We start from the raw sequence: 144,179 nt of genomic DNA on the forward strand, positions 1-144,179 counted from the left end.
CCTTTAAAATCTATCGTCTTTGTCGTGGTTTGAACCCACAACCCTGATCTAGTGGTAGGCGTGGTAGTCAATTGACCATCGAAAGCGACAACAGATGGTAAGTTCCGAACAGTTTCTTAATCACCATAAGGTATTTAGGTGCTTTGAAAATATGTGCATGTTAAGAAGTCCTTTGATCCGTGTACATGGAAATACTACAGGTATGAACTTGGTCGAAAGTTACGCAGATTTATTTTCCAAGGAACCGGGCGTATGTTTATTTTATTTTATTTTTATTATTTTTTTTTTCTTTTGTCCTGGGCTGTCTTAAGCGGTGTTTTTGTGCTATGATAACTACATAAGCACAGATACCCTCTAGAGCAATGTTTCTCAACCGCCGGGTCGCAGCTCGGTAACGGGCCCTAACATCAATTATACAGGGTCGCATACGTGACGATTCATTCATTTAGTGTTCTGCCCAAGGGCAAATCTTTCACTGCAAACTCAGCTTTCTCCAGTCTTTCCTATTTTCTGCCTTCTCTTTGTTTCCTCATATGATCCATATATCTTAATGTCGCCTATCATCTGATATCTTCTTCTACCACGAACTCTTCTCCCGTTCACCATTCCTTCCAGCATTCTCCAATAGGCAGTTTCTTCACAGCAGTGACCCAACCAATTCCTTTTCCTCTTCCTGATCAATTTCAGCATCATTCTTTCTTCACCCACTTTTTCCAACACAGCTTCATTTCTTATTCTGTATGTTCACTTCACACGTTCAATTCTTTTCCATATCCACATTTAAAATGCTTTTATTCGCTTCTCTTCACTTTGTCGTAATGTCCATATTTCTGCCTCATACAATGCCACACTTCATACAAAGCACTTCACTAGTCTCTTCCTTATTTCTTTTTCCAGAGGTCCGGAGAAAAGCAGAAATCTGTTCTCTCGTCTAAAAATAAATTCTGACTCTTGAAGGAATGTCCTTCGACATGGGAACAAAATATTTAATTTGTAAATGCTAAAGAAACAGTTCAGTCTGTAAAAACAGTGATTGACACAGCAGAAGAGCCGTTAAATTAATAGACCTACAAGACTTCAATGGCCTATTAACTGCAGATGAGAAGCAGAAAGAATGTGTGTTGTGCTGTTTCCGAGACCATTGGTGCCTTTTCCCAGATTGCAAGAAACAGACTTTAAAGACGAAATACCCTCAGTAATTTTGCAATGTGCAATGTTCCAAATCATAATGATTATAAAAATTATATTTGACAAATTGATTTGTTCAGTAATCGTCAATAAATTTAAATAAAATTAAAATTTCAATGCAAAGTCGGCACTGGTGGAAGTTATGCATTTAAGTTTAAATTTGACCAAAGAGGAACTGAGATCATACAGAACAAAAAAATCTTTGCCCATATAAGGGACATCCTAATATACATACCTATATATAGGGACATCATTTTAGTTTTACTTCAATTTTTATTGTACCTGAGTTTTTGAAAGTACTTCACTCCCACCCCTTCTACTGGTGAACTTCAACCCAAGGCCACATATGCAGTCAAAGTCGCCTTACGGTCACAGTATACAGAGTGAGTGAGTGAGTATAGTATGGTCCAGAATATGGTCGTATTTTCCAGTGACTAAAGTGCATTCATTATTGAATCATATTTTCGCACAGGTACTATAACCGTTTGGTTACGTCGCTTCCCTGTTTCCGACATCCGTTTCTACTGGTCCCTTTGTAAAGACTAGTGGCTGGGTGTCTTAGCTCTTTTCTGAAAACATTTGCTGTCAGGAATTGGACGTCTACGTAATATTATTACAACTGTTTAAAATAATTTAAATAAAAGGTCCTCATTAAGTAACTGTCACATGATTTACCCCTTTCTACGACCCTGGACATAACTACTTGGACGGACAGTACACAGCAATCTGAGTAAATTAATCTGTGCGTATCGGGCAGAAGTGAAGTGATAACAATACGTAAGTAAGGTACTCTGTTAGAGAGTAGGTACAGAATTATTATTTAAAGAGGCACAGGATTATGCCCTCCATGTCGACTGATGCTTTGCATTATTTCTTTTGGGGTTACTGTAAAACAGTTTTGTTTGTTAAACATCCTAAAACAATAGAAGAATTACAGAATTACATTCCAGAAACATTATATTAAATTTCAGAAGATATGCTTAAAAATGTTTTCGATAATATGCACACAAAAGAACTGAAACCAGTATGGAAATGAACGGCCATCATTTTCAACAATTTGTTTAAATATCCAGATTTTGATTATTTTTCAATTCAAATGCACTTTCCATATTGTATGCTAAAGTACTGTCGACTGTATAATACATTGCATAATGAATATGTCCGCCCGGATAGTTCAGTAAGTGAGTAAAAACACTTATTGTTAATACTGTACTGTACTTTGAGTAAATAAAAACCTAACGAAAGTGATCAAACTGAAAATCATAATAGTTCCTAGTTTATGTAAATGGATGCACTACGTTTCTTCCCTCCTATACCTAAAAAATGTTTGTTTGTATTTTACACCAGTATCATCAAACTCCGGTCGTGGAAGGGGGTAACATAGTGTTTCCGGTTCTCAACCGATAATCCAAAGGTATAGCCAGGTTAATATTAGAAATGTTAGTAAAACAAAATGATGACCCGGTACTTTTCATAACAGGTTGAAGAAAACTGGAGGCAGATTAAAGAACTGGCACGAGGGAAGCATGTGAGTAGCAGTACAACGAAATTCTTGTACGCGGTCATCATGGGAGACGGTGTAGTGATGGGCGTGTCTCAGGAAGACTATCGGAATAAGGATATAGTTTGCGTGGCTAAGATGTACCGATCTCTCAGGCAACGTATCTATGGAATTCTGCTGTTGGAGAAGCCAGGGGGCGCCACTACTGTCGAAGAACTGTGTGTGGAGAGCGACGTGTGTCCTACGGAGTACCAGCAAGTGTCCATCGAGTGGATTCCCAATCTTAGTGAGTCTCGAATTTTCATATGATAGTTCATAAACGCAACTTTGGAAATAAGCGATGGAAATGAGAGTCAGTGCTCTGTGGCAAGTGTTTTCTATTATCAGTAATGAACTTCTTCTTCTTCTTCTTCTTCTACTTCTACTTCTTCACCACTATAGGAGATAGGTGCAATGACCTGTTGCAGCTTCACAGTTGGTCCTTCCATCGTCCTTTCGATCCTTTGTCTCGCTTTATATTACAATATTATTTTAGGTATCCTCGTATCTTATATTAAGTTTCGAAACCAGTTGTTACAATAGTCCTTTATTTCAAATTATAAACTTGCAATAATTACTTTACAGTGTCTTCATTCCCAGGGCCGAATTTAGGTATAGTGCCGCCCCTAGGCAGTAATAAAATTTCCACACAGTTTTTGAGCAGCTAGGCCTATTATTCAGATCATGTTTAGTTTAAATTAATTTTAAATCAAATGTCACCACAGGCACCGAGTTTTGAAATTCTTGGGGCATGCTCATGTTTAGACCTCGGAATTTTAGGCTCGAATAGGATAGGTTACAACAATTTTATGTAAAAATACCTAAATGTATGCAACACGAGAAACTCTGGAGCGATGATATTGCCTAAAACTTATCTACTTACTGGCTTTTAAGAAACCCGGAGGTTCATTGCCGCCCTCACATTAGCCCGCCATTGGTCCCTATCCTGAGCAAGATTAATCCAGTCTCTATCTTCATATCCTACCTCCCTCAAATCCATTTTAATATTATCTTCCCATCTACGTCTCGCCCTCTGGCCTCCCAACTAACACTCTACACGCATATGAATTTCTGGATTCGCCCATACGTGCTACATGCCCTGCCCATCTCAAACGTCTGGATTTAACGTTTCTAATTATGCCAGGTGAAGAATACAATGCGTGCAGTTCTGTGTTGTGTAACTTTCTCCATTCTCCTGTAACTTCATCCCTCTTAGCACCAAATATTTTCCGAAGTACCTTATTCTCAAACACCCTTAATCTATGTTCCTCTCTCAAAATGAGAGTCCAAGTTTCACAACCATAAAGAACAACCGGTAATATAACTGTTTTATAAATTCTAACTTTCAGATTTTTTGACAGCAGACTGGATGATAAGAGCTTCTCAACCGAATAATAACAGGCATTTCCCATATTTATTCTGTGTTTAATTTCCTCCCGAGTATCATTTATATTTGTTACTTTTGCTCCCAGGCATTTGAATTTTTCCACCTCTTCAAAAGATACATTTCCAATTTTTATATTTACATTCGGTACAATATTCTCGTCACGAGACATAATCATATATTTTGTCCTTTTGGGATTTACTTCCAAACTTATCTCTTTACTTGCTTCAAGTAAAATTCCCGTGTTTTCCCTAACCGTTTGCGGATTTTCTCCTAACATATTCACGGCATCTGCATAGACAAGCAGCTGATGTAATCCGTTCAATTCCAAACCCCCTCTGTTATCCTGAATTTTCCTAATGGCATACTCTAGAACAAAGTTAAAAAGTAAAGGTGATAGTGCATCTCCTTGCTTTAGCCCACAGTGAATTGGAAACGCATCTGAAAGAAACTGACCTACTGTATACGGACTCTGCTGTACGTTTCACTGAGACACATTTTAATTAATCGAACAAGTTTCTTGGGAATACCAAATTCAACAAGAATATCATATAAAACTTCTCTCTTAACCGAGTCATATGCCTTTTTGAAATCTATGAATAACTGATGCACTGTACCCTTATACTCCCATTTTTTCTCCATTATCTGTCGAATACAAAATATCTGATCAATAGTTGATCTATTACGCCTAAAACCACACTGATTATCCCCAATAATTTCTTCTACATATGAAGTTAATCTTCTCAAAAGAATATTGGACAAAATTTTGTAGGACGTCAACAAAAGTAATATTCCTCGAAAGTTACTACAGTTAGTCTTGTCCCCCTTCTTAAAGATAGGTACGATTATGGACTCCTTCCATTGTTCTGATAAAATTTCCTTTTCCCAAATAGCAAGTACAAGCTTATAAATTTCGTTAGATAATGCGCTTCCACCCTCTTGTATTAATTCTGCTGGAATTTGATCGATACCTGGAGACTTATAATTTTTCAGATTTTCTATCGCAATTTCGACTTCAGAAAGTGTGGGTTCGGACATAAATGTCTCAGCAGTTTGTATTTGAATTTTGTCCCGATCATTTCTATTTGGCCTACGTATATTTATTAGTTGCCCAAAATAGTTTTTCCATCTGTTCAGGATTGAATGAGAGTCTGCAAGCAAGTCACCATTCTCATCCTTGATCACGTTTACCCTTGCCTGATATCCATTCTTGAATTTCTTTATGCCCTTATATAAATCTCTTATGTCTTTACTTTTACTATGTGTTTCTACCTTATTCAGTTTTTCCTTCAAGTAATCTCTCTTTTTATTCCTAAGTGTACGATTTGCTTCCCGTCTTTTATTGAAATAATTATCTCTATTCGCCTCCACTGGATCCTGTAAGAATTTTAGTTTTGCCTGTTTCCTTCTTTCTACTACCATGCAACAATCGTCATCAAACCACGGTTTCTTTTTCTTAGTTTCATAATAACCTATGCTCTGCTCAACTGCAATTTTGATATTTTCTCGGGTATTTTCCCACACGCTATTAACATCTAACTCTTTCTCAACTTCGTCGGAACTTGGTAATACGGCAAACCTATTTGAAATTTCGACCTGATAATATTGCTTAGTTTCCTCGTCCTTTGATTTCGGAATATTGAATCTTCTAATATTAACTTGTTGCTCTACTCGCTTGGCTACTACTAGTCTTTCTCTTATTTCTCCAATTACCAAATAATGGTCGGAATTACAGTCTGCCCCCCCCCCCGAAGGTTCGAATGTCTACTATACTAATATGTCTTCTTTTATGTATCAAGATGTGATCTATTTAGATGCATTAAGAAACGTATGTTTCAGCCTAAAAATCCGAGATCCATGTTCTAAACTGCGCTACCTACATTTATAAATTCTTAATATAATTTTGTGTCCTGCACCGTGACGTCGTGGTCTAAGGCATCCTGCCTTATGAAATGCGCGCTGGTTCGAGTCCTCATGGAGAAGAAATTTTCTCATGAAATTTCCGCTAGTGTATGGGATCGGTGTCCACCCAGTATCGTGATACAATTGGGGAGGTACGATAGGCAAAATCCGGTTATGAAAACTAACTATAACAGCTACTAACCACACGATACTTCAATTCTGGTTGGATGATCGTCCACCTCTGCTTCGGTATGTGGACGTGAGGTCAGCATCCGGCTGGTCGTTCTGAGATCTTAAAGGACTGTAGCGCCACGGATTATTATTTGTTGATACAATTTTGTTGTGAAAATATGAAATAAATACAAACATTATATAGGCCTAATCATTCACCTACGATGATAGAACCTGAAAAATGTTTCTCCTGACAGCTGTTTTACTGATTGACTCGTGACCATAATATAGAAATAACATAACTATTATCTTCTAAGACTAGTAAAAACTGTTCCATTTTTACAAGATGTCACATTGTTTCGGGTGGAAATCTGGTTTTCCAAGCTTGTTACTGTTTGATCCACTACCTCATAATATAAATCGCGGAACCTTTCCTGAATGTTTGAGGAGTTACATATCTTACCACTTGCTAATCTTAATGGAATTTTTCTTGGCCGCGAAAGTTTAGAGGGACTTATTGCAGTATACGAGAGTTTTCATTAGCATCTTTCCAAAGTGACAAAAATGCATCAGTATTTCTGGCTTCTTTTATAGAAGACAAAATAGTATCTACAAAAGTACAAGCTAAGCGATAATTTAGTGAAACATTTTGAATAATTGTCATAATAAGTTACAATAATAATAATAATAATAATAATTACTTACTTACTTACTTACTTACTTACTTACTTACTGGCTTTTAAGGAACCCGTAGGTTCATTACCGCCCTCACATAAGCCCGCCATTGGTCCCTATCCTGAGCAAGATTAATCCAGTCTCTACCATAATAATAATAATAATAATAATAATAATAATAATAATAATAATAATAATAATAATAATAATAGTAATAATAACAATAATAATAATAATAGTAATAATAATAATAACAATAATAATAATAATAATAATAATAATACTTACTGGCTTTTAAGGAACCCGGAGGTTCATTGCCGCCCTCACATAAGCCCGTCATTGATCCCTATCCTGAGCAAGATTAATCCAGTCTCTACCATCATATCCCACCTCCCTCAAATCCATTTTAATATTATCTTCCCATCTACGTCTCGGTCTCCCCAAAGATCTTTTTCCCGCCGGCCTCCCAACTAACACTGTATATGCATTTCTGGATTCGCCCATACGTGCTACATGCCCTGCCCATCTCAAACGTCTGGATTTAATGTTCCTAATTATGTCAGGTGAAGAATACAATGCGTGCAGCTCTGCGTTGTGTAACTTTCTCCATTCTCCTGCAACTTCATCCCTCTTAGCCCCAAATATTTTCCTAAGACCCTTATGCTCAAACACCCTTAATCTCTGTTACTCTTCAAAGTGAGAGTCCAAGTTTCACAACCATACAGAACAACCGGTAATAATACTGTTTTATAAATTCTAACTTTCAGATTTTTTGACAGCAGACTAGATGACAAAAGCTTCTCAACCGAATAATAACAGGCATTTCCCATATTTATTCTGCGTTTAATTTCCTCCCGAGTGTCATTTATATTTGTTACTGTTGCTCCAAGATATTTGAATTTTTCCACCTCTTGGAAGGATAAATCCCCAATTTTTATAATTCCATTTCGTACAGTATTCTCGTCACGAGACATAATCATATACTTAGTCTTTTCGGGATTTACTTCCAATCCTATCGCTTTAAAATAATAATAATAATAATAATAATAATAATAATAATAATAATAATAATAATAATAAATATCATGAACTAGAAATCACATGAGCGGGTATGCTGAGCACGCCCACTTTCTTTCTAGGGTCTGCTCCAACGACCGAGCTTGCCTGTAGTCGGCGCCTATGAATGTCACAATTCAGAAAACAAATTACTGAAATCAAATTACATGGCTCTTACTTGTAAATTATAAAAATTTCCTTCGCACTTTCTTCACAGATGTCATCAAAGTCAATCTGACGAAGCACATCAGACTCGATGCAAAGAAACATACTCAAACTTACTCTTGTTGAAACAAAATTGATACGTGAATGCCAAGCTGTGGTTTATTTTTAAGCATTGGTTTTCTTGGTGGTATAATTGTTACGAGTATTTCTTACTCCGATAGGAATTAAGAGTATAAAGTAAATTGAAAAATAATCTCAAACTCTTTGCGTAATAAACCTTTCATATCGAATTATATAGTGCACATGCTGGAAAGTGACTAAATAGTATTAGTGACGATATACAGGGTGATTTACGAGGAAAGGCAAAAAATTTAGGATGTGAATTCTGAACTCATTCCGAGTCAAAAAGTTCATATGAACATAGGTCCGCTTTCGAACGATGGTGGAGCTAGATGCATTTTTTTTTTGGTAAAACGTCTCGCCCCAATGTGAATCAGACGTTACCATATGTTGCTGACGTGAGATATGAGAGAAGGTCACGGATCGCAATGAATGACGTAACATTGGAATCTGCATTGTGAGCGACGTGGATAAGTTCGTTCACCTCACAAACCGGGTGATGGGGCATTACAAATGTCCAATCGCCTGCCCTTATCTGATGTAATGACAGATCCCGCGCATAACACAAATACACATTCGCTTATCAGTTAACACCAGTTCAATCAGGTACTTACAGTACAGTAGTTATACAGGTACAGTTACCGGAAGTGTTGTGTTTTCCAAGATGCCTTATAAATTTTCGACTGCAGAATACTCCGATATTGTGTATTTTTATGGTTTGTGCGATGGAAGTTCCTTGCGTGCCGTCGCTGAATATGAACGACGCTTTCCGAGCAGAAGAGTACCATATCGAAGAATATTTACTGTCTATGGGGTTGGATGAAAGACTTGGTATATCAAAGGAAGGTGAAAACGAGAGAGGCGCTAATCGACCGTATTTTGGATGCTGCACGCTACAAAGAACAGCTACGTGCAACTCTCCCGAGCGATGAGCGCGATAGTGCATTGAAGCAGAAGGAGGTACGTTTGAAAATGTGCGAAAACATCGACCCCCACATCTAGAATATTAGGTATGTATGCATACGTGAATATAAACTTTAAATTTGTCCTTTACCTGTCCCTAAATGCGAGTTAGTACAATGGAATCTCAGAAGTTCTTGTGAAATCAAAGAACCATATCTCCGTAACCGTTCGAAAACGGACCTATATTCATATGAACTTTTTGACTCAGACTGACTTCCGAATTCACAACCCAAATTTTTTACCTTTCCTCATGAATCACTCTGTATATTGGAAATGTAACTGAGAGTTGTGGTTACTACAGTATTCATAGCGATAAATAATAAACACACATCTAATTTGATTTTCAGCAATGTATTCTTATTTATAAAAGCAGTTAAATAATTTACGCAGTTTCATAATACAATTACGTGATACCGTAACTATCCAGCTGCGCACTTTCCTTTTACTCTCTCCACGACCGACAATGCGATAACAAAACAATATCCGACTTCCACAAAGTGTTCAAGAGCAAACATCAGAAAAGATTTACCAACAAGTGTTTTAAAAACAAATTTCATTGTAAAATGAAAATGGAAAAAAAAAAAAAAAATGAAAAAGAAAGAGAGAGAAAGAAAGTGCCGCCTAGGCAACTGCTAGGCTGTCTAGGTCTAAATCCGGGACTGTTCATTCCTTATTCGATTCAAGCTTTTACATCGCTTTCTTCTTCTTTAAAAACCATTTCAGCACTCTGTACTCTATTCAAAATTTTCTTACACTGTACCTTAGACCATATATGTAACAGATATGTCCGGGTTATAGGCTTTGAGGTTAACAACTTTTGTCAGGTTTACTACGCTGCCATCTAGTTGTTACATAAGGAGTCACGTCATAATACCCATTTGAATTGCATTAGCGACTGTGCTGCCATCTCGTGTTCGTTTACGGTGGACGGATGGCGATCTTGGCGGTTGTTCTCTTCAAAGTGCTGCCGATTTTAACGTAGGGAGGATTTATCTGTTACATATATGATCTAGGAGTGTACCCATGTTTCTGAGCCACAGAGAAAAGTTGATAGGCCTATCGCCACTGCCTTTTTAAACTTTATTCTTGTGTCTTTCCTTGTTTTATTCTTTAAAGTTCTATAGATGATGCCACACACCATTTGAAATTTGGATACTTTTTTTTTATTTACACCGTCTTCTATTTCGTTTTGTACATTAGTACGGTTCGGACGAAGGTCGTATAGCTGTATAGGATAGGGCCTTGTCTTGCTTCAGACTAAGTAAACACTACCCTCTTCCACTTGCTAAAACTCTTTCTACTGGGAAGAGTGCTCCCCATCTCCTAACTAAAACATCAGTGAATGGACAGTACGGCAGATAGGATATATACGTCGTCACTACTGTCGGGCGACAACTAGTTAATGTTTACAAACAAAATGGACGGACCAAGGATCGTTCTAAGTCATTATCAGACAAAAATGTCCAAAGTGTAAAATGTTCAATACAAAAAATGTCCAAAGGGCAAAATGTCCATTACAAATATGTATGTATTTATTTATTCACACTGCAATGGGTATATACCCGGTGGCAGTGGTAACTAATTACACTCAATAATGACAATAATAAACTTATTAATTAAAAGTACAGTTAATAATAATACCAATAATTAATACAAATAATTAATACTAACAATAATTTATATTAATAATAATAATAATAATAATAATAATAATAATAATAATAATAATAATAATAATAATAATAATAATAATAGGGAATATTCTAAATTAAATGAAACACTATCACTTAAAATAACATTTAAAATAAATCTAATTTGTATCTTAAATCTAAGTTCGAACTAAAACCCACGAGTATGATATGTTCATATCTGCACAAGCACCTTTCCACATTACACTCATTTCGCTGTCAACTCACTCACTGCACTGGAACTACGACACATTTCACTGATTCTATCCTGATTTCACTAACACTTCAAAAACATTTCACTGTTCAAATACTTTGCACTGCCACTATAAACTATAAAGCTTCCCTGACAGGAACACGTTTCACTTACACAACACACTTCAGTGATACAACACTTCAATAACAAAATATCATTTACATCCTTTACATACTGTGTATAATTATCGTCTATTAGTAAAGTCCTTAAGCCTATTTTTAAATACGTTTTTGGTTGTTGGTAAAGCCTTTAGTAAGTCTGCAGGTAAAGCATTCCAGTCCCTGATAGTACGATTGAGAAAAGAAAACTTTCCAGTGTCCGTCCTCTGTCTTCTTTCCCTCAATTTATATGAGTGGTCGTTCCTTGAAGAGTAATTTGGCGGTTGCAACCTATTTTTTGTTTCTCTCCAGGCAGGCTCACCTCTGTATGTTTTGAACAGTGCGCATAATCGAATTCGCGTTCTCCTGTCCTTCAGTGTGTCTCATTTTAATGGTGAATTTTTCCGACAACGCTTGAGAGCCCGTTTTTTGAATCTTTTCCAGTGTTTTAACATGTTCTAATCTGTAAGGATCCCAACATGCAGCACCATATTCCATTACTGGACGTACTAGTGATTTATATGTAATCTCTTTGGATTTATCAGAGCCTTTTCTTAGTACCCTCATCACAAAGTGTAACGCTCTCCATGTTTTTCTCGCTGTGTTCGTAACGTGTTTCCCGCAGCCGAGATCGCTGCTAAATGTTATTCCGAGGTATATGTCCAAACCATAAATGTCCAAACTGAAAAATGTCCAAAATATAAAATGTCCAAACACAAATATGCCCAATATAAAAATATCCGAAGAAAAATGTATTATTCTTTAGGTAATAATTAAAGTTAGGAATTTACTCACAGAGACTACAAGGTTAGGTATGTATAGAATGTTCGTTGTTGAAAGAGAGAGTGGGCGTAGCTAGCAATGCAGGTGCATGGGTACCTGTTAGGGAACTCTGCCATGGTATAAGCAGAGTGAGGTTGTAGCTTTACTGTATGTGGTTAATCAATCAACGAATCGCAGTGCAATGTAAATAAACCAATTGCCGAGGCACAACGATGAACCCTACGCACGAGAAGCATATGCCCATTCAATTGCTGCGATACACAACACATTTCAGTTGTAACCTGGCCATACCTCAGGCTTCACGTCGTTCATGACGAACGACAGTCATGCACAACTAACCTAATATCCGGACTGCTGAAACTTTAAACTTAATTTTCTAATTAACTGTGCATTCAATCACAAAAAGTAATACAGGTTTTCTATTTATTTAAAGATTTCAATTCTTCATTATATTCTAAAATACTTATTTTCAGTGATCACCGAAAGTACTCCTCCCATCGAGAATACTATATATATAAGAGCTCGCAGACTATTTCCTTAATCCAACTGCTTTGAAGATCACCACAACACAGCGGTCGAAACGTCAGCAACACCAAGACAACGCGGTAGAAGCCCCGAAGTTTATCCACAGACCGTGTACACCAGCCGCGGAAGCCTACGCGAACACTTAAGAATATCGTCTCCCTCAGCCGGAATCATCAAAAAGCCAAATAAATAGCTAGCCGCTGGCAGTAATTTTCTATAACTGATCAAAGTATTAAAAACACCAGATTCAGTTACAAAACCGCTGAATTGGGAACACGAATTGGTACTCTTACTGGTAGTAGAAAAAATTTTTAGTAACCCTGGAATAACGGAAAAGAACAATTTAGCAAATCGGTCAATAATTAAGGACACTTCAGCCATTTAAAATCAGGGAGTGACTTCTCACCCATTCTGTAGTTGAGTTTATTCATCAGGTGACAATCAGACTGTAGAAACATCAGTAGTGTGATACGAAATAACCAATGGTGTCATTCACTCGGTTTTTAAATTTGTCGCGGTTAGTAGAATGGACTGATAAATGTTTTAAGTTAAAAAAATAACTTTTTACAGAAAGAAAGGACATTACTTTAACACGAAATACTCGAGCTGTTTAATATTTCATTGAATGAGAATTTCTGTACATGCATGAACAGATATAGGCCTACAGACAGACAGACAGACAGGCAGACGACATGCCAGGAAGCACTTTTCCTTACACGGGTGTTCAAATCGTGTACTTTTGTAAACATATAACACTTCGTATAACAGCAAATGAAAAAAAAATGTTCTTGAAATTTATATCAACACATTGAGTAGAATTTATATATATTTTTATTTTATTGGGTTATTTTACGACGCTGTATCAACATCAAGGTTATTTAGCGTCTGAATGAAATGAAGGTGATAATGCCGGTGAAATGAGTCCGGGGTCCAGCACCGAAAGTTACCCAGCATTTTCTCGTATTGGGTTGAGGGAAAACCCCGGAAAAAACCTCAACCAGGTAACGTGCCCCGACCGGGATTCGAACCCGGGCCACCTGGTTTCGCGGCCAGACGCGCTGACCGTTACTCCACAGGTGTGGACCATTGAGTAGAAAGCAGAACTGTAAAATAAAATGAGATTTTTAATTTGATACTATTTAATTTTGGAGGTAACTTAATAATTATTGTACAGTAGAGCGTCTCGTTTAGGCACAGTGAAAACGTAAACAAAGTGTAGATAACGTGTGGGGGGAAGAAGAGCCGTACGATAAGCACGAGGGATGCACAAGGTTTTAGTTGGTCTACAACGTTTATGGCGGATCATTAATTGAAATTATATTTTCCGAAAACACACAAAACAAAAGAACACATAAATTTGTCATATACACATTTTAACAAACAAGTAATTGTAACGTTGAAATAATTCAATTATTAAATCAAATTTTGCTACGTATATGATGTTGCTTTCAAGCAGCATTTTTTTACGGTCTTGAATTTCATTCTCTGTATGACTACTGTACTTGAATAAATTGAACTTTAAGAAGTAATAATTATGTTTAGGAAATGGTGTTGTCACTTCAGACCAATATATGTACTGTAGTTTTGTTAATTCTGCCACAGAAGACGGTGATATTATATTAGTCATACAGAGAATGAAATTCATGACCGTGAAAAGATGTTGCTTGAAAGCAACATCATATAAGGTAAGTAGCAAAATATGATTTGTTATATTGAATTATTTCAACATTGCAATTGCTTGTTAGTTAAAATGTGTCTATGATAAAGTTAAGCAATTTATGTTCTTTTGTCTTGTGTGTTTTTGAAAAAATATAATTTCAATTAATGCTTCGCCATAAATGTTGTAACTAAAACCTTATGTATCCCTCGTGTTTATCGTACTGCTCGTCCTCCCCCGACACGTTACCTGCACTTTGTTTACGTTTTTACTGTGCCTAAACGAGACGCTCTACTGCACCTAAGTAAGCTCACAATATAAGCACATTTTTAACGTTCCAGGAAGCATCCACCCTGGTCTCCAGCATCTGTGGAAGAAAGATTGTCCTCCCAAGTGTAGGTGGCGCCTGTTTGCAGAGACCCTGACCGAGAAGAAGAAACTACATCCATCCAGCCTCGAAAACCTGGACTTCGTTTACGTTGTCCCTGTGGCTGTCTTGTTCTACCTCAAGCAAGTAAGAATCTTCTTAACCATTTCCACTCGAATAGTTCCATTTGAAATCATTAACATGGATAAATATATAATAGGATGCGAAACTTACTGAGTTTCCCGTAACACATGCTAGAGGCGCTAATGTAGAAATTGATCTTTCTGCCACCTGGTGGGCGGAGGAGAACTTATTACATCTAGCAGCGCACCAAGCAGCGAAAACAAAAACTAATTACTCCATGCATTTAGCAGCGCACCTGGTACCGAAAATGTTAAACTATGCAGAAACTATTCCTTCCCACCCTCATCGATATTCAAAACTAACCCAATTTAAAATAAAGCATACATTTTTATTCCTCACAGCATCTTTCACTGAAAATTCTTAACGGAGCCAACAGGAAGATAAAAAGAGACGATCTATTTTACACTACCCAAATAAAATATAACCAGACAGAGACAGAAAATAAAGCAAATGGTTAGATAATTGGGATTGTATTCTTTGGGTATTTAGTGTATAGCGCAATGGAAAAGTCTTCAAAAACTACTTAGTTCAATTTATTATATTACTATTACTTTACAATACATTCAACAACAGTATTTTTACAATGTCCATAAACATCAATGTTTAACATACACTGCTTATACACACACGTAGTATCACTTTATGTTCACTAATAGCAAGTTTCGGGTTACCATCGTGTCTTATCGAGCGACGTCTCGAACGAACGGATACATAAAGAACTCTGGGTAATGTACCCAACACGTAATTCTATTGTTCACCACCTACGACGTCGGGCGCTGACCATCTTATTTGAGCCCCCTGCAGCCAGATGGTGCTGACCGCAGTTTCGCATCCTACTATATAGCTATCCATGTCATTAATATTTCTATAATCTCTGACTCATATGATTTGCCTGATGATTCCATTTGGTATCCTCAGAAATAGTTTCGTTCTTTACCGATAGAGTGCAGCACCCGCCAGTTCCTTGGCCAGGAAGAGGATTGCTTTGTTTTTTGTTTCTCCATGTTGTGTCTATGAAAAAAAATCAGCTCAGAAAGGGTTAAGGATGTCTGTATTCACATTATGGTGGCTTACATCAGGTTACATTTTACATTCATGGTTTTGAAGTTGTTTCTTTGGAAACTGCAGAAAAACCAATTTATGAGCAACTTCACCTTGTAACTTATGGTAGGGAGACATTTAGCTCAGCATCCGAAACAGCTGGAGTAAAGGTACTCGACTAACTAGAAAATGTTCTCCAGAAGAATTATAAACTTACCGATCTCAATGCAGCAGCGAAAGTTCTCTTGGGTAGGTGTAACAAAATGAGAAAATGTGAATTTTTAGTGCAAACAATTCCAAAATAAAAAAAAAAATCACACAAAAATGTAAATTAGCTCTCGGCGATTTGAATAAGTTACTGTAGGTGTAGGACATCCAGAGTGCAATAATTATGAAAAGTATATGTAGTTAAAATAAAAGAATCTTAGTCTAAATTTAGGAACTGTCCACCGCTGTGGAGAAACGGTTAGACTTCTTGGTCGTGAAACAAGCGGGCCCGGGTTCAAATCCTGGTAGGGACAAGTTACCTGGCTGAGGTTTTTCTGAGGTTTCCTCTCAACCACTCGAAGCAGAATTGCTGACTAACTTTCGGCGTTGGACCTCGAACTGTCCACACCTGTGGAGTAACGGTCAGCGCGTCTGGCCGCGAAACCAGGTGCCCCGGGTTCGAATCCCGGTCGGGGCAAGTTACCTGGTTGAGGTTTTTTCCGGGGTTTTCCCTCAACCCAATACGAGCAAATGCTGGATAACTTTCGGTGTTGGACCTCGGACTCATTTCACCGGCATTATCACCTTCATATCATTCAGACGCTAAATAACCTGAGATGTTGATACAGCGTCGTAAAATAACTCAATAAAATAAAAAAATATAAACCTCGAACTGATTTCGCCTTCATTAGTATCATGTCATTAATCATTTTTATAGTTTACAGGTCGACTGGAAGGACATAGCGGATGTGATTACAGAATCTGCCTATAGGCGGCATCTGTCTGCAGGAGCTGCACATATCCACCCAAGCCGCAGGAGCTTTAATCGAACTGCGGTTGATCGGGGGAGTGCAGCTCCCTTGGATAGATGGCGCCTTGGTGAGTCGTGGAATCGACGGCAGCATGTTCTTCCGATTGAGGATGCAACAAATTCAGGCACATGAATTGCGAACAGGTGCCATCGATCTGAGGTCACAGAATAACATTCCAGGCAGAGTAGCGCAATCGGCCGCCATTGTTATTCCATTTCAACACACTTGGGATAGGAACATTTAAAGTAAAACTCAATTTAGGCCAGTGTCCGTAGCCCTTATAATTAAAAATATTTTACTCTCATTTAGACTACATAAGCTACAGTACTTTCATTCTCTATATAACTGTATACGGCAAATAGCGCGCGCTGGAATAACAATGGCTGATTTGTCGGTATTTCCGGCGCAAAGGATTGCGGTACTTTGGATATCACGGACTCTGGACATTGGATTGTCTCTTTCTCATTGGCTGGAACCATTCATCATGACCTCCATTAGTCTACAAAATTATTTAAGTTAGTGTTTCTTAATTATAATTTATCAACCGAACCTTATTATCAAGTACATTTTTTTGCATTACATCTCTATTTAACCATGTAAATTTCAGGTTCGTGTTCATTATTTTTCACACTTAACAAATGCAGTATTTTAATGTCATTCTCGCTCGGGAGCAACGGGCACGGTTCGGAATGTCCGCTGACAGGTTACATTAAACAAGTAAAAATTGAATCGTGGGTTACGATACCATGCCGATTCGTTACGATTCTTTTGAACGACGATTCGTTGATACCACGAATCGATTCTTACGATTCTTTACTGTTAGTCATTCGAATGAACGATTCGTTCACGAATCGATCCAACTCTAGAGTCGGCAAACTTGACCCGAACATAGCGGCTGCAATGCACGTCTCAATCAGAGACCTGAGACATGCCATGATAATCATCAGACCTCCCAGGATGAATGCGATATGCAATTCCAGTGAGCAGAAAATATTATTCTGCATGTGGTCCACTACTATTGAAAATATATCATCATCATCATCATCATCATCATCGTCATCGATGCGAAAGCTCACTTCATACTATACAAAGGAAACAAACGACAAATACACAAACTACACCAATACATAAACAAAATACACCAAAAAGTCCAATACACACTGGAACTTGAAAACAATAACTCCATAAATTTCCTAGACATCACCATAACAAAAGTTGACAACAAACACACCTTCAAAATATACAGAAAACCAATTACCACCAATACCACACACATATACAACACATCTAACCACCCCATACAACACAAACATACTGCATTCAGGACAAGTGGTACACAGATTACTCAACATACCCATGAGCCAACAACACTACAATGGAGAAGTGAACACAATCAAATACATAGCACAAGAAAATGGTTACAACCCAAACATAATAGACAACATCATAAGGAAGACAAAACGAAAACTCAACAAACACAAAAACACATAAAACACAACACAAACACAAGAACACAAGAAATACATCACACTAACATACGAAAACAAAAACACACACAAGATCGCATCCTCATTCAGAAAACAGAAATATAACATAGCATACAGAACAGAAAACACACTACAAAGACATCTCAACACACAAACAACACAAACAAATAAATATAACCACACATAAGTATACAAACTCACATGCAATAGTTGCGACAGTTTCTACATTGGACAGACAGGCAGATCATTCCAAACTCCATACAAAGAACACATTAAAGCAATAACCAAAGGACAAAATACTTCTATATATGCCGAACACATAACTAATGCTAACCACACATACAATAACATGAATACAGACATACAAATCCTACACATACAACCCAAAAACCAAAAACTCAACACACTAGAACAATATGAAATATATAGGCACACCAAAACACACCCTAATCAAATTCTCAACACACAGATCAATTTCAGAACACACACTATTTGACATAACTCTTCATCACACGATCGCACCCACACAACAGGCAGCGAAGTTGAGATGGCGCCGAGGCACAGAAGGCTCTGAAGATGGTATCAAGTCGTACCGAAACAGCTGTAAGCCGCACATGCTTACATAATTAACACGAGTAAGATCGCCATTTAATCAATTACTTCTTTTGTAATCGCATACAGATTAGTTCCTCTTCCAAAGAATATCACTCCTTTCTCTTGCAAATATCTGACTCTGATGGACACTTCTCTGTTGGCGCAGGAATGGCCCGAACAGCTGGGAAAGGTGGATGTAGAGGTGATCCTTGCAATGGCAGCCACAATCAAGTGTCTGGGCGGTAGTGTTCTTGACTCCATTACAGAGAATAATAATTATCCTTCTCCCAGGGTGGTTCACCTATCCACCATTTTCAACAGAGGAATGACGACTGTGTTTTTCTTGATGTCTGCCTGTGGCTTTGCACTCGACAAGGTGAGGCTGCACATCAGTATCAAAATATAAATCATATAAATACTAAGTTTCTTCTTGTTACGTATTTTCTGCCTCTTTTTTGTCTTCTGTAAACTCCTTTTTGTACCTATTCCCCTACTTTGCCTAATTAGTCGTACTTCTTTTCTCTTTTTTCTGACTTCCTCTTTCTCTTTATTTAATGTTACCTGCGTTTATTTACATGGTTATTCTCAAGTAAGTGTCCAGCTTGAAATAGCTGTATCTTCTGTATATACTAACAGTTTTATTCCATGCAGATAGACCTACTATTATGCTTTAGAGCAGGCATGTTTAGCGCGGACATTTCTAGCCTTTAATTGAGATGTAACAGTGACGTAGAATATCTTTTAGGTGTGTGCCTGCATGCGATTTCGAGATTCTATGTTACTGTTGCACCTCGTTTAAAGGCTAGAAATGCCCGCGCTGAAGACGCCTGCTTTAGAGGCAGGGGCGTAGCGTGCATGGATGCGAGTGATGGTTCGCATCCCCTGAAGTTTTCTGAACAAAAAAATATATGTTTTATTTAACGACGCTCGCAACTGCAGAGGTTATATCAGCGCCGCACAAAAAAAAAATATATATATATATTTATCATTATTTACCGGGACTTTATTTTGTATGTATCGTGTTATACTTGTTACACATAATAATAATCATTATTTTAAGATTACTTTCAAATTTTAAATGTCGCTGCTACAGCAATGAAAATATATTACACGAAGTGACAAAGGCGCGCCCGTGCCAATTTATTAACGGCGAGTTCTTACTCCCAAGAAATGTGACTGTGTATGTCGCATTATTAGGATTATGTTAGAGCGAGGCAACGTTCAACTGCTGAGTGGAAGAACGTCACTTATACCAGTGTGCAGACTGCATAGAATGCAATGTGGATTACGCATAACCGTCCTGCGCCAGCGTGACAAAAATGTGACACTGTCCGTCACATCAGTTGATTGCTCTATGAAAAGAGGCAACTGCTGAGTGAAAGAACGTCACTTATACCGTGAGGAAGGGATGTGATCTAGGTTCCACATTTTGGCGACGCGCGTGTGCTTATATTCAATTTTTCTGTGCTTTATAACTTTGCTGCATGATATATTTTGTTATTACTATATTCTGCGATATATAACACACGATGGTGACATTGAAGAAGTTTAAAAAGAAACAGACGTCAGCATAGATAGTCTGCAAATGTTCTCCTTGAACACGCTCTCGAAGTCATTAACGATTTTGATTGCAATGATAAAGTTATTGCTCAAACCTATGCTGGAGCGGATGTGATGGCGGAAGAACATAATGATTTACATGCAAAATTTCGCAGCCATTGTAAGTCAGCGATTCTTAAACCTCGTTTTAACCCTTAAAAGCCTGAATTATTTTTCGTCAAGTTTTTCGTTTATTTCGTTATAGACTAATTAAATGGATGTAATTGAACACAACAATGCTTTTGTTTTCTATTGTTGAAGCGAATATGTGAAATTACAGGGCGTTACTATATGGTAACGCTAGGTCATTATGTTGTCAAATCTTAAAGAATGAGTTGTTGCCTTATAATGACATCTTTCAAGCAATTTATTGAACTTAACTGAACCTTAGCACACAAATAATATATTCATCACTCATTCAGTGTTCTGCCAAGGGCCAGATCTTTCACTGCAAACCCAGCATTCTCCAATGTTTCCTATCTTCTGCCTTCCTGTTTGTCTTCTCGTATGATCCATATATCTTCATGTCGTCTATCATCTGATATCTTCTTCTGCTCCGAACTCTTTACCATTCACTCCCGTTCACCATTCCTTCCAGTGCATCCATCAGTAGGCAGTATCTTCTCAGCCAGTGACCCAACCAATTCCTTTCCCTCTCCTCCCTAATCAGTTTCAGCATCATTCTTTCTTCACCCACTCTTTCCAACAGGGCTTCAATTCTTATTGTCTGATCACTTAACACGTTCCATTCTTCCCCTTATTCAAATTTCAAATGCATTTATTCGTTTCTCTTCACTTCGTCGTAATGTCCACGTTTCTGCCCCACACAATACTACACTCCATACAAATATTACAAAAAAATACAAAAATAAGAAAATTACTTTCACAATACCCGAACAAATATACATAATAGAATTATTGTCACAAAATACTCGTATGAACAAAACACATTTTCGTAACATAACGTTTTACATAAATATTTTGTGTGATTTTCACATATTTCGGTAGTAAGGTAAAACATTTCTTATGATATGACAAAAAACATGAGCTACATCAAATTTTGAGGAAGCTGTATGTCGGAAGAGCATTCTCACTAGCACATCGTTGTCTTTTGTTTCCGCGTATCGGAATCACTAATGTTCCATTCCATCGTATCTTATATAATCAGATGTTCTGCGAGTGACGTCCAGAAAGTAAGTTTACCTGGAGCCGTTTACAGAAAGAAAACACAATTTTATGAAAAGATTTACTGGAACAGATACAGCAATTGTTGAACTATTTTTCAACATATTTCCCACTGGAACAGAGAGATTCGTCACACCGTAGGAACAACTTTTGTCCCACGTAGAAGTCTCCCGCCTAGAATCGGAACCAGTGTGTGACAGCCGGTTGCACCTCTCTGTTGATACCATGGTAACAAAAAATCTCAATTCAGGTGGAAATAATGTTGAAAAAATAGCTCAACAATTCCTGTATCTGTTCGAATAAATCTTTCCATAAAATTATATTTTTATTTCTGCAAACGGCCCAAGGGAAACTTACTTTTTGGACACGTCTCGTAGCTCCAATATCGCTGTATTTGGAAGTAGATGGTCACCCCTTGCCTTTTGGGATGCTCCCCGACTTCTTCAAATCTAATATTCTAATTCTAATTCATTCAAGGGTGAGTCAGATCTTCTACTTGGCTGCCAAGCATTTTGTATAGCTACATTTAACAACCATGTGAACATGGGCTAAAACAGTTTTTACATAGATAAAGCGAACTTTTATAATGAAAACACAATTTGTCACATCTCTGTCTTTAAAAGTCACTCTCTGGAGAAATAGATTGAACTGTTGTAACATACTGTTTTATCCAGTTACGTTTTGCCTGATGGCAACATTTCCATACATTGCAATGTTGACGGCATCATTCTCTTTCTATCACAGATGACTCTTCAACTTCCTCTTCTTCTATAAAATGAATATCATCTGGTGCACCTATTCTGTCGCTATTAACAAAAATAACCCCAGCTTCAGTACTCGGTTTCCTTCCACTTAGGTTGTCGAAAATGCCACCCTCTACATCTGCAGAGTTCTCGTCAGATACAAAGTTGGGCTTTGGTGGCTGTATGTAGAATGCTCTAATTTTTCGGTTTTGTAATTCCAAAAGTGTCTCATGTACTTTGACGCACCTGTTTGTAACATTCATTTTGTTACTTGTACTTTCTTGCAACTCCATCTTACTGTTAGTAGCAAGAGAGTACAAAGAATGAGTGACAACATATTAGCCTAGCGTTACCATATGGTAACGTAAGAAACAATGTTTTATATCTACAACAATGTTATGGATTGTAAACTTGTGCTTGATGTACATGAATACTCAATCTACAATAAGTAAAATACCACAACAAACATTACAATCAAATTAATCAAAGTAACAAAAAAATGATCTTACTTCTTGTTGCTCTCCAAAATTGCTGCTGAGAAAGCAACATCTAAATCGCGCAGCTGCTCTTGCCCAATTGGTATAATAAATTTGTAATTTCATAATGTAATAAGAAAGAACCAATCATGTAGTTTGGATTCACAAAGAAAAATTCCAGTTTTATTATTTAAGGATGTGTATGAAGCAAGTTATATTCCTTTCTGCACTGCGTTACCATATGGTCAATTTTATGAAACAAGTAAAATTAAAGTTAACTAATCTTGCTGGATTTTCGAGTTTTTTCTCTAAATTATCAAAGTTGGAACGTTTATTTGAATCAATAATGGATAATGAAGATTGTGAATGGGACCATGAAACTGTCGTTTGTGAACGAGGGCTGTAAAGTTTACTCCGCTCCACCCATCTTCATCTTCATAAAGGATTTTGATTTTATTTTCTGTTAATATTATTCGCTGCAATATTCCCACACTCTGATATTCTGTTCCAAAAAGCAACATTTGTAAAACAAAAATTCATAATTTCGAGGAGTGCAAGCAAGGACTGAGAAATTACTTTCAGGAATTTTGGGAACGCATGGATGATTTTGCTGCTGAAAATTATTATCAATCTGAAAGATCACGGCTGGATGCAATCCCTGGAGAAGATAAGAAAATTGTGTATAGGAGATTGTTCAATGAACTCCTGTACGTTATCAGAATTGATATTATTCAAAAGTTTTCTGCAAATTTCAAGTTGAAACTTTTGAGTGTGCTTGATCATACACAATTTCCACTTTTGCAAATTCGCTCCCTTAAGAAATAATGTTAAATCTAAGAGATAACTATGAAGCTTATTTTGATTTACTGTATTATCAACAGTGTAGTCGGTCTCGTTCTATGCACTTTCATCTTTCGTGCTTTATGTAAACACGGCCAGGCTTCGGCCCGGTAAATATCCTTATAACTTATGGTACAAGGAAATTATAAAGAAAATTTGAAAATTTAACTCAAACGTTCATCAATAAGCGGCTATTTCCAGGAACGCAACTCCCACATATAACGAAAGCAGACTACTGTATTTTAATCATTTAAAAAAATCGCATTCCAATGTCAAAATGTCACGCGACGCCACTGTTTAGAGGGACTGGGTATTTTCATATGCATTTCGTTGCTATGGCAACTTTGTCACGCTTGTATAAACAACTGTGGTTACACAGCAATCATTTTTAGAATGGTTTTGTCTATACGACTACGTATTGAGCTCGTTCAGTGTTATTACGAATGCAGTAGATAGTAGGCCTATCCCAATGCATTGAATTTTAAATTATAGTTTATATGAGGAACCGAGCGGGCTAGCGGTGTGGTAGAGGGCTCGCCTTGCATTCAGGAGGTCCGAGTTCGATCCCAGGGGCCCGCAATCCTAACTGAGGTTTTTCATGGTTTCCTCAGTTATTTCCAGGCAAATGCCGGGATTGTACCTCTTGAAAGTCCGGCCCATGGACGGCGATCCTTCCCTTAATCCCCTTAATCCTTTCATGTGTGTGAGTGAATGCTGTGTAACAGTGGCGGCCGGTGAGGCATTCTGGTGGTAGTGCCAAAAATGAAAAAAGGTTGTACGCAAATTACCCTAGTTAAATTGATAATAGCAGCTCACGTTTACATTATGTTAAATAAAACACATTAATTAAACCAGCTATTTTACCAAGTATAAGTTAATAATGCATTTAAAGCCACCGGCGTGGCTCAGTCGGTTAAGGCGCTTGCCTGCCGGTCTGAAGTTGCGTTCGGGCGCAGATTCGATCCACACTTGGGCTGATTACCTGGTTGGGTTTTTTCCGAGGTTTTCCCCAACCGTAGTGTGAATGCAAAGTAATCTATGGCGAATACTCGGCCTCATCTCGCCAAATATCATCTCGATATCACCAATCCCATCGACGCTAAATAACCTAGTAGTTGATACAGCGTCGTTAAATAACCAACTAAAAAAATAATGCATTTAGTAACAGTTACAATAACATTTCCGAAACTAATAACGAAATTTACAGATACAGATAAGGCAAAACTTTCACAGTATTGTTAGTCAAATACAAATAACTTTTATAACTAGTAAAATTACTGGCAAAAACACACAAGATAAACAATGATATAGATAATAAACGAACACTTTTGAACTTTATTTAACAGGCCGATGAATCCAAGGCAGCTGCCTCAATAATACATGTTCATGTCGTGCACAGATCTCATGTATCGTTAACAAAAGCATCAATACTAGCAACAGTGTTGCGATATTTAATTGCCGCAAAATAAAACAAATATTACACAACATTCACAAACAGTTTTACATAATATGAAAAAAAAAATATTTATCTTTCTAAAAAGAACCATGACTATCTCTGCATTCAATATAGTTAAATGGATAATAATTTACACATTCAAATCCAAGTTATGTGCATTAGTTTTGAATTGGCAACATTACATTAACATATGGCGCGGAACTTTAACTCGTGTTTTCGTGCAAGTCTGCGGTTGATGATTCCCTGCCTAACGTCTCCAACAACCCTGCCATCTAGCGAAATTTCTGCATTACTGTGCTCTAGCGGGCGGAATATTAACTACTGAGTCAAATCGAATTCGGCTCAGTGTCTGCCATAAGAAATGTATATAAACTAGAATCAGTAGCCTTTTGTACAGTGTTATATAGACGCAGGCAGTTTTTTTTTTTTTTTTTTTAAATTCGTCAACTTTTGGGTACAGTATCGAAATCTTGGGTGATCTCCCGACTGTTCCTAAATTACTTTTACTTATTGCTGAGATGTAGTTCATTTATGATGCTGCACTCCCGTCATAACCAGGATGAACAGCGTGAAAACAAATTTGACAGATAACTATGAAAAGAGGAACAAAGGTGTACGATGTCTTGTGTAGTACTGAGGGTTATAAGTTCCTAGTTTTGATACACACACATTTTGGTGGGAATGTACCTGTTTATAACATGTTTCAGCGAATCTCCTAATGATAACTGGAATACTTTCCACTTTTAGATCTTGATGTATCTCTTCGTTTCTTGTGTACCACCCGCTGTTATGAATTACACGTAATACTTTATTTTGTACAACTCGAATGGGATCTAATGTTGTCTTAGGTGCGTATCCCCATACTATAGAACCATACAAAAGCACTGACCTAATCAGCAATTTATAAATTGTCACTTTTTTTAGATGTTGACAATGCACGTGTTTTTAAAAGGGGATACAGTTGTACCATTCTTGCTATTGTTTTTGCTCGTGTATTTGCAATGTTGGTATGCCATAACAGACGACTATCCAAATGGATTCCAAGATACATGACAGAATCCTGAAATTCAAGAGCAGTACCATACAGTGTGAGTTTAGTTTGTGATACACTTCGAGTTCTACTGAAGGCTATGACTTGACTCTTCATTGTATTTACAGTTAAGCGCCAATGTTGGAACCATTCTTCTATAAGGTGGACATGCCGTTGAAGTCGACCAATGGCTAGATCGGCATTACGATGTGTAGTGTATGCTAGTGTATCATCTGCATATAAGGCTAACCTGGTGACGTCAGTTTCTGGAAGATCTGAAGTATATGCACAATATAAGTAAGGGCCCAGCACTGAGCCTTGCGGAACTCCTCCTTGAATTTTCTTTTGTCTTGATAAACAGCCGTCTTCCTTAACACAGAAATGTCTGTTCCGAAGAAAATCAGAAATTATATGAATCAGTGCATCAGGAACCTCTGATTGGATTAATTTATAAATTATACCAGTATGCCACACAGAGTCAAATGCACTTTTGACACCGAGAAATATTGCTACGGTAGTAGCTCTGTTGTTGAAACCGATAGTTGTTTGTTCAACAAGACGCAGCAGTTGGTGTGTTGTAGAGAGACCTTGTTGATATGCAGCCTGATAGGGTGGAATAAGGTTTGGTGCACTTTGTAGAATTCTGGTCATAAGAATTCGTTCAAATACTTTGCCAAGGGCATTAATCAAACTTATTGGTCTGCGATTTGCTGGAACCTTTCGATTTTTCTTTTGTTTGGGAATGGCAGTAATATATGCAAGTTTCCAAGCATCTGGAAAATATCGATGAGCTATACACTGATTGAAAAGCTTGCTAATATACATAAGTGCCTTTCTAGGTAAGTTTTTAAGTTCCATGTTATTAATTTTATCAGGACCTGGTGCCTTTTTAGGTTTAAGGCGTTTAATAATGGTTTTGACTTCTGACGGGCTCGTTAAACAAATGTACTGGGATGAGGGACATAGTAGGAAAGTGCTGACAGTTTCCTCGACATGGCGATAATGTTCAACTAAGCTGTCACATTCATTAGCAGGTTTAAATTGGCTCTCGAAACAATCGGCTATCAGTTCAGCTTTTTCACATGACTTATAAAACTGGGCCATCTTTGCCATGTAAAGGTTGATTTTTAGAGTAGGAATCATGTTTGGTTAACCGTTTGGTGATTGTCCAAATTTTATTTGACTGTCCTGCATCAGCAACATCTTTTTTAAATTTCGAAACTTTGCTTTCTAGTGCCATTCTGTGCACTCTATTTTTCATAATGTTATATACGTTTTTGTCAATTTGTGATCTAGTTTTTTGCCAGCGCTTACGAGCTCTCTGTTTAGCCATTCTTAGTAGACGTAAATTCGAGTTTTGATGGAGATAACTTTGTATTGGTTCTTTCTCTAGTGAAGCATATTTTGCTGCTTTCAAAGTATTTTCAAAGATTTTAATTCCTGCATCAATGTCTTCTTTTGTTGTAATCAATGTATTAGCAGAAATTGATTGTGAAATATATTCCCGATAGGACGACCAATCCATGCTGCTTAAGAAAGCTTGAGGAAATAGCCTCTCAGTAGTTGTTCTTTCAATGATTAAAACAACAGGGTTATGATCAGAGGACAATTCTTGTAAAGTGTCTATAAACAGGGGTACAGTATTACATCTGAAAAGAAATCCATCAAATACATCTGGTTTATGATTTGCATTTTGAGGGTAGAAAGTAGGTTTGTTAGGAGCTAAGATTTGATAGCCGTACTTGTCAGCATGTTTTGAGAGTATGCGACCTCTGTTGTTGTTACGCGTGAATTCCACTCAATGTGCTTAGCGTTAAAGTCACCGCCAATTATAAAATTATTTGATATACAGAATATTGCATGAAGTTCTGAAACTAAGAAAGGCTTATTTGGAGAGCAATACATCGATCCAATTAAAATGGTTTCGTTATTTTACTGAATTTCAATTAAAGTTATAGATATGTGTGTAAGCTGGGGTGATTGTATTCTGTAGTGTCTAATACAATTTTTAATTAAGATAGCTGTTTCACCAAAAGGGCCATTACTTCCATCAGAGCGATACACTGTATAATTTTTAACGCTAAGTCTCTTATTTGGTGTTAATTGATTTTCTGTGATTAAAAACACATCTATGTCATGCTGATGTAAAAAGTCGTCAAGTACATTTTTATCCCTAGTCACTCCATTGGCATTCCAGGTCACTATTTTTAGTGGCTTGTGTAACTTTTGTCTGGGTTTATTTTGTCCCATTTCCAAACAGACTAGAAACACCACCAATGAACACTGATATTTTATTAAAAATATCATTTTGTTGCTTCACTTGCAAGAAGGTTTGATGTAAACATCTTAAATAATAACTGATATTGAATGTTTTTAAAAAGTTCCACCATTCTCTCAATTCATGAAAAAATTGACTAAAAGATGAACTGTCAGCAAATTGATCTGGTGCCTGTCGAGTATTATTATCGATATTTACCTTTCGGAATCCTTTAATAACCTGTTGAGTGACAGGAAGTGGAGGAAAAGACTGGGCAGAAAGATCTGGCTGCTTCTTATGGGTAGGATTCCTGGTTTTCACTCCATTTACGTAAGCTTGGTATTTTGGACACTGTCTAAAATTAGCAGGATGATCCCCTTGGCAATTTGCACATTTTGCAGGAATGGATGTAGGTTTTTGACAAGAATATGATTCATGGTTCTCACCACATTTAACACATCGTGGTTGGATGTGGCATGAATGAGTCTTGTGGCCAAACCCTTGACACTTGTAACATTGAATCGCCCCTTGCCGGGAGATGTAATCTTCAATTTCCACTCTAAGATGGCGAAGACTGCGTAATTGACGAATATCGGGTTTGTCTTGTAATTGATTTACTGTCAGGACCCAAATTGGCATAGGAAACCATGTCATTAAGCTTGTGTTTTCATCTTGGACTTTTTTTCTTAATTGTCGAACTGACTCAATAGGATAATTTAAACTCCGAAGTTCAGTTAGGATTTCTTCAGACGAGGATTCATTTGGAAGTCCTTTTAGAACAACTTTCAATACTTTTGAAATGTTATAAGGAAAGGTATAGAAATTATATTTTTGCAGAATCAAATAATCTTGTAATTTCTCAAAATCATCTTTTGTTGAAACATATAGTTTCAGACCGACAGGACTAAACTTCCCTTCTGCTAATATTTGAAATGAGTTCTTCAAAATTTGTTGCAACTTAAAATAATCAACTTTACTTGTTACCACAATAGGGGGTGGTGGCTTAAGTTTCCGACTTCCATTTTGGGAATTTGCAGATTTTTCTTCTGTGGTGGAAAAATCCATTTGTGATGTAGGTTGTTGACTTATAGAATTATCTATTTCAATTTCTGGATCTTCTAATAGTGGTTGGAAAACATTGTTAGTTTTCACCGGCATTGCAGTTCCCATTTTCTTATACAAACGAGCAGCTGAATTTCGGGGAAGAACTCCCTTCATTTTACTATGTACTGACTTGAATTTAAATTCATGTATGTCGGCTTCTCTAGCTGATGACATTTTTCCGACTTTACGCCGTGTTCCAGAAGAGTTATGAACTTCATCAATATGCGAAGAAATGGCATTCTTTTCCAGTTGTGGATTTATAGCAGCATCATAGATGTCTGAATGAACCTGAGCAGTAGTTATAATTTCACTGAAATCACTCGAATTTTCATTAGAAGTCATATTGAATAAACAACACAATGGGTCCGTCTACAGACGGCCCAAAAACGAAGAGAATGTAACTCAAATAAATATAATAATTGTAATTAACACACAGAAATTAAGAACTTGCTTTCAGCACAAATTTTAAATAATCTGAACACTAGTGAAAGTTAAACACAATGTGAGCACTGTACGCAATAAGACGCAGCTACTAACTAAAAGACGCAGGCAGTGCCACACCGAACTGGCTCCGACGTTCGGAAAAATGCTGGAAGAGTGCGTTCGGATCTGTGCGCGCGCCCGTTCAGTTGAAATACGAATAAAATATGTAGAAATAAACTATTACAACTGCTTTTTAGGATATTATTTTTTGTTTCTTTCATTGGTGGTGCCATGGCACACTGGCACTACCCCAAAAGCCGCCCCTGCTGTGTAATGTCTTAAATGTTTGTGTTGTATCGGAGGTGGCCCTGGCATTGAGCTGATCCCTCATCCGGGGAGGCCCTCCATGTCCTTGTGTGGTAAAAAAGTATGTATGTGATCCAATAGATTAATAATTCCTCTCCCGACAGGTCGCGACCCTCTAAGGCCCCTGTGGCTTGATCGTATAAATGAACCTAAAATGCAGAGGTTAAACTAAGGTAAGGAAAGAAAGAAAGAAAGAAAGAAAGAAAGAAAGAAAGAAAGTTTATATGAGGAGCTTGGTATCAAAGTTGGACAACTCCAATTTGGATTTTTTTTTTACAGGAGAGGCGAAAAACTAGATCCTTGGAAACCAATGTCACTGTTATAAGTACACTTTTTTTTAAACATTCTCATGGGTCATAGAAACATTTTTTCAGTCTCAAAATGTGATTAAAATTAATATTCAGGTCGAAATTTAAGTTTAAAAAGTGGAGTTGTCCATATCTGGAACTAAGTCATGGAGTTGTCTGTTTTTGAAACCAAACGAAGCTTCCTCGCTTCCTTTTGAGGAACTTCTTTGTCATGAACTTCCATATTCTTATTGAAATAACGATGTAACATAATTTTACAAAGAAAATTTACGTACAACAGTATGTATTATTCATCCACAAACCTATTACATAAACATCAGCCATGTTGGATTCGCGATGCCTGATGGGAAAAGGTGGTACGAATGTGGGCTTCTCATTGGCTGCTGAAAGAATTGTCCTAATTTGAAACCAAGGAGTTTTCTACATTTTGATTCTAAAGCGCACAATTAAGTGCTATTTTCGCTTTGTTCTGTCCGTTTTTTAAACTAAACAGTTTCAGAATCTCATTCAGCATACAAAATCCTATGAGAAACAATCGATATTTCGAAATGGAAAAAAATGGAGTTGTCTAACTTTGATACTATTGTCCTCATATAACGACGCTCGCAAATGCCGAGGTTATATCAGCCGCGCCGGTGTGCCGGAATTTTGTCTCGCAGGAGTTCTTTTACATGCCAGTAAATCTACTGACATGAGCCTGTCGAATTTAAGCACACTTAAATGTCATCGACCCGGGCCGAGATCGAACCCCAACCTCGAACACAGAAGGCCAGCGCTATACCGACTACGCTACCCAACCCGACCCCAATGCATTGAGAAGATTTTGAGCGTTACATGGATTCAGAAATGGATCTTGCTCTGTAAAATCGTTTCGTAAGCTGGAGAAGAACTCTGAGGAAACTGATGTGGAGTTACCGATAAAAAAAAAAGTGATCGGATAGACCGAAATTAGTAGAAAACGAGGTGAGTGTAGCTTTATTCTTAAGAGGAGTCCAGGATGTTCGTGAATATTCTTTATATAAGTCCTAACATTTGTAATGCTAATAAAAGTTATAGAGCGTTTGAAGATGAGTTATTTCAACAGTATGGCGATTTCTGAGAAGACAGCTTCGGCTCTATCCCTAGAAAATTAAAATACGTCTTGGGCTTAAAGAACAAGATAAGCAGATTAGTGTCGCTTTCACTTTGAAAATGTTGGTGAACGAGGCTAAACGTTTGTAAAAATTATTGCTGTCTGTATTCTTAACCAAAATTATTTAGACAATTACCATAGCAACGAAATGCATATAAAAAACCCCAGTCCCTCTAAAGCAGGCCTAGGAGTTATTATTGCTGTCTGTATTCTTAACCAAAAATTCTTCAGACAACATAGCAAGGAATGCACATCGACAAAAAAACTCAATGTAAAGCAGGCCTGGGCGTTATTATTGCTGTCTGTATTCTTAACCAAAATTCTTCAGACAATATTATCATAGCAACGAAATACATATCGAAAAAAACAATCCCTCTAAAGCAGGCCTAGGCGTTATTAGCTCGATGTTATGTTTTTTATTTAACGACGCTCGCAACTGCAGAGGTTATATCAACGTCGCCGGATGTGCCGGAATTTTGTCCCGCAGGAGTTCTTTTACATGCCAGTAAATCTACTGACATGAGCCTGTCACATTTAAGCACACTTAAATGCCATCGACCTGGCCCGGGATCGAACCCGCAACCTTGGGCATAGAAGGCCAGCGCTATACCAACTTGCCAACCAGGTCGACTATTAGCTCGATTGAGTTACTGCAGACTATCCCGTAACTCCCCACTCCACCTTCCCTGGCAAAGACAGTTATCTACGTAAAGATTCATTTTTGGACCAACAGAATTATTTATCTGTTATGGTAACAATTGTTATTTGAGGAGACAAATTCACTCCGGGACCGGGGATCGAACCCGGGTCTCTGGTTCTACGTACCAAGCGCTCTAACCACTGAGCTACGCCGAAGTTCAATCCACAGTACCGGATCGAATTCTCCTTCTCTAGTGTTTTGCAAGATCGAGGTATCCATGCATTGTTTTGATTCATACAGAAAACTTAGTTTCAACATTCCATATATATATATATATATATATATTTTAAGTTCAACCAGTTGAACACAACCATATAAAAATAGATTTAATATTCATCTGTGACAGTCGTATTGTTTTGAGTCTTTTCCAGAAAATACTCAAAAAGCTGCTATTTAGAATTGTGCAAACTTAACTGCATGTTCGTAAAAACAAACTCAGTATTTGTCGTATCATACGCGTACATAGCTAAATTTTCCAAGAGTTCTTTAGTACACTGGAATGCATCACATTTCATTTTGTCAAGCGATGTCGACCGGAAATCAAATTTATTTATTTGATTTTATACTTGGCTGTTATAATGTTAACCAAGTTGGCCTTGCAAACTATTACCTAACCAAGCTCGGAATATTATGGATTGGCGGCGCTACTATAGCGAGCGCAGTGATGTTTTATTACTCCGCTAGATGGATGACTGACATGTTTTGTACTGATTCTCACTGAAGCCGCGAATGCTGCCATGTTACACGGCAAGTAGGGTAAAAGTGCCTAATTCCGTGATACCTTAATCCCGTGATAAAATTTCAATTGACTGCCATGGAGTTGTGGTCTCTTACTTTTAAGTTTTTGAAATACCTAACAGATGCCAGGAGATGTGTTCTTTTCAATTTTATTGACTACCCGCCTTTTGAATAGAAGCAGTCGACTGCAGAAGCTTTTGTTCAGTGGTTGACCAGTAAGTTTTTCTTTTTCTTGTGACCAGTGGCGGCTCATACATATTTAATGCCTAGTGCCAAAATCAGTGGTAGATCCAGGATACCCTAAGGGGGAGGGTAATTATTTTTCCTACTATTTCCTCCCTGGATCCGCCTATGGTCTAAACCAAAGACAAGAAATAATAATAATAATAATAATAATAATAATAATAATAATAATAATAATAATAATAATAATAATAATAATTAGAGACGAGAATTCCATGCAAATGCATGTTTTATAGGAACATAGGATATAGCTCAAACTTAGTACTTTTCCATTTCATTACTTTCCGATTCCAAATATGTGTACTTTTCCTGTGCATATTTGCATGTTTTCGACTTTTTAGGGATAAAAACATGCATAATGCATATTTAGGTAATTTTTAGCTTAACAATGCATATAATATACATTACATTCAGTTTAAATGCATGTTTTAATGGTTTTGTGTGGACATCTCAGTTTCTCGATTTTATATCCCATATTTTAGCTTCAGGAATCAGGATTGAAGAATAAAAAGAAAAAAAAAAACTAAATAACAGAAAAATTAAACAAAATGTAAAAATTTTCACAATAAGGTGTTAGAGGACCTTTCCCTGGACGGAAGTCCACTTTTACAACACTTTACCGACGACCCTCTATACACTGCGTGTCATAAATGAATTTATTACGTTGGATATTTTGAGAATAGTAAGTAGAGAGGAAATATAGATGGTTCAAGGAAATTGCCGACAAATAATTTAGGTCAAAAGCATCCTCTTTCAGGGAGGTTGTAAATTATCTTCCTTTTCTAGTACTAGTAGCAATTTAGATTCTTCTAAAATTGGAATCATCGTTAAACTGTGTTTGCGGTGTGTGAATATCGTAAGTTGTTAATGTGCTTGTTTATTCTGTTTGCGCGTGTTAATGTGGTTCTAATATGTTTCCAATTTAAAGATTCCAAAAGTGTACTCTTCGCACAGTGGATTATTGTAAAGGAAAAGATTTTATTAGATCAGATGAGGATGTCGTATTTTGCGACTGTTGGAGTAAAGAGTTAAGCAATGCTGTTCTGTTTCCGAACATTTTATATGACAATTGTTCTTTGTAAAAAAATCACAAAACTTGTTTAAAATAATTATTAAATTACGATGTCCGTTTTTAAATCGTATCTAGGTAACTGTAAGGTCTATTATAATTTCAGATGATATGTACTAAAAAATTTCAAGTCGACCAGCATGTCGCATCTGTTTCACATATTGTAAGAATGGAACAAAAGAAAGAATCTGCAAAGAATTTCATAGATCCCTCACTTATGCCCGTGGGAAAGTGGATGTAGCGGCGAAAAAACAAATTGGACAGGGTCATAAATGCTAACCCGGACTGCCGATTCTTTTGTTCAGTGAAGAAGGTTATTTGTGGCGAAAACTTGAATGAAGAATTTGACCTGACACTGTCACAAATATGTTCATTCAAGTTTAAACCCGTAACTTCTTGCAATATAGAGACAAGTGCAGGAACCTCACAGAAACCAATTTAAAAATGTTGTTAGGTTTTTAACTGTGCAAAAAAAGTGAAGTGAAATAAGACATTTGAAACAAAAATAAAAGTGCATATTTTAATGTATTTTTCGCTTGATCATGCATATTTCATTGTTTCATAGTGCATGAATGCATGCATATTTTGGGATTTTATAGTTCATGAAATTCTCGTCTTTAATAATAATAATAATAATAATAATAATAATAATAATAATAATAATAATAATAATAATAATAACAATAATAATAATCATCATCATCATCATCACCAAAATTTATGCAACTGGAGCACTTGAGCACTTTTGTTGACCAGGTTAATATGCGCGATAGATAAAACCCATTCGCCTATTCTTCTGACTTGAAAATAAATCCATCATTTTTTTGTTGAAGTTGTCTATTTTGCAAACAAAACTCCTCAGATTCATCGTGCCCTCTTAGTGCTAAATGTAGTGCCCCACAAAATCGTATGCAATTTATTATTAAATTTAACACATATCTGTTTTTATCAACTTGCTCATTGTGTTTTGCATTCGCGAGTCTGTAGTGTGAATTTAACTGATTTTCAATGTTCACTTTACCCAGCATAGACAAACTGAAGACGTTATTCATATTAACCTTTGACTTATGATGTGTTTTTATTTTATCCCATAAATGTACTAAATCTGTCACACCCACTTTTGACCAGCTAAGTTCACCTCGGAACAGAACACACGGGAAACAGAAGGACGCATTTTTCACATCACATCCACACAACCAGTTGTTTTTAAATAAATATCTGGGTTGAATTTGCGAGATCTATTAACTTTAGCACTTTGCTGCTTTTGATGAATATTTAAGTGCGGTATATGTCTGCCTAATTCTTTAACACGAAGTTTGTTTTCATATGTTAATGTTGAAAACGGAGATTTCAATAAAGCGCCAACCGAGTTCATTTTTTCACAGTACACAACACGATAACACGACCACTATTACGATGACAACCTCACGACTTAACACGTTCACAATACAATTGGTACTGTTGTAGAAATAATAAAGTGAAAACTTTCTCAAGCAAGTTTTCAAGAAACCGGGAGAGATTTTATCTCATTGTTGCAGTCTTCGCTAAGAAACTTGTTCCGACAAAGCGGAAGGGCAGACAGAGCGAGAGGTAGTAAGGGATCGGCGTAGAAAATGGGGATGTATACAGTTTTACAAGCATTGCAAAAGCCAGCGGCAATTTGTGCCTGGCACATTTTAAATCATGCTTTAGATGCTGAAAAGGACGAGCGAACATGAAGATTGCGCGCGCATCCCATTATATTTCTTATGGGATGTAGTGCCTGGCACAGATTCATCCTCTAAACACTGGTTACAACGTGTTTCCCTGAAAAGATCATATTGACGGTAGAGATTGTATAAGCGTAACTTGTTTCTCTCAGGTTTTGAGCGGAAAATATGAATTCTCCTTTTCCTTCTGTATTCTGGTAGTGCCATGGCACAACGGCACTACCTCTAAAGCCGCCCCTGCTTGTGACCGCTCCTGATAGAAACATTTTATATTTGAGGTATGAATTCATATAGAATTATAAAAATGATATATTACTGTAGATTATAGTCAGCTGATTCAATGTGTATGATTATTTAAACATTGTGAGACAATAACAACGCTACAGGAGCTTTCCCATTTTCGGATTTATTTTCATATTTCTCCTTCCTGGCTCACTCGACCAGTGATGCCAACGCTAAATTGTGAAAATTAATGTCTATGAAAGAAAATAGTTCGTGGAAATAATAATATAAATAAGTTATAGAAAACATCAATTATATTTATAAAAAATAATAGGGAATATATTGAACTTAATTACTGCTGTTGTTAGGAATATAAATAATGAGAAATAATTGCGTTATAATCCAATTTATTCAAATTTAATTTTATATTGAATTTAACTTAGTTTATTTTGTTTATAATATATTAATATGTAATATGTATTCCTGTAGTTACACAAGTATTTTCTATGAAATTTATCACTTAGGCCATTTTTCTATGTTGTAATTTCTTGCTTATTCCATATTAAAACAATATACCATGACTTTAATGTGTTTTTCCAAATACATTTCTTTTTTCTGAGCAGTTAATGAGGATTATTTTAGTATCACGGAATATGGAACCCTGTCACGGATTTAGGAGCCACTGTGTAACAATGAAGAATCATATATCATGTATCAAACTTGTGAAACTGTTGACAGTGAATGTTGTAAAAACTGTAGCTAAAGGTCCAAATAACGTCATTTAGGTGTTATTTGAAAATTTTTAGTAAAAGTTTGGCATAAATATGGACTTTATTAAATATGTCACGAAATTAGGCAACCTTATCCTATATCATTACGTAATAATACCGTACAACCGATGATGATGTCGCGGACTATTAAGACATCATCAGAGGCAATGTTACAATCCCTTCCTTAAATAATAGGCGTACAAGTTTGTTGCTGAAATTTCTATAACCAACTGCCGTTTTCTGAATTAAATCAGTATATTTTTTTTTACCGAGCGAAGTGGCTGAGATGATAACGTTTGAGACTCGCATTCGGGAGGTCCGTGGTTCAAACCCCGTTGCTAGATATTCTGATTGGGTTTTTTCATGGTTTCCCCTCAGTTACAAAGGCAAATGCCAGAGTGGACATTTACATACCATGATTCATAACCAAATAATAAATAAGTATAAATATTAAAACAAAATCTAAACCAACTACATGAACACAAACCCTTTACAACACACGACAATAGAAACAGCAACTCAACAATACAGTCAATGTCTTACTAGTATACTCAAATATCCTACACACCCGATATGACCATAGGCGTTAAGTCGTATATAAACATACTTAAAAAAGTGGTTTTTTTTACAAATATAATGTGGTAGCATATCTAAAGAAAGTCCATAATAATAAATTATTTGGCTATGAAAAGATTTGTGTTGTTTCTTATTTTGTATTATTTCTGTATAGTTATATGAACTGCAAGATACGACCAATTTCAGCAAATAGACTGTAATCATTACTTCACAACAACAAAGTTAAACGCATCAATTTCTGACGTCATAACCGTATATGACGCAACTTGCATTTTTTCCGTACAAGTGTTCTTTCATGCACGGCTTCAAATTGAAGTCCAGAGTCAGCCATCTAGCGGAGTAATAAGACATCATTGAGCGAGCGAAGCGGCTGGCGGCCGGAATGCAAGTGTACGAGGCACCGGTGCCAACCCTGCGGCTTGACTGAATCGCACAAGTGCTTCCAAATAAAATTATCATACCCGGCAGCATTCTGGCACCGATACTTTTCCAAATCTATATTAATGACCTACTTTTTAATCAAAATTTCAACAATAGTATTTTAGCGCTATACACGGACGATTCGGCATTTCTCACGGCATCGTGGAAGCCAACTGTTGCCATTAACAGGCTACAAGGTCACCTACGTGACATTGAACCATGGCTTCTCAGATGGAGAATTAAATTAAATATATCTAAAACACAAGCCATCTTATTTAGCAGGAGAAATAAATTCAATAGACCGGGCATAAATCACACAAAATTAGCTATAAATGGATCACAAATCGAATGGAAAACTTCAGTTAAATATCTCGGAGTAACACTAGACAGACGGCTCACTTTTTCTGAATATATACTACAAAAGCTCAGACTTGCCAACTCTAGAATGGTGGAGCTCTACCCAATATTAAATAAAAGCAGACATTTAAACATACATACAGCATTGATTTTGTATAAAACATTAATTAGGTCCGTAATATTATATGCTTGTCCTGCTTGGGGACATGCACCTATTACAGTTCTTCAAAAATTACAGGTTTTCTAAAACAAACTTTTAAGATTCATTACAGGACTTCCTAGAGTAACACCTGTTAGATTAATTCATAAAGACCTAGAAATTTTGACAGTTCAAGAATCAAGCCTTCTGCACGTACACCAAGTCGTACAGCAGCAACAACCCACTAATTTCTTCCCTGGGTAACTACAACCCTGCTTTAGATAAACACAAAAGACCTAAGAGCGTACTCCACCCTCTAGCTTGGAACGACAACGTACAAGACGAATACCGACTTGAACACTAAACAACCACTTTACTCTACAGACAGACATGTCAATTAATACACTAATAATGTTATTTCTCTGTTTCAGGGTCATTACGTCATTGGCTGTATAGATGCATTATATTTTCTTGTAAACACTTTTTATGTATTTTTAATGTATAGGCCTATGTACTTTGAATAATGATTAAAAGACCACCTCCCACCTCAACATATTCAGACCCCTCTGTAGCCAATTGGCTTGTCGTCAGCACGACACCTCATCCTGCTCAAGGTTTTCCCGTGGTTTCCCTTGAGTAATAAGACAAATGTCGGGATGAGCCCTAAAGAAATGGCCCACGGACCACTTCCCTTCCCCCACTCTTTCTCTTCTACTATCACAAAGAACTTGCTAATTTCTTAGATAACAGCCCTGTACTGTGATAATAGGGGAAAATAAATATATTGTAAGTTCACAGGGCTAACGGCTCCGAAGCTGGGTACCTGGTTCTAATGAAGTGCACTGGTAGCAATATAAAACATGGGGGCATGAGATAGTTACTCTGCCTGCCATAAAAATTCACTTCAATTAAATCCACAAGATAAAAAAATAGAAGCGGCTAGCGGTCGGAATGCAAGTGTACGAGGCAGCGGTGCCAACCTTGCGGCTTGACTGGATCGCATAAGTGCTTCCAAATAAAATTATCGTACTTTTCATTGGAGGGTCGTACACCACACATAAAACTAGGCCTATTTTGATTATTTTACTTACACCGCTTTGACAATGTTCTATTTAAACAATTTTAAAAATTTGTATAAGAAAATAACTGCTAAAAATTAAATATGGACGCATAAAATGATTTTTAAACACTCTGTTTTCTGCTTACCTTATGAAAATGCTAAGAAACGGAAGGCATAATCTTCCTCCTCAGGAGGAACAACAATAGAAGAACCAGAACATACATCTAGCCCTTTCATAGTTCGTTTTATCACCGCACAATCAATCTTTAAGTAAATTTAAGATTAGTTGATCAAATTTTCTTATACAATCTTTTTCCATCTTTTATATTTAAGTACACCGGAAGTAGATTTTTGGAAGTAGGGCCTATGAAGCCTATCACTATCTTCTGATTCCATTGCCACTGTTTCACGTCAGAACAATGACACCTGATTTCTTACTACCCGTGCACTACTACAGGGACATCATTTTATTTTTACTTCAATTTTTATTGTACCTGAGTTTTTTAATGTACTTTACTCCCACCCCTTCTACTAATGAAGTTCCAACTCCACACAGAGCCAAGACAGCAGATAGTAAGCAGTACTGAGTTACTGAGTATAGTACGTTCCAGAAATATGTTCGCGTTTTCCAGTGACGAAAGAGCTTTCAATATTGAATCATATTTTCGCACAGGTACTGTCCGTTTGCCTACGTCGCATCCCGATTTCCCCCACCTGCTTCTGCTCGCCCCTCTGTAAAAGCTGGGCTGTCTTAGCTCTTTTCTGAAAACATTAATTTCTCTTAGGAATTGGGCGTTTACGTAATATTATACAGCTGTTTAATTTAACTTAAAAGGGCCTCGTTAAGTAATTAACTGTCACGTGATTTCCTCCCTTTCTACAATCCTGCGGCATAACCACTTGGACGGACAGTAGATAGCATGTCTGAGTAATTTTATATTTCCGGGTCGGGCAGAAGTGAAGATTGAATTTACAGTACGTAGAGTAGGTATAGAATTATTTCAACATGAGTTACTAGTACGAAGGACGAAACTGGCAATTGGAATTAGATGCAATAGTCTATAGTGCGATAATATGCACAAAAGAACTGAAGCCTGTATCGAAATGAACGGCCACCATTTTCAAAATTGTGTTTAAATATTCATATTATGATTATTTTTCAATTTAACTTCTTTCTCTATATTGTACGCTAATGTGCTGTAGACAGTATAATATACACCGCATAATGAATACGTTCGCATGGATAACTCACTTCGTGAGTAAAAACACTTATTCTTAATACAGTACTGTACTTTCATTAAAGAAAAACCTAATGAAAATTATCAAACTCAAAATCGCAATATTTCCTAGTTTACGTAAATGGATGAACTACTTTTCTTCCTTCCTATACCTAGTAGAGTGATTTGTGTTTTACGCCAGTATCATCGAACTCCAGTCTTGGAGGGGGGAGCAAGCGGTGTTTCCGGTTCTCTAAAGGTATAGACAGGTTAATATTAAAAATGTTAGTAAAAATAAAATGATGTCCCTGTACAAAGCACGAGAATAGCACGAGGGAGTAATGATACAGACTGTTCCGGATTCCTTTGTATGTATACCGAATATGTTTCTTTTCTTTTTATATTCCGGGGTTCCAAAAGCATTATTGCCAACTTATTACAAACATGCATGCTTACGTGACAATAGAATATGTTTTGGGAGAAGGCAAGCGAGTGATTAACCCAAACACCCCTTGGCGTAACTAACAGAACTCCCCTGACTCAGGCGCACATCTCCGGCGACTGTCAGGACTAAATAATCGTACTGTAATGCTGATGAAGTGATGAATCAGTCATTAATGAAATCTAAAAATAATTGGATTAATCCATTGTTTCAGGCAATGCCATGGTTTTATTTTGATGGAAAACTCCTCCTAGACATGTACACAAGAGCAATACGAGGAGCAAGTAATGAAAGTCTCTGTGGTTATAAGGTAATTGTTTAAAATACACAAAACAAACAACTGAAGAGCTTTCTCCCAAAATGATTTAAGTCCACAAAAATGAAAAAAGAGTTTTTGCTGTATTCCTAATATTCTTTGCAATCGTCACTGTATGTTTTCCTTCGAAACTCACTTCCATGAACATATCGAAGCATAAACAAGACGATTCCATGCAATAAGTCCATAGCCCGATTTCCATCGAAACATTTTAAGTCCTTCCCGCGTTTGTGCAGGAAACTGAAGTTTTTTGAACCTTCACATTTGTTCAGGAAACGGAAATCCTTTGTGCATGTGCACTTGTTCAGGAAACAGCTAAGTATGAAGATGGCCGCTGCCAGCCAAGATATGAAGAACAACAGAGGTTTTTATAGTGACAATTGGAGGTTATAAGCGAAAATGTGAAATAGACACTGGCGATTCGAATTATCGGCCAGAAGATATGCAAGAGACTGCAAGCGGGTACGAGGTGAGTCAAAGTATCATGTTTACATGGTACTGCATACTGCTATTATTGTCAGATGTTGACCCTAGGGCAGTAGATAGCAACGTGTTGCGTGTATGTCGAGGTGTATGATCAGAATTTTTATAAATATAAGGTATAAATTTAAAAATTCAAACAAGTTTTGCACTATTACTGGGATTTTGCTCAATGAAAAGCATCACACAGAATTTGTATTAATTTATTACTTTAAAAATGGTCCTATTTAAAACGTAGATTTAAACCGATGATTACCTATGTATGCTGAAAACATTTGTGTACAACAATAAGAAACCATCGGGAAACGGCCAGCATAAGTTGAAATAGGATCCACAATTTTTTGTCCTTCCTGTATAGTTGCTTGAAATGGACTTAACTCATTTAGGGAGAAAGCCTTTCAGTTATTGTCTTCACTACCGTACCTATTACAACTACATTTCAGTTTCTAGCACCATAATCTGTGACATGTTGTTTCTGGTATTTGTTAAATACTGAATGAATTTTTTTCTCTGATTAACCACTTCCCTTATTATCCCGAGTTAACTCGGGTTGCTAACATGTGTCAAAATTTATTAACCCGAGTTAACTCCTTTGAGTCCCATTGTCTACTTCATAGTGATTTTTTAAGTATGTAAGAAAATTAGTGATGTACAGTGATTCTGCAATATTAAATGACCTCTTTACGAAAATAAAAAAATATGACACTTTTTTTTCACAAAACTGGTAAAATAAATAGTAAGGGAAGAGGTTAAGATGTACGAGTCATTTCAATAGCAAGGTATTCATAATGAAAAACAACGCCCTTTAAGTGTCTTTCTGAATACCCTCTTTCTCTGGATGTTAAAACATCAACCTTCGAATCACTTTATTAACAATATTCGCACGACAGGCATAAGAAATTATAATCTTTTCTACACCGAAATTTCTAAATCTTTTTCTCCGGTGTCCAGATTGAAAGACTGCTATATTTATTTATTTCTTTAGAATCGGACACAGATACATGTGTTTGCCAAAAGATACAGAATTATTTACACTTTCCCTGCTTAATAAAGAGGATAATCTTATCTCAGATACCTTATATTGTAAGAAATATGAACCAGCTGTTAAGGATGTTTTAAATATGATAAATGGATTTATTTCTTACGTAAATATTGAGCTTTTTATAGGTGGTTTAAGAATATATACATCTATAGCAAACACTAAGTATGGAATATTGCTAATAATTTTACAAAAACAAATGTTATGCAAGAGCTGTTGGAGAGAAACCATATAATATGATACCAGTATTCGAAAAAAGTTAGTTATTCATAGTGTTACCAACAATCGTCACATCAGAGTCGCCAAATAAGATGTTTAATGTCGCTAAAAAGTCGTCTCCACTTTGCTCTATACTTTTAATAAAGGAAGGGATGTCTCGCGAATTCATTGTCACATGAGCTGAACTGAATTAACTCTTCTTAGATTTCTATAAAATGTTCCAGGCTTGCCCCAATTATTCCTTCTCACTCATACAATAAAAAGACATCGTATAATGAATGCCTACATTTAGAGGTTTAGAAACATGTTCACGTAAATGTTGATTTATAAGTTAACCCCTTACCGCATGGGCCAGTCTTGCACACACCGGTTTAATATTAAAGTAACTTAAGTAGCTCTTTCTTTCTCAACTGATGTCACATATGGTCAAATCCAATTCTTGACCGTGTGCCATATCTGTCCTAGTATGCAGTTTGAAATATTATATGCTTATATTATAAATTATATGAATATAAACCGGTATGTGCCATATCTGTCCCAGATTGCGGTATGGGGTTAATTTGCAAATAAACTTATTACAACTCCTCAGAATTATGCTCTCTTCATACCTATTGAGAGAGAGAGAAAAAACCTATATCACGTAGACCAGAGGAGAGGGCATTGCCCTCTAGGTCCCCCGTATATCCGCCTATGCGTGAGATGTAAAGTAAATAATCTGCCATTTATTTCTTGAAAAGCACGTACTTCTAGCGACTACCACCTTGAGATGGAAATGTGCTTCGTCAGACACCCACAAAGTGTCAATAAAGTCTTCATCTTCATCCATACCATTTAAAATCTCCTCAGAAAACGCGCTTCCGTTGAGAATGTCGCGATGTTTTAATTGGTGAACCACCTGAATTTTGTATGGACGACTACCTAAGTCGCATGAACAGATAAAAGATTTTTATTGCTAAAACACGTTTTGCACCGCTCCACCTTTCCATGATAACTAAATGGCACTCTATAGGCAAAGGAATATGCTCGCAGTTTATCGCCCCTCGACTGCGCTTCCTAAAATTAAGTTGGCGGACTGTATAAGAAACATCGTAATATTTAAGCGCAATGGTGAACAATTCTACAACGCTTATTGCTTTAAAGGTTTCTACGTAAAAAGAGTTTTGTAATTATTGTGTTATAGGATGAAGTGTATCGGGATTTCAGACGTATGCTGGACATCGTGCAGCCACGTACATCGTGGCGGTAACTGCAAAAAGAAGACTGCTCGTCACATGACCGCCACATTCTAATGTTATAATAATTCCATATTTGTTACCAGTTCAAATGTACATAAATAATTTAAAAACATTGTGCAGAATATTATAAACTTAACACAAAGTAGCTTAGTTAATAAAGTCTTTTAATATATCAATCTGTTTATTTTATTGTTGATCACGAATAGATTACACTAGGCAACATTGATTTCATTGCATGGAATGTTTTAGTTGTTCCAAGATAAAATTGACGCGCTGCAAACAGATTTGAGGTCAGAAAATTCCTAACACGTCAGATTTTCTCAGAAATCACATTTTCTAAAATTTGCATTAACTTACATGAAAAAATACCCATTTCCTGTCTTGTACCACACATGCACGTTTATTTTTAGGTTTCTTCCTTAGAATATAAAGCACTTTATTCTACAACCTACAAGCATTGTCTAATAAAGGGGAGAAATGTTTCATTGGTGTTTATAACTTGATCGTGAAATGTAAATTTTATAAAAACCAAAATATACAGGTCTAGGTACTGCAATTCTGTAGAGTTTCGTATTTGTTTTAAATTTCATTTAAGTTTCGGTTTTGTCATATTTTTTAAGCTTTTTTTGTTACAATAATACTCTATTGCAGCGATGGGGGAAAAGGGGTGGAACGAACATACTGTAATCAGCAACTTACTCACTCCACATCTAAAACGGCAAAGTCAGGCGTATTTCGTCGTTTCCGGGTTTGATTGTTTACAAGGCGAGTCCAAAGCTGTGCAGTGGCGTAACTCAGTAGAAACATGATGTAATAGTTGTTTTGTTATACTCCTGACCTAAACTAATAGGGTGTTGATAAATGTTAATAGAACGAAACAACCGTTTACAGTTTAGTAATTAAAATGTATTTACATAAATAGAACGAAAATAATAATTGTATTACTTCATTCGGTAAACAGATCGAACAAAGTAAATAGAATCCACATACTTTTCGTAATCCAAATACTTTTCTTGCAACAGATGAACTTATAGCACGAATAATTAACAAATATATAAATAATGTTACAAAAGAAACAATATAATAATAACAATAATAATAATAATAATACTTTATTGTCAGAACAAAGATACATATTGATTTTTTAAATATAAAACACACTAGCACCGCCAGAAAGAGTAAGTTACATACTCGTGCTCAGGGAGCATTCCACACAATGTTAAGACATTTTATTAAATAACAGAGTAAAAAATAAAGAAGAAGAAGAAGAAGAAAACACAAATATCACAGTAATTGAACTTTAAATTTCCTCTATTAACAACAATTTTTAATTGATTTTTTTAAATAAGGGGCATTAGCAAATTGTATGTTTGGGAATTTAGCTATTACCATGTTATAAAATCTTGGGCCGAAGTTGCTACTCCCTTCCGAGAACACCTAAATTTCTCTGCTTGAGAATTTCTCTGTTTTGAGAAAACATAACTAACACGAAGTATGTTTGTTGCTAAACAAACTGAAGCTGGCTCGTTTTTGGTTTTTAATACTTACTTACTGGCTTTTAAGGAACCCGGAGGTTCATTGCCGCCCTCACATAAGCTCGCCATTGGTCCCTATCCTGAGCAAGATTAATCCAGTCTCTACCATCATATCCCACCTCCCTCAAATACATTTTAATATTATCTTCCCATCTACGTCTCGGCCTCCCCAAAGGTCTTTTCCCCTCTGGCCTCCCAACTAACACTCTATATGCATTTCTGGATTCGCCCATACGTGCTACATGCCCTGCCCATCTCAAACGTCTGGATTTAATGTTCCTAATTATGTCAGGTGAAGGATACAATGCGTGCAGTTCTGCGTTGTGTAACTTTCTCCCCTCTCCTGCAACTTCATCCCTCTTAGTCCCAAATATTTTCCTAAGAACCTTATTCTCAAAAACCCTCAAACTATTAATAAATGTTTTAATTCTACCAATTTCTTATTGCGGGATGGTCCTATTTAAAAAAGAAATAAATTAACGTTTAATCTGTAAAACGACTACACAAAATCGTCACGATACTGTAAATATAAGGATTTCTGTTATAATAATGTCACCACGATATAAATCCAAATTCAGATATTTATCTGCCAAATTCTTCTCACTATAATTCTGTTCAACGAGGGATTTAAAATGCCAAAACACACTAAATAAGGAGCAGAATACCTCCTTGTTGCACAACAAAGACAACGCTTTGTTATTTCGAGTAACACAAAAGTACTTATATTCCCATTCGTCTTTGTAAATGTATCTTTTTACTTTGCTGTGGATCATGATTCCACCACTGATACTCGCAGACTTGTTGTGACAGAGTGATCGCGATGTGGACGGAAACAGATATAGGAATGAGCAGTCTGCTTGCTAGCAGTGGGAGGGGTCCAGCTATGATTGAGGGGAAGGGAACACACTGTGCTACTTTTCCTCATCGCTGCTCTATTGTATAGGCCCAAACTACAGGGACATCACTTTATTTTTACCAACATTTTTAACATTAACCTGGCTATACTCGGAAACACTGCTGCCCCCTTCCATTACAGGAGTTTGATGTTACTAGTGCAATATGTAAACAAATCATTTTACTAGGTATAGGAGGAGAGAAAAGTAGTGTATCCATTTATCTTGTAGGGAAATACGATATTACGATTTTCAGTTTGATCATCACTTTTACGGAATTTATCAAAATACAGTAGAGTAGTAACATTTTTTTTTTTTTTAAACTCAACTTTTCAGGCGGCTATGTTCGTTATGTAATGTCTACTTTATTTAGCATATTAATTATTTGTGTTAACATACAATATAGAGAGTGCACTTAAATTGAGGGGTTCATAAGTAAAGGGCTGTAAGTGCACTTAAGTTACTTTTGAGAAAATGGGGTTTAAATATTTAAGCTTTCTTAAAATCGGTGAAATTTTTATTTAAATTTTAATGTGTGATGCGATTAAAATATTCCTATGCCACTAAAATTTTAGATACTTTAGCTTACACTGGATGCACTTAACTCATGTTATTACAAATGTCACTAGCACTCCTTTGCTTCTAGCCACCTCAATTCAAAATAAGCTAATCTGAATTTTTAAACAAGTTGCTGAAAATGGTTGCCGTTCATTACAATGCAGGCCTCAATTCTTTTATGCATATTATTAAAAACATTTTGAAGCATATTCTCTGAAATTGAATTTATTGTTTCTTGAATATAATTTTTAGTACGATATTATTAATATAGGTTCTTTCTTCTATAGAAAACGCAACGATATTTCTGAAACACACTATACACTGCAGTGTTTACTTCAGTGCTTGAAGACTTCGAATGCAACAGCGGCCGTAAGTTTGTGTGTCTGACGGGAGCAAGGACGTTACTGAAGGGGTAGGAGTGAAGTACATTCAGAAATGCAGGTACAATAAAAATGCAAGTAAAAATAAAATGATGTCCCTGTATATGTGGAATTATTTCGTATGTCAAACATTTATTGAAAACATTGTTTAGAGGTTGTAGGCAATCTTATTTATTGTGCCAACCGACTGTACTTCCATATAGGCTAAGATGCAAGACAGAAACAGAAGTAGGCCTATTGTCGGTGACTCAGGAGAAGACGAGAGCGGACTGAGGAGGAAGGGATGTGAACAGATAACGTACGACAATACGTGCAATATTTGTACTGCTGTAAGCGGAAACATTAGGTCTCCTTCTGTTCAACTTAGCTTTAATTTACATACGCATTGTTACTCATGTTTCCTGCACGAGTAATAACCTAGCTACTGGGATGCTTATCTGAGCGATGTTTATAATAAAATCAGCAGCGATAGTCAAGAAGGTCACATTCTTTCCTCTCGTCTTCTCCTGAGTAACGGACAGTACCTATAGTCCCGTCCCTCTAATTTCCGGCAGCCAATCGCGTTGCAGGTCGGCTACATTTAAAGGTGTGCGTCCTGTGATTCGCTGATGAAGACGTTATGAATTTCTTAAGGCTCGATAAACTCTTAATATAATCGCCCACCATTTTGGCTCTTTCGATGCCATTCGCAGAAAGCACACTAAGACGTTATTTGCCGCGCAATTATTTGCTGAATTACAGTGCGTTTGATTTATTATCATAGGAGCTACGACATGATAATGTTTAACGGTGTGGCAAATAGATTCCTCGTATGGTAGTTCGGCAACGAAGGAACAAAACTGGCGAACGATACTACTTACCTAGACATTATAGAGCCTTCACTTCCTAAGACGTAAGCAAAGAGGAGGAGTCACGCCGGGAATAACAGCGTCGCGACTATAGCACTCTTTTCCATAGCGTCAAGCTTATAGTCGACTTGTGTTTAATATCACCAAATACTGGGTTTTACTTATAATTAGACAGCACAAAAAAGTAATTCGGATGTGAAGGTAACTACAACGCGACTAATTTGTCTCGTCAGAGGGTTGTTGTTTACGTAAGCACAGTAGGCATACTACTGTGCTTACGTAAACAACCCTAGAGGCGCGTGGAGGTATAGGCCGGGGGAAATGTAAATTGACACGCGGAATAATCACTGAATATGGGTTGTACAGGAACATCATTTTATTTTTACTAACATTTCCGATATTAACCTGGCTATACCTTTGGAGTAAAGGAAAACCCGTTTGCTACCCTCTTCCACGACTGGAGTTCGATGATACTGGCGTAAAATACAAACAAATCACTTTACTAGGTAGCCTATAGGAGGGAAGAAAAGTAGTTCATCCATTTACGTAAACTAGAAAATATTGCTTTTTTCACTTTGATAATTTTCATTATAGGTTTTTGGTTAATCAAAATACATTACTATATTGACAATAAGTGTTTTTACTCACGAATTGAGCTATCCATTCGGACGTGTATATTATACTGTCTACAGCACATTAGCGTACAATATAGAGAATGAAGTTAAATTGAAAAATAATCATAATATGGATATTTAAACACATTTTTGAAAATAGTGGCTGTTCATTTCGATACAAGCTTCAGTTCTTTTGTGCATATTATCGCACTATAGACTATTGCACCTTATTCCAATTAGCAGTTTCGTCCTTCGTACTAGTAACTCATGTTGAAATAATTCTGTACCTACTCTATAAAAGAGTACCTTACGTACTGTAAATTCAATCTTCACTTCTGTCCGATCCGAAAAAATTAAATTACTCAGACATGCTATCTACTGTCCGTCCAAGTGGTTACGTCGCAGCGTCGTAGAAAGGGAGGAAATCACGTGACAGTTAATTACTTAACGAGGCCCTTTTATTTAAGTTATTTTAAACAGTTGTATGGGTATAATATTACGCAGACGTCCAATTCCTAACGGAAATTAATGTTCTCAGAAAAGAGCTAAGACAGAGAGGCGAGTAGAAGCAGGTGGGGAAAACCGGGATGCGACGTCAAATGGAAAATGATGCGATATTGAAAGCTCTTTCGTCACTGGAAAACGCGAACACATTTTTGGAACGTACTGTTTACTATGACCGTAAGGCTCCTATGACTGTATATGCGGTCTTGGATCTGAGTGGAGGACGGCTGAACTTCATTAGTAGAAGGGGTGGGAGTGAAGTACATTAAAAAACTCAGGTACAATAAAAATTGAAGTAAAAATAAAATGATGTCCCTGTACGTTGATACAACTATTGTAATGGCATATTTTGTGTACTTTTTTATAAACCCTTTAGAGTGAGGATTGTTCAACGTTTTGAATGAAATATTATAACTTATCATTCGGCACAAATCTTGGCTAAAGTCATATTTCATATTTGAGGCGGAATTTGAAGTTGAACCTTTATTTTCTTCTAACATACGAGCAACATTTTTCATGTGTTTCTGTGTATTACACTAATGTTCTATTGATTGTTTTGTTATTTTTTTTTAATGCACACATACATAACCGACACTTAATTGTTTCACTAAAAATGTCGACACTATATTCTTGTATTAAAGAATACACCCTATGTTTTTTAACATCTATCTTCGACATTATGATCACTTCACTGAACACAAATGAAGAATATGTTTACGTATCTCAATGTTCTTTGTTCACGTACGGAAGAGGACTGACTGAGAACGCGGAGTGGCAGTTGTTTTCGGTGTTCGCGTGGTGCTCTCTGCGGACGGTACCGTGTTGTACCTGCTTGGGATGCGTGCACACCTCATGCCACAGTCTATGTATACAATACTTGTAAACTGTAAACATGACTTTTATTTGAATTTTTTAACTTCTCTACATTAAGCTTCGTACAGATATGCGCGCCGAAACCCGTATCGCAACCACGTCCCGCGCCAGGACAAGGTTACGCACGGTGGTTGCGCTATTAGGTTGCGGGGTGAACTTTTCCAGCCCGCGCCAGAGTCCGCAACACTACGGCCCAGTTGCACCAACCCTTGTTAAATATTTAACATTTCGTTAAGGCAGTTTAACAGTAAACTTAACGGAAGTGATGTTTCATCAACTGTTGTTACTGCTAACATCATGTTAAACTCACTGTTAATTTAACATAGCATACTCCCGCAGTTAAATCCTTAACGTCCTGTTACAGCGTGAATCATGGCTGCCAGAGAACATAATATGTTACACGCCGCATTATTATATCGAGATATATTTGCAGTGAAAACAATTAGCTGCAATCACTACTCAGGATTTTTAGTTATTCAGAATAGATATGTTCATAAGTATTAAAATGATTCATATTAATATTAGCACTGCATCCACAGTAAAGAGAAGATATGTGTTTATTAACGTAAGCATTTCTGTGATTATTATTTCGTATTCATACTCAGATATAATTGCAGATTTTCAAAACGATATTTCTTTATTTCACTGATTTAACAGTTCACATGTAATTATGACCAATGACGTGTGAACATTTGTTAGATATATACGATATGAAAATAATGTTAACGCTCATTCAGCATCACAATTATTTTCATTTTCTATTGGTTCTATTTGATCCTGGATAATTGAAAGAATCTTCGTACAAATATCAACTTTGAGAGTGAAAGTACCACCGTCAGTTTTTAAATGTTCCACTGTATCTTATGCATGATCCGTCTTAGCATTTCTTTTAATATTTTCACACGGCCGACTTGATGTCCCTTCGCTTTTTTGTATACGGCCTTGACAATAGTAATGTTTTCTTGAAATTGGATAATTTCTCAATTTCACCACGAGGCGCTGTCTGCCAAGCTCTGGTGTCCACAGAAGAAATACTCAATATGAATTAAAATAAATGATTAAAGAGTAATAATAACACTTATAAATAATAAATAAGAAAATAATAAGTGTTATTATGTTTAGTTCTGTTAATTATGGTAAAAGCGTGAGTTTAAAAGCAGGGAAGATAACATATAGTAACCTTTTCAGTTTAAGTAACATGATGAAAGAGGCGTAATTTTGTAGTTCATTCGCTGAGTAACACCCCTAGCCTAAACTGCGATGTTTCTAAATAATCACTTAGGGTAAATATTTACCATAACTTGTACTAAGTTTTATAATTTCACTCGCTGCACTGGTACATTCCACTTGATATTGCAGATTCAAGAATCATAGTTTCAAGATTTTGCTACTCAGTGGATTATAAGCCACATTTTTCGAAGGAACAAGCTTTTCAGTTAAAGCTGCTGCAATGTTATCTAGAAGCGGCCTAACAAATTTCACAGTAATGATATTAGCAAGTCGTTTTTGGCCGTCTTCGTCACAAATTGGGCATTGCAAGAGAGGGCATCTACGCAGTAACGGCTCAATTTCCGAACACAAATTTTCTAATATATTCTTCTTTGGTATGAATGGTACTGCCCGTTCAACAAAACGATGAATGACTGATAACACTGAAACAAAGGTAGGTTTCGGATATCGCAGAGCTCCTAAATCTTGATTTGCAATAAGACGCATCAATGGAGAGCTATTATTGTTTTCAGCTATACAATTTAAGCATCCCATGCAGGAGACCCTTTCTTCAAAAATTCGTACTATATAGCCACCAATGTATGTCAAACTTGCTGTTGTCATTGTTGGTAATGGTATGTCTATAAAAAAATCCATTCCTGGTTTACAAAAAAATTGCAATAATAAATAATAAAAACCACAGAAAGTTTTAATGAAACACTGTAACAATTACTAGTAAATCAAATGACTAATTGTCATTGAATATGCCTATAGCTTACCTGATTGGTTTAGTAGCTGTTGCAGGATGTTTAAAACTGACTCAGGAATACTTTATGGTGCAGCAGTGGTATCTGGCATATCTACTTCTTGAATAGGTCGTCCATCTGTGATGTCAGATGCATGGTTCTCTACACTGCTAAAGTTTGACATGCACAAAATACCCGTTTTCAATATATTTTGTAAACTGAAGTTCACTGCCCTTGCATCCAACATGTCATTTGATCCGGACATACGGCGCAATGTACTAAAGAGCGACTCAACAGGATCACTTGAAAATGCTCTAGTAAGAACATAATGGTACCCATTTTCTAAAAGATATTATTTAATGCAGAGAACAGTTGATTTTGTTGTCAATGTGACAGCTTCATATGTCTCGTTAGTTAGGAAATCTTTTTGACGAGTGCTACTTGCACACTTCGTTGTATGGAGATAAGAAAGGAAATACTTTTCTAGCCAGTCTAGACGATAATCATCCAAAGAGAAGAACTGTTGCTTATCATGATTTCTACTTTCCACATGAAAATGTGTATTGCTAATATCATGCATTGCGAACCACTTGTTGATATTTTCCATAAAAGTCAATGTCGCATCAGAATATTTGAATTTGTGGGCTTCAGGGTGTGAGCTTGCATTTTCTGATAGCAATTACACATGGAGAAAATATTTCTTTTGCCCTTCGAACGTTCATTTGTTCAAATGCAGTAGGCTCAACGTGTTTTTTCGTGAGATATCTGACAGGTTTCACTGTATCATCCTTTTGGAGTTTGTGTAACAATTTCACATATTTCCCTGAGATTGTTCCAGTACCATCAGACATTTCACGTTCCAGGAATTGGGTTCTGATGTTTTTCAATATGTGGCACTGGTCAAAACTTAGAAATAACTTTCTGTTTCCATCACAAGGGTGTGTGGTCACGGGTTTCAATGAACCACCTGAAAGATGCTTCATCATTGTAGTATTGCTTTTATGGTTGTCAGAAACAAATTGTAATAACTATAAAACCACATTTCTCGACTTCACTAATCACTTGCAATGTTAGTATATGTAACTCTTGCCCTGATAATTGTTTTGTGAAGAAAAATGCACATGGTATACGGTAGCTGGTTGAGAGCCCCCTTAAAACAAAACACAAGACTCGATTAGCCACTACTTATTTCTTGGGAATATCAAGTATTTCATCCTCATTTCTTTGTGCTTCTGTTGCTTCCTTATAGCCAAAAAGTATCAAGCTTGTGATCGTATATTATCTTGGGGTTGATTGCAGCCTCGTCTACAATAAGTGATGAAAACCGCTCAACTACAGTGAGTTTTTTGCCTCTAAGACCAACCTTTCTTTAATCAAAGGAGTGACACCAGACGAGCAATCAGTAGGGCCAGAATATCTCGTGAGTGTTCTCTTAGAAGGCAGTTTAAAAAAACCTCTTGATCGTATATGGGAATAACCTTTAGGAGATATGTATTGCAGTATTATGCATTCTCTGATTGTCTCACTATTCCACCTTGGTATTCTCTTTCGATGATTAAGCAGCTGATCTAGGATAAATTTTGCATGAGTACTGCCTTCATCTGCCTCTTTCTTTACATTTTCCAGTTCCTTATGTAACGGATCTCTTTCAATTAGTTGGAGTTTTTCGGTTGTTTTCGTTTTCTCATCTTGCTTCTCTTGTAACACCCGATTAAGTCGTGTAATTTTCACAAGCAATCTGTTAATATTTCTTTTTAGCTCGTCAATGTTGACAGCGTCTGTTTGCGTGGCTTTATGGTCATTTTCAACTGGCAAGAAGGAAATGTCACTAACTGATGTTGAGCCACTCGGGACATCTGGTTCAAATAGTGAAAAACCAATATTACTAAAAGATTTGCGTTTCTTTGGTGGAGGGAGATCATTTTTAGTAATCGTTCGTCTTGGTCTTTTGATATTTGTCACTTTATACCTAGGATAATGATGGAATATTGTTGGCACAGCATTTGGTTTTAATCGTCTAAATGTTCCATTATTAGAATAATCTTCTTCCTTGAAATGTAAACTACAAACGACTGAAGATGGGGAGTTGCTGTTTGGAACGAAGTCTTGGCGTGAAATCACTTTAAGCCATTTTTCGCATCTTTCTCTATCACTCGGAAATTCGTGGAATAATATTGTTCCTCCACTCTTTTTTCCATTCGAAGTACACAATGGTACACAACAATTTGTCATTTTGAATCACATCACAATAAACTCACTTACCAGTAGAAAGAAGCACAATATTTTATTATAATCGCACAAGAAACCATACACACATTCCTCAGTGAATCTTGGTAGCTAATGCCATCTGGCGGAAATTTCACATTTTCTCGATTACAGCTTTAACACAGGGATCAACATGAATTGTCAAGGCCGGTAAGGAAGAAGCAAAGCGAGCATCAAGTCGGCCGTGATTTTCATAACATTGATTTGTTTCATAGTTTGCATTTTCACATCCAAATGGCGATTGAAAATATTGGGTTAAAGAGACGCATGTATGTTCCTTTTTCCTAATGAAAGTTCCACGACTACGTTTGAGTTCAATTACATTCATATAATTGCTAGATCTACTAAAATAATTATATTTCTCATATGAGGTAAAATTACTGCTCCTTACACTTTCTTTTTCTCGATTTACGTTGTAATTATGTTAGTCTCCAATACTTCCATAATGTAAAAAATACAATTCTCCGCTAAAACAAATGACTACACCAACTAAATGCATATTTAGTAAACTTTTATACAATCACTGCTTCTTTGATTCCTATTACATTACTCTTAACATCATGTTACCTAACCAAAGTACCGTACCTCAAATGGTTGGTGAAACACTATTACACTAAAAGGATGTTTAATTTTGAACAACACGTTAGTTAACATGCTGTTAGCGTTATTTTAACGAAGTTTGGTGAAACTGGGCCCTAACCAAGAGGGCTTAGAAATATAACAGAGGGGTTCATCCCTATCCTTTTCCCTGTTAACCGCTGCTAAACTCTTTTACCCAATACTATGAGCGCTACCATCGTTTCTTACTAACATTCTGCCACTGAATTCAGACTCCAAGAAATGGAAAATGAGCATGCGTCTTTTTGGTTTAAGTTGTCAGTCCCGACAAGCAAGGCGAAGAGGGAAGAGGGAAGACATTTTGAGTTTGTTTGATGTGTTGTGCTATTACTCAAAATGCCATCACATGTTAAATGCGAATATTTCGAGTGCAAGAATCGGAAGGACAGCTACCCGAAGAAATTGCCAACGTTTCTTCAAAATATCGGGAGATAGTGAAAGGTGAGTTTTCATTTACAATGTATTAATATTATCATTTAAACTAATTTGATGTATTGTAGATTTTCCTAGCGACGTGCATCATGGTGAACTGCATGAATTGCCGGATGCTAATGTTTAAGTTATAAATATATACATATATCCTTACACTCCCCACTTTATTATTTAAATGTATTATATATATATATATATATATATAATTAATTTATGTAATACGTATTCGTCTAAATTAACAATAACTTACCCGATGAACAGATGCAGTAAGCCATGGTAGTACACCGTTTTACTACAAATTTTCGGCATATGAAAGGGCTAACAATATTAATTTTTTATTAGGCCTACATTTAAATTTGTTTGATTCACATCGTATATTTACAAATGAATAGCTAAGCGGGAAAACGTTGCAAACGACATTATTTCTGTTCCCCTAAATTATAATTTGGAGCTTGCAAATTTTTCCGCTTTGCTGTTAAAATATTATCGTAAATTATGAGTGTTTTTCTCCATAAATGCGTTACAAATGGAGTAGTAATTAGTATTTTACCTTTAAGGTCATTGGAGCAGTTTCTTTTCATTTTCTAGCTTATCCGAGTGATTTTACAAAGTACTACGAAATGGTGTCGCTGTGCTCACCATTTATATTTATATTTTATTCTCTTTTTTGATTTCAGATGCAAGGCATGGCTAGAAGCAATTGGCCGAGAAGACCTAATGGTGAATGTGCCCAAGAAATTGTATAACTACTTTCGGGTGGGTGCGGACATTAACTTTTCGTATAGATTCAAAACTGGAGGTAGAATTTAATTAATTTTTAAATTGCAAACTACTAGTGAATTCGGATGAATGGACATCGTTCTTCACCAATAGACCTAATTTGGAGTCTTCATCTCATTTCAAGAGTTTAATCGCTTCCTTCTGTATGTGCCTCAATACCACAAAAAAATAACTATGATAATATCAATCAAATTATTGAGAATGTTCACTAGGCACTATTTTGTAAGAATTGTACAGTTTACCTCAGTGTGAGTATAAGCCGTTCTTCCTGCAAAATAGGATTCCCTGGCAATTTTCCCAAGCCTTCTGTATGGAATCTTTGGTTAAATAGAGAAGATAATCGATAGTTTCGATTTCCACTCTCGGGTAGCTAATGAATTTTTCTGGGAAGTTCCGCAGATATTTAAAAAGATAATATTCACCAAACGCAACCCTTTCCTTATTTATAGGGTGAACGGAACACACTCGAGAAAAGAATTCTTGTAATAATAACCACTTTGATCCTGCACTGTCTAATAAATCAAATTCGTCCTCACTACTTGAATCCATTGCGTTCAGTGTTGCCAACAGTTGTTCATATAAACCCGCGATTTTCTAACAAAAATATCTAGATATTAATGCGTATTTATTATTATTCTATTTTATAATGATAATAATAATAATAATAATAATAATAATAATAATAATAATAATAGGTCAAGGTACAGCATCCACCCGCCAATGTAACAAATATTGCACACTTTTATCATAGCCAATGTGGAGCTATAAAGTAATTTTGAACACTTTTACCACAACCACAACATATTTCAATTCTTATTGCACATAAGTTTATGTCTGAAACCCCCTCCATTTTCTTCCTCAAATACGTCATATTCACGAAATATGGCAGTGTTCTTCATTCACGCACATCCAATTTATTATATGTATAAGTAAGGTATGTATTTGGGGCGAGCTGAGTTGACATATAGCTGTCCCAGTAAACACATCTAATTTCCAGTACTCCATACTATAAATCTAAGGTATTTGCAAGGTATTTTAGTAATGTCACATAGTGTCAGGTAGCCTATATAAGTAACGGTCATAATAATAATAATAATAATAATAATAATAATGTGGTATAGCGCACAACTTTAAGTTTCGTTGATGCTGATCAATAAAGCTTTCGTTTCGGAATAATGTAAGACTTTCAATTTTATATGCATGCAATTAGTATTGATAAGAAACAAGTAATTTAAAAATCACTCACTCAAATTAGCAGCTCCTCCGGATCATCTCCATCTGAACCTTCTAACGCAGGAATATAATGCTGTGACTGTGAGGTCCCCGGGGTAGAGTAAGTTATTCCTAGCCTGTCCACTTTCATTTCTGTACGTAGTCAAGGTACTATTAATTTTCTCTAAAACCTCTGGTGATACCTGATAATTCTTGCAACACTTGTTCACATAACCCAGACCTGCCCATATTGTCAGAATTGCATTAATTAATTTTGTCCCTATCCGTTTTTTGTAGACTTCACGACATTCATCATACTAAATATTCTCTCCACCAGTGGCGGCTCCTGCGTATTTCTTAAGAGGAGGAAAGAAGGTAACAGGACGAAATGACACCTTCTTGAATGAAACATGCTACAAATTAGCCAACATGCACACATGTAAGACCAGGTAGTGTTGGGGTTGGCCTTCCCTTCTGTATAGCAAACATCTCTTCTTGTAAACTGAGTTTCCTAAATTTTCCATAAAATATCATGTTTTCACTTCCATTCATGGTTGAATAATTGCACAAATTAACAATTACAAGGAAATTCACCTCGCAGCATTTTTCGAGCACACTACAGCATCACACGTGCTGGAAGAGACTATAGCAACTAACACCTAATCGGAACCACGGAAATAGGAATGAGAAATAATCTGAGGAAAGCGAGAACACTGCACCCACCCACGTGGTCTGTGTTGCCACATGTACATTTTACAAGTTCAGTATCACATGCTTTTGAAGAATATCAGTTCTTGTAAAGTCATACTACCATTATTGTTCAAAGTTGTCGATGCCCAATTTTTTATGTTAAAAATAATGTAGTTTGGAGTATCTACTTACTTTCAATTTCAAATATATTTGTTCAAAACTGACAACTTGGCTGTTGCCCTGTCTAGTACATAATGAACGAAAGTGAATTTCAGGGGCCAAAAAAATCTGCGATACTAACGTAGAACCACTTCCTCTTTGTTTTATACAAACACGACTTTAACTTTCAAATATCCTTGAAAGTTTCAAACCATGAATAGTAACCTATATAAAGTGCAAGGGAATAAAATTTTTGATTTATAATTAAAAAAAAAAGTTTATATGGTGTCTTTCATAGCGTTGCGTTAAAACTGTTTTATTGTGCCTCCTCCTAGTTGTGTTATAGTCTGGTTGAATGCAAGATCGTTAGATGGCAGCGGTAGCGAGCTTGCTGCAGAGTCCGTGTATATACCAGAATAGTGCAATCACTGAGTCGGCCGCCATTGTTAATCCTTTTCAACACGCGTGGGATAGGAATATTTAAAGTAAAACTCAGATATTTTTAATTTGAAGGGCAAAAACGTCTAAAGGATCTTCTTACATTATAGAACATTGTTGTCAGTCAACATACTAATGTATAAAAACTTCATTTAATAATTATTACAGCATTGAAGTGTTCAATCCTACTCCTTTATAAACACCACAGTTACAGGTATTACAGCAACAAGAACTTAATAAATTACAAGTAACAAATGAAAACAACAATGTTGCAAATAAAATAACAATAAATCTAAGCATTTCCAACTGCATTCCTCGTGCAAACTCTCCGGTTTCCGCATATAAGGGCACACTATACTGAAATTTCTCGAAGTTCATTAGTTTTAAGAGTTCACAACAGTGAAATCAATAACTACCATACTTACGAAGCTAGATTCACCAAATTTTGATCACTGGTATATCTGCTTAATAGTGACAAGTGTATAAAATTACATCCGCCTGTGATATGTGATTTGCATTTTATTAATTATTTTATTGACCCGCTTTATATAAAAAGTCGCTTGCACTACAATTGACATTATTCTTAAGTGATTTTCACTTATATGGCTCCTTACATACATGGAATCAAAGCTTACTATAAGGTTTTGCTGTAAAATTAATAAGTAAATTACTAGACTTTTTTATTATAAAAATAAAAAAAAATAATAGTCATAAAAATTCCTAGTAATTTTCCCATTCGCTGTACAGAAAATTCCAATAGTAATGTTTGTTCCAATGTACAGTATATAAAGAATCTTATAAGTGAATATCAATGAAAAATAATGTAAATTGTGGCGCAAGGGAATTTTTGCTTTAATCAATACACTAAGTTATATAATTAAGTTATTAATAAAATGCAAACCACTTATCATAGACAGAAACGAAATTTTGTACATGTGTTATTATCAACCAGATATACTAGTGATAAACATTTTGTGAATTTAGCTTTAAAAATATGGAAGTTAGTAATTTCAGTATAATGTCCCCAAGGATACACTGATGTGATATTTTGTCATTTTTGGTATAAAAAATAGTTTCTTTGTTTTTATCTTTAAAAATTCATTTATGATCTAAAGATGCCTTCTGCCAATTTTCATGACCATACGACCGGTCTATCAGCTGTTTAGGGTCACATTTTTAAAAGGCTGCGGGCTCTGACTGTTAATTTAAATTATCCGTCCACGACCTCCACTCTGAATTCTGCGACCGTTTTGGAAATTACGCTATATTTAATACATTATTTATTATATTAGATTTCCGATTGAGCCAATGTAGCTTCTCGACTTCTCGAAATATTTCTTCATAGAATCCAACAGGTGTTAGACCTACTTCAAAGGCTGCTTTTCATTAAAATATATTCAGTTACAAAGGAGAGCACAACTCTTATCTAAAGGAAAATTCCACTTGTTGCTAGTAGCCATAACAACGTGCTTTCCATGCTTGGTTTTTGTTTGTGATACAAGAAATATTTGCAAGTTTCTAACAGTTTTATTGTTAGTGTTATAACAGTGTCTACAGTCCATAGTGATTTGTAAATAATATTTATCTATTATAGTGTTTTCATAAGATTAAATAATTTTTTAGTCGTCTTTATTTACTAGTGTAGGTTAGGCGTGCACAGCGTGGTAGTGTATATAAGGATAAGTTCTGTATATAATATGCTAGTTCTATATGTTTCGAAATGCCTAGAAAATAAAAAAGACAGTGACCTGGTTCATTATTATTATCTCAAACTTTTGAAGTCAATTTTCTCCGCTGTCATTTTATGTAAATTTTGCATTGCTAAAAATGCTACTCTTTCTACAGATTATGTACTACATGCATGATTTTTTGTAGAGGTTTTTGAATATGTTCCTAACATAACTTACTATCAGTATTATACCTAACACTCATATGTTTTGTTGTTGTTGTTTAGTCAACTGTCCGAAGACAGATTTGAACATCATAAGTACCACCAATAAGGCATCACTCATGAGACAACTAGGCCAGGAGATAATGGGGTAGGGTGGCAAGTTTCTTTCCCCCTCCAATGCATACTTCGCCGATTAGCTACATATTCCACTAATCAGACTTCAGATGTTTACAAACAATTGTCCTTCCTCTGACACATATCATCAAGTGAGATGTACTGCCTGATTTTATATGCATATCAGCCAGAAGAGGTACTTAATATTAATTTTTTTACGCTCGAGTTGAATTTTTTCTGTTTTTACACTTTTAGTTCATTAAATATTTTAAATTATATTTTAGTAAAATAGAGAGGAAAATTGTATAGTAAGTTTCGTGTCTGAAAGTCTGACACGTATGTAGACAAAATTTCTGGCCAAAATAGTAGCAATTTTTGAAAACCTAAATTTGCACAATTTAAAATTACAAATTAAAAGTACAAAATTTCATAGATCTACCTAGAATAGTTTAGAAAATTGAAATTTCACATCAGCCTAACCTTAATAGGGTTTCTAGTTTCTACTGTCTTTGTATTTTCCAATCGAGCCAAACAATACAATCTTGTCTTAAGAATGAATTCAGAACTTCACAAATATATTATGTCATTCTTGCAAATAGCAAATAGGATTAAATTCAGAAATGCTTGATTTGAAAGGGTGAAGATGGTAAAAATTTGACACTGATCCTAATTGGTACGTGATTTTCATTTGTTTTATGTAGAAATATCATTGCTGAAACAACTTAAATTCTAGATTAGTTTTATAAAAATATTTTGGGGCCCCAATTTTGGAAAAAAAACAAATACCACAATACAGTCATTCATTAATCTCACAATGTATGCTCGCTTAGGTAGCGGATCGTTCCTTTTTATATTTATAGTCACTTCTTTCCTTTTTCCTTATTTCTTTTACTTTGTCACAGAGAAAACAAATGTGCGTTTTTTTCATATCTCTGTGAACAGTTCTGAACACAGCAGCACTGCATTTTTTCGCACTTACATTACAATCTTTCCCTATACAACTGTATACTGCATAGCGCGCGCTGGACTAACAATGGCGGATTTGTCGGCATTTGCCGGCTCAAACGATTGCGGTACTCTGGATATCCACGGACTCTGGCTTGCTGCACGACCAGTCGGTTTCTATTTCCCGCCCATGCGCTGATTCAGAGGAGGATCTCCTCCCTCTCCGTTCATTTACTCGCTTTAAAACTCTGCTTCTTTCTCTGGCCGCTAGTGCGCTGTTGTCTATGTGTGCTAACTGCAGTAAAGAAGGAATGGATTGGCTTTCCTCCACACAAACAATCTCGCATCTTTCTCACAGTTTTCTAGCAGCACATGAGCGCACATCGTTTAAAACTCGATCAAACGAGGTTTTCTTATAGCTGTGAACTTAAAAATGATCGAATCTTCCTTGATTTTCAAGGCACATATTTTATTTGGTATTTACTTTCAAAAGAAGAAAAATGTGAGGAGGACGTTCCTCCCTTCTCTTCCCCGAGGAACCGCCACTGCTCTCCACTTGAGCATTAGACCAAGAAAACACAATAAGATCAACCAACTCTTGAAAAGGATTTATATTAGATGTGTCCCTATAACTGGCTACTTTATTCCAGAATTCAATTGTGTTTGTCTTAAGTTGCACTTCACGTAGTCACTCTTCACGAAATCGTTGCTGATATTGAGGCCCCATATCTCAATTATTTAGCCTACGGATATATGGCACAGAGAAGGTTTAACGATTTTGTAGCGGTATATTTATACAACGAGTAATAGTTAACTCTGCAACTGTCACGGTACACGTCTTACACAAATAATATTCTGTAAGCAATTGAATTTAATCTGTCTGTAATCTCTATCTATTATATTACAGTCTTTGTTGATCATGTGAAGTACTAGTGCACGGCGGCAGCAGATGTTCCATTTTTAACGTTTGATTAGAATGCCGCCGCACTTACATTTGATTACTGTCCGATTGTTAGACTCGACCGGTATTAAACTTGCAAAAACAACAATAACGCTAATATGAATTTCATTTCAGAAACTTCAAAGATTAAAAACCGCTAGTATTCCCGCTAAGTGGGATAATATAATTTTACCCCCGAGACGGTTATCCAAAAAAGCTAGATTTGGCGGGAAAACCGCTGAATTGGCAACACTGATTGCAATATCAAGTCTACATAGAGATTCCAAGGAGATGACCTAATCAGCTGTGAGTCAGCTGAGAGATTAAAGCGACATGTAAACAAGCTCCAATTTGTGCACACCAAGGTTCCTTGTCTTTCATAACACTGATAGCGGAGCCTGCTATCTTTAAAGCTAGGCTCCAACCTTTTCGTGCCCCAAGAGCTGTTCGACTGCGACATCTAGCGACCTTGGTAGTTAGTACCAAGCAAAATAGTTTGGAGACCCCTGCTATTCTGTGTATTTGTGAATCCCAGTATTCTAGAGGCACATGACAGACTGATAATGATGAGTTGCAACACTGGATTTGGCTGCTGACCGTTGGAAGAGAGCAGAATCGACAGTTGAAATACGGTCAAGATGGGAGTTCATCGTCTGCAAACATTTCTCAAAACCGACGTTTCCAATGTGTGCTACCGGAACGTCGATATCAAGACGCTGGCGGCCCAATACCGCCAAGAAACCGGAAAGCAGCCTTTGATGGTGGTAGATGGCTCAAATTGCGTGCGGAAGATTTACATGGCGAAGGACAACGGATGGGTTCTGGGTGGAGACATGCTGGATTTCATAAAAGAGATGAAGAGTTTCGTTTCAGCTTTTCGTGTGAGTGTGTGCAGAATTAACTTATTTTATTTTTCTCATATTATAATGTGAAAAATCTGAGAGAAGGCAAGCGAATGAATCAATGACCTTGACTAGCTTACTTATCTATCAGACTATCATATCTCAATTTATACTATAAATAATAATAATAATAATAATAATAATAATAATAATAATAATGTGTCCTCATATGTATTAGGATGTAAATTCGTTTCTAAAGGCTGAAGTTGTAATAACTGCATTAATGATTCCATTAATATATCTTACGGAAACCGTCAACACACGCAGATCTGATGCATGCAGATGACAACTAAAGGGGTTTACATAGAAATAACTTATTATAGGAAAAAATTATCTATTCATTGTAAATGATCTGCCATTTTATACACAAGAAATGGCTGTATCGGAACTGGAACACACTTTGTTATTCGATTACCCAAGAGATGTCTCTGCAAACAACTGAAGTTTGCCACTAGATGACACTAATAATAATAATAATAATAATAATAATAATAATAATAATAATAATAATAATAATAATAATCAGGATGTAAATTCGTTTCTAAAGGATTAAGTTGCAATAACTGCATTAATGATTGCATTAATATCTCTTACGGAAACCGTCGACACTCGTAGATCTGATGCATGCAGATGACAACTAAAGGGGGTTTACATAGAAATAACTTATTACAGGAAAAAATTATCTATTTATTGTAAATGATCTGCCATTTTATACACTGGAACTGAATACACTTTGTTATTCGATTAACCATGAGATGTCTCTGCAAATAACTGAACTAAGTGACACTAATAGTAGTAGTATTAATAATAATAATAATAATAATAATAATAATAATAATAATAATAATAATACTTTATTCGTTTCATAGATCTCAGCTAGCTATGTGGCTGTGAGATGTGAAACCCGTCAATAATAAATTGATTGAAATCAAAGTTCTTTGTAATGAGAAATCATGTTCTTTAATCCCTGGATGAAACCACAATTTAATCACGTTCTTAAATTCAGCAAAAAAATTCATCAGTACTCATCCTAAAATCATGGCTGAAATTCAATGATGCTCGTCTGATTGTGAAGATGATATTTTTATGGATTAGCCTACAGCAGTGGTGTACGCAGAACTGGACGGAGTTACGCGACAACAGAATAACCGACAATTTGAAGAAAAAAAATGAGATATTTGCACAAATTTGTTGTTGGATGGATTATTTAACTCGGCAAAAATTAAGAATGCGATATCTGCATTTTGCTGCTACTTTATAAGCAAAATTCGTTTATTGCATAAAATTGATTTATTTTGCTTTGCAATATTAAATGAACTGCTGGTCTATTATTAAAAATCGGTTAGCCTTTTCTTAGTATTATTTGTACAATTTTTTGTAATAGTATGAATGTTATAATACTTCTTACATAAAATGTTTAATTAAAACCAGATTTATTGCAATGATCAGTATCTCGAAAACAGGTTTTTTGGCGGTTGGTGTCTTATTGCGTAACTCGTCTAACTTTACCAAGAGGCAGTCATTATTAAATTTTTTTACGATTTACATTATCGGTGTTTTAAATTTTGTGTAGTATTATTATTATTATTATTATTATTATTATTATTATTATTATTATTATTATTGACAAGGTAGAATATTGACCGGCCACTGAACGTTGCACACTTTTATCATTGTCAATGTGGCGCTATAAACCAATTTTCAGCACTTTTATCACAGCCACAACACATTTCGATTTTTACTGCACTATATCTAGGCCTACTATGGAATTGTCACTGCATTAACACATTGATTAATCCACAAAACACAAGCTTAGCGAACTAAATGCAATTATGTAATTATGAAGAATAGAGGCAAGAGTCACTCGCCATCACGTTCCACTTCTTCCACGACATACACCAAGGAGAGCAACATTTGCAAACGAAATTATCTTATTAAACGTGAGGAGTATTAGGCCTACTACAGATGTGTAGTATTATGTGACAGGTTAGGTTAGATTAGATCAAGTGTGTATTATGTGACAGGTTAGGTTAGGTTTATAGTATTATGTGGGAGGTTAAGTTAGGTTAGATTAGGTGTGTAGTATTATTTGAGAGATGTTGACGACACTGAAAATCCAGTCATATTAGTAAATATGGCCGTAATTTTCATTCACGCACGACGAATTTGGTATAAAAGTAAAGTACTTATTTGGGGCTGGTTGGATAGGCATACAGCTCTCACAGTGATCTTATCCAATTTCCACTACTCCATACTTACTTACTTACTGACTTTTAAGGAACCCGGAGGTTCATTGCCGCCCTCACATAAGCCCGCCATTGGTCCCTATCCTGAGCAAGATTAATCCAGTCTCTACCATCATATCCCACCTCCCTCAAATCCATTTTAATATTATCCTCCCATCTACGTCTCGGCCTCCCCAAAAGGTCTTTTCCCCTCTGGCCTCCCAACTAACATTCTATATGCATTTCTGGATTCGCCCATACGTGTTACATGCCCTGCCCATCTCAAACGTCTGGATTTAATGTTCCTAAGTATGTCAGGTGAAGGATGCAATGCGTGCAGCTCTGCGTTGTGTAACTTTCTCCATTCTCCTGTAACTTCATCCCTCTTAGCCCCAAATATTTTCCTAAGAACCTTATTCTCAAAAACCCTCAATCTCTGTTCCTCTCTCAAAGTGAGAGTCCAAGTTTCACAACCATAAAGAACAACCGGTAATATAACGGTTTTATAAATTCTGACTTTCAGAATTTTTGACGGCAGACTAGATGACAAAAGCTTCTCAACCGAATAATAACAGGCATTTCCCATATTTATTCTGCGTTTAATTTCCTCCCGAGTGTCATTTATATTTGTTACTGTTGCTCCAAGATATTTGAATTTTTCCACCTCTTCGAAGGATAAGTCTCCAACTTTTATAGTTGCATTTCGTACAATATTCTGATCGCGCGACATAATCATATATTTAGTCTTTTCGGGATTTACTTCCAACCCTGTATCTTTACTTGCTTCATGTTCCACTACTCCATACTATAAATAAATCCTAAGCATTTTCAAGGTATTTTATAACAATTTTCTCTAATGCCAGGGACATAATATATATTTGGCACAATCTTAGAATAGTACCGTACCACGTATCAACAAACGCACGTGATCGTTTCTGATGTATTATTGGTGGTTCATTCGCGCGTAACATTTTCGGGCGTGGTAACATATAGCACAGTACAAGCAAGTCAGTGTTGAAAATGGACGTGCGTTTAAAATAGTATAGGCCTAATAAAATTATGGTAGAAGTAAAACATTATAAATACAAATGTATGTAAATATAAATATGAAGTTATAAATTATTAAACATTATTATGATTGAGGTCTTCTATGGCGTACTCTGTGCAATGACTCTGTAAATTGGTCAACACAACTGGCTTCATATGGGTGAATGACGAACAGTCAAGTATCCACCATTAGTATAAAAAACTTCAATATTAAATTATTGTCAGAATATTAATCTATTTTATTAATAGCCTAACGGTACCGTATATTATATTTTGGGTATGATGATGGCAGGTTAAGGTAATTAGACTAAATCGAAATCATAGAACTTTCGTGAGTAACTTGGTCGCTGTCAAACAACACGCCAATTCCAGTAGTCATTGTTTGCAGGGGCGGATGCAAGGGGGGGGGGATTAAGGGGATATATCCCCTCCCGAAATTTTGAGAAAAATACGAAACAAGAAACAAAAATAATATTAATTTTAATTCGTGAATGTACATAGGAATTAGAGAGTTTTCCACATAATTCTCTTTGCTAAAGTGTTAAATTCTAAGAACTGCAGGGAGACAAATACAGCGTTCTTACTTCAAGACAGAGAGTCATGAAGAGTATTTCAGGCTTTTAATTTTCCTTCTCTTCTTAGACTATTTCATTAGTCAGCTCAAGGACAGGTTTTTAAATCATAAGGGAATCCTAAATTCCATACAAACTTTGCTGCCTAAAAACATAGTGCGAGCATCAGATGAAGATTTAGAAACTGCTGTTGAGGCTGTAGTGATCAGTGGCCCAATGATATTGATGCATCACCAGAGTCTTTCTTCAATGAATTGATGACGTGGAGAAGAAATGTTCTTGATCAGAAAAATCTTCACCTAATAACTACTGATTTTATATCATCTTTGAACAGGTGCAATGAAATTGTTTTTCCCTGCACTCACAAGGCGCTGAAACTTTTCTGCACGTTGCCTGTAACTATAGCTACACTAGAATGGTCGTTCTCAACATTGCGGTATTTGAAGACTTACTTGAGGAGCACGATGGGCGCAGACAGATTAAATGCGCTGGCCTTGATGTATATACATAAAAATGTATAAGTAAAAGTTCATGAAGTACTGGATGAAATGTCTAAGAAGGCTCGTCGCCTTCTTCTGTAAATGTCATTCTTTTTGTATTGGAGTCATTGTAAATGTTAAAATTAAAAAAATTATGGTTTATTAAACAACGCTCGCAATTGCCGAGGTTATATCAGCGTCGCGGTGTGCCGGAATTTTTTCCCTCAGGACTTCTTTTACATGCCAGTAAATCGACTGATATGAGGCCTGTCACATTCAAACACACTTAAATGCCATCCAGCTGGGTTGGAGTAGAACCCGCAACTTCGAACACAGAAGGCTATACCGACTACGCTACTCAGGCCAACTTGTAAATGTTTGTGACTCGGAAACAAATTGTGAGTATATAAACTTATTTCCCATTACTCCATTTTTACTATCTCCTCAAATCCCTCCCCGAAAAAAAATCCTGCGTCCGCCCCTGATTTTTTGGGTTTGGAAGTCTCCTTAGTTTTTAAAACAGTGTGGTACTTTGTTTTTCTATTTCTTTTTATAATGGGGATGTTTTTGGTAACTATCTGCATAGCTGTTATTGGGGTAGATTTAACAGTACCTGTTATTAATCTTAAAGATTGATAAATAAGAACTTGAACAAATGTTTGAAACATCAAGAATGAATGATCCGGAATATTAATGAATATTATTGCCAAATAAAACATTTCGTAAAAGAAAATGTCTTATATTTTTCATCCTCGTTTGGTATTCACGTGTAAAGGATAGAAAGTGGAATGAGTTAGATACAACAATAAACAGAGGCAGTGAAAAATGTTAATATATTAATGCAGTATTAATTTTATTTAATTGTCCTAACTATGAACCACACTAATAAATACTGTGAAACTTTATCAACAGAAATTCCAAGGCTATTCATCTATTCTACTCGAATTATTCAACAAAGCTCTCTCTAATAGCGTAGCTGACGTTTGCCGCTCTTAGAGAACGAAAGGTTGGCTAGGAATCATATTTTGTCCTTGTAACGGCTCCTGCAGTATTAGTTGTTCCCTGTATTTTTCATCACAATTTTTCTGAAGTGAAAAATTATGACGCCAACACGCTGCTGACAATACGTTTTATATTTCCTCCTTTCAATTCTATGGGGCACAAAAAAAAAATCCTCCACTTCATGAAAAGAATACCAAAATAATTTTCGACCTTTCTCCGTGCACGACATAAACCATAGTTTTATTTCTCTCTCCGTATATCATATTTGAACTACATATATTGGAAAGACCTCATTAAGTATGGTTTGAGTCTAAAAGCCTCGTCTCCAATTTGAAAGTCATATTGAGGTTAAGATTTCAAGCAAGTTGAAAGTATATGTAATAATTAGACCTCGGATTTTAGGTAAAAACCTATTTTGTTCCTCATTATATATACAAAAGAAAAGTTGTAAAGAGTGCGTCAGAAAGAACGGATGGATTTCAAGCTATCGATACGCAGCGAGGGGAGATATACAGTGAGCGGGACTACGACTGTTGGGTCAGCCAGAGAATGCAGTTTCAGTTGAGAACATGGTGTTGGTCTGGTGTACAACATGCTTTCATCGCAGAGACATTTTTGAAAAATGAAGAGTCTGTTATCGTCACTCAGGACTCATTTCGACATCGGATGTCACGCTAGGATTCCAACTCGGAATACAATTTTCGTACCACAGGTTCAACATTAAAGAAGAAATCACCTGGACGAACACGGAGCGCGTGTACACCTGCAAATGTGGAGACAGACAGTAGGTTGTCCGGCCACCTCAACGATCAGCCCGCAAACATGCCATTGCACTGGGATTGTCCGAGGCTACGGTAAGATCTCGCGCCCTGCGACGTCTTTCTTTGGGATCATTCCAAGGCGTAAGTTTGTAAACATCGATCACATATACTGGAAGAACTGAAGACGGCGATTCGTGAAGAAATCGTAGCAATTCCACCTGCTATGACTCTGAAAGTGATGGCGAACTTCAAAAAACGCCTCGATGCCTGTATTGAAAGCCAAGGACATCATATGGATGATGTTGTTTTCCATAAATAAAACTGCATGTATTGGTGAATCTGTTGATAACAATACATTTTTGATTTGATGAATCTTTACAATTTTCTTGCCATGTGAAATCCATCCGTTCTTTCTGACGCACCCTGTATATATACGAATTATGGAAATATACAGTATGTTCGAAAATGGTGGTTCTATACAACCTAAAATACCTAATTTCACATTAGAAACTATTTTTACATAATTTTACATTTTCCAATTTCTACAGTTGGTAATATGGAAACGCTGTGTAATTCTGTATGCCAGTTTTGCCTTGACAACAATCGCAGCATAGTTCGTCTCCTCTATTCATTACAGTGTGAGATTTCAGAGCGAAGACATTGTATTTAGTGGAAAGCAAAACGTGAATGTGCTGTTCCCTTGCATCTAACACCAACATTTAAATATGCTCTAGTGTCATCAGTTGATGTGGAACGCTCATTTTCGGCATATAAGATGGTGTTATCTGAGAAGCGATGCAGTTTCTCAATGAAAAACTTAGAAAAGGTGTTAGTTGTTTACTCTGGCTCTAATTATAGACATGTGCAATGAAATAATGTCAAATGTTTCGGCTAATTTGTAATGGGAAATGAAAAAATGTCATTTTTTGTTCACCTATTTTTGTAATTTTAGAACCTATTTTGATTTGTGATAGAACCTATTTTAGGTACCTAATTTAAGATTTTTAGGACCTAAAAGTCCGAGGTCTAGTAATAAATGGTTTTATAATTTCAATCAACAACTTATCAGTTAAAGCAGAAAACAATTTTCTGTTATTTCACATCACAAGGTTATCTATCCACAGATATTTTCGATTTTTTAAAATCATCTTCAGGTGGAGAGACATAAATTGACCAATTGAACATAGGTGAAATGCAAGGAAAATGTATATATACACACACACACATTATTAATAAAATCAAACTTCAAAAACAACATGACATAAAATTTGGTTCTAAGTCATTTCAATATAATAAAACGTTTTGTGAAATTCCAAGGTAATAGTCATACAAAGTGATGAACACACTATTTGAATCTCTTGATGTTGTAAAACAAGTAAAATTATGTGTATGTATTGATAATTAAAATTTAAAATTTCAAAGCCATTAGTGATACCGTGTTCAGACGAAAGGTTACAATTATTTGTGTTCTGTGAGTTTGTTAATCACTCACTCGAATCGATGAGGTGAGTGTGACATGATGTTAAGAGGAGGACGCCGAGTCAGATGTCGAGGTCATCTCATCGAAGCGTTACAACTGCAGTCACAAGCTTTGTAACGCTTCGATGAGATGGCCTCGACATTTGACTCTGCGTCCTCCTCTTAACATATCACACACAGCTCATCGATTCGAGTGACTCATTAACAAACTCACAGAACACCAATAATTGTAACCTTTCGTCTGAACACGGTATCATTAATGGCTTTGAAATTTTACATTTTAATTATCAATACATAGGCCTACATACAATCAGGGCCGCCGAGAAGGTGGGGCAAAGGGGGCGAGTGCATATGGGCCCGTGAGCAATAAGGGCTCGTCAGATGAAGTGAGTCTGATTACTTTTATTATCATGAATAATTATTCGTAGATACATACGGGCACTATACAATTTTGTAAGAACATTTGTTACATAAATTTGACATAATTAATTGATTAACTAGTGGACTTACTCGTGTTAATTATGTAAGATTTGTCCGGCTTACAGCTGTTTCAGTGCTTCACGCACCATCCTCAGAGCCTACTAGATCACGGCGTCATCTCGAACTTCTCTGCCTTTTAAGTGGGTGTGTTTTATTGTTGAAAGGTGTTGAAGAGTGGAGTCGAATAGTGTGTGTGTACTGAAATTGATCTGTGTGTTGAGAATTTGATCTGGGTGTGTTTTAGTGTGTTTGTATATTTCGTATTGTTCTAGTGTGTTGAGTTTTTGGTTCTTGGGTTGTATGTGTAGGATACAAACACACTAAAACACACCCCGATCAAATTCTCAACACACAGATCAATTTCAGTACACACACACTATTCGACTCCACTCAACACCTTTCAACAATAAAACACACCCACTTAACAGGCAGAGAATTTCTTGATGACGCCGTGATCTAGTAGGCTCTGAGGATGGTGCGTGAGGCACTGAAACAGCTGTAAGCCGGACAGATCTTACATAATTAACACGTGTAAGTCCACTAGTTAATCAATTAATTATATTCAAGTATTAAAAGTAGTGTACGCAAGATACAAAAGAAATTTGACATATTAACTCAACAATATTAGAATTAATACAAATTACCACTTCATATGTAAATATTTGACTTTTATATAATAGAATATCGGTTTTCCGCATTAACGTTCACCGACACGACAATTGAGGGCCCCGGCATTTGCCTGAACTATGTTCCCGTCGCTTGTACTGAACACGTTCAATTATTTATTGACTTACCCTTTTTAACTACCAAACCCCAGCTGGCCCACTGCAATATGCTAGTGGACTCTCTCAAACCGAAGTCGCAGGATACGTTTCTTTCTCAGTACATTATATGTTTCGTGTCGAAACTTTCGTCTTTTCGTTGTCGTTTGTCTAGTAAATTCTTTTCATTAGTGTCACTGGTTACAGTTTAACTGCACAATGGACAAGTACAGGCATAAGTCAGGAGCTGAGAAGCACAAGGAGAGACAGAAATAATTGGAATATATTAATATGGGTGCTAGACTGCGTGAAAAAATATTATGAAGACATTAACGAAGAGAGCAGTGATGAATCGAAATATTTAAAATCAATTCATGTCTCTAATTTAGGGCCAACCCCACTGAAACATACGAATCTCCTAAATAGTCTGAGGGAATTAAAACTGGATACTTTATTTCCAAATATTTGTATAACCATTAGAATATTCTATACAATTCCTGTGACAATTGCTGATGCTAAAAGATCCTTCAGCAAAATGAAGGAAATAAAAAATGTATTCAGATAGACAATGTGTCAAGAACGACTGAGTAACCTTGGCTTCTTAGTCTGGAGAGCGATCTTGCTAGGTCTTTAAATTTTGATGACATAACTGATGATTTTTTTTAAGTCAAGGAGAGTTGTTTGTTGATGTTGGACTCAAGTTAGAAAATACAGGTGTTTAAGAATAATGTTTCATGAATATAATATATTGTGCTAACGTGAAGTTTTGCTAAAAGTTTTCAACGTAATGAAAGTATATATTTTTAAGTTCGTATCTGTGTATGGGGTTATCTTTTATTTATTTTGCAAATAATTATTGTGGTTAGAATAACTGGTAACTTGTAATTGTTACTTTTTTCAACGAGGGTCCGAGTACAGTATTGCATAGGGACCCATAAATTCTGTCGGCGGCCCTGCATACAATTTTATGATTGAAACTTGTTTTACAACATCAAGAGATTCAAATAGTGTGTTCATCACTTTGTATGACAGCTTGAAATTTTACAAAATGTTTTATCATATTGAAACGACCGTGAACCAAATTTTATGTCATGTTGTTTTTAAACAGTTTGATTTTATTAATAATATGTATATATATTTTTTCTTGCATTTCACCTATGTTCAATTGGTCAATTCATGTCTCTCCATCTGAAGATGATTTTTAAAAAATCGAAGATATTTGTGGATATATAACCTTGTGATGTGAAATAACAGAAAATTGTTTATTGTATTAATTGATAAGTTGTTGACTCAAATTATGAAACAATTCATTATTATATGTACTCTTATCCAATGGTTGCGTACGGCATGGTTTCTGCTTGCCCGGGAAGTGCTAGATATCCTGGAAGATCAAAATCGTAATCAATACATTTCCTATCCATCTGAGATCCCTCGAGAATTCCTACGTCATAATATCTTCCGTACGCACTACGCAGGAATGTCAACGTAATATAGGGACATCATTTTATTTTTACTAACATTTTTAATATTAACCTCGCTATACCTTTTGCTACCCCTTCCCACGACTGGAGTTCGATGATACTGCGTAAAATAAAAAAAAAAATCACTTTACTAGGTATAGGAGGGAAGGAAAGTAGTTAATCCATTTACGTAAACTAGGAAATATCGCAATTTCGAGTTTGATAATTTTCATTAAGTTTTTGTTTAATCAAAATACAGTACAGTATTAACAATAAGTGTTTTTACTCACGAACTGAGCTGTCCATGTGGACGTATTCATTATGCAGTGTATATTATACTGTCTACAGCACATTAGCGTACACTATAGAGAATGAAGTTAAATTGTAAAATCATCAAAATATGGATATTTAAACACATTTTTGAAAATGGTGACCGTTCATTTCGATACAGGGTTCAATCCTTTTGTGCATATTATCGCACTGTAGACTATTGTACCTAATTCCAATTACCAGTTTCGTCCTTCGTACTAATAACTCATGTTGAAATAATTCTGTACCTACTCTGTAAAAACGAACCTTGCGTAGTGTAAATTCAGTCTTCACTTCTGTCCGATCCGAAAAAATAAAATTACTCAGACATGCTATCTACTGTCCGTCCAAGTAGTTATGTCGGAGGATCGTAGAAAGGGGGGAAATCACGTGACAATTAATTATTTAACAAGACCCTTTTATTTAAGTTATTTTAAACAGTTGCATAATATTACGTAGACGTCCAATTCCTAACAGAAATTAATGTTTTCAGAAACGACTAAGACAGCCCAGCCACTAGCCTTTTCAGCGGCGTGAGCAGAAGCAGGTGGGGAAAATCGGGATGCGACGTAGGCAAACGGACGACAGCATCTGTGCGAAAATATGATTCAATATTGAAAGCTGTTTCGTCACTAGAAAACGCGAACATATTTCTGGAACCGTACTATACTCAGTACTGCTTGACTGCATGTACGCGGCCTTGGTTGTGTTGGAAGTTTATTAGTAGAAGGGGTGGGAGTGAAGTACATTAAAAAACTCAGGTACAATAAAAATTGAAGTAAAAATAAAATGATGTCCCTGTAGATGTCATTTCTAATGACACTCCGAATTTCATCAAAATTTTCATTGTTCTTTGTGAAGCACTATGTAAAATTGTTTTTATTGTTCAGGAGTTGGTGAATCGATGTGTAAAATTCTCCCAGTTCCTCTCCCGATATGTTTGTCATGGACTCAAGAGTTTCTATCGAACTCTCTCGGTAGACCGAAGTAACGAGCCGATATACCGATTGCAATATCGCGATCTTCCGAATCCCGCGCCAGTGCAATGTGTGGATTTCAATTTACTGCAGTGTAATTTAATTAGATATTGTCCTGTACCGTCCTGAGCTCAATAGTGCATCTTTGTGGGGAAATCTTGATAAAGTTGGGGTGTGGCAGAGTTTTGCTGTCACAGCTCCGAACTGTGACAGCTACGGTGGCAGCGTTTTGCTGTCACAGCTCCGGAAAAATCGCTGTGATAGATAATAGCAATTTTGTCACAGTGTGATTTTTGTGTTCGAAAAATTCTTGGCGATTGTGGGGCTCTGTTGCCTGTCTGTAGATTATTAAAATTAACAGTAATAGCTTAAAAACCACCCTCTCAAATCTGCCGCCCTAGGCAGCTGTCTAGTCTGCCTAAGCCTAAATACGCCACTGATCAGGTGACGATGTCAGTGGACGTTATATCAACTCCCGATCACGCCTGAGAAACTATTAATACCTCTCATATATCTCGATTGTTATTTGGGCTGCCTGAACAAATAAGATGCCCTGTACATTAAGTAGGCCTAATGCTACTTTTTATATGTTTATTAATACCGGTAATAATTTTATTGCGTATTCAAAGACTGGCGGATATCTTATTGAATGTTATGTATTGCAGCTGATTGCTGATATCTAACATTTATTTTCTTCTTTTTTCAGTCTGTTGACGTGGATATTATTTTCTACTTCGATGGAGTCACTTGCAAAGATAAGCTTCGTACCTGGATCCTGAGGCGCGATTACCAGATGGAACAAATTGGCAATCTTTTCTGCGATCTGGAAAATAAACGCAAGGATTTATCCGAATACTCCAAATCCATTCAATCACCCCTTATTGGAGCCACTGGCCAATTTGCAATTAAATTCGAATGTAGTTGTAACGTACGATTATCAGTGGAAGAATGTGACTGGGAGATTGCTGAATTTGCACGTAAAGAAGGATGCTTTGCCGTACTATCTGGTGATTCAGATTTCGCGATCTTACAAGGTGCTCGTTACTACTTTTTAGTGGATGATCTGGACTTGGCCACAATGACCACCAGTGTCTTCATTCGAGATGACCTTCTTACTGCACTGGGTTTACAGAGTCATCAGCTGTTCCTTTTGGCCAGTCTCCTGGGTAATGATATAATTTCATTTGAGGAGTTGAAGACTTTCCACACACAATTTTGTTCGGGTAAAAAGAAAAAAAGATGTTTACTTCCTAAAGTTGCGCAGTATGTCAAGAAGTGGGAGGTTCAAGGAGACTACAGTGACAAGGTTCTCCAAGAGATAGCGTTAGATGTCTTTCAAGATGAAGACAGATTCAAGGATCTTAAAGCTAGTATAAGGAGTTACCAACCACAACAAGCTGCAGATGAAGAAGAAAAGACATCTGTTGCAACAAATACATCAAAGGTACAGTGGTTGTACTAGAGCTAGAACTAGTTTAATAGCCAGTTTCTTCAAGTAATATTTAATTTGGCTTAACTAATATTAAATTAACAGTGTTTATTTTTAACATTTTGTTAATATGTTTTCCATTTCTTCAACATAATTTAGTTTAAAACAACCAACATTTAACTGTAACAGTCGTTAACACTATATTTTGAACTACTTAAAAGCAGTTGGTAATACAAATCTGGCATTCAGGTAATAGCTCCCTGCGAAGTAGACTTGATTAATTTCAAGGAAAAATTGTATCGATCTCAGGACCCTTCGCTTAGCGCGCGAATAGCTTACCGACTGAGATACCCAGGAACCATACACCACAATACGTTACTGGAGGTACGTTAACAGAAAGCCACAATTTAAGTCACACAGAGTTGTGTGTACTCAAAGTTGGGTTTCTGGCGTCTTGTCAGCCCATTTGAGTTGTGAGGATATAAAGGGAAAAATTGCGACGCTGTCGCGTATGGTTCCTGGGTAGCTCAGTCGGAAGAGCATTCGTGCACTAAGTTGGTAATGATTGTTCACATGTACAGGTCTCGCAAAGGATTTTGAAGAACGACCTTGGTCGTCATATTCAAGCGGCGAGCGTAGTCAGTATCGCTTACGTGTAAATCCCCGCCACACATGTGACCGTACCAAAATAATCTTCTTTTGTTTTGCTCAGAACACGTCAGCGTACAGTCCCTGGAATATTTCGAAGAGTTGATCTAATGACAACAGCCCTGATTTGATGTACCTTGTATCCAAAGTGGAGCTACTTATAATCGTCCATGAGGGTGCAAGGTTCGGGTTTATACCAAATGCTCTCCTCATTTACAGGTCGGAACTGAAAACTGGAGACTTTGACAGAGAATTTGATACTGATAACTACACCAAATGGCCTCGTACAATGTTAATTCCAAATTTACTCCCTAACTCTTTCCTAGTTATCGACAATGCTTCATATCATAATACACAACTGAATAAACCCCCCCCCCCGTCGACCTGGTTGGCAAGTTGGTATAGCGCTGGCCTTCTATGCCCAAGGTTGCGGGTTCGATCCCGGGCCAGGTCGATGGCATTTAAGTGTGCTTAAATGCGACAGGCTCATGTCAGTAGATTTACTGGCATGTAAAAGAACTCCTACGGGACAAATTTCCGGCACATCCGGCGACGCTGATATAACCTCTGCAGTTGCGAGCGTCGTTAAATAAAACATAACTTTAACTGAATAAACCCCAACCTCAAATTCCTTACGAAAAGATATGCAAGCCTGGTTGGTGAAACATAACATCCCAATTGATGAAAGCAGTACCAAAACAAAGTTGTACGATTTAATCTTAGCCAATGAGCTAACACAGAAGACCTCCTGTATCTAATTGACCAAATATTAACCTAATACAGCCATATAGCCCTAAGACTTTCACCTTTCCATCCCGATCTGAGTTCCATTGCATTAATTTGGGGGGATGTTAAGCAACTGGTTGGTAGTAGTCACTTTTAAAATAAAAGATGTCGAAGTGTTGTGTCGACAACGATTTGAAGAAATCGGTCAGACGGAATGGAAGAAAGTATGTCACAAAGTGGAAGAAACTGAACCAGGGTATTGTGAGAAAGATGGCATTATGGAAGAAAGAATTGAGAGGATAGTAAGTGAAAACAACGGGATAGGAAGTAGCGACGAAGACAAGGAATATGAAAATGACGCAGTGGAAAATGAAGACGAAAACATGTCAGGTGTGGAAGAAATGAAGGAGGGTTAGTTTTTGGGTTCGTTAAATGTTATTATGTATTATGCGGTATTTAAAACAATAACAATGTCAGTATTATATTTTTGGTAATGAATGGACTTTGTCCGTGGATCAACACACTGTGAAATAATATGGAGTGTAATTGATTTTAAATAACATTTAATAACAACAACCGGTTGCTAAGAGTGTGGGATTTAAAAAGAAATGAACAGAATGCCTGCATTATATTTACACAAGTAGTGACTGAACTCTCAGTAGATAAAGTATGTGTGTGTTATCGATGACATCTGACCCTGCTAAATGCCTGACACTGCACTATATGAAGTTTGCCGTCTCCCCTCCCGCGCCCACGACTGTTGAGTAGTAATTGGCATCTAGCTTCCATTACAAATTTTCATTCGTCTACAAATGCTGTACCTATAAGACAATTTTTTTTATTGGTTGAAATAATTATTCTTCAAATTCTGCATTGTAGAGTAAGTCATGAAACATGAATGAAATTTGTTTAAACAAAAGCCGCCCTAAATAAGGGTTCGATAGATCGGCCTACTAATCAATTCATAAAGAATAATAAGTAAACAAAACAATTTTGTGACATTTGGAAAGAAAAAGAAAAAACATTAAGATAAGAAAACGTAGGAAATCATTTACAATAAAAACATAACCTGATACAGTAGGTCATGATCCATAAACAGAAAGTTGACAAATGAAAGCTGCAGATGACTGCTATTGAGTAATAACTATTACAAAGTAATGCTAAAACATAGCATTCTCTTTCTAAAAATATCAACATTGTGATCACCAGATGACAATATAGGAATGTGGTGTAATCAACTATACCCAAAACTCCAGGAAAATTCCGTATCCTGTTAAATTCTCTAATCACTCTTTCTGCTTCAGCTCGACTTGAAAATTGTATATATTGTCTCAAAGAAGCCATTGCTGCTGAATTTTTTTTATATGTTTACTCAATGTATATTTTGAAACACTGTTGACATCGGCTAGAGTTGAAAAGAGCCAGTAGCATAGAATCTAGAGTTAATAGAAGATGCTGAATTGAAGTAAGATGTTCGCAGGATATTCAAATCTGGTTTCAATTTCTGGCAAAATTTTAGACCTACTTATTTTGAAAATCTATATTATGTCACAAATTGAGTATCGTGAATAGTAGACTATATAAATCATCATTCCTAGTTACCTTGCCACGTTGATATCCCACATTTTCTAAATATTTAATAGATAAAATCAAAATAAGCAGCCAATTTGATAATCAGTTGACTTTTAAAGATTATCTTCCTTATATTAATATTCCGAAGTGTCTTTTAAATGTTAAGTTTTCAGTCATACACTAAACATTCCTTAAAGGGGAACATAAAATATTATTTTCACAACTGTTTGAACAGCTGTGTTGTCATCTGTCATAGTATTTAACTACCGGTATTTGTCAAATGAGTTAACTGCCTAAAATCCTGCATTTAAAGTTAACAGTTATCAGTCTGTTAAGCCAAACTAGTGTTGAAGACGTGAAAAAAACTATATTTAACAAACTGTTCAGAGTTTAACAGTCGTAAAGTGCTCTAACAATACCTGGAGAAACCGGCCATGAGACCTTTCTGGACTCTGTCAATCTGTCAATATGAATAATTCTATTTTTGAGATGAGTTACGTGCAAGACGGAAATCAATAATTATGTCCTATTTCCGGGTAATATGATGAGTAACAAAATTGAATTTGAACGTTGATGAGATATTGGGGGTACCATTAATTTAGATTTATTTCATTTAGGCCAGAATTATATTACGTGCCGTATCTCTCCACACGCGACTTAAAATTTTATTTCCTAACCGAAACAAACCACGAGATTTTTATCTCCTTTAAAATCAATCGTCCTTGTCGTTATTTGAACCAACAACCCTGATCTAGTGGTAGACATGGTAGACAATTGACCATCGAAAGCGACAACAGATGATAAGTTCCGAACAGTTTCTTAATCACCATAAGGTATTTAGGTACTTTGAAAATATGTGCATATTAAGGGCTATACTACACGAACGCTAAAAACGTTGCGTTGACAACGTTCTTTTACAGGAACTTGGTTTTTGGTAATATGATCTCTTGTATAATTGCATGACTATACTACACAAGCGTTAAAAATGCTGCGTTTTGTTGCGTTGCTTCGACGTTGTGAAGTTTCAACGCAGAGGTCCGCGTTGACAACGCCATCTTTTGCACACGTATTCATACTACATGTGCGTCACCAACGCAACGTCAACAGACTGCATATTGTGAAGCAAATGCAGTTTTTACTACCTACTCTTGGTGAGAATGAAACCATTTCGAATATACCTCCACCTAAACAAGAAGACATACCGGATGGTATTATTTCTCAGGCTACTTCGGGTCATGAGAGTAATGTAAACGATACCCAAACAAAATCGGGACCATGTCTTCGCTCGACAGAGACAGGAAGAAAAGAAAAATCTGAAAATATTCTGGTAACTGCAACAAGGGATATTACAAATATATTATCAGAGAGCGTGTCCATACAAAGACAAGACAGAGAATGACAAGGATGGAAACATAGCTTTCCTATTATCATTTGTCAAAATCATGGACAATTTACCTCCAGAGCTTGCAATTAAAGCCCGTTTCAAAGTTTCTGAAGTGTTCAGAAACCTGCTTGTTGAGCAACGGGCAACATCAAGAATATCCCAAATGTCAGATATGTTGCCGTTGAGTGTTATTGCCGATGGTTCAAATGATTCTCAATTCATTGTTAATTTCAGTCAGTACTGATTTCTCCAGCTTGTAACGTTCTTAATTTTATTTTCAACATATTATGCATAAAATAAAAATATAATAATTACAAATTAAGGCAAATTTTATTACTTACCCTAATGTTACAACCAGCTTTTCGACAGGATGAATTGATTTCCTCATTACAATATCAGTTTTCCTAATTTTATGAGAAATTAAATTCAAAAGATCATCAAAACCTTTTATTGACATTCTGTAATAGAGAAAAAATTTGTTGGGATACTGTTGGTGATTTTCAAATGCAGTACAGTGAAACCTCTTTTTAAGGATACCCCCAAGATACGAACACTCCTCATATACGGACAAATTGTCTGATTGCGGACAGAACTTGGATTTCGAGACCTAATGTGTTACAAAAATGGAAAATTTAGTGCAGAAATTCCTTAACATGAAAGAAGACAATAAGGTTCGCGATCGTGAAATTGTATTCGATACAAGATAGGGTTAGTAGGATTATTCTCTTCACTTCAATTAGTTCTGTTTCGAGAGACATGACACCTGAACGTAAAGGTTAAGTTGAAAACAATAAATTACAGTACTGCACAGCTGTAGACCTAGAATAAAAATTGCATGGCACAGTACTGTATTTTCTTCTTTCGGTCTTATCTACTGTAGTTCAAAGCTGCAAAGAATTTACTGTAGTATATTGTATTTAGAATTAAACTACAGTATTACATTTCATTTAAAGCGTGAAGGGATAAATAATGCATATTATAAATTTAATGTTAAATTGGGGAGCCTCCCTCCCAATAAAGGACACCTCCCAGATGCGGACAGATTGTTACGTCCCTTCGATGTCCGTAAATGAGAGGTTTCACTGTATAAAACTTTCCTGTCGAAAGTCTCTTAACGTTTGCGGGATGAATTCACTATCTTCTTTTCCTCTTTTTTTGAGACAGACTTATAAATTGAACACATAGCAGAGCTACATATGCAACTTGTATAACATCCATTGCAGTTCTGAATCCAAACACAGCGTCCCTAACGCAACGTGTAGTTTATACATTTTTCATGCATTACCAACGCCTGTCAACGCAACATTTTTAACGTTCGTGTAGTATAGTCCTAAGAAGTCCTTTGATCCGTGTACATGGAAATACTACAGGTATGAACTTGGTCGCAAGTTACGCAGATTTATTTTCCAAGGAACCGGGCGTATGTTTATTTTATTTTATTTTATTATTATTATTATTTTTTTTTTTTGCTTTTGTCCTGGGCTGTCTTAAGCGGTGTTTTTGTGCTATGATAACTACATAAGCACAGATACCCTCTAGAGCAATGTTTCTCATCCGCCGCGCCGGGTCGCAGCTCGGTACCGGGCCCTAACATCAATTATACAGGGTCGCATACGTGACGATTCATTCATTTAGTGTTCTGCCCAAGGGCAGATCTTTCACTGCAAACTAAGCTTTCTCCAGTCTTTCCTATTTTCTGCCTTCTCTTAGTTTCCTCATATGATCCATATATCTTAATGTCGTATATCATCTGATATCTTCTTCTACCACGAACTCTTCCGTTCACCATTCCTTCCAGCATTCTTCAATAGGCAGTTTCTTCACAGCAGTGACCCAACCAATTCCTTTTCCTCTTCCTGATCAGTTTCAGCATCACTCTTTCTTCACCCACTCTTTCCAACACAGCTTCATTTCTTATTCTGTATGTCCACTTCACACGTTTCATTCTTTTCCATATCCACATTTCAAATGCTTTTATTCGCTTCTCTTCACTTCGTCGTAATGTCCATGCTTCTGCCTCATACAATGCCACTAAGCACTTCACAAGTCTCTTCCTTAGTTCTTTTTCCAGAGGTCCGGAGAAAAGCAGAAATCTGTTCTCTCGTCTAAAAATAAATTCTGACTCTTGAAGGAATGTCCTTCGACATGGGAACAAAATATTTAATTTGTAAATGCTAAAGAAACAGTTCAGTCTTTGAAAACAGTGATTGACACAGCAGAAGAGCCGTTAAATTAATAGACCTACAAGACTTCAATGGACTATTAACTGCAGATGAGAAGCAGAAAGAATGTGTGTTGTGCTGTGCCCGAGACCATTGGTGCCTTTTCCCAGATTGCAAGAAACAGGCTTTAAAGAGGAAATACCCTCAGTGATTTTGCAATGTGCAATGTTCGAAATCATAATGATTATAAAAATTATATTTGACAAATTGATTTGTTCAGTAATCATCAATAAATTTAAATAAAATTAAAATTTCAATGCCAAGTCGGCACTGGTTGAAGTTATGCATTTAAGTTTAAATTTTACCAAAGAGGAACTGAGATCATACAGAACAAAATTAGGGGGTATGCGTTTTGTTGATACGTAAAAAAAAAAATCTTTGCCGATATAAGGGACATTCTAATATACATACCTATATACAGGGACATCATTTTATTTTTACTTCAATTTTTACTGTACCTGAGTTTTTTAATATATTTCACTCCCACCCCTTCTACTGGTGAACTTCAACCCAAGGCCACATATGCAGTCAAAGTCACCTTACGGTCACAGTATACAGTATGAGTGAGTGAGTATAGTATGGTTCAGAAATATGGTCGTATTTTCCAGTGAATAAAGTGCATTCATTATTGAATCATATTTTCGCACAGGTACTATAACGTTTCGTTACGTCGCTTCCCTCTTTCCAACATCCGTTTCTACTGGTTCCTCTGTAAAGACTAGTGGCTGGGCTGTCTTAGCTCTTTTCTGAAAACATTTGCTGTCAGGAATTGGAAGTCTACGTAATATTATACACTTGTTTAAAATAATTTAAATAAAAGGGCCTCATTACGTAACTGTTACATGATTTCCCCCTCTCTACGACCCTGAACATAACTACTTGGACGGACAGTAGACAGCAATCTGAGTAAATTAATCTGTGCGTATCGGGCAGAAGTGAAGTGTTTACAATATGTAAGTAAGGTACTCTGTTATAGAGTAGTACAGAATTATTATTTCAAGAGGCACAGGATTATGCCCCCCATGTCGACTGGTGCTTTGCATTATTTCTTTTGGGGTTACTGTAAAACAGTTATGTTTGTTAAACATCCTAAAACAATAGAAGAATTACAGAATTATATTCCAGAAACAATATATTAAATTTCAGAAGATATGCTTAAAAACGTTTTCGATAATATGCACACAAAGAACTGAAGCCAGTATAGAAATGAACGCCATCATTTTCAACAATTTGTTTAAATATCCAGATTTTGATTATTTTTCAGTTCAAATGCACTCTCCATATTGTATGCTAATGTACTGTAGACAGTATATTATACATTGCATAATGAATACGTCCGCCTGGATAATTCAGTTAGTGAGTAAAAACACTTATTGTTAATACTGTACTGTGCTTTGAGTAAATAATCAAACTGAAAATCGTAATAGTTCCTAGTTTACGTAAATGGATGCACTACTTTTCTTCCCTTCTATACCTAGTAAAGTGATTTGTTTGTATTTTACAATAGTATCATCAAACTCTGATCGTGGAAGGGGGTAACATAGTGTTTGCGGTTCTCAACCGTTAATCCAAAGGTATAGCCAGGTCAATATTAGAAATGTTAGTAAAAACAAAATTATGACCCGGTACTTTTCACAACAGGTTGAAGAAAACTGGAGGCAGATTAAAGAACTGGCACGAGGGAAGCATGTGAGTAGCAGTACAACGAAATTTTTGTACGGGGTCATCATGGGAGACGGTGTAGTGATGGGCGTGTCTCAGGAAGACTATCGGAATAAGGATATAGTTTGCGTGGCCAAGATGTACCGATCTCTCAGGCAACGTATCTATGGGATTCTGCTGTTGGAGAAGCCGGGGGGCGCCACTACTGTCGAAGAACTGTGTGTGGAGAGCGACGTGTGTCCTACGGAGTACCAGCAAGTGTCCATCGAGTGGATTCCCAATCTTAGTGAGTCTCGAATTTTCATATGATAGTTCGTAAACGCAACTTTGGAAATAAGCGATGAAAATGAGACTCAGTGCTCTGTGGCAAGTGTTTTCTATTATCAGTAATGAACTTCTTCTTCTTCTTCTTCACTACAGGAGATAGGTGCAATGACCTGTTCCAGCTTCACAGTTGGTCCTTCCATCGTCATTTCGATCTTATGTCTCGTAAGGTAGATGTCCCTGGTATGGCCATGCTAAGGTTTGAGCATTTTTCTAGCCGCCATTTTGGAAAAAATGTAAACCACTTTTTTCTTACTCGTTCTCAGTCTAATGGACTTTCTTAAAACAATTTCCTTTCCCCATAAAATAGCTTTAATTGTCCAAAAAGTCCCAAATTCCAAAAGTCTACCTAGTGGCCATATCAGGAACATGTGCACATGGTATGGCCACCCTTGTTCCATGTTCTACAAATTGTGATTGTTTTCAGTTTGATAGCGCAGTTGTGCTAAATTAATTTTGTAAATAAAATGAATAAACATGACACTCAATAATCTTTTTTATAATTCAAAAGTGTAGTCAAACAGGTTTTTCCATAAAAAATTAAGTTTTTTCTTAAAATACAAATTTTTTGCGTAATCCCAGCTATAAGGCATGTAAATTTGTCAGGTGAAAAAAATAAAAGTGAAATGAACTTGATATGGCCATGGTGCATTTGATATGGCCATATCAGGAGCAGGTAAGCTTTCATGAAAATCGTTTGATTATGAACAACTCGTAAAAGATATGCCATCAACGACAACACCAATCAACAGAACATTAAAAACTGAATGGAGTACTATGGTTTTCATGAAACAAGTATTTGAAAAACATGCATAAAGCAAAGGAGACAGACCAGAGAAAAATAAGAAGAGGTCACATGAAAACCGCAAAACAGGCAACTAACGCCATATTGCTCAACCTGACTGGATGGAAAACGGTCAAGTAACATACCAGGATGCCCTTTCACTGGATCCTGCTGCAATTTAGCGGATTTTTTGGTTAACTAACTCACAATAGGGGGTGGCCATATCAGGAACATGGCCATAACAGGAGCACCCACCTTATTCCTTTTGCTTTATATTACAATATTATTTTAGGTACCCTCGTATCTGATATTCTGTTTAAGTTTTGAAACCAGTTGTCATAATAGTTCTTTATTTCAGATTATAAACTTGCAATAATTACTTTACAGTGTCTTCATTCCCAGGGCCGGATTTAAGTACAGTGTCGTCTCTAGGCAGTGATAAAATTTGCCTCCCCCAACTCCCACAAACAGTTTATGAGTAACCATTTTACAGGTCATGTTTAGTTTTAATTTGTTTTAAATGAAATGTCACAATTCAGAAAACAATAAATTACTAGAATCAAAATACATGCATCTTGCTTGTAAATTTCCTTCGCACTTTCTTCACAGAGAAAGCATTGTTGATGTCATCAAAGTCAGTCTGACGAAGCACATCAGACTCGATGCAAAGAAACATATTCAGACTTACTGTACTCTTGTTGAAACAAAATTGATTTGTGAAAGCCAAGCTGCGGTTTATTTTTAAGCATTGGTTTTGTTGGTGGTATAATTGTTACGAGTATTTCTTACTCCGATAGGAATTACGAGTATAAAGAAAATTGAAAAATACACTCTAACTCTTTGCGGAATAAACCTTTCATATCGAATTGAGGGGGTTGCCGGAAAAAGGGCGTATACGTCAATATGGTGAATTGAGATACAGACAATCTAAGATTTTAAAACGCACCTGAATAAAATGTTATACAGATAGTGAACACAATTATACATTAAATTAAAAATCTTAGCGAGTATAAATGTTTTGTAGCATGTAGGCAATTTATATTATTAAATTTCCTTCTGCAAATTAAGCTTTCAGGAATAACTCCCTGTAAAGTTAATTTGAATAATTTCGAGGGAAAAATTGTTCCGGGGCCGGGTATCGAACCCGGGACCTTTGGTTAAACGTACCAACGCTCTCCCAACTGAGCTACCCGGGAACTCTACCCGACACCGATCCAAATGTGCACTCAAATGTTGGTTGCTTGACGGTTGTCAGCCCACTTTGAGGTCTGTGGATATAGAGGGAAAAATTGGATCGGTGTCGGGTAGAGTTCCCGGGTAGCTCAGTTGGGAGAGCGTTGGTACGTTTAACCAAAGGTCCCGGGTTCGATACCCGGTCCCGGAACAATTTTTCCCTCGAAATTATTCAAATTTCCTTATATTTGTACCATATAAAACTTCGGTCAATACGCCCTTTATCCATATAATGATTTGCTTAGGGGATTTAATGTAGATTTCAGATTTAAATTTCACACGGAATTGAAACAAAGATACATTTTATGACATTTATTATCTACTTCTAAAGTAATTTACATTATTTCAGATATACTGAGTAGAGTAGCGGTACGCAAAGCAAAATATCTGAATATAACAGAAAAAGAAAATCTCCAATTTGTGTGAACATAAATAAATAAAATTTATATTTGTATAATCCTGATAACAATAAGCCCAAAAATCTGAATATTGTAACAAATCTCTTTATAGAACATAAGTTAAAATATTTCCGTCTGAATCTATGAGTTTCATAAGTTTGTTTACTCTTAAAGCAAGGACAATAATGAACATAAAAAGTAGTCAAAGGAAACAACTGGACTGACTAAATTGAATTATATATATATTTGCTTAGTCTCTACCAAGAGAAAACACACACAGTACAGTATGCGTAACGCGCAGCACTAGCTCTACTTGTAGACTGACTAAATCGCGCACGCACGCACGCACGCAGCCCTGTCCTGCAGGTATGTACAGTACAATCAAAACAAAATTTCGCTACTATAATTAGCGAATTATTCACTACATTTTAAACTGTTTTCCCAAAGAAGGGCGCATAGGTCTATCTGCCTTTCTTCCGGCAAACTCCTCAATTATATAGTGCATATGCTGGAAAGTGATTAAATAGTATTATTGACGATATATATTAGAAATGTAACAGAGTTGTGGTTACTGTTCATAGCGATAAATAATAAATACACATCCAATTTGATTTTCAACAATACATTCTTGTTCATACAAGTCGTAGTTAAATTTAAGCAGTTTCATAGTACAACTCCGTGATACCGGCATTATAATGTAACTATCCGGCTGCACACTTTTCTTTTACTCTCTCCACGACCGACAATCCGATAACAAAACAATATCCGACTTCCACAAAGTGTTCAAGAGCAAACATCAGAAAAGATTTACCAACAAGTGTTTTAAAAACAAATTTCACTGTAAAATGAAAATGAAAAAAGAAATGAAAGAGAGAGAGAGAGAGAGAGAGAGAAAGTGCGCGCACCCCCTGGAAATTGCCACCTTAGGCAACTGCCTAGGTTGCCTAGGCCTAAATCCGGCACTTTTCATTCCTTATTCGATTCAGGCTTGTACATCTTTTGTTCTGCTTTGAAAACCATTTCAGCACTCTGTACTCTATTCTAAATTCTCTTACACTGAACCCATGTTTCTGAGCCACAGAGAAACGTAGGTAAGCCTACCGCCATTGCTTTTCTAAACTCTATTCTTGTGTCTTTCATTGTTTTACTCTTCAAAGTTCTATGGATGGTGCCACACACCATTTGAAATTTGGATACTTTTTTTATTTACATCGTCTTCTATTTCATTTTGTATATTAGTACGGTTCGGATAAAGTAGCTATATCAGGATAGGCTGTCTAGCTGTATCGGATAGGGCCTTGACTTGTTTCAGACTAAGTAACACTACTCCCTTCCACTACCTAAAACTCTGTCTGCTGCGAAGAGCGCTTCCCTCTCCCTAGCTAAAACATCAGTGAATGGATAGTAGAGCCGATATACGTCATCACTAGGGAGCGGATTTTTATGTGCTAAAAAATTTAAATATATTTATTTTTTATGTGCTAAAAAGTACGAAAATATTTGCTAAAAAAATATTTGTTTTAAATATGACAAAAATACCTTACTTAGCTTGGAAAAAAAAAATGTTACTAGGTACTCACCAACCACACTTGAGTGCTAGTAGTTGGCCGAGAATTGCAGTGAACAACAAAGGTCATCTCCAAATTCTCCATCACATATGCATACCGATTATCTCTGAACAACGACTTATATTGTGAAAACGATCTTTCCGCATCACAGGATGTCAGACGTGCATATTTAAAGAGAGGAATGTCGCAAACACAAACACCGTCAATTTCACCTACAGGCACACCCTCCAATACTTGAGCAACTTTACACATTTTTTTATATCCACTGTTTTTCCCAAACACATTCTGGAATTTGTCCCTTAGTAATTGTGCTTCTCAACCTGGTAGCGAGTCTAGTTTAATTTCCACAGCACGCACCTCCCTGTTTCAGACAACAGGTTTTTGGATGTTTCGAGTTTTTTTTATGGTGTCACACAAAAAGCTTAAATTTGCTAATAGGAAAGCCATATCGTTTTTTAAATAACCATCTTTCAGTATATCTTGAAGGATATCGATTGACCAAGCCCGATAACAGGGAATCACAACAAGACATACTTACTTCATGGACATGAGCGAGAGGCGAGAGATTTGTTTAAATTAAAATTCATACCCGAGCTCTTATCTGTAGTGTTTCACAAACAAAGCGTGGAATGAAATCATCTTCAGCAACAATAAACATTCCTAATTATGTGTTGCGAGATCTCTCCTCCTTGTCCACGTTAATTTATTCCCTAATAATAACATTGATATGCTGCCTAGCAGTTCTCAGAACTTGCGGCGATACTATTACAAAAATGGATCACGGATACACCACACAGCGCTTAGAAACACGAAGCAACCAAGATTCTTAAAAAGATAACGTACTTCTGAGTGACATAATTGATTTAGTTTTAAAATGTTTAAAAGTTCCTTTAAAAAAATTATTTAATTAAAAAAACTCCAAGATTTATGTGTTTATAATAGATTTCCTGAAAATATGTATTTAGGCCTACATAATTTTTTTGTGAAAATATGTGTCTTTATGTGAAATAAAATTCGGGTTTTAAACTTGAAACATTATGTTCGGAATTTTTAACTTTGTTAATTGTGTTTTATCACACGCAAAAATAATATTTAATTACATAGAAATCCGCTCCTTAGTCATCACTACTGTCGGGCGACAAGACCAAGGATGCCTATCCTGACACAGCTACTTCATTCGAACCTTTACGCATTAGTATCACAACCAAGATTATTAAAATTTTAACTTGCTCTGTTTTCCTTCCAATAATATTTTAGAACATTTTATCGATTTTTCTCCAGGATGCTGGTATTTTAATCTTATCTAGTGAAATTTAAAAATTATAAAATTTACACGGTGATTTAAACTACTGTATGTAGCTACAGATCTGAACGATTAGGCCTATTATATTGTCAGCGTATAATAAAACGTTTAAACTGGTTTTCTGGTTTAAATTTATTCGTACATTCTCCAGTCTCTTCCACTTTTGAATAGTATTATTAATAGATGTGTTAAAAAGAGTAGTCAACGCAGTACATCTTCATCTAACACCTATCTTTAAAAAAACATTTCTTCAGTTTTTAATATCTCAGTGGTTATTATTATTTTGGAGTTGCGATATAGACATTGTATTGCATTAATTATACGCTTTTGATAACCTTCATCTTCCAGAATTTTCCATAACATATTCCCATTTATCTTGTAGAACGCTTTTTGAAAATCAATGAAGACGACAAGGGTTTGAAGATTGAATTTTAATTTATTGTATTCTTTTTTCAAATAGTTGTACCAGTAATTATAATTTTATTACTTATTATTAGACTATTATAATTAATCTCCTTGTCATTACGGTGTATGTATTGAAAGACATTGAACTCAATCCTGCCGAAGCAAATATTTTTTCCATATTTTCTTTCTGTTAGTCCTCAAATTATTCTTTTAATTTCTGTCCTTTTTACTTGTATTGAAAGTTGTCCTGGCTTCTTCTTCGCGTTTCGTTCATTTCTAAAGATAATTTGGTAATCGGTTCTTCTTATATTTTTGTAACAAACGGTAGGACCTTGCATTTTGTTATTTTTTGCAATAACATTCATTCTTTTCGGGTTCTGTCACTTGTTTGAAATCCTTCTACTAATCTCGAAATTTAATAGGTTTGAACTCTGTCTCAGTGTTATGATCCAAATTGGGATGAATTAATTTTCATAAAACAATACTTTTTTCTCTTCGAATGATCCGATTTAGAGGCGACACCAGTAGCTATTGCCCATCAGAAGTTAACCTATAGTCAATCCTTTACTCTACACAATTATTGAATGTGCGGCTAAAACTTCGTCAGAACATTTCCAATTCAAAGTTTTATTAATAAGGCCATCAAACTTATCCAATTATATTGCAATAACATAACTGTTTTATTTTAACATGTTGATGAACGTTTTCGGTTCAAAGAACCATCATCAGATATCCAATTAACCTACAGAATCTTATGAACAAAGTGTTATAAACAATCTATGAAACCATAGGTTTTATGAAATAGATTCGGATGCATAATAAATATGATGATACATATAGATTCATACGTAAGTTAAATGGATAAAATTTATAATATTACAATAAAACAGTAAAAATTGTATATACAAGAATAGAAAAGTTGAAAAGTAAACGATCAGTCCAGTTTTATGAGTATAAGATTAAGCTATATAAATAACATAAGCACCATTCCATGTGATTGTGTAACAGGATTAACATGAAGTCTGCATTTACAAATGTCAGATCAATATGCTGATGCAAATTGGCAGAGTAGTGAAGAGAGGTGAATATGTAGCTTCATGGTAGTAAAAATGTACGTAACGCTCGAAACATGTGCGGTCTTGTGATCTGAAAGTACGTAGAAATTCTTATTTACAATATTGCTTGCGCTCGTTTCATAAACAATCATACTTGCGTCTTAATTACTACCATTAGGTCTATAGGCTCGTTGCATACGACTTTTTATGCTCGACCATATTTCTAACTTGAAAGTATTCAAAATTATGATTATGTGCGAACTGACCTGAATTGTGAGATGTGCGCAGACGCGAAAGTATTGATTTTTTTCCGAGGCCGAACTTTATTGACCTTGACACAGAATAAGATGAACATTACTCTGGTATAACCTGAAATTGATTTAGAATTGAAAAACGAGATGACAAATTGAATTTATTTGAATATTATTTACAATTAACTCTAATTATTATAGTAACAGAACATAACCTTCTGCGACAGTATTGGATTTCCAGCCTCCGCGACTTTTCGCTAATCCTCTTTCGATTCCATATCCGAGAATAATCGATACTTGCGGTTTTATAACGGTAAAAAGCTGACTTGTCACTGGCTGAGGTTTTATAACGGTACAAAGCTGACTTGTCATTGGCTGAACACCTGTACTTTAATGAGTAGGTGTACTTTAATGACATGCATTAAAGGACTGCTACCAGGTGTATAATTACTACATTTCGGCATGGTCGAGCATAAACTATTATAATGATCGTCTGTTCCTTCTTTCATCTGCCACTGACACAGTTTTCGTTAATTTTATGTGGCAATTTCGGATCGTTTTGGGATCAAATGTAGCATATGACCCGTGAAAACCTCGCCATCATCGCTGCACGAGGACGGCTTATTTCCAGACTTCGAAACGGGAAGCTACAGACGTGGACAAATTATTAACAAAATGGACGATTTTTATGATAATTCTGTTTACAAAATTTGACTTTTCAATTTAGACTACATTTGACAATTTTGGATATTTCCATCGTTACAGTAGACAGAAATATGCAAAAATGTCAACTGTAGCTTAAAATGAAGAGTCAAGTTTTGTAAAAATATATAATAAAAGTCTTCAGTTTTGCTAATAATTTGTAAATTAGCAAAATTGTCAACTGCATTGAAGAGTCAAATTTTGTACAAATATAAAACAAAAATCTTCAGTTTTGCTAATAATTTCGAAATATTCAAAATGTCAACTGTAGTACAAATTGAAGAATCGAATTTTGTAAAAATATACAACAAAAACCTTCAGTTTTGCTAATAATTTGTAAATATGCAAAAATATCAACTGTAGTCCAAATTGAGGAGTTAAATTTTGAAAAATATACAATACAAATCTTCAATTTTGCTAATAATTTGGAAATACACAAAAATGTCAACTGTAGTCTAAATTGAAGAATCATATTTTGTAAAAATATATAATAAAAATCTTAAATTTTGCTAATAATTTGTCCACGTCTGTATGTGGGCGCGATCATGCAAAGACAACTTGCCCGCCATTTTGTCGCTACTGATGGTACTCTCACTGGCAGGAGGAAATTTTCTCAGTAACCCTGGAGTAACAGAAAAGAACAATTTAGCAAATCGGTCAATATTAAAAGGACACTTCAACCATTTAAAATCAGGGAGTGACTTCGCACCCATTCTGTAGTTCAGTTTATTGATCAGGTGACAATCAGACTGTTGAAACATCAGTAGTGTGATATGAAATAACCAGTGGTGTCATTCACTCAGTTCGCCAGAACCTCTTGTTAAATTTGCCGCGGTTAGTAGAATGGACTGTTAAATATCACTGTTCTACAAACAAAAATGAAATTCATTTTTCTGGGTATAACATTCTTGATTAACATGGAAATTTACCTCCTGAATTTAAATCTGTAATTAGTTCCTCTGTGTCACGCATAGTTTTCAAGTTATATGCAATTTCATTTTTTAAATAATTTTCGTTTCCACGCTATGTATTTATGTAGGCAAAATATGTAACTATTAATATTTTAGTCGCTTACAAAATTATTTACAAACATTTTATGCACTATAAAACAAAAAATAAATACAAGCCTTAATATAATAATGATATTATATGGAAAAACGTATTTAAGGTTAGAAAATATGAACAAAATACACTTTTCCGTAAGAATTTAAATATCTTATCTTTTTCTCCTGTGTTCAATTTTGCAGTCTCTAATAATGTTCCAGCAGTAGTCAGCAAGCATCGCAGGCATCCATTTCCCTTCAGGCCGCTTTTCCGTGGACATTATATCTTTATGGAACCTTTCACCATGTTCGTCGGAGACATCACTGCAGCTCTCAGGAAAATGATATAAGTTAGATGAGAATCTTGGAAATACACTTTTAAAGACATGTGACATCCTAGATCTCTATATGCATTTATCATTTGTTGAACCAATTGTTCGAAGTCGTTAACTCTTTTTCTTCCCAGAAAATTTTGCGTTACATTCTTGAAACAAGACCACGCTCTTCTTTCTTTTGGTGCAAGACAGTGTTCAAAATCTGAGTCCTTCTGAAGTTCTCTAATTTGGGGACCCACAAACACGCCCTCTTTTATTTTTGCTGCAGAAAAACGAGGAAACGTTTTTGAAAGGTACATAAATCCTCTTCCAGATGTGTCCATGGCCTTAACAAATTGTTTAATAAGGCCTAGCATGATTAGATTGTATTTTGAGGCATCTATAAAAGTCTCCACTCCTGTGTCTCGTATTTGAAGTTCAAAGTATTCATTAGGTCACAAACATCATTGCAGAATGTCATTATGAGTTGAATTGTGCATATGCAGAAACAATATATCATGTAAACAAACAATACTCACTTACTCTAACAAGAATTTCAGGTTAAACTCAAGATTTCTCTCTCTCTGTTAGAATCTGTCTATTTTACTTCTATGATTTAGGAGGTTCCTGTAAAAGAGAAATATGTAAAGTTTTTTTTACATATTTTATATACCACAGATGTCGGAATATTATGGTTAAAAATGAATATTTACTCACATGGTAAGGAATGTCTCCATCATCCAAATAATGCCAGTTTGACTCAATTTTAAATCCTGTGATAACGACTTGCTTATTAACATAAAACTTTACTAGCACCAGGAATGCCACAATTTGAAAATTAAAACCAATGAAGAACAAAATTAACTGTAGGCAACTGTTGTTAAGCAAAGTTCACCATCTTTATCACAAACTTAAAATGTAAGTTAAATGAGACGTATATTGTCGTATAACTAAAAAACTGTGCCTGATAGCGAATTTCTGTTTTCAGATTTGAATTTTCCATATAGGAATCCTTTGGAATCACATATTTTCATATAAGAAAAATGACCCTTGTAGAACAGTGTATTTTAAGTTAAAAAAATAACTTTTTACAGAAAGGAAGAACATTAATTTAACATAAAATTCTTGAGCTCTTTAATATTTCACTAAATGAGAATTTCTGTACATGCATGAACAGATATAGGGAGAGTCGGGTAGTATCGGACAGTGAGTTTCTTTCATCTACCACACGATGATAATAGCTAATTGACATGGTTACGTTTCTGTGATGTCGCATAGAGAAACGTAACCATGTCATTCAGGTACTACCATATGGTGGTAGATGAAAGAAACACACTGTCCGATACTACCCGATGTCCGATACTACCCGACTCTCCCCTAGGCCTACAGACAGACAGGCAGACGAAATGCCAGAAAGCACTTTTCCTTACAGGGATGTTCAAATCGTGTACTTTTGTAAACATGCAACACTTCGTATAACAGTAAATGAAACAAAATTTGTTCTTGAAATTTATATCAACACACTGAGTAGAAAGCAAAATAAAATAAGATTTTTAATTTGATACTATTTAATTTTGAAGTTAACTTCATAATTACTGTATCTACTGTACCCCAAACAGGAGAAAGTCTCAGGGGAATGAGACGCAGCGGGGTAATGCTGTGAATGAATGTTGATGTCATAAGGTCACACACGTGGGTACACGCATCTCCATTGGCTAACTCTCAAAGCACAAACGGTAACACTGATACACACATGCTCTTTCATTTCAAACGTTTATTATGTGATTAATATCCTTAACTGGATTAATTCTTGATTATCCGAAGACTTTCTTATTTCGTTTGTTCATGTGTATATTAGGAAAGTTTTTCATCATGTGAATCTTCAAGAAATTCAGTGTGTTTTCTAGTGACTTTATAGGCTTGTTGATTTTACATAGCAACAGTGCTTACAAACATTAATTCGTTTTATTTCGTTTTTGTGTAGTTTATTTACGCGTTTTAGTTTAATTTATCAGTGATGTCAACCAACATCCCTCTGTCTACTCCATTTGATTTTACTAACACTTCTTCTGTCACTTGTACTTTATGTGATAAATCTTTTACTCATCGAGGCATCAATACCCACATTTCGAGATGTCACACATCAGAAGATTCTTCGCTGAATATTACCCCAGCAGCAGCAGAAAATCCTTACGATATTTCTACACATATTAGTGCTACTAATCAACCTGATGATAATGATTCATCATTACGACAAAATAAAATTGGATGTATTTATTGCAAAAAGTTGTATGATAAAAGGGGTATTCATAAGCACATGAAAGTGGCTCATGGTATACGGTCAACTGCACTTAACATCTGTCCTCATTGTAATAAATTTTTCAAAGGTGTTAAGCAGCATATTGCTAAAGCTCATCCGGAAGAATTTCGTACTAATCTATGTTCTAGTTATAATTCTAATAATCAGAATGTTTCCCTTGATATACCGGAGATACCACTCCCTAATCTCGAGAGTGAGAATGTTTCAGACAAAAATGATGTTCATGGGTTTCAACAAAATTTGGATGAGTGGATTCAAATTTTTCAGAGTAATATGGACGAGGAAAACTTTCAAAAATATACGGAAGATTTCAAAGATTTTCTTGGTACTGCTCATCATTTTCTCCCAGGCCCCAAACACCCCGTCACGCGGTATTATCTAGCACGCAGATGTGGTGACTTCAAAAATAATAATAGACACTATACTGAAACCACAAATCCGCAAAGGAAATCCAAACGAGAAAAGCAAGTCAGACTAGAAAAATACAATTACCAGGTGACACAATTCCTATATTATAACCAAAGAAAGAAAGCAGTTCGTCGAATATTTGAACCAAAGAAATGTCCTTTAAGTATTCCGGTAAATGAGATTGAAACTACGTTTAATAATAAATTTAATAATGTAAACCACCATCACTTGGATAATTATCCGAACCATATTACTGAAGTTGACAAAGATGATATTAACAACAAATTTCTGGATACTGTTAGTAAGGAAGAAATTCTTAAAGCTATGCAAGGTATTTCGATTGACACTTCTGCAGGACCAGATAAAATATTGATGCGAACTATTAAATGTGAAAAAGTTGCAGTAATTTTAGCATTAATAGGAACTAAAATGTTATCACACAATTGGGTACCTAATTTTTTTCGGAAAGCTAGAACTGTTCTTATATATAAAGGTGGAGAAAAAAAGGACCCAAATAATTATCGACCTATAACCATTTGTTCAGTAATTCGAAGAGTTTTGGAGAGGTGTCTTTGTTCAAGAATGCAACAATACGTAGAATTTAATGAAAACCAACGAGGATTTGTATCTACTGCTGGTGCACAGATTAATGCCTCTATATTAAATTCAGTTCTTCGTAAGGCCAAAATCGAAAAAGAAGATGTCACCATCTTGTTTCTTGATGTGCATAAAGCTTATGATACTGTTGGACATCGGCATTTGGAATCTGTCATTCACAATTCTGCCCTTCCCCAAAAATTACAGGATTTAATTATAAATTTACAGTGTGGAAATGAAACCCAGATAGAGGTTGGAATCCATAAAACAAAACCCATACCGTTTAAACAAGGGGTTATGCAAGGCGCTCCTCTTTCCCCAATGCTTTTTAATCTCAGCATAGATCACATTTTTGATGAATTATCCGAGCCTAGTGTGGCTGAAGAATTTGGATATGACCTTGTATCGGATCTAAATAATGTAGTAACATTAGGATTTGCGGATGATATTGCACTTGTTGCTAAAAGTACAATTGCTGCATCTGAAATATTTACCATGACAAAACGGTCATTACAGCAGATCGGATTAAGTCTAAATGAATCTAAAACTCAAACCATCGTTATCGAGAAAGGAAAATTAAGTAGTACGACATTGAATCTTGGAGGATCAATTGTTAATAGTATTGATGGAGATGAACGAATCAAATACCTTGGGATTAATTTTTCTGATGAAATTAAGTTTGACATTGCCAAAGTAATCAATAATTTAAATAATAAGATCCAAGCTTTAACATCTACTTATCTTCTGAAACCAGAACAAAAACTCAATGTTTTAAATATGTATATTTGGCCTATACTTGTTTATCGTCTTCAAAATGCTCCCCTTCACCAGCTTTCTGACCGGTTTCTCGAAGATGTGGATAAGTTAATTAAAAGTTCGGTGAAGGAAATTTTATGTTTGCCAGGAGACACGCCCGACGCGATGTTGTACACCGAACGTAAATATAAGGGTCTCAGCCTTTTCAAAGCTCAATGGGAAGCATATTTACAGCATCTCAATATTTGCAACACATTATTGAGAACCTCGAATCCTCTTGTCGTTTCTACAAGGAACATAGCAGCAGAAAAGAAAGTATGTTCCAGGAAGTTAAAAATTCCACCTGAAGATCTGGATATAAGTAACATCAATGTCCATAAACTACGACAAAATCTTAGGAAACAAGAGTACGACAAATGGTGTGCGCTTCCACATAAAGGAAAAGGTGTTATTTTATTTCAAGAATATACTCCCGGAAATAAATGGATTTTTTCTAAGGAGGGTCTATCTTCCTCTGAATGGCGGGACGCAATTAAGATGAATGCTAACGTAGCACCAGTGAGAAGTCTTCATGGGAGATCCTTGGACGGTTTCCGTTGTAGATACTGCAACGAGATTGAAACCTTAGCACACGTCCTAGGATCCTGTCAGCATGGAGAACTCCTGAGAAATTCACGCCATCATAACATCCGAAAACTAATAGCACAAGCCCTTAGAAACAAATCCTTCGAGGTCCATGAAGAGGTGCACTGCGTTGCGTCTGAAGGCGGCGGAATTAGAAGAGCGGACATCGTGGCTCTAGACAAGACTAATAGTAAAGGCTTTATACTGGACCTAACTGTTAGATTTGAGATGAGCCAGACCCAACCATCCGAGGTCAACAAAGAAAAACAACAAATTTATGAGCCTACTATTCCGTATTTTCGACAAAAATATCAGATGGAAGGCACCTGGGAAGTACATGGTTTAATGATCGGAGCGAGGGGCACCATCCCACGATCAACTGTAAACACTATCAAAACATTTGGAATCCATGACATCATTCCAAAAATAATTACTTCAACCATTAAAGGGTCTGTGGCAATTCTGAAAAATCATTTATACGGAATATCATAATACCCCCCCCTTTTCTATTTGTTAGTGTGTGATTGTTACAAATATATGTACAAATTTATTATTTCTTAAACTTAAGCTCCTAGTTCACATTTAAATTTGGCTCATCTATCTTACTGTAATCATTACTATTCTTATATGTGTGTTATTCTGTGTTTTTGGCAACCCAGGATGCCTGGGCAGACTATTTCTTGAAATAAATTATATATATATATATAAATATATATATATATATATATATATATATATATATATATATATATACCCTAGTTACAAAATCACAGTTAATCCCTGGTCTTTTAATCTCTCCATACAGGAAATAACGTATGAGTAGAGCGCATGTTTTTTTAAACTGACGTTATAACGGTAATATTATCTGTCTACTTTGCTCCAAAAGATGACGCAATAGTAAGCACATTCCTTTTACGGTTAATCTCTTGATTGGAGAACAGTAAGTAAGCTGACAACATAAACACATTTTTAACCTTCCAGGAAGCATCCACCCTGGTCTCCAGCATCTGTGGAAGAAAGATTGTTCTCCCAAGTGTCGGTGGCGCCTGTTTGCAGAGAGCCTGACCCAGAAGAAGAAACTAGATGCATCCAGCCTCGAAAACCTGGACTTTGCTTACGTTGTCCCTGTGGCTGTCTTGTTCTACCTCAAGCAAGTAAGACTCTTCTTAACCATTTCCGCTCGAGTAATTCTATTTGAAATCATTAATATTTCTGTAATCTCTGACCCATATGATTTGCCTGATGATTCCATTTGGTAGCCTCAGAAGTAGTTTCGTTCTTTACTGATAGAGTGCAGTACCCGCCAGTTCCTTGGCCAGCTGTTATTAGGAAGAGGATTGCTTTGTTTTTTTGTTTCTCCATGTTGTGTCTATGAAAAAAAATCAGGTCAGAAAGGGTTAAGAATGTCTATATCCACATCATGCTGGCTTACATCAGGTTACACTTTACATTCATGGTTCTTTAATTGCTTCTTTGGAAACTGCAGAACACCAATTTATGAGCAACTTCACCTTGTAACTCAAGGTAGGGAGACATTTAGCTCAGCACCCGAAACAGATGGAATAAAGGTAGGCCTACTCGAGAAACTAGAAAATTTTCTTCAGAAGAGTTATAAAGGCTCCACAAGTAAAGAACCCTGGCCTCATACCACTTCTACACAGATGACAGTGATTAACAGGCCAGTTAGGGGAGGTAAACTTGCTAAAACTTTCAGCTGTTGCCACGTTTGCGCTTGGCTTGATTTTTTAAATGCATTTTCTTTTGCAACTGGTTGGATTCTTTCAAAAATGGAAAATTCACAACACAGTATTCTCGGCGATCTCCTGGCGGTATCTTTGTCCACAGTTTCACTAATTGGTGGAGCGTGTCAGCCAGATTTATGGCTTCCTGAACCCAACCCTGCAACGAAGGTTCTTTACTTGTGAAACCAAGAGTAATATTACCGATCTCAATGCAGCAGCGAACGTTTTCTTGGGTAGGTGTAACAAAAAGGGAAAATGTGAATTTTCAGTGCAAAGAATTCCAAAATTTAAAAAAAATTTCACGCACAAAATGTAAATTAACTCTCGGCGATTTGAATAAGTTACTGTATGTGTAGGCTATCCAGAGTGCAATAATTATGAAAAGTATATGTAGTTAAAATAAAAGAATCTTACTGTAAATGTAGGAACTGTCCACCGCTGTGGAGTAACGGTTAGACTTCTTGACCGTGAAACGAGCGGGCCCGGGTTCAAATCCTGGTTGGGACAAGTTAGCTGGTTGAGGTTTTTTCTGAGGTTTTCCCTCAACCACTCGAAGCAAGCAGAATTGCTGGGTGACTTTCGGGGTTGGACCTCGGACTTCATTCGCCTTCATTAGTGCCATGTCATTAATCATCTTAATAGTTTACAGATCGACTGGGAGGATATGGCGGATGTGGTTCCAGGATCTGCCTATAGGCGGCATCTGTCTGCAGGAGCTGCAAATTTGCAGCGAAGCCGCAGGAGCTTCAATCGAATTGCGGGTGATCGGTGGAGTGTAGCTCCCTTGGATAGATGCCGCCTTGGTAGGTCGTGGAATCGACGGCCGCATGTTCTTCTGATTAAGGATGCAGCAAATTTAGGCAGATGAATTGCGAACAGATGCCATCGTCTGAGGAGGTCACAGAATAACATCAGCCCGGGAGCATTCGGCACAGTTCGGAAATGTCCGCCGACAGGTTACATCAAACAAGTAAATAGAATCGTGGGTTACGATATCTTGCCGATTCGTTACTATTCTTTTGAAAGACGATTCGTTACGATTCTTTATTATTAATCGTTCGAATGAACGATTCGTTCACGAATCGACCCAACTCTAGACTCGGCAAACTTGAACCGAACATAGCGGCTGTAATGCACGTCTCTACTAGAGACCTGAGACCTGCCATGATAATCATCAAACCTCCCAGGATGAATGCGATATGCAATTCTAGTGAGCAGAAAATATTATTTTGCGTGATCCACTAGTATTGAAAATATATCATCATAATCATCATTATCATCATCATCATCATTAGGGGACGGATATTGATGAAAAGTCATCTTCTTATTTTTCAGATTATTATAATGCCTATTAATATAGACATCCTTTCTATGTTAATATCAACTTAAAAAAGTAATTTTTTATATTGCATTTTTTGCATTTTTTGACGTTTTTGAACTAATAGGTCATTTTTATATTTTTTTCGGCATTTTTTGGTCAATTTTTAATACTCTGAAGAACTTCTAGATAATTTGGAATGCATTTTACTTTCTTCTTTACCAATTGGTCTGTTAAATCATTTTCTAATCAAATAGGTCAGAAGTAATTACCTACCGAATAAGTGAATAACAGTGAAGTTTAAGTTTTATAGTTTGGAACAGACTCTAAAGTCCATCCCTCATTCCACTGAAGGCTTCACTTCACACAACGGAAGTAATATAAAATTCTTGACAGCAGCTTAGTTTAAGTGCAGACTTTGACCGCTACTGTTCTTTTATCGGTACGAGGGTGTCTTTAGAATTTATGTTTGGAAAGGGGGAAACTTTCACCATGTCCTAGACAGGACGTTGTGACCTCAACAAGGTTCGAAAGGGATGTATTTTTAACACAAAGATTGCAAGAATGCACGCTGCGCCCACAATTTATTTTGTCATTCACACTCCCTCATCTGGAAGATCTGGTAACAAAAGTGAAGCACGGAAGGAGAAGGAGACAGACAATGAAGGCACCCCTTATTGAAACACATTGTAAACCCTCATTAAAATCTATAGTTTTTCCTTGAAACGTTCATTTTTTGCATGTTCTTTTCCTTTATATTAGCCAAATTACAGGAAGTTGCCTCATCTCTCCGAGATTTGCAGGGCAGTCATTAAAATAAGGTGATTCATTTTTAAGAAGTTGTGGTGCGAGTACAGTAAATAATATTTAAATGTCATTTTCTTTTAATTTTATGTCCTTTTTCCATTAGTTTAAGGGCATTTTAATGATCATTTTAAGTAGATTTTTAGGTCATCAATATACGCCATGTCATTTTATGTCATTTTTTAATTAGTTTAAGGGCATTTTAATGATCATTTTAAGTCGATTTTTAGGTCATCAACATCAGCCCCCTAATCATCATCATCATCATCATCAACTTCATCATCATCGATTCGAAAGAATATCACTCCTTTCACTTGCAAATATCTGACTCTGATGGACACTTCTCTGTTGGCGCAGGAATGGCCCGAACAGCTGGGAAAGGTGGATGTAGAGGTGATCCTTGCAATGGCAGCCACAATCAAGTGTCTGGGAGGTAGTGTTCTATACTCCATGAGAGAGTATCCTTCTCCCGGGGTGGTTCACCTATCCACCATTTTCAACAGAGGAATGACGATTGTGTTTTTCTTGATGTCTGCCTGTGGCTTTGCACTCGACAAGGTGAGGCTGTACATCAGTATCAAAATATAAATCATATAAATACTAAGTTTCTTCTTGTAACGCATATCCTGCCTCTTTTTTTTCTCTTCTATAAAATCCTCTTTTCGCACCTATTCCTCTACTTTGCCTAATTAGTCGTACTTCTTTTCTCTTTTTTCTGGACTTCCCCTTTCTCTTTATTTAATTTAATGTTTTCTGCGTTTATTTACATGGTTATTCTAAAGCAAGTTTCCAGTTTGAAATAGCTGTATCTTCTATATACATTAACAGTTTGATTCCATATATATAGGTATACTATTATGGTTTAGAGCAGGCATGTTTAGCGCGGACATTTCTAGCCTATGTCACTGTTGCACCTCGTTTAAGGGGTTAGGTACAGCTTACAGCTGTTGGAAATATTCAACATTTTTTTCCTCCATTACTGTATCTTGTACAATAATGAAAATTGGTATGTGTAAAGCAGTGGCGTATACTGGTTTAAGGGTCTGGGCTACCACTGACCCTATTATTACATAAAATATATTTTTAAAACCCTATAATAAAATTCCTTACCTATTTATATGTGAATTCCAGACGTCTTGATTGGGACGAAAATACTTTGATGACTTCGTCATTGAAATTACAGTTGGGCCGCTTGCGAAGTTTCTGTAGAAATGACTTTTCAATTGACATCAGTGCCAAGCCGGATAAACGTTCTTGTGTATGAGTTGATCTACAGTAGGATTTTATTCTCTTCAACGCAGAAAATGTTCTTTCTACCGATGCTGACGTAGCTGGTATTGTCACAATTAATGTTGCCAATTTAAGGACTTCAGGAATAACTTGGTTCAGCTGGTTTTTATATATGGCAGATAATATTTCATGGATAGGTTTGTTCGAAAAATCAAAGACTTCTGCTGAATATATTACACTTAATTCATTTTTCAAACGTACTTGATCAAAGTGACTGTTATAGGACTGAAATAATTTGTTTAGTGCCTCATTCGGGAAGTTTTCTCTGTAAGCAGTAAATTTTTGAGAATCTGGAAGATGTGTGAACTGAAGCTTTCCATAATCAGAAAATCTGTCAGTAATTTCCATGTGCATATGATCTAGTATGCTGTAGTACAGCTGCCTGTATTTCAATTCATCATCTCCTTTTCTTCGCTTTAATGATGGTTCCATTGTATTGTCTGAAGAATTTTCATTTTCCATATTACTCCATATGGACGGAAACCCACTACGTCTGAACTGGGATATAGTATGTTTTAACTTTGATACCTCTTGCAAGCAGTATGCTATGTCTAGACTTTTTGTCTGAAGAATATTGTAGAGCACATCTGTATGTGCGAACACTCTAGCATAGACTTCAAGAAGAAATATATTCTGAAACTGTGTGAAAAAAATACAAATATCCTTGAGTCTGCACAATTACATCATCATCCCAGTTTTCTCCAGAGTCATTACAAATGATATTTTCAAAGAAAGCAGTCAGTTGTTCTCTGTATTCCTTTACTGTATTTACAAGCCGAGATGTAAAATTCCATCTAGTTGGTGCTACTTTTGGGAGTTCCTTTTTCATAAATTCCTTGAGTTTTTCTGATCTTTTAGGAGATGATGAGAAAAATGCAGCTAAACCCGAAAGTGTTTTGAAAAAATGCGGCATTCTGGAATGGATAAAGTAGTTTGTTGCAAAACTAAATTGAGAACATGGCTGTAACAATGGACAAAAAGTGCTTGAGGATACTTTTCTTGAACTTTTGTTTTTAAGCCATTAATATTTCCCGCCATAACTGAAGCACCATCGTATGTCTGTGCAATTAACTTATTGCCGACATTGTATTCTGCTATAACACCTTCCACATGCTGAAACAAAGCAGCAGCAGTTTTGCCCGAACTGACATTTGTGAATCCTATAAACCGTTCTTGAACATTGGCAGTACTGTCGACGTATCTTAAAACAGTGGACAATTGACTCTGATTAGAGCAGTCACTTGTTTCATCAACAACAATGGCCACAAAAGGTGCTTCTTCTATTTCAGATTTTATGTTCTTTATCATAACCCCACTTATAGCAAATATTAAGTCATTCTGAATTGCGGGAGAAGTACCACGGAATACTGTTGAACTCTCAAGATGATTGGCCAGTAAATGGTCAAATTCACTTAAGGAACTTAAATATTCAATATAATTTCCTCTACTGTCTGATTCCACACTCTCATTATGACCCCGAAAAGCCATTTCTTGTTTTCCTAGAAAGCAGACTGCGTTAATAAGACGCAGTAAAATCTCCCGATTTTTTTCACAAGAGCATTGTGTTGGTTGATGTGTAGAACTTTTTGCTTATCTAGCTGTAAATCAATTCTTGTCTTCCCAAAGTTTGCAAAGTTCATGCTACTACAAATATGAGCTTTTAATTTGTCGTGTTTTAGAACTGCCGCTCGAAGGGAGTTCATATTAGAAAACCCCTCTTTTGACCACACATTAGTTTCGCGGCTAAATAACAAACATAGCCAGCAAAATAGTTTAGACAGTTTAGAACTACCACACAACCAATTCCACTTACCATATGATGTTGAAGTGAAATGGCGTGTGTACTCACGCTGTTTTTCTTTTACGTCCATGGACAAATTTAACTCAGGAGTTGATCTTTCCATTTTCACAATTTCAACTTTCTCGTTGTATGTACGACGGTTAAAAGGCACTTTTAATAAACCTTCTATTACACAGTCATTTTCAACACAAACCTCTCCAGAAACTTGTTCTGCCATATTTTTCACAATATCACTTAATTGGGAAATTAAAAACTTAATAATTCACAATTAATATAACTGTTAGACACTCGAACAAATCACAAATTTAAAATACTGCACTGCAAGAATACAATCACATTAATGAGCTAGCGTACTAAGCATATTGTTGCTTCGCGCCTTCCAAGAAACCGATCACGAGAGCGGCAACTCACCCGCCTACAGTGCTCGATGGAAACAGGAGGGAGCGGGGGGACGGGGAGTTGTGCGACGTGAGCGGAACGGTCACAAGCTACCCTTCGCGGCAGCGGTTTCTCCAGTGATGCCGCCTTGACAACTTGTTTCTTTTCGAGAGCAGAGAGCGCATATAAATCTAACAATTACTTTAATTTTAATTACTGTGGTAAAACTAATACGGTAATACAAAATTATTACATTATGTTATATTATAAACTTTTTCTTTTGTAATTTCCTTCGGCTACCGCCGGTAACCCCGGTAGTCCGCAAAATACGCCCCTGGTGTAAAGCACTGTCCTTCTACTATAAGAAAAAAATTTTTTTTACATTTAAAAAAACTCATAAACTTGTTAACTTTTTTTTTCATGTTCTCTCTCTTTTATTTTATTGCTGAAACTCATGTTTACAATATCATGCATTTTCAACTATATTCCTTAATAAATAGGCCTAATATTTTTTTTTATTTTGTGTTAGAAAAAATGCTGATATTTGACAATTTTTTAATGAATTTATTTTTATCAAATAATCTATCAAAGGTAGAAAAGTGATCTTGTATCATCTTGTAGATATGACATGCATAAATACACACAAAAAATTTCATCACAGAATGTTGAATAGTTTTTAGGTATGTGGGAAAAGCTTCATCTTTGCACAGTGAAATGAATTTTGCAAGAAAAAAAAATTTTAAATCGTAAAAATATTTTTCTTATAGCAGAAGGACAGTGTTTTACACATACTAATTTTCATTATTGTACAATATACAGTAATGGAGGGGAAAAAATGTTGAATATTTCCAAAATTTTACTGCTGTCAGCTGTACCTAACCCCTTAAAGGCTAGAAATACCCGCGCTGAAGACGCCTACGTTCGTATTGACCTCGTTCAGTGCTATTACGAATGCAGTAGACAGTATCCCACTGCATTGAATTTAAAATTTTAATTAGTTTATATAACGATGCTCGCAAATGCCGAGGTTATATCAGCGTCGTCGGTGTGCCAGAATTTTATCTCTCAGGAGTTCTTTTACATTTACTAACATGAGTCTGTCGCATTTAAGCACACTTAAATGCCATGACCTGGGCCAGGATCGAACCCGCAACCTCGAGAATAGAAGGCCAGCGCTATGCCGTCTGCGCTACCCAACCTGACCCCGATGCATTGAGGAGATTTGGAATGTTACATGGATTCAGAAATGAATCTTGCTCTATAAAATCATTTCGTAAGCTGGTGACGAAATCTGAGGAAATTAATGGGGAGTTACCGATAAAAAAAAAAAAAGCGATCGGGTAGACCGAAATTAGTAGAAAACGAGATGAGTGCAGATCTAGTCTTAAAAGGAATCCAGGGTGTTCGTGAACATTCTTTATATATGCCCTAATATTTGAGCCTTTCAGTAAAAAAGTGGGCCATGTCCACTTTTGGTGCATTTCAAGATATGTACATCTTCTGGAAGCTGAAGAGCATATGTATCCGTAAAAAAAATGGATCATGTTCAGAAATGTGAATTTCCCTGCCATTTGCTGCCATGCTTGTGTACTTCTAAGAAGTAGAAACATTTTGTTTAGTAATATATTGGGCCATGTCCAACAGATGATTGAAATGGCAGATTCTGAAGTATGTTTCACTGATTTCAGTGATTCTGGAAGTGATAAGAGTAAGTATATATGCTATAATATAACGTATATTTGTGTATTTTTATTTTTTTTTAATGAAGCCATGGTAAAAATGAAACAAATATAGTTGCATTTTATGTATATTAAATGATTAATTTTAAAGTTATAATGTTCCAACATATGAGCCAAGTGAAAGCCACTCTGATGACTCTGCGTCTGCAATCGAAGAGAATCACAGCTCTGATGAAGATGGGGATGATTGTGATAGTATTGGTACCAGTGAATTAGGTAATTTTTATGAGACATACGGATGACATTATAATATTATTGAAATGTATAATACTAATGCTAGCGAAGTAATTATCTCTTTTTAATCTAATTGACTTTTTGTTTCATTATGGGCCTGTCAAATGGGAATGAGAATGACTCATAAGACACTGGTCCAGGTCGAAAACGGAAAAGACAACCAAGCAAGTGGCGTGGCTATGTCACTTGCTGAACGGGTGAAAGACGTTGCTGTTAACAGACGTAAGACTGTTGATGGACAACAGGTTAAATGGTTATACATTCAGTGTCTACGTATAGAGACCCAGTGTTGATGAAATTCAAGTACTCTTTAAGTGACTTAGAAACTTGGAAGATTGTGGACTTTCCAAGACGAAAGAAAGGTCGCCCTTCATCCATAAGTGGTGTTGGTCCAGTTATTTTATATCCAGAAGGAAGAGAACTCATCGAAGCTAAATTGAAGGATCTCAAGCAACTTCTTCCTTATATACCATCAGTGCATCACAGCTTTTTCCATAATCTTATATCCCAGGATGAAGATAATGAAGATGAGATTTTTATTTCTGAAGAGGAGCAGAAGGATGATGAATAGGGATCGGATTTTTATGTAATTACATATTATATTCCTTTCATCCTAACCGTATATAAATAACAAATCTTTGCGAATCTTGTAATTACTATTAATATATTAAAATTTGATACTACATATTTTTACATATTTACCCCACATTACATATTATGGCTTGGTATTACATAAATCCACATATTTAGGGGTTTTATTCATTTTTACTTCCCTGAAAGGGGGGGGGGAACTTCTGCTGGGAAAGTTTACAATTTGAAAAACACAGATTTAAAAAGCCTTTTCACCTACCAAAGAAAGGATATATTTCGGGACAAAACATAACGTCCTTAGTTCCAGGAAGTAATAGAGGCCCTCACCCCATACCGCTCACTGTAAATGAGTGAACAAAAGGCAACCTTTCTCATATAACTACCTTGTATTGTAAAAATCACTCAGAAAGTAGCGTTACCTTCATGTGGTGAAGTGGGACGAGGACGACATGATTTGTCTCTAATTATAATTGTTCTGCACATGTCTTAACAAGCCGTTCCCATGCAATTTGCAACCTTACCCACCCTCTTCCTAATTCTTCCAGGGAAAACCCGTGTCAAGTCTGACATGAGACTTTCAGGTTATTGCTTGGCCTCTTTATTTTAAATTTAGTAGACCTATGCGGAAATGGGATTTTCCGAGCAATTAGAAAGTATGGTTCTCGGCTGGAATAATCCTACCCTTCTGAATGAGACAGGAATGTCACTTTTCAAACAACAGTTTGTAAATGCCTACAGTTTGAGGTTTTAGTAGGTACTTGTTTCTTACAGGGAGCAGCTAAAATGCATGTGTCCCACATCTCCTCTTATTTTCTCCTAATCCAGTAAAGCGAAACAGAGCTTGCAGTACTGTTCTGTCATTCATTTCACTCAGTTCTCTAGTTTTAGTACTTACAGTGTAAAGTGTGAGTTTATTTACTGCTTTTAATTAACTAAAATGGCCCTTGTATCTTCAACCCTAACGACAAAAATAAAATCATGGCTTGCAATGAACGAAGCTTTCAATACAGATGGAAAAATAGTAATGTGTCAAGTGTGCGGTAAAAAACTCGGGTGCTCTATGAAATCACAACTGGAGAGTCTTACCTATCCTATAACTGTCAGATATTGATATTAAATATTTTCATGATTTTACATATTTTGGTACATATTCAGCTTATTTTTCTTACATAAATATGTACATATTTCACACCTTGATATTACATAAAAATCCGGTCCGTAATGATGAAACAAATACCTAAAGTGTTCAGTGCAAAGGAAATATGATTTAGTTAGTGTTGTGCTATGTTACGTCATGAAAGTTGTATGCTGTGAACATGGACATGAATAAAATGGACATGGACCAATGTTCTCCTGAAGTTTTGCAATTTGGCAATTAGAAGAACAGTAATTTTGTACCGCTACGACCAATCAAAAGCATTTTTATTTACAATTACATTTTTCTTATGTTACTGACGCTCTTTTGTAACTAATAAAGTATTTATAGTGTGTATGCTATTTTATAATGTATGACATAAAACAATTTATGTAAACAAATGCAGTTTTCTCGAAATGTGACATTATGGACATGGCCCACTATTTTACTGAAGGGCTCATTTTTAGTGCTAATAAAAGTTACAGAGCGCTTGAAGATGAGTTATTCAACAGTATGGCGAATTCTAAGAAGACAGCTTCGGCTCTATCCCAGTAACATTAAAATGCGTTTTGGGCTCAAAGAACAAGATAAGCAGATTAGTGTCGCTTTCCAAATGTTAGTGAGCGAGGCTAGCCCCTAAATCTGTGTAAAAATTATTGTTTGTATTCTTAACCAAAATTATTTAATAAGTGGATTTAATGACGTTGCGTCAATGACTTAACATGTTATACATAAGATATAAAACCTTTATTTTACATATGAAGAGTCCACTCCAAGAATGATGGATGTCATTTGGAATACATTTTGCAGGAGAAGCAATTGAAAGTTTGAAATGCTTAGCGCTCAAAGCTTAACTGTGATTTTCCGATCATTACTGGACAATGGCTATCAGTGTTAATGCTATATAACTCTCTATGTACATTTTATATGTCTTAAGCTATGCATTGACAGTCTTGGTTCATTTTCGACAAGAAAGTGACATCCATCATTCTTACAGTGGACTCTTCATATTTAATTGTTCGTATAAACGCTATCCTCGCTTTTACTTGCGACATATCGAATATCATTTTTTACATTCGTAATATAATAACCTCTGTAATTGCATATAATTAATATCAATAAAGTTAAAAGCTTAAAAATAAATATACAGAATTTGATATAAAATTACAAGTCTTCATTACACAGGGTGATTCAAAACCTCTGCGACAAACTCTGAGGAGTGATAGATCTAACACTAAGGAACTCTTTTTGTTAAGCACGCGGTCTTCCACCAATGCGCCGGGGACGAAGAGACCCATCGTCTCGAAGGCGCTGATAAAGTCGAGCAAACATTGTGTGGTGAGGGTGACTTCTGTTTTGAAATTGTTGGTAGATGTGGAGAGCTCTTCTTCCAATTCCGCCAGCCTCCCCATAACACATAACCATGTCGAGTAACTCGGGAAAAGTGTAGACATCCAATCTCAATTGATGATTAGACTGAACTGAAAGGAAAAGGTATTGAAAATTAAACGTAAACGAACAACATCAACCCTTCTCGCATCTTACAAACATCTCAACAAATGAACAGGGATCCACACATTCGCAGACATTGACATACGCCCGCGCAAAAACATTTTCAAGGTAACTTCGAAACGACGCGTCAAAAGACATAGGCTGTTTAACAAAAAAGGGTTCCTTCTTGTTAGATCTGTCACCCTTCAGAGTTTGTCGCAGAGGTTTTGAATCATCCTGTATAAATCTAATTAAAATATGCTTGTAAATAATATCGATGTTAATAACTTTAACATAAATGAACGTGTGTGAGTCAGTATAAATTTATCGATGTTATAATATTTTGCTCACATACATCAACATACTATACAGTGAATTCCATTTATGACATAATAGTCAAACATGAGTTGTAAACAAGTCTTCATATTTTTTGGACTCTGTATTCGATACATACACATATACAGTGATATCACTTTCAATTTCAATGAGATTCATCATCTTTGTTTTGATGAAAGTCATAGACGAGAAACTTATTTTGCATAAATATAAGATTGCAATAAATATTTTAAGAGCTACTTTTGTATGCTCGAGATATCCATGCATTCTTTTGATTCATACAGAAAACTTTGTTTCAACATCCCATATATATTATTGGCTAAGACCACACCGTACACGAGCCTGGCTCTTACGGAAGTGGCTAGAAACATTTTTGTTTTATAAATTTAATTTGTACTCACTAGCTAGCAAGTTAAATAAATTAAATTAAATTAAATATTTTTTAAGTTCAACCAGTTGAACACAACTGTCTAAAAATAGATTTAATATTCATCTGTGACAGTCGTATTGTTTTGAGTCTTTTCCAGAAAATACTCAAAAAGCTGCTATTTAGAATTGTGCAAACTTAACAGCATATTCGTAAAAACAAACTCAGTATTTGTCGTATCATACGCGTACATAGCTAAATTTTCCACGAGTTCTTTAGTACACTGGAATGCATCACATTTCATTTTGTCAAGTGATAGGGATCAGAAATGAAATTTATTTATTTGATTTTATACCTAGTTCTTATAACGCTAACATGTTGGTCTTGCAAACTATTACCTAACCAAGCTCGGAATATGATGGACTGGCGACGCTACTATAGCGAGCACAGTGATGTTTTATTACTCCGCTAGATGGATGACTGATATGTTTTGTACCATAGCAGTGTTATACCACAGTCTAGTATATACAGTCACGAAGCTTGAGTTGTGAGGATGCTAGGAACAATAGACTGTGCCGGTACTATTTCGCATTGTCTGTAATGAGGCGATATTAGCGATCCTAGTGGTTAGCAACTATCTATGGATGCATATTTACTACGTATTGAGCTTCGTGACTGTATATACTAGACAGTGGTTATACACTGCTCTGTTTTGTACCTCTGTTTTGTACTGATTCTCTGTGAAGCCGTGAATTCTGTCATGTTGCACGGCAAAAAGAATATCATCACGTAACATTACCGTACAACCGATGATGATGTCGCGGACTATTAAGACATCATTAGAGGCAATGTTACAATCCCTTAAATAATAGGCCTACAAGTTTGTTGCTGAAATTTCTATAACCAACAGCCGTTTTTAGGAATTAAATCAGTCTATTTTTTTACCGAGCGAAGTGGCTGATACGGTAACTTTTGAGACTCGGATTCGGGAGGTCCGTGGTTCAAACTCCTTTGCTAGCCTTTCTGATTGGGTTTCTTCATGCTAGTTAAAAATTGAAAAAAAAAAAAATTATGAAGTAATTATGGAATTTACAACACATTTTCAGTGTCAGAATACTAGCACGTTGCGTCATATACGGTTATGACATGAGAAACTGATGCGTTTACATTTTCCTTACGCATTCGTCACAACAATTGTTACAAATCACACCACTCTTGTAAATTCTTGAAGACTGAATATTAGGATGCATAATTAACCTGTAAAGAATCAAGTTCCAAAAGTCATATAATTTGTAACAATTTTTGTGATAAGTTCGTAAGAATGATGTAATTTTTAATTACAAATTGAAAAACAAAATCCCTTCAAAGCAATTATGAACACATTTTTAGCTTCAGAACACTAGACAATTAAAGAAATGATACTCCTGAATAGTTCATTCTCTATTTGTAATATTCTTTTACCCTTAAAACTAAAGAAAAAAAGGTATTCTACTAACAACTTCAAATTAGTGTAACTCTGAAAATATTGCGATTAGGACACATGCTTATATGACTTTTTTGCTCGGAATGTTTTCGGAAATAAGCTCCGTAAGTGACAGTAAATCCTCGTGAATCACCCTGCATATGCACTTATACGTAAGTTTATAATCCGGTAACCGCCCCTTGCGTACGTACCTGTATTCCTGAATGTAAACACGCGTACAATCGCTCAAGCAAAACAGAACTAACAAGATTTCAGACTTACAACCCGTTTCAGCTCACGTTACCCGCGGCGTCTTCGTGAACCATCCGTTACGTCATACACTATACAGTCGCGAGAGAATATTAGTCTATCAGTCTAGACTAGAGCAGCGTGAGGGACGTGTCTACAATCCGTTGGAGCATTTTAATACTGCATTAGCGAATTATTTAGTTGTATTATCATTGAATATACTGTGCATTGAATCGAACGGTACGTATTTATACTCCACTGAAGCATTTTAATACTGCATTAGTGATTCATTTAGTTGTAATATCTTTTAATATGCTCTGTATTGAATGAAACGTTTCGTGTTAAATGCCGTTGACGCATTCTAATACTGCATTAGTGATTTATTTAGTTGTAGTATCACTGAATACACTGTGCATTCAATCGAGTTCAGTTTAGGTTTTATATAACCGAAACCATAAGATAGCCTAATGTACTGTGTGGAATTTTCAGGGAAGGATTGAAATTGTGACAAAATATGGAAACTCCTTCAAAGAAGAAACCATCCCCGAAAGTGTGCAATTCTCAAAGCAGGAAGATAATTTATAACGTATTGAAATTTTGTAGAGAGGAAAAAAGGGCAGATCTCATTCTACCTTCAGCAAAAGAAGTAGAAAGGGCACCAAAAGCCGTTGGGGTAAGCGAAAAAACAATAAAAACAATTGGGAAAGAGTGTGAAAGAGCAGGAAAACTAGGAATTCAAATATTAACTCCCGGTAAAAACTCAAGACGCACAAAAGTAGTAGAGCTAGATGACTTTGACAGGTACTACAGACGTCAAGGAGTCCTGTTATACTATGATCACTTCCATTCTACTGTTGCATGGTATGCGAGAACCTACATACTGTCTACAACATTGCAACACGTACTGTACCATGTTTCTTACCCCCGCAACTCCGCTTGCTGCCCACAGTCACCGTAGATCTGATGTAAACAGAGACGGTAGCGACATCACTCCGAGAGGTAACGTGAAGTGGAACAGATAGTACTTGTACAAGCGAAGGGATGCTCTCAGATTTACGAAAAGTGTTACAATGATTTTATGTAATTTGCACGAAAACCATAAATTGTATTGCAAAACTGCAAAGGAACAAACCATTCCTAATTGATTTCTTTAATTATCTCAGTACAAATTATAATATTACGAATAGTACTTATCGAGTAATGGAAGCTTAAGCATTAAGCATTTGCACAATACCACTTCCAGCCTGTAAATTAGTTTTACTTTTTTACAGACCGATTATTTAGTCCTGACAGCTCAGCGACGCGAAAAAGGGGAAGTAATAGGAGTAGTGGGGAGAGCTTCGGAGTAGAGATAAGGACGAGCGGTCGGTAAGGGAATGCAGTAGCTTACTTGTACTAGAAACATACCGCTCTACCGCACGCATGACATCCGATCGCTCCGAAGGCAAGCGAGTGACTAACCCAAACACCCCTCGGCGTAACTAACTGGACTACCTTGACCCAGGCGCACATCTCCGGCGACTGTCAGGACTAAATAATCGTACTGTAAGTGCTGATGAAGTGATGAATCAGTCATTAAAGAAATCTAAAAATAATTGGATATATTATTTTCCTTTCAGAATGGAAAACAAAACAGATTACAAACGAAGGTTGGAAGCGAAAAGAAGACTGTTTGCACATGTTAGTGAATGAGAATGTATGTATGTGCGTGTGGATGTTTATCTCACAGTTATTCTTTAATATTAATCCATTGTTTCAGGTAATGCCATGGTTTTATTTTGATGGAAAACTCCTCCTAGACATGTACACAAAAGCAATACGAGGAGCAAGTAATGAAAGTCTCTGTGGTTATAAGGTAATTGTTTAAAATACACAAAAACAATTGAAGAGCTTTCTCCCAAAACGATCAAGTCCACAAAAATGAAAAAAAGAGTTTTTGCTGTATTCCTAATATTCTTTGCAATATTGTCACAGAGATCTGCTCTATGTTTTCCTTCGAAACTCACTTCCACGAAGTAAATATCGAAGCAGAAACAGAACGATTTCATGCAATAAGTCCATAGATCGATTTCCATCGCAACACTTTAAGTCCTTCCCGCATTTGTGCAGGAAATAGAAGACTTTTGCACCTTCACATTTGTTCAGGAAACTGAAATCCTTTACGCATTTGCATTTGTTCAGGAAACAACTAACTATGAATACGACCGCTGCCAGCCAAGACATGAACAATAGATTTTATTAAGTTGGTTATTTAACGACGCTGTATCAACTACAAGGTTATTTAGCGTCGATGAGACTGGTGATAGCGAGGTATTTGGCGAGATGAGGCCGAGGATTCAGATTACCTGGCATTCACCTTACGGTTGGGGAAAACCTCGCAAAGAACCCAACCAGGTAATCTGCCCAAGCGGGGATCAAACCCGCGCCCGATGAACAACAGAGGTTTACATAGTGACAATGGGAGGTTATAAGTGAAAATGTGAAATAAACACTGGCGATTCGAATTATTGGCCAGAAGGTATGCAGTAGACTGCAAGCGAGTACGAGGTGAGTCAAAGTGTCATGTTTACATGGTACTGCATACTGCTATTATTGTCAGATGTTGACCCTAGGGCAGTAGATAGCATCTTGTTGCGTGTATGTCGAGGTGTATGATCAGAATTTTGTATAATTGTAAGATATGAATTTAAAAATGCAAACATGTTCTGTATTATTACTGAGATTTTGGTCAATGAAAAGCATCACACAGAATTTGTACTAATTTATTTATTTAAAAATGGTTCTATTTACCGTATTGGTCCGAATATAAGCCGCACTTTTTATTCAAATTTCAAACTCGAAAAGTTGGGGTGCGGCTTATTTGCGCGGCCGATAAATTTAAACTTGAAATGTGGCGCATGTTGCTACCGGTAATTTTATCATTTTGAAATGGAGCAACAATGCCACGCGCTCGTGTTTGAAATTGTCAGCAGTCGTATGGTATATGACGCAACAATGTACCAGTCTTCATATTACAGTGATCGTACTCTTTTGTATGATAGGACAGATTAAAACAGTTTGTACGTAGCTACGGGTTCAGCCATGAGCGGAAACGTAGAAAGAAAAGCTTCAACAAGCTTGGGAATTCGGCGCAGTTATGACGCTAGTTTCAAACTTGCAGTTATTCGTCATGCTAGGAGTACGTCTAATAGAGAAGCCGGCAAAAAGTTTAGTGTGGATGAGTCTAATGTGCGCTGGATGGCAGTGAGGACGACGTACTTTGAGCGGAGAGTGATGAACAAAGTGACAGTGATGAAACAAATACCGGTACCGGTAGTAGTGAAGTCAGCAGTGACATTGGAGAAGACGGTGATTAGTTGTACCGGTATTTTTGGTGATTTACCCACGTAATACCGTAATTGAAGAAAAAGTGTTTAAATAGTGTAAACAGTTTTGTAACTGGATAATGTGACAGGTAAATTTCACTGCACTCAATTTTCCTTTTTTTCTCATTCTGCACTCAATTTTTCTTTTTTTTTTCTCCTTTCCCCCTAAAATTAAGGGTGCGGCTTATACTCGGGTGCGGCTTACACTCGGGCCAATACGGTAAAACGTAGATTTAAACCGGTGACTTATTATTTTACCTATGCTGAAAACATTAGTGTACAACAATAAGAAATCATCGGGAAACAGCCAGCATAAGTTGAAACAGGATCCACAATTTTTTGTCCTTCCTATATAATTACTTGAAATGGACTTAACTCATTTAGGGAGAAAGCTCTTCAGCTATTGTCTTCACTACCGTACCTATTGCAACTACATTTCAGTTTCTAGCACCATTATGCCGAAAGTGTAATCTGTGACGTGTCATTTTTGTGTATTTGTTAAATGCTAAACGATTTTTTTTCTCTAATTAAGATGTACGAGTCATTTCAATATCAAGGTATGCATAACGAAAAACAACGTTCTTTTAATTGTCTTTCTGGATACTCCCTTTCTCTGGATGTTAAAACATCAACCTTCGAGTCACTTTATTAATAATATTCGCACTAAAAGCGTAAGAAATTATATTCATTTCCACACCAAAATTTCTAAATCTTTTTCTCTGGTGTCCAGATGTGAAAGACGTCTATATTTATTTATTTATTTATAATCTGACACAGATACACGTGTTTGCCAAAAGATACAGAATAATTTACATTTTCCCCTGCTTAATAAAGAGGATAATCTTATCTTAGATACCTTATATTGTAAGAAATATGATCCAGCTGTTAAGGATGTTTCAAATATGACAAATGTATTTATTTCTTATGTAAATATTGACATATTTTTCGTAGGTGGTTTAAGAATGTATACTATATACTGAACAATAAGTATGGAATATTGCTAATAACTTCCTAAAATTTAATTTTACAAAAAAAAAAAAAAGTCTTATACAAAAGCTGTTGGAGATAAACCATACAATATGACACAGTACCAGTATTCGAAAAAAAGTTATTTATTCACAGTGTTGCCAACAATCGTCACATCAAAGTCGCCAAATAAGATGTTAAATCTCGCTAAAAAGTCATCTCCACTTTGCTCTGTACTTTTAATAAAGGAAGGGACGTCTCTCGAATTCATTGTCACATGAGGTGAACTGAATGAACTCTTCCTAGATTTCTATAAAATGTTCCAGGCTTGTCCCAATTATTCCTTCTCACTCATACAATAAAAAGACAAGTTCACGTAAATGTTGATTTATAAGTTAATTTGCAAATAAACTTATTATAATTCCTCAGAATTATGCTCTCTTCATACCTAATGAGAGAGACAGAGACAGAGAGAGACCTATATCACTTACACCTGAGGAGAGGGCATTGCCCCCTAGGCCCCCCGTATATCCGCCTATGCGTGAGATGTAAAGTACACAATCTGGCACTTATTTCTTGAAAAACATGTACTCCAAGCGACTACCACCGTGAGATGGAAATGTGCTTCGTCAGACACCCAAAAAGTATCAATAAAGTCTTCATCTTCATCCATACCATTTAAAATCTCCTCAGAAAACGCGCTTCGGTTGAGAATGTCGCGATGTTTTGATTTGTGAACCACCTGAATTTTGTATGGACGACTACGTAAGTCGCATGAACAGATTTTTATTGCAAAAACACGTTTTGCACCATTCCACCTTTCCATGATAACTAAATGGCATTGTACAGGCAAAGGAATGTGCGCGCAGTTTATCGCCCCTCGACTGCGCTTCCTAAAATTAATTTGGCGGACTGTATAAGAAACATCGCAATATTTAATAGCATGAAAGATCACAATGCTGAATAATTCTACAACGCTTATTGCTTTAAAGGTTTCTACGTAAAAAGAGTTTTGTAATTATTATGTTATAGGATGAAGTGTATCGGGATTTCAGACATATGCTGGACATCGTGCAGCCACGTACATCGTGGCGGTAACTGCAGAAAGAAGACTGATCGTCACATGGCCGCTACATTCTAATGTTATAATAAGTCTGTATTTGTTACCAGTACAAATGTACATAAATAATTTAAATACATTGTGTAGAATATTATAAACTTAACGCAAAGTAACTTAGTTAATAAAGTCTTTTAGTACACCAATCTGTTTATTTTATTGTTGATCACGAATAGATTACGCCAGGCAACATTGATTTCATTGCATGGAATGTTTTAATAGTTCCAAGATAAAATTGACGCGCTGCAAATAGATTTGAGGTCAGAAAAATCCTAACACGTGAGATTTTCTCAGAAATCACATTTTTTTTTATATTTGCATTAAATTAAAAAATACCCATTTCCTACCTTGTGTCACATGCACGTTTATGTTTAGGTTTCTTTCTTTGAATATATTCCACAACTTACAAACATTGTCTAATAAAGGGGAAAAATGTTTAATTGGAAACAGTTTATAACTTGATCGTCAAATGTAAACTATATAAAAACCAAAATATGCATGTCTAGGTACTGCAATTCTACAGCGTTTCGTGTTTGTTTTAAATTTAATTTAAGTTTTGGTTTTGTCATAATATTTTAGGAGTTTTTTTTTTTGTTACAATAATACTCTATTGTATAGGCACAAACTATATGTAGAATTATTTCGTATGTCAAACATTTATTGAAGGTATTGTTTAGAGTTGTTTACAATCTTATTTATTGCGCCAACCGAGTTAGGGTTACCATCCGCCCGGCAAAAGGAGGACATGTCCTCTTTTTTAATCATTTTATCCTGTCCGGCAGGCATTAAAAAACTGAAATATCCAGCATTTCGCATTTCAACTAGAATTAATATGAATATTGCATAATGTGCAATATTATGCATAGAATATCTAAACAAATGGTGAAAACCTATGAAAAAATTTAACTGCTTTCAATGGGTGAAGCTGGAGCACATAAAACATATAAAATATGATTATCCATTGACATGCATCCAATTCTTACACTTTAAAAATGTCACTATTCATGATTCTAAGCTGTTTTATCAATTTTATTCTGCAATGTATAAAGATATGCCAATCAAGTTAATTTGGACAACGATTTAAGTTTAGATAAACAAACAATAGTTCTGCGAGCTTTATCAGAACTCTTAAAAATATGTCAATTCTATTTATTTATCCCAAGTCACAATGAAAGTGCTGAGAGAGTATTTTCCCTAATATATGCTGAATGGACAAAAGAACGAAATCGCATGCTAACGGAGACAGTCAGAGGTATCATCATAGTGAAATATAATTTCAAGGACATGTTCTGTGAACAGTTCCATAGTTATTTGTTACAAGATATAAGTTGATCCCTTCAGGCTCTTGTGCACAAAGTGGGCTCCACCGATAAGTAGGGTACAGATGTAATACTGATCTAGCAACTAGTGAGAAAACTGACTAAGGTGAGCCATTGTTTTTATCTTTACTTCATTTTGTTCATACTAATTTTTAAAAAGTCCTCTATTTTAGATTTCATGTCCTCCTACAGAATTTCTTCTCATGGTAACCCTAAACCGACTGTACCTCCATATAGACTAAGATATACGAGAGGAACAGAAGTATACCTACCTATAGCGATTTCAGAATAAGAAGGCATATGGCCTAAGCCAATTGGGTGCTAGCAGCAGTACGACGTTGTCAGAGTTGTCACACGGTGCAGGAGACGTTGAAGACAGAGACAACAGATAAGAACAGAAAATATCAGTTGCAGCGAGCGGAGGGGTCGAGATCTGTTCATTCGTTGTGTGATGTGTGATTACTGAAGTAATTTTCATCCCAATGTTCATTGCTTCTTCGCTTGACAGATCAGTAGATCTTGGAGTGACTAACTTGCGAAATAAAGTGACAGATATGTAGAAATTTACTTTGCTAATGTCTGAGAAAGAATGTCTTAATTCTGTCTCAGACTTCCTTGTACAGCAAAACTGAATTTATTATTGTTTATTTCTCTAGATGAAAGATGAGGTACAGTTTGTTTGTAGGGGCAGCCTACGAATCTAGCGACAATAAAACGTAAACATACCTGATACGTAATTTAGTATTGATATTGAAGTTGAAATGTATTTTATTTTTCCTCTGTTAAATGAAGGGTATATAATTTAATTTAATTCTCTAGCTTATACATACCTAGGGCTCTAGGGTTCTATATTCTGGTTACGAATCTGGCTATAATGCAACATAATCATAATATGTATTCATGTATAATTCAGTACTCATACTGAAACTATAGATTATTTTATTTTTATCTGTTAAATTATTAAGTCTATCTAACCTTATTTTATTATCTAAGTTTTACATATCTAGAGGTCCAGGGTTCCATATTTTGGCCAAGAACCCGACTATAAGCATATAAGCATATCTGTTCATATGTAGGCCTAATTCAGTACTTCTATTGAAATTGAAAATTACTTTCTTTCACTTTGTTAAATCATAGCCCGCTCCTGGGATCGGAGAGGGCTATGGTTAAATCAAGCCTATCTAATTTAATTTAATCCTCAAGCTTATACCTACCTAGAGGTCCAGAATTCTATGTTCTATCACTCTGGACTGTGGCAATATAAGTTAAACCTACGAGTGAAGGTAGTTAAACAGAAGTGAATATGAAAACCGTAATCCAATATCGTTAATATATTGAAGGTAAAATTGTATAGGGTAAATTGGACAGTCTGGTATGTTGGACACTTTGTACTTTAACGTGTTACCTCGCCACTTGTGGGCACCACATTCTGCTAGAAGTCAATGACGGAAGTAACCCCACTCGTGGCTACTTCCGTCATTGACTTCTAGTAGAATGTGGTGCCCACAAGTGGCGAGGTAACACGTTAAAGTACAAAGTGTCCAACATGCCCGACTGTCCAACAGACCCTAATTTACCCTATTAGAAAAACGTATAAAGTGTACTATATATAAAAAAGGATTTTTAAAATAGAACTTGAGTTTTGGAATTATAAAATCTCCTCGTTCCTAGCATGCTTGTATTTATTTTAAAAGTGAAATGTAATTAAATTGCTTCATCTTAGAAAGTTTTCTAATGCTCTTAAGGAAGAATGTTGTTAATACTCTTCGTATAATTAATGAAAAAAGAGGCAGGAGTGTTTATGTTACAATATCATCCAAGTGTCTCATATATTTATGCAATATTTCGTCTTATACCATGTTTAATATTCCAATGAAAAGTGAAAATCGTACCTATGGTTATTCTCAGCTTTCTTCTTTCCATTTTCTGTTATAATGGCACCGCTAACACATACTATTAATATATTTAAAATATCGTACGATGAAGTAATATACGCATCTGAAAATTGTACAGATAATTAACACGTTTGTTTTGCGTTATTTTCCAGGGGAGGTAAATTCAAGTATACCACCTATTTTAATTGTCTCTTTGTCCTGTCGAAACAATATGAGATAACGTATGAACTTCTAAACTACACGCCTCTGCAGTCAGATTTTTTGTTTGTGAAAAACTGACACGCACTGCATCATAAGCTAGTCCTTTAGAAAAATGATATACAAAAAATACCATACTTCTCGCTTGTGAGTGTAGAACTATCCTTTTGCGTATAACAGATGAAACACCAGAACCAATTGCAATCCCTTCAAGAGACATTGTTACGGTAAGTTACATATCACACAAGAGAAAACAGTCCACATCTGAATTTGATAATAAACAGAATCAATCTTCGTTTAGAGAGAGGGACTTCAGAGCAAAATATGTTCTATGGTGTAGGTTGGATATCTCTGTTTAGTCTTAAAGCGATAACACGCGAACCAGTTGACATACTATTGTCATTCTTGTACAGTTGATTTCATTCCTAGCCGTAGTATTGTACACGCAAGAAAGAAACTAATACGCAACGCTTCAGCGAGACTTCGCGACGATTTAACTAGGCAACACCGCTTCACTGTCACTGGCTAGTCGACATAGACTGGCCTGAATTAGCTCCGCCTTATATGCCTTCTTATTCTGAAAGCGCTTTAGCACTCTTTTCCATAGCGTTGAACATATACGAGTAGTCTGCTTGTGTTTAATGTCACCAAACACTAGGTTTTACCCTATGTAACAGATAACTCATCGCTATGTTAAAATCGTCAGCACTTTGAAGAGAACAACCGCCAGGATCGCCACCCGTCCGCCGTAAACGAACACGAGATGGCAGTACAGTCGCTAATGCAATTCAAATGGGAATTATGACGTGACTCCTTATGTAACAACTAGATGGCAGCGTAGTAAACCTGACAAAAGTTGTTAACCTCAAAGCCTATAAGGCCGACCTATCTGCGTATATATGATCTAGGGTTTTACTTATGATAAAGTCAAGACATTCCAGGAAAATAAAATAATTTGTGATATGTCGAAAGTAGTAACTTCTCTACATTAGAGTTCGCGGGTTCGATTCCCGATGAGGTCATGAATTCCTCCTGACGGTATTATGGCCCTGGGGTCTACTCAGCCTCTAACAGAAATGAGTACCAGGGACATTTCCTTGGGGGTAAAGGCGGCGGACACGTAGGACTGGCATTCCTACTGCCATAATGCCGGTTGTCTGTAAATGTTGGAGTCTTCTCGCCTGTCATGGGGTTGACTTTACCTACGTTCGAGTCTTTTGTAAATAACAATGACCTTTCCTCACCTCCTAATTTCAGTCTTCTGTATTATCTTATCTCTCTGCCTTAGGTATCAGATTGAAGCTACTTTCCAGAAAATTATCATAAGTATGCATTAAATTAGATTCGAGATCCATTCCTTTATTATGAAAGTTCAACGTTATTAGTAGGTTTGTAATGTTGAGGACCGATTACACAAGTTGACTGCAGCATGGTACACACACCGAGGACGTGAGTTAGTACGAGGACATTGACTTGGTTCTGCGATCGATTACGATAATAACAAGGTGCACATAAATAAATCTGGACAGCTCTAAAAGTAAATATACGCTACATAGCATTGCAAAGATATATTTTTAAGTAACTTTCGTTATGTGCAAAAGGTTATCATAGAGTTATTCGTGGGTTTGAGTTTCCTCCTGTCTTTTTTTTTTTTTCTACAATGTCTCTGTAAATAATATCTCTTGTCATCTTGTATGTTTGTATTACATAATTTACATATAATATTCCCGTCATTCACTTCAAAACACTCACCAAATTCCGCTGCAAAAATATGCGCCGGAGAACCTTTAACATTCGGCATTATTATTCAGCAGGTACACTGTTTACGCATGCTACGGTAGTGACTGGCGAACGGAGTATTCAGCAGGTACACTGTTTATGCGTGCTAGAGTACTGACTGGTGAACGGATAGTCAACTTGAAGCCACCGTAACGCATCCTATCGGTCCCCAACATTACAACCCTAGCTATCAGTAAATCTAAGAGAATAATTGTGTGATATCAGGTGTGATTCTGAAGGTAGAGGTGAATATACTGAACTTTCTGATGGGGTATCAAAGTTGCTCATGCCATTCTCCACATCATATTTGTCAAGTGAAACTCAAGTACATATGAAAATTGACATGATGCACGCTCAGAATCTGCCATTAAGCCCAAAATACAATATCTACCAACTTATGCAAAAACGGCAGACCCAACTATAACACTAATTCGATGAGTATAGAATGTTTTTTTTTAATTTCAATATCTGGTTAATTAGAATAATTCAGTTTTTTTAATTACATAGATTTTTTGCTCGCGTATTTTCCCCCGCAGGATTCCACTATCCTCAGTTCGGCTCTGTCTTCAGCAAGAGGACTGTTATATTATAGTCCTTTTGGTCTTCTGTTTCTTTCTTCCCTTTTTTTTTTTTTTCTTTTTAATACCGTTTGTCGCTTGTCAACTCTCACTCCTTCGGACCCAATTCTGGGCGTGCCAGACTGTTTGCCTATGAAGTAGCCCATAGTCTGTTTATTTGTCTATGGTCCAGAGACTTTACGAAGGGATCCTATGCCACGGCCTGGCTCTGTTCAAGGTCTCGTCTGCGCATACGTTCTTCGCTGTCGCAACAGGACTTGCAGACCTCAATCCTCAACAGGGTTGCCATACGTACGATTATAGTCGTACGCATACAACTATTTTGACTAATTGTACGAGGCACTCTATGTCGTACGCAATTTTGTACGACTATTTACTGAAGGGAAAAAAATAATTGGGAACTTATAATGTTGGTTTATAATTAAAATAAGATTTATGGTTAATTCGTCCCTTTGACAAGTTTTCTTCATTTATTATGTCCTTGACCAATATGAAAAAAACATGGTTTTAAGGGGAGAATGCTTTGAAAATCGATCTGTAACTATGCTTGCCATGCAAGTCATAATTTGTCATCTTGAACTCTATGTAGGTTTCACGTATACAGCGCGGTTATATCAAAGTAATACAGGTTTAATTTTATTAACTTCCTTGTTTGTTCGATAAAGGAAGTCTTTCATCATTGAATTAGTACCGAAGTAACATTAACGCGCCGACATTATAGAGATGCCAGGTTTGTGTCGACTGTAGATGAATTAATTTGATATAATTTTCAGCCGCCGCATTTATTGATACTAGAATAGGCCTATCTGCCGCCGCGCCGGCCAAAGATCAAATTTCTGCTGACTGTAAATATAACAAAGTTGTCATCATGCACGTGTTGATGATGAAATGTGTGGTGATTTGTTTGTTTCAATTCAATGCTGAATATCATTGTGGATGTGAACAATAATTACTCTTCTTCTTCTTCTTCTTCTTCTTCTTAGTTTAACCTCTCCCTTTTAGGTGCATTTACACGACCCACGCCACCCGGGCCTTACAGGGCCGCGACCTATCGTGAGAGGAATTAATCTATACTTTTTTGACCACACAAGGACATGGAGGACCTCCCCGGATGAGGAATCAGCTAAATGCCAGGGCCACCTCCGATACAACACAAACATTTAAGACATTACACAGCATTCACTCACACATATGAAAGGATTAAGGGAAGGATTACAGTCCATGGCCGGAACAATAATTAGTAGGATTTTAAATTCGATATATATCGGTGCGGTTATATAAAAGTAATACGAGTTTAATATTAACTTCGTTGTTTGTTCGACAAATAGGTTATATATATATATATAACTTAAAGTTTATTTTGCGATTATTTATCAACGCGTAATGACATGAAGGTGATAATGCCAGCGAAATGACTCCAGCGCCGAAAGTTACCTAGCATTTGCTCTTAATAGGTTGAGGGAAAACCCGGAAACAACATCAACCAGATAACTTGTCTCATCCAAGATTTGACCTATGGCTCGCTCGTTTCACAGTCAGACATGCTAACCATTACTACACAGAGGTGGACTAGAAATACATTAGGAAATTGAGAATGTACGACAATTTTATGAAGTACGACAATATTCATAAGTTAATACGACGGTTTCGATTCCTTTATCTGGCAACCCTGATCCTCAAGCCCCCCGTGAGATGTTTTCTGCTGTCGTGCTCTGCTGAGTCACAGAATTTCAGAATGCGAGTTGAACTGCCTATGACCTGTGAAACAGATGTTGCATTATATCTCTGCCAATGAATGACTGTTAAATTTCAAGTGGCTTATCTTGGTTGTAGGCGTCAGAGTATTAAAAGCAAATGAGGAGCTTGGTAGCGAAGTTGGACAACTCCAATTTTGCTTTTTTTTTTTACAGGAGAGGCGAAAAACGATATCCTTGGAAAGCAATGTCACCGTTATAGGGGAAACTCGGCTAATTCTGCAGTACGGGCAATTCCGCAGTAGTGTATATATGATTTTACTGCGGCTTTACAATAGCGTGAACGTAAGTCTTGAGAGACTGTCAACAGGAGGCATGTCCTCTGCAGGGCTATAGAAAAACAAAATCAAGGGTATTGGTCGATACCTCTGTCGGCAATATAGTGGAACATCGAAAGTTCGCTGTTTTTCGTGTTTTGCTACACAGCTGTGAAGAAAGTGAGCATCGTTACATATAAATTGTTCCTTTTATGTTACTTTCATAATGTATTTCATAATTATTTACGACCGCGGAATTATCCAAGTCCTATTGCGGATTTATCTGCATTGTTGCGGAATTACCCGAGTTGTTCTTTTTCAACTGTAATGTATGTACAACTAAATATACTTGCATTTTGATAGGTCTCTTTATCTCATTTGGTAATGAAAGGTTTCGTCCATGTCTACATACCTTGATAATATTTTTCAATAAACATTTTGATAAAAATATGATAGATTTACTTCTTAATATTGCGGAATTAGCCGAGTCTCCCCTACGTACATTTTTTTAAACATTGTCATGGGTCATAGAAATATTATTTCAGTCTGAAAATGTGATTAAAATTAATAGGCTATTCACGTCAAGTCGAAATTTAAGTTTAAAAGGTGGAGTTGTCCATCTCTGAAACTAAGTCATGGAGTTGTCTGTTTTTGAAACCAAATGAAGCCATATTTAAAGTGGAGTTGTCTGTTTTTAAAACCAAACGAAGCCATATTTAAAATGGAATTGTCTACTTTTGAATCTAAGTCTCTTCTAACTCGATTTCAAAGCAAATTTACGTACAACAGTACTTATTCATCCACAAACCGATTATATAAAATAATCAGCCATATTGGATTCGCGATGCGTGATGGGAAAAGGTGGTACGAATGTGGCATTCTCATTGGCTACTGAAGGAATTGTCCTAATTTGAAACCAAACTACAGTGGAGTTGTCTACATTTTGATTCTAAAGCGTACAATTAAGTGCTATTTTCGCTCTGTTCTGTCCGTTTTTGAACCTAAACAGTTCCAGAATCGCATTCAGCACACAAAATTCTATGAGAAACAATCAATATCACGAAATCTTAAAAAATGGAGTTGTGTAAATTTGATACTATGCTCCTCATTTGTGCTTACAAGTATGCACCAGTTACATCATGTGATGTCGAGAAATCGTTTTCGGCATTTAAACTAATTCTGACAGATAAGATAGAAGACTGTAACAGACAGAAGTTTCACAATAGAGAACCTGCAGAAATCATTGGTTGTTTGGTGTCATAATAATCACATGAAATGCAAAGAAATTTAAAAAATCCTACACATACAACCCAAAAACCAAAAACTCAACACACTAGAACAATATGAAATATACAGGCATACCAAAACACACCCTAATCAAATTCTGAACACGCAGATAAATATCAGTACACACACACTATTTAACGCAACTCTTCATCACACGAACGCACCCATACAACCGGCAGAGATGTCGAAATGACGCCAAGTCCCAGAAGGCTCTAACGATGGTGTCAAGTAGCACCGAAACAGCTGTAAGCCGCACATGCTTACATAATTAACACGAGTAAGTTCGCCAGTTAATCAATTATTAAAAAAAAAAGTTGCAAAGCTAGAAATTTAAATATGTAGGCCTACCATCTATACTAATAATAAATCTATAGCCGAAATTTTTCTGGTAATTTTCGATTTTCCAAAAATAATTGGTCCTAACATATATAATCAACCACCCTGAAACCGAAAATCGCATTTTTGAAATTTTTGTTTGGAGGTCTGTCTGTATGTTTGTTACCTTTTCACGCGATAATGGCTGAACCGATTTATATGAAAATTGGGATATAAATTAAGTTCGTTGTAACTTAGATTTTAGGCTATATGGCATTCAAAATACTTTATTTAAAAGAGGGGTTATAAGGGGGCCTGAATTAAATAAATCGAAATATCTCGCTTATTATTGATTTTTGTGAAAAATGTTACATAACAACGGTTTCTTTAAAAATGATTTCCGATAAGTTTTATTCTTTACAAAATTTTGATAGGACTGATATTTAATGAGATAAATGAGTTTTAAAATTAAAATAACGCCATCTAAGACGGTGCAATGAATTAAGAACAAATGACTTCGTCTATAAGGGGTCTTGAACAACAACAATCGAAACAGGGGCCTTGGACATCAAAAATCGAAAGCTATTAAACATAGCCTACAGAGAATGTTTCTGCATTTGAATGAAGTAATATCAGAAGCTAAATTAACCGATTTGTATAATTAATTATTATTATTTCACCATTGGAAAGTGTAGTTTCTCTAGATGGACATAATGCTATAATGTTATTACAGTAACGTCTGAGTAAATCGAGGACAGGTAAGATTAAAATAGCTTCTTATGCACAGAAAATTTGATAGGCTATTTTGTACATTCGTTTTCTGCATTTCTTAAAATAATATTTATGTACACTCATTTTAATCTCAGAGAATTAACGAACAACGAGAGTGTTTTGATTTAGTATGGAGTAATAGTACGTTAGCTTAGCAATCCATTATTTTATAATTCAAATTTTAACTATGCTCAATTGAATCGTGTTAAAATACATAAAATAGGCCTATATATGCAATAAATGCAATGCAAAAAAAATTGGGTAATGAGCGAAGCAGATTATCTTGCGCTGTTGTAAAAGTTGTTCCCTGGATCAAACATCCTATTTTAATTATGTAATTACTTTATATTTATTTCTAACAGGTGCAGCGGAGCGCACGGGTACGGCTAGTTTCAAATAATTATGTGAAGTCTGTAATATATATATATATATATATATATTCATAAAAATTAGATTAAATAAAAATAATGATAGCTTGATGACAATTACTATTTTAAATTATTTTAATTTATATAATGTTATTATTAAACCAAATAAACCTATAAAGTGAATTTTTTACTGCATGTATTTCAATTTTTTAGTAATTTTCTTTCAACAGTTTTTACTGCACAGTTGCATGCATATTTTCAGGTTTTTAGTGCATAAACTTCCGTGGTCTATTCGTGAAGTAAACATCCGTCCCGTTTTTACAGGACGGATAGTAACTAGTAGAGGGGAAGAGAAGGCCTGATGGGCTTATGTCTACCAGGGTAAATAAATAAAATAAAATAAATTTGGTATTCACAAACAGTACCAAACGCACGTGAAGATTTCTCATGCTGCAATAAGATGACAAATCAAGTTACGTATCACGACGGCATAATACATTTCACTTCAAATGATTACCTTAAGAATTTTTCTTATCTGGAATTCAGTTTACATATGCGACATTCTCAGAATCACTTTTCTCTTATCAAAGATGTTGAAAACATAAAATATATTTATTTTTTGTCACAACACCTTTCCTTCAAACAAAGTGTAATGCGAAAGAAATAATATCAAATATGAAGCTGTATTTGTTGTGCCAACATTTGATTTTTTAGTAGCGGAAGTGGAAGAGGTGAAGCTTATAAAGGTGCGGTATGAAAGTTTAACATTGACACACATGGAGATTGCAACGAGTATACATTGGCTTTGATATTGGTCAGACTGCTGTAATCGCTTGCGTTATGACATGATAACTTATATTGTCGCAATGTCAAATAGAGGTTATCTACTATGTCCCCAAGTAACCGACGGGAATTCACACACACCTATGCTGAAAAGCAAGCGGAAACTAATCTGACAGAAAATAATCTAGTATATACTTTCAAAGTAGGCAAGCCTATGTTTGGCAACCAAGTTATACCGCAACATAGAGTTACTAAATTTGTATGTAATATTCAATCTGTGAGCCATGTTCAGAAATTAGAAGGCTTTGACAATTTGTAAAACAAGAGAACATCAGGCTTTAACTTAGCAACCATAAAAATGTCTTCTTGTTTTACAATTTGTCAAAGTCTGCTAATTTCTAAACATGGCCCACCGATTAACTTATTTCTTACTAGCCGTACCCGTGCGCTCCGCTGCACCCGTTAGAAATAAATATAAAGTAATTACATAATTAAAATAGGACATTTGATGCAGGGAACATTCGTGTTTGATAGAAGGATAAATCGTTTAATATGTTACTTAATTTAAATTGCATCCAAATAATTAAAATGCGATCATTTTGGTCCAGAGACACTCATTTGGTGCAATGACAATTCCTTTAACATGTTTCTTAATTTTTATTACATGCAACCATAGTTTAATGAAGATTGACATCATTTAGATTTAATGTGTATATTTTATTTTACTTGTTATAGGTTTCCATTGAAATATGGTAATAACTTAATTTTAACCCTTGTTTTCTACGTATTCAGTAAATGGCGCGTGGCCCACTATGGTTCTGAACCCTTCAAATAACTTAAATTATATTATATTATATTATATTATATTATATTATATTATATTATATTATATTATATCAGAAGTTATTGTAATAACATTATAGTATTATGTCCATCTAGAGAAACTACACTTTCCAATAGTGAAATAATAATTAATTATACAAATCGGTTAATTTAGCTTCCGATATTACTTCATACAAACACAAACATTCTCTGTAGGCTATCTTTCATAGCTTTCGATTGTTGCTGTCCAAGGCCCCTTATAGACGAAGTCATTTGTTTTTTAATTCATTACACGACCTAAGATGGCAGTTATTTTAATTTTAAAACTCATTTATCTCATTAAATATCAGTCCTATCAAAATTGTTCAAGGAATAAAACTTATCGCAAATTATTTTTAAAGAAACGTAACATTTTTCACAAAAATCAATAATAAGCGGCATATTTCGATTTATTTAATTCAGGCCCCCTTATAACCCCCATTTTAAATAATGTATTTTGAATGCCATATAGCCTAAAATCTAAGTTACAACGAACTTAATTCATATTCCAATTTTCATCGAAATCCGTTCAGCCATTATCGCGTGAAAAGGTAACAAACATAGACAGACAGACAGACATACAAACAAAAATGTCAAGAAAGCGATTTTCGGTTTCAGGGTGGTTAATTATATATGTTAGGACCAATTATTTTTGGAAAATCGAAAATTACCAAAAAATTTCAGCTACAGATTTATTATTAGTATAGATGGCGAAGTGCATCAACATCGGTTATAAACGCAGTAATCATAGGTTACGAAACGACGGTTAAACAGTAACTGTGGTTAAAATGTAATTTCTGTGCACCATTCATAATCACCTATTAAGCATGGTTAGCTGACACCTCACTTAACCAGCGTAAAGTATATGATAGTACAATGTTTCTACAAAATGACCAAAGGAAAAAAAATGTATCAGCCACATTGAACTATCCAACGCGAAAAAATAGGACACGTTCGCTTCCATGTAGAACGGAGTAAGCAAAGTCGTTTTTAGACGTTGACTATTATCGGAGAATGGTGAGTTTGCAATGAAAGATCTGCTTCTTGAGCGGAGAACTATGAAGATATGTGATTCATGAAGAATAATAAATATTTTAGGTAGTGGCAGTATGAAAAGTAAGTAAAACGTTCATATGTACAGGGACATCATTTTATTTTTACTTCAATTTTTATTGTACCTGAGTTTTTTAATGTACTTCACTCCCACCCCTTCCACTAATGGATTTCCAACCGTCCTCCACACAGAACCAAGGCCGCGTGTGCAGTCAAAGTCGCCTTACGGTCATAGTAAACACTACTGAGGTAGTGAATATAGTACGTTCCAGAAATATGTTCGCGTTTTCCAGTGACAGAAAAAGAGCTTTCAATATTGAATAGTATTTTCGCACAGGTACTGTCGTCCGTTTGCCTACGTCGCATCCCGGTTTCCCCTACCCTCTTCTGCTCACCCCTCTGTAAAGGCTAGTGGCTGGGCTGTCTTAGCTCTTTTCTGAAAACATTAGTTTCTGTTAGTGATTGGACGTCTACGTAATATTATATAACTGTTTAAAATAACAAATAAAAGGGACTCGTTAAGTAATTAACTGTCACGTGATTTCACCCTTTTCTACGACCGTGCGACAAAACCACTTAGACGGACAATAGATAGCATGTCTGAGGAATTTTATCTTTTCGGATCGGGCAGAAGTGAAGATTGAATTTACAGTACGTAAGGTATTCTTTTCAAGAATAGGTACAGAATTATTTCAACATGAGTTATTAGTACGAAGGACGAAACTGATAATTCGAATTAGGTACAATAGTCTATAGTGTGATAATATGCACGAAAGAACTGAAGTCTGTATCGAAATGAACGGCCACCATTTTCAAAAAATGTGTTTAAATATCCATATTATGATTATTTTTCAAATTAACTTCATTCTCTATATTGTACGCTAATGTGCTGTAGACAGTATAATATATACTGCATAATGAATACGTCCGAATGGATAGTTCAGTCGTGAGTAAAAACATTTATTGTTAATACAATACTGTATTTTGATTAAACAAATATCTAATGAAAATTATCAAACTCAAAATCGCGATATTTCTTAGTTTACGTAAATGGATGAACTACTTTTCTTTCCTCCTATACCTAAATTATTAGTAAAGTGATTTGTTTGTATTTTATGCCAGTATCATCAAACTCCGGTCGTGGAAGGGGGTAGCAAACAGTGTTTCCAGTTCTCAACCGTTAATCCAAAGGTATAGCCAGGTTAATATTGGAAATGTTAATAAAAACAAAATGATGTCCCTGTACAAACATTTTTCCTATAGAGCTATTTGATGTTACGCATAACACTCCTTACAAATTATATGACGGCACCAAGGATGGGCAAAAATAAACAGTTATTTTCATAAGGTTAACCAGCTAATTGCAGGTTATTTCGAAATTAGTTATCAGGTTAAACCGACATGCAAAAAATACTTGCCCCTCAATCGATAGGGCTCACGGACCACAATGTTAAAACCTCTGTTCCTACAAAACCATTCGAATTGCGTCACCTCCGATAAGTATTCAAGTGTAGCAGCGTAGGCCAGCCAACTTTAACTCGTGACATCTCTACTGCGCAGTAGCAGACCTACTCTGTTTTAGAGATATTTTCAAAATGGGTTAGGTTTCTTCTCAAACTTCTTTTATCCTCATCGTCTGAGGTTTCTAATTAGACGAGAAATATGCACAATTATTTTCACAATATTACTTTTTTACGCCGTAGTCTGTCGTGTTTTCTTTGAGCAAGGTTGTCTGCTCTGTAACCTACGAGTAACCTTGGTGGAGTGGCGGCTTTGTAATCGATGTAGCATAGGTGAGAGGATGCAGGTGTAACAACGTTAAAGCTTTACTTGTCTGTGTTCATACTAGCGTGTGATAATAGCAATTCTCCTCCCCTACAACGCAATTTTATATGTATTTACTATAATAATAATAATAATAATAATAATAATAATAATAATAATAATAATAATAATATTAATAATAACCATTACTATCATCATCACATAGGAACCAAATTTGACTTCGGAAAAAAAAAAAAAGCCAATAGGCCTATAGTTTGCCGTCAATGTTTTGAAATAGAGTAAGTAGCCAGTATTAGAGCCTAAATTAAGATATCCAAATACGTATTCATTCAGTCATTCATTCATAGTGTTCTGCCCAAGAGCAGATATTTCACTGCAAACCCAGCATTCGCCAGTCTTTCCTATTTTCTGCCTTCCTCTTTGCCTCCGCATATGATCCATATATTATCTTAATGTCTTCTATCATCTGATATCTTCTTCTGCCTCGAACTCTTCTCCCGTTCAACATTCCTTCCATGCATCCTTCAGAAGGCAGCAGTTTCTTCTCAACCAGTGACCCAGTAAATTCCTTTTCCTCTTTTTAGTCATTTTCAGCATCATTCTTTCTTCATCCACTCTTTCCAACACAGCTTCGTTTCTTATTCTGTCTGTCCATTTCACACGCTCCATTCTTCTCCATATCCACATTTCAAATGCTTCTAGTCGTTTCTTTTCATTTTGTCGTAATGTCCATGTTTCTGCCCAATACAATGCCACATTCCACACAAAGCACTTCACTATTCTAGTATCTTCCTTAGTTCTTTCTCCAGAGGTCCGCACAAGATGCTCCTTTTTCTATTAAAAGCTTCCTTTGCCATTGCTATTCTTCTTTCGACTTCATGGCGGCAGCCCATGTTACTGCTTATAGTACACCTAAAGTATTTGAAGCCGTCCACTTGCTCTACTGCCTCATTTAGAATTATCAAGTTTACTTTATTTGCTTTTCTTCCTATTACCATGGTCTTCGTCTTGTTTGCATTTAGCTTCTTCCCATACTGCTCACAGCTATCATTTAGCTCTAGTAGCATATCGCTTAGTATCGTCTCCTCTTCTGCTAAGATTGCCATATCATCAACAAATCTTGTACACTTTATTCTTCTTCCTATTATTACTCCTCCCATCAAATACATATAAAGGAATTGAATTATTTCTGCTGCTTTCATTATCAATATTAGATACATGTAAAGTATGATTATAATTAGAAGGAAAATACCAGCTGAATCGTTACCGAGCAGAAGTACAATTCCCTTCTAAACTAGGCATTTGGTTACATTGATTTTACAAAGTAATTCATATAGACTAAACGGCTTGAGCCGTAATTCTTTTATGTTGTTTAGTTAACTTTCCGACACCAGGTCTCACTCTCACAAGTGCTACCAAAAGGACCACTTATGAGGCAACTAATCCAGGAGATAATGGGTTAGGGAGATTAAATTCTGAGCGTAGTAACCATAGTATCTTTACTGGAAAATAGGGAATAAATATGATAGAAACAGAAACCTACGAAATTAAAAAAAAAAAAAAAAAAAAAAATTCATGCTTCATCTGTCTTGAAAATCAAATCAGTAACATAAAGATTAAGATTTTGACAAAACATTAACAATATTTCCCTTCCCATTTGAAGACTTATGTCAGTCAGTTATACAGGCTAACGTAGGGGAAACTCGGCTAATTCCGAAATACGTGTAATTCCGCAGTGGTGTATATATGATTTTACTGCGGCTTTACAATAGCGTGAACATAAGTTTTGAGAGGCTGTCAACAGGAGGCATGTCCTCTGCAGTGCTATAGAAAATAATCAAGGATATTGGTCGACACCTCTGTCGGCAATTCAGTGGAACATCGAAAGTTGGCTGTTTTTCGTGTTTTGCTACACAGCTGTGAAGAAAGTGAGCATTGTTACATATGAATTGTTCTTTTATGTTACTTTCATAATGTATTTCATCATTATTTACGACTGCGGAATTAGCCAAGTCCTATTGTGGATTTATACGCACTGTTGCGGAATTACGCGAGTCGTTCGTTTTTAACTGTAATGTATGTAGCCTACAACTAAATATATTTCCATTTTAATAGTTTTCTTTATCTCATTTGGTAATGAAAGGTTTCGTCCATGTCTACATACCTTGATAATATTTTTCAATAAATATTTTGATAAAAATATGATAGATTTACTTCTTAATACTGCGGAATTAGCCGAGTCTCCCCTACATAATTCGCACAAATTACTGATACGATTAAAAATGTGGTTCAATATGGTTAAAATGTTGGTCAGCTTCAGGAAGAAAAACCATAAACTTAAAATGTGTTTAAAATATTAAATACTGACTTTAAATACCGTAGACAACGCTTTTTTGTTCTTTTTAGCATTATGTTTATTGTATTATTTGTGTCTCTGTTTTATGAAAAATTTTAGATAAGGGCGCAAATAGTCATAGTAGCTGACGCGCCCTTTTTAAACCCCTCTAACTAACTGACTTTAAACAGGAGCAATTTAAAACAAATAGGCCTTACAAACTCAAGTTGAGTAATCTGAACTTGCCGAAGTGCAAGTATTTTATTTTATGAAAATAATTATTTGTGCAATACAGATTTATTAATTTTTCCCTGTACTTAAGAACTACAAAGAAGTGATAAATATTTGGATGGCTAGCGTTTAAAAAAACTTAAGTTTTCAATGGAATAATACCATTTTGGGAGGGTGAACAGATAGTACCTTGGTAAATGCACTCAGTGGTGAATTTGAAGATTCGACATCATAAGCAGATGGGAGGCAATTAACGTACATTGATGTTCAAAGATATATGACCCTACTAATCGATAGTGATCGATAATTTGTTGGTGTAAGTGTGACTTCTTTAGTTATTACTTCTATGAATAGATGGCGAAGATAATGTCAGTGTTGCCAATAGTACATAAATATACCCGCATTTTAGAATTCAATTTTTCATACTACTCTACTGATTGTAAAACAACACTGGGTTTGGCTGGAAACCGCTCATATTGTCAATTATGAGAATAATTTATGCTTAATCTACATAATAATTTTCCCTGATACTTTTTAATCGTCTCACCGTGTCACCCATTGAGAACTAGCGGAACTCTTTTAAAGTTTGTCAATTTGTATATCTTTGATTCCGATTTATTCCGTGGTGGGAAAGTTCGCTCGCACGATCATAAAATCGTAGATCAGATACCATTTTCAAGTTGCACACCACTTCGGCGGGCCACGTTATGCATAATGTGTGTCTGTGAAGAGCTATGTCATGTACTAGAGTGAGTGTATGTGTAAGTAAGAGTGATGTTAAAATCTGTATTTCTGTGTACATATCGAAATCGATTTATGCAGTGGCTTATCACAGTATTTTTACTTCCTCTTCAGATACTGTATAGGCCCTAATAATATAATGAGAAAGTAAAACGGAGTGTCCTGCCAGCATACAGTTGTCACTGTGTGCCAATTCCGGGACTCAGGTGAGAATCGAGGGTATGTTGAGTGTAGGCCTACTAATTTTCAATATTGGCAACTGAATTGTACGGAAAGTCGCCAAACAGTAATTAAAAAGTTGCTAGATTCCATATCATCAACAGTAATCTCAATAGAGGTTTTGAATTATCTGGAGAAAAAACTCGAGTGGGATTTAATTGATTATTACATGATTAGAAGAAAGAAAGCATTCTAATACAATAAAATAGTGACTTACTAAAATTCAATTTCACTAATGTTAGCATCACCAAAACGTTTGAACGGAGCCGCCATTTTCAGTTGACTGTCTATGTGGTAAACAAATGACGATCGAAAAGCATGTTTTATAGTACCGTAAAGAATTCGCAGTTTGAAATGTTGGCAAACAAACAAACAAATGCTAGGGAAGTGATAAAAACAAATGCTAGGGAACTGATAAAATTGTAGCGATAAACAGCCATGATTGGTTGAAACACGTTCTTTCGTGCGATTTTATTAGTCAAAAGTAGTATGACTTAGTAAAAGTGTAATAGTCAATATAAAACAGCTTTATTTTTGCTGTTAGAATTTGGTGAAAGGTCGCTAAATCGCTATTTAAGCAATAGAAATGTTACAAAAAATTGTGGCCGAAAGACATTTGTGGCCAGATTTAGCGACAAAATCGTTAAATTGGCAACACTGCTAATTTTGTTTTCGCGTTGGAGATCTTGTTGCAGGGTTGCCATACGTACGATTATAGTCGTACGCATACGATTATTTTTACTAATTCTACGAGCTACGACCGCACTCTATGTCGTACGTAATTTTATATGACTATTTCACTGAAGGGAAAAAATTTTGGAACTTTAATGTTCGTTTATAATTGAAATAAAATTAAAGGTTAATTCGTTCCTTTTAGAAAAGTTTTCTTCTGAGTTATCCTTGACTAATATGAAAGAAACATGCTTTAAAGGAGGGAAAATGCTTTGAAAATGGATCTGGTAACTATGCTTGCCATGCAAGTCATTTCAGCTCTAGGTTTCACGTACACGACGCGGTTAGGGGCAGGTTTTTCACTGCAAACAGTGCAAACCCAACATTCTCCAGTCTTTTCTATTTTCTGCCTTCCTCTTTGTCTCGTCATATGATTCATAAATCTTCAATCATCTGATATCTTCTGCTGCATCAAAGTAATACAGGTTTAATTTTATTAACTTCCTTGTTCGTTCGACAAAGGAAATCTTTTATCATTGAAATACACTATCTACAAAAAAGTAATTGGGCACTGTTTTTTACCCTTTTAGAACCTCGTGGTACCATCTCTTGTTGCTATAACAGCAGCCACCCTGTCAGGCGCGAGCCCCTACCACGCTGTAGCGGAGAACTGAGAAATATGTTCCCAAATTGAAGCAGCAGAAAGCCGCTATTTGTTTGTTAGAAAACGCGCGGGATTTCGAAACCGCTATTTGAATACGTGTTGTATTGCGTATCCGAAAGCTAAATGTTTTTGTTTAAAGGAACAATATTTCCTTTGCGATATATCTTTAATAACGTGTGTCTCCTGTCAGCAGAGTTGCTAGGTTTTCTGCGAGGGAAATCGGGATATCAGAAGCTAACTTAAGACATTATATTTATCATCACTTTATCAAAGAGATTTATAGTTGTTTTCTGCAAAGTAGTATTCGCGTGCTTTTAATGTAATATTCGCCTCCCTGAGAAACACTAAAATACGAAAGACACACAGTAGGCTACAGTGAATACTACAGGCTAATCGTTTTCTTCCTTTATTAACCATGAATATGTTTTAACCATTCGCTACTAAATTAACTTTGCAACTTTTCTTTTTCGGAACCGATACTGCAACAGTACATCGACGATGAGTCCATGTTTAAACATAGTTCACTGCACTACAAAACGCAGCAATTATATGTGTCTGTTATTAGTGTAAAATACAATATCAAAACGCTCTTTTTTTTTTTTTGGCACTCAACGCACCTAAAATACACAATGTTGATTACTTGCGAGAACAGCAACTAGGTACCGAAACGGATTAATCAACAATGTGGTAGAACTAGGGGAACTATTATCTTGCGAGTAGAGTTACCTTACGGCAATCAGCTGGGTTACCTCACAGACTTACTAAATTTCCGCGGGTTACCTCTATGTTTACAATGTAACCATCTGAGTCAATATATAAATAAAAATATCGGATAACAGGAAATGCAGACTAACTTGTTTAAATTGCGTTCTAGGCTATTGTCCCTCAAATCGGGATTTTTATCAATCTCGATCCGCTTTATCGGGATTCAACCAGGCTGTCAGACTTGCATCATTTTCATAGGAAGTCCGAATGTGAATATTCATAACCAAGGTTAATAATGTCTACTTTTTAATTTAATCTGTAGGTTAAACTGTTGTATAAAATCAAAAAGCATTATTATTTATTATTATTATTATTATTATTATTATTATTATTATTATTAGTAGTAGTAGTAGTAGTAGTAGTAGTAGTAGTAGTAGTAGTAGTAGTAGTAGTAGTAGTAGTAGTAGCAGCAAGTAGCAGGAACAGAAGCAGCAGTAGCAGTAGTATAAAAAACTGTTTCATTAATCCGTAACTAAGACAAGAGTTACTTTCAATCAGGGATATTAAAAAATTAACTTTTTGTAGTTTATACAGTTTCTGTTGAGTTGTCCAAAGGAACGATGGTGTGAAAATTCCTTCCTCTAACAGGCTATGTGGCCTAATACTTGTTCTGGGATATGAATTTGAAATGTGTTATGCCATTACTTAATGAGTGGTTAGTACATGCAGTATTAATGAACATGTTTCAGCTTTTAGGCTCTGAAATTTGTTTATATATATTTTTTAAACAGGATCTATTTCTACCGTCCCGCGCCGTGGCGTGGTGGTCTAAGGCATACTGCCTAGGACTCGCATTACGGAATGCGCGCTGGTTCGAGTCCTCATGGGGAAGAAATTTTGTCATGAAATTTCGGCCAGTGTATGGGACCGGTGCCCATCCAGAATCGTGATGCACTTTGGGAGCTTCGATAGGTAGCAAAATCCGGTTGCGAAAGCCAGCTGTAAAGGCTGGGGGATCATCGTGCTAACCACACGATACCTCTATTCTGGTTGGATGATCGTCCACCACTGCTTCGGCATGTGGGCGTGAGGCCAGTAGCCGGCTGGTCGGTCTGGGGCCTTCACGGACTGTAGCGCCACGGATTATTATTATTATTATTATTATTATTATTATTATTATTATTATTATTATTATTATTATTATTATTAATTCTGTACCTTCGAATTCGGCGAATAATTTTATTATTCATGTATGCACTGAAGCAACAGCTGTTTGAAGAAAGGGAAGGATATGGAGTGGATGAAGGACAATAACAATGTATACGGTAATAACGTAGTTTGAGAGGTAACAACTATCTTCGAAATGAGTTGAAACACTGAATGATTCATTGTAGGGTAGAAATTCTCTCTGCGGATTGCACCTATCCATTTTCGGTTAAGGGAATCTTTACTCAGAGGAAATCTGAAGCACAAACAGCCGTATAAGTACAATAGTTTGTCTTCTGTAACATAATACGGGCCAAAAATATTGTAGAAATTAAAGATTAACTAATCAGTGAAATGTAACATTCCTTCCTTCTTTATCTTTACATCTGTGTGCATTGCTGCAATTAAAAATAGCACACGAACTAAACCTGTACTTATTCATCTCAACCAAGCAAATGGCCGCCCGTCGGCTGTTCAATTTGGGAGCATAACACTAGCGCCAGTGAGCGGTCTAGCGGTTATTTAATAAGTCTATGGTCAGGCGTGCTCTTCACTAGTTTGTGTAGGATATCCACTGGAATGCGTCGCCATTCCTTTACAACATGGCACTCAGTTGGTCAATGGAAGTTGGCCTCATGTTTCGGCGGCTACTATGCGGTGGTATGCAGGCAATAATGCTCACCTGTTGGACTGGCGTGCACAGAGTCCTGATCTCAAACCCAATGAGCACCTTTGGGACGAATTGGACCGGCGATTGAGATCTCGGGAGATGCGGCCAACTTCCATTGTCCAACTGAGTGCCATGTTGCAAGAGAAATGGCGACGCATCCCAGTGGATATCTTACAAAAACTAGTGGAGAGCATGCCTGACAGGATGGCTGCTGTTATAGCAACAAGAGGTGGTACCACGAGGTTCTAAAGGAGCAAAAACGGTGCCCAATTACTTTTTGGTAGATAGTGTGGTACCGCAGTAGCTTTAAGAACGCGCCGACATTATAGAGGTGTCGGGTTTGAGTCGACTGAAGACGAATTAATTTGATATAATTTTGAGCGCCGCATTGATTGATACTACAATATCTGTCGCAAAAGATCAAATTTCTGCTGACTTTAAATATAACAAAGCTGTTTCTAACCAAGCGGCGTCGTGCACGTTTTACGGCGATGACAGTATTGATGATGAAGAAATGGATGTGATTTGTTTCAATACTGAATGTCATTCCGGATGTAAACAATAATTAATAGTATTCTTAATTAGAACTATAATTTACTGGTAGACATAACCTATATAAATATAATTTTATTTTACGATTCTTTATGAACTGCCATGCTTATCTGGCGTCAATGACATGACGGTGATAAAGCCAGCGAAATGACTCCAGCGCCGAAAGTTACCCAGCATTTTCTCTTAATGGGTTGAAGGAAAACCCCGAAAACAACCTCAACAACCAGGTAACTTGTCTCAACCAGGATCTGAACCCCAGCCTGCTTGTTTCACAGTCAAACATGCTAACCATTACTATACAGCGGTGGACTAGAATTATATATAGGCCTATTAGGAAGCTGAGAAATGTACGACAATTTTATGCTGAAGTACGACAATTTTCATATGTTGGTACGACGGTTCCAATTCCTGTATCTGGCAACCCTGCCTTGTTGTGGCAACCAGGCGTCTGCCTGTGAACGAGCTGCTAACTGTACTCGTTGGCCTGTTCCTTTCCTGGCACTGGCGTGACCTCCGCAACTTGTAGGGGAATATGTGACGCGACAGCTGTGGTAGACATTGGGAGAGAGGGTTTCACGTGTTACTTTCGTGATAGCAAGGTAAAAGATTATGGGGGGAATCACACGGTTTTATTGATCCTTAGAGGCTCTCTTCAGGTTGCCATTTTGTCGTTCGGAATGACTTTGAGTTTGTCTCGAGGTCATCGCTGGGCTTCACAATATTCAACTGCACTTACGCACAGTACCTGACAGTATATACTGTAGGCCTAAATCTATAGTGGTAACAGTGTTTGTTGCTACTGTATACGTATATCCAGAAAAACTGAGCTCTATTCCTAAAAGATGCTGATGTGACATTTCTTTTCCTCCTACAGGAACTTGATTAACAATATGACAGTGAATAAGCATGTTTACCACCATAATGACAGTCTCATTTGCTTAAGGGGTTAGGTACAGCTTACAGTAATAAAAGTTTTGGACATAATCAACATTTTTTCCTCCATTAGGCCTACTGTATCGTGTACAATAATGAAAATTGGTATGTCTAAAACATTGTCCTTCTGCTATATGAAAAAAATATCTTCACGATTAAAAAAAATATATTTATATATATATATTTTTTTCAAAATTCAAAATGATGGCAGTTCACTGTGCAGTGATGAAGCTTTTCCCTCATAACTCATAAACTTGTTAACTTTTTCATGTTCTCTCTCGTTTATTTTATTGCTAAAACGCATGTTGTACAATATCATGCTCTTTCAACTACATTCCTTAATAAAT

At 36.1% G+C, this 144,179-nt stretch overlaps 2 protein-coding genes across 4 annotated transcripts in view; both read left to right on the plus strand.

Moving 5' to 3' along the window:
• The window catches only part of LOC138709265 (constitutive coactivator of peroxisome proliferator-activated receptor gamma-like), a 52,551-nt gene extending 7,685 nt beyond the window's left edge, over positions 1 to 44,866 (plus strand). The window contains exons 3-8 of one of the 2 annotated variants that reach the window (XR_011334893.1): positions 2,669 to 2,975; positions 14,510 to 14,682; positions 18,987 to 19,196; positions 41,616 to 41,711; positions 41,990 to 42,186; positions 44,636 to 44,866. Coding sequence is in view for 1 of the 2 variants with exons in the window: in XM_069839924.1 (XP_069696025.1) it covers positions 2,669 to 2,975; positions 14,510 to 14,682; positions 18,987 to 19,196; positions 41,616 to 41,711; positions 44,636 to 44,701 (852 nt within the window). In the remaining variant the exon portion in view is untranslated. The remainder of the gene's footprint in view (positions 1 to 2,668; positions 2,976 to 14,509; positions 14,683 to 18,986; positions 19,197 to 41,615; positions 41,712 to 41,989; positions 42,187 to 44,635) is intronic. The other variant, XM_069839924.1, reaches the window with a different exon arrangement.
• Positions 44,867 to 63,682: 18,816 nt separating this feature from the next.
• Positions 63,683 to 120,047, plus strand: LOC138709266 (constitutive coactivator of peroxisome proliferator-activated receptor gamma-like). 2 transcript variants are annotated; one of them, XM_069839925.1, is made up of 7 exons: positions 63,691 to 64,215; positions 76,495 to 77,232; positions 85,411 to 85,717; positions 100,498 to 100,670; positions 103,738 to 103,938; positions 116,213 to 116,308; positions 119,817 to 120,047. In XM_069839925.1, exons 1-7 carry the CDS (start codon positions 63,973 to 63,975, stop codon positions 119,880 to 119,882), a joined length of 1,824 nt encoding a protein of 607 aa, XP_069696026.1. In that variant the 5' UTR covers positions 63,691 to 63,972; the 3' UTR covers positions 119,883 to 120,047. The 2 variants fall into 2 exon arrangements, with proteins under 2 accessions (XP_069696027.1, XP_069696026.1); XM_069839926.1 differs by lacking the exon at positions 103,738 to 103,938 and having other exon boundaries at positions 63,683 to 64,215.
• Positions 120,048 to 144,179: the final 24,132 nt, after the last annotated feature.

The sequence above is a fragment of the Periplaneta americana genome, chromosome 11 (genome assembly GCF_040183065.1).
Source record: "Periplaneta americana isolate PAMFEO1 chromosome 11, P.americana_PAMFEO1_priV1, whole genome shotgun sequence".
Taxonomy (NCBI): domain Eukaryota; kingdom Metazoa; phylum Arthropoda; class Insecta; order Blattodea; family Blattidae; genus Periplaneta; species Periplaneta americana.

Excerpts from the sequence above, each read along its gene's own strand:
- LOC138709266 (XM_069839925.1), top strand. The coding sequence starts at position 63,973 with ATGGGAGTTCATCGTCTGCAAACATTTCTCAAAACCGACGTTTCCAAT. Across the intron at positions 77,233-85,410 it reads TTGCAACAAATACATCAAAG|GTTGAAGAAAACTGGAGGCA; the intron begins GTACAGTGGTTG and ends TTTTCACAACAG. Across the intron at positions 116,309-119,816 it reads AAAGTCTCTGTGGTTATAAG|GATGAAGTGTATCGGGATTT; the intron begins GTAATTGTTTAA and ends ATTATGTTATAG.